The sequence below is a fragment of the Urocitellus parryii genome, chromosome 13, assembly GCF_045843805.1.
Source record: "Urocitellus parryii isolate mUroPar1 chromosome 13, mUroPar1.hap1, whole genome shotgun sequence".
NCBI classification, from domain to species: Eukaryota; Metazoa; Chordata; class Mammalia; order Rodentia; family Sciuridae; genus Urocitellus; species Urocitellus parryii.
The window spans coordinates 51,451,480-51,573,375 of NC_135543.1; the positions used below are offsets into that span (position 1 = coordinate 51,451,480).

The following is a 121,896-nucleotide window of genomic DNA, read 5'->3' on the forward strand; positions in this document are numbered from 1 at the left end:
TTGCTATAGCAGCCAGAATGGACTCAGACAACATGCACTCCAGGTTTCACATGGGAAATACAGAAGAGTCTAGGTCTGCTGATCAGAGTGGGAACTAGTCGACCAACATTCAAGGATACAAAACCAAAGATCCAATTCAATCACCTGTAATTCAAGAAACAATTTAAGCCACATGATGACACGATTATCATTTTTCTCTTTGGTCATCATGTAGAAGATTATGTCATCCACCATCCCCCACCCCCACCCCAAACATTTTTTTTTTTTTTTGAGAAGAGGTCCTCAGCAGGCAGGAATAGATTAGGAGTCGATGAGAGTAGGTATTAAATAGTAAATTGAAAAACACTTAACTTTTACATTAATTTTCTTTGAGTCCCATCAGACCTTAGTTATATAAATGCATACATACGTTTTTGTAATATTATTAATATACACAAATTCTTAAAGAAAATAGAAAGGAAAATTTTAATCACAGATACACAAAACACAAAAGAGCAGGACTCTTTTTTTATCTTTTATGCAATCAAAGCAAATGTGGACTGAAATTGGCTGTTTTGCCCATTAGAAAATTTCTCTCCTACCATGGCATGAAATCAAACCCTTCAGGATTTATCTAAGTTTATCTAATCACCCCAAGTCTTTCTTGCTTATTTTGATCTTAAAATAGAAAGCGGTGAGAATTAGAGGCAGATAAATATTAAACAAAGAAAGAAAAGAAAGCAATCAATACCATCTTTAAATGATAAGAACTACAGCTGTGTGCAGTAGCTGTAGTCCCAGCTACAGAAGTCCCAGCTATTCAGGAAGCTGAGTCAGGAGCGTCTCAAGTTTGGGGGATGAGGATGTAACACAGTGGTAATGCTCACCTGTATTCAATCACCAGTACCACAGAAATTTTTTTTTAATTATAAAAAAATAAGAATTATATGTAAAGGACTGCCATAAAGGCAACAGCTGATAGCTATATGTGCCATATCCCAAGGTCTTCATGACTATTAGAAAGCAACTTCACCACCAAACATACAGTTTAGGAGGGGAAGAATTAGCTGAGCCTTCTGGCCCAGAAGATCTAATTGTTTAACATCGGAAGCTCCATGGCAACTCCCGCAGGTTCATTGCTGATAAATTACCAGGAAGGACAGAGTCCATGAAGCTACCTTTTGTTATGCTCTTCCTATGGGGAAAAAAAAAAAAAAAAAGTTGTTTTTTTTTTTCCCCATTCCTTGTTAGGTGTTTGTCCATGAGAATAACAAAGGGGATCAAAGAGAAAATAAAAACTTCACTACAAGGAAAAAGAAGACTGGATACATTTTACACTGGGGTAATAACACCCAGGCTCATCTCTTCTCCCTTTCAAGGGGACGATTGCTTCGGATAAGCCTGCCACTCTTCCTTACCAGACATTTAAGTGGTAGTTCTCCAGAGACTTCAAACAGAATGTGTGCTGTTCAAAACAGGGTCCCATCAGCAAAGGAGTTTTGTACACCTGTCACTTGTACTTGTTATAGAACCACTCAAATTGCTGATCCAGTTAAAAATATCATGGTACCCCCAGGAAAGAAAGAAGATTAATCCAGAATCTGTCCTTAGAGAGCGCATACCTACCCTGTCCACCTTGAGAACCAAAAATGTGAGTTAGATGAGTTGATCTAATTCAGATATAACTCTTTTAAAATATCAGAAAGCTTTAGAGTATTTAACTGCTTGTCTGTGAATGGGTTGGTTCAGTACTTTAAAAATATAGGGCTGGGGTTGTAGCTCAGTGGTAGTGCGCTTGTCTAGCATATGTGAGGCACTGGGTTCAATTCTTTGCACCGTATATAGATAACTAAAATAAAGGTCTATTGACAACTAAAAAGTATTTTTTAAAAATATATATAAGAGTAATGTTGAGGGGGGACAGATCACACCTAGTAGAGTATATTACAAAGACTATAGGGCTATATATGTTATACACATGTATATATAACATATATATACATATACTTATATACTATGTATATAATTTTTTATTTCCTCTTTGGTCCCCTTTGTTATTCTCACAAACACCTAACAAGAAATGAAAAAAAAAATATATATATATATATATTCACATACAAACACACAAAACATGCACAGACCACACAACACAAATATAACTATGAAGACATCCTGGTTTTTTACCGCTGATACCTTCCTCCCACGAAGCTAATGAGGCCTTAGTCAGGAGCAGCTAAGGGAAGCATTCCTATTCTGATTCTGTTTTCCTCTTTCATCATCCCATGTATCATTTACTAACCCACTTTAATGACCTACTGGTCCCTTCCTCTCACGAAAGCTGATGAATTTTTTTCTATGTGAAATTGTCCACAGTTCATATTAATGAGCTTTCCCACTATTACAGCCTTTTCTCAACTGCCTCTAACAACCTGTCTTTCTCCCACTCTGTCCTCAGTGCAGCAGATCCTAAGGACCACCACTCCTACACCCAGCAGGGAAGAAACAATTCCTAGGCTAAGTGCTACCTTGAGAACTCTTTCTTCTTTAGTCAAAAGAAAAATCACTTTATGGTTTTGTTTTGTTTTTTTTTACTCTGTCAAACTTCTACTCTTCATGTTAGTTTTTGAACTAAGAAAATTTGGTTTGGACCCTTCTAAAATACAAAATACAAAATTTCACTTATTTACAAGCATGCTTTGTCAACATAGAATCATGTACAAATATGCCTTCCTATAGAGTTCTAATACCACAAAAGTTTGAACGCAGCCATGATGCTCAACACTATGATCTACTCCTTCCATGACAAGGTAAAGTTTAAAGTTTCCTCCTTTGAACCCCAGGCAGGACATATAAGTGACTTATGAAAAAAAAAACACAAATAATATCTCTAGGGAACATCCAAAAGCATTAGATGGAGACTCTATACCGAATAATGTGGCAGACTAGGCAACCTGAAAAGCTCTATCAAATGTTGACTTCAGTATAATCACATCCACTTAAATTCCTGAGAGAGTAAGAAGGCAAGGAAAACAATTTCTGCAAGGCTACAAAAATGAATAAAGTCAGTTTAAGGGCACTGAAGTTTTAGCTACCATGAAGTGGGGATGTATTCGTTTCAATAAACGAAGGTCATGAATTTTAATGACCATGTAGAGACAGAAAATAAGGCCTTGGGCTCAGACAAGCCAAGAGGTTGAAACTGAGAGTGGAAATCTCAAAAGAGCAGTACCCTCAATGAGAGGTGCCCTAGGAAGATGCCTACTGACAACAAAGAAAACAAGAACTCTTGTCCCTCTCACCCAGACTCTGCATATCAGTCATCTTCAGCTGCTTAACCACCATCCAAAACTACATGGCTTAAGGCAACAAAGATTTCTTGCTTCTCAGAATTTCTCACTGGGGTCTTGGGTGGTGTTTTGCTGTCTAACTCAGCTCACTCCAGCAGCTGAAGTCAGAGGCAACGGCCAGAGCAGAACATCCAAGAACACTACACCCACAGGTCTGGAGACTTCTTGCAGGCTCAGCTGGATCTCTTCCACATGACCTTTCTTATGTTCGGTCCAGCTCTTCTTACCACAAAGTTGCTCAGGTCAGATGTGCATTGTGGCCAGACAGCTCTTCCAACTGTCTGCTCCCCCTGTACTCTCTCTCAGGCACTCTCCTATGATATCCTTGCACAATTAATCTCATCTTAGTGACTGCTTCTTGGAGGGCCTGAACTAACATTCCTATTCAGTATAAATTAGAGAATAATTATTTGCTTAACAAAAATATTTTATTAGATAATGAATTCCCTTTGGAGCAATTTTCTCTCTTTTACTTTGAAATGGTTAAAACTTCAGAAAAGTACTGGGCATAATATTTTTAAAAAAATATGTACCGAATCCCTATAATCGACTGAATTTAATACATTTTGTCTGATTTGACTTAGACACCCTTTTTTGGGGAGATGCCTAGCAAGTAAGGTGGGGTGTGACTAAATTGGCATGCTGTCTCTGAGAAATACACAGCTCTGTTCGACCCTCAATTTCACAGCTCTAAGAAAACTCAGGAAAATTAGCTTTCTAATTCCTCTGTGTTTTAAATAATAAAAATACTAAAGGATTACAATAAACAAATTATAATCAGTACTATTCAGTCATTTATTTTACTTTGGGCCGTATGTTAAAAACTTCCCTTAATGAACCCAATATCTATCTCTATAGAGTTGACATAGTGGTTAAGCAGCATATTCACTCATCAAGCCCCCAAAGGGGAGAAGTAGGAGCCCAATCTTCCCATCCATCATGACTTGAATTGATTCACCTAGTGGGATACCACAGCTGCGCATTACACCCATTATTTCCAAGAACAGTTAAGCCAGAAAAGCTTTCAGGGCCTAGATTCAAAATAAAAGAGAACACCTTTAAAAGAAAACACATTTGGAAGCAATGCTCCAACTGTAAATCCCTTTTAGTATAGGAGGAAAATATAAAAACTTCTGGTTTCTTTTTCTAAATAAAAAATTACATTTCGAAAAAGTTGTCGGACTCTCCTTTTCAAAAAAGAAATACGCCTACTCTGTGCTAAGGGCAAAGTTTTCATCTTGAGCTTTACACAGTTCATGAAAAGATTTGTTTTCTTTCCTTTGAGTCTTTCTTCCTTTTTTTATTTTTACTAACTTCATCATCCATACTTGTTACTAAAAATACACCAGGACATCCAGATGTAGTCACTTATGTTAACCATATTACACTAAAAATCCAGAAATTGAGTTTAATTTAATTCACCTCTGATTAGAATGATAATATAGGAAATGTCACTTTTTAATTCCACTCAATTTTTTGTCTAAAATCTGTTAGAAGTGCAGTAACAGAGCACTCTCATTAAATATGATCTAGTACCTTCTTTCTCAATAGGACAATCTTGAAGTGCAAAAAAAAAAATGTTTATAATTGATGAACACAAATTTTTACTCATGAATAAAATTTTATTTATCATCAATTTTGCTTTCAATTCTTCTGTATGGTGTTTAAGGCTAACTTTCTGCTTCTTAAAGGGAAATCTGAGTCCATTATTCTACTGAACTTCCTTCAACTATGACATCAGGATTGGATCTCTGTGAGAAATACTAAGGAAAGGACCAAACCTCACAGACATGGGCAGGAATCTCTGATATCCTGGCCCCTCTTACCAGAATCTTTCCTCCAAAGAATGCTGAAGAATCTGTAGTCAGTCATTTCAAGAGCAATACCCTCAACAGTTACCAGATTTTCCCAGAGACCATCCTTTAGCTCTAGTGCTACTGCACTTAAGCCTAATATTTTGCAGTGTCTAACAAGAAGACAATTTGCATTCTACTGGAATCTCTTGTCTTTATCCTACTGCTTCTTGTTACTCAATTTAAAGGGGGACATGGCAATAAAAAGTACATTGGAATATGTAAATTTAAAATAGTAAAAGAATCATTTAGGGCCAAACCCTGCCCCTTATAAGAAGGTAAATTTGTAGGTAATAAGATGACTAAAACACAGCCGAGTGTGGTGGCACATGCCTGTAATCTCAGCAACTCAGAAGGCTGAGGCAGGAGGATTGTGAGTTCAAAGGCAGCCTCATCGGATTAACGAGGCACTTAGCAACTCGGCAAGACCCTGTCTCTAAATAAAATATAAAAAAGGGATGGGGATGTGGCTCAGTGGTTAAGCGCCCTGGGTTCAATCCCCAGTACCAAAAAATAATAACAATGATAATAATAATAATAACTAGAACATATTAGATTCAACAGAAATCAATAGGAATAACACTGAAGTGGATGCTGTGTTCTTGTTGCATCTTACCAGGTGGTGCAGAATTTTAATTTGTCCAATTACTGATGATATTCACTTTGATTTGATTAAGGTGGTGCCTGCCAGGATTCTTCCCTATAAAATCACTCCTTTCCCATTTCTATTAAATAAGTATTTTGTAGGAGAATGTTTTGAAACTATTTAATATCTCATTTCTTATCAAACTTTGAAACTTATTTGAAGATTTAAGTTTTCCTATTTTATTCCTTTTTTTTTTTTTTTGTAATGTTTAAATTGTCCCAGATTTGGTGGGTGGGAAGCTATCCAAGCTGGCTTCTGTGTTCTTTTGCTACTTCTCCCTCATTGTCTGAGTATTTGCTTTTTTTCTTTTATGATACATTCCAGGATCATCTGGCACCTTCCCTTTCAACAGCCTATGTACTGTCCAGTTTGCGCAAATACACATCACTCCCTCACAAATTAATTCTGAGGTCAAATGTCAAAAAAATAAAATAAAATAAAAGAGATGACTAGTGTTGAGAGCCACAGCCGATGGGACCCCAGCAAACTTCCAACTGATTGGCTCACCATGCCCCAGCAAACTTCCAGCTGCCAACTGATTGGCTCCTCTGTGGTGATGCTCATTGGGCTGTTTCCCCGCCCTTTCAGACCACGGAGCTGCTCATTGGGGAACTCTTTTGGCTCCGCCCACATGACCCAGCCAATAGACCTCAAGACAGGAGGAGTGGGGGTTGAGAGGCTCATAGGAAGCCGGTGGTGGCAGTTGGGCTCTGAGGGAATTCCTGAAGAGCTCCTCTGGTGCAGCCTGTGTGACAAGTGGCTCGTGAATTGTGCCCAGCCAGACTGTGGCAGACTAGAACATATCCCAAAGCACAGGAAGAAATGAAGCTGAATGTCTTCCTTTAAAAAGTATTTCAAGGGGAGTTGGAGTGTAACTTAGTGTAAGAATGCCAGGGCACTGGGTTAGATCCTCAGCATTGAAAAAAAAAAAAAAGTCTTTCCAAATCAGGAACATGGGCAGAGAGGCCTTTGGCTCACTATCTAGTTTTGCCTTACAAAAAGCCAGTCCTCCTTGGGTCCTCTGGCTAGTCATCAAAATAGGCTCCACAGGCCTGTGTGGCACTGCTACTGTGTTAGGAAATCTGCCCCCACTCACCCCAGCACGTGCATTGACTTAAGCTGGGCTGACCAGCCTAAGTGATTGGTATGAGGGAATGAGCATACAAGGTAAACCAGGACACCTTTATCACCTGGAATTTTCCAAATAAATCTGATTCTCTTTCCTCTTGAGTTGTGATGTTAAGGATCCAAGCCAGAATTGCCTATGTGCCTTGATAGATGAAAAAGTTCACATAAAGTAGGAGAAAATGAAGCAAAACTAGAAGGAATCAAAACTGAAAGATGGCAAGATACTTTGAAAACCTGATTATCATGATCCAGTCATCTGATATTCCTCCCCTCTACCCCTTTCATGCATTGGTTACATGAACCAATTAATTCTCGATTTTCATTAAAGTTTATGCAAGTTTGCCTTCTGAAACTTAGAACAAAGGAGTCCAGACTAATGTTTTCCACTTTTTTATGCAGAAAGCCAAATAATATGTGCTAAATGGAGATGAAATATAACTAGGAAAACCATATAATTTGGGAACCCAAACCTCCACTCTTGAAAGTTAAAAAAAAAAAGTTGCAATTAATAAAAACACAACATTTACACCAGAAAAGCCCAGGGAAAATCAAGCACATGGTCCCCTTAAACATCTTTATTGTCATTATTGTCATATTCAGTAAAGTTGGCCATACTCAGATGAGTTAGATGAGGTTTTCAGAGGGAAATATTTGCTATTTATTTTTTATTGGTGCATTGTCATTAAACATATTAGTGGAATTTATGATGTCAATGTCGTATTTGAACATGAACATAGCATAATTTGATCAATCTTGTTGCAAAGGGAAATATTTGAATGAATGAAAGAGAGAAAAAGAAAAGGTAAATAAAAAGAAAAGAGACTGGAAAGTTGCTCCAGGTTTTTGATGGTGAGTGCTAAATAGGAACAACTGTGCCATGATTGCTGCCCTCCATCCATTGCACCAACTCAGCAGGAAGAAAACCTAGAGCTGGCCATGATAACTAGGAGAGAAACTGGCCGGGGGAATGCAGCTCTCACTGAACTAGATTTGGGATCGGTAAACAGTGGCCATCAAATTGGTGACACCAAGTTTTACCTTTGTTGTACTTCATTTCTCTCCATTCATCAGATAGGAGCTGAATGTACTCTCACCCAGAAAACTAAAAGTTCTAATTTCAAAACACGTACCAGATTCTTCTTTTCCTGCGAAATCACTGGCTAACTTCTAGAGCTTCTCCTTTCACTCATCTATAAAGGAAGAAAAAAAACCTGGAGGTGATGCCAGACCCGGGTCTACCCATGTGTCCACAGAGTTTCCAGTGTGTTAGAACAGGGCAAGAACATATCTTGGGGCTCACCATCAACATGTCCGAGTTTCACCGTCAGTCCAGAAGGAAAAAAAAAAAAATCACTTCACTGATTATCATGATCTCTGCTTTCTTATTCTCCAACATATATTCTACCACATTTATGTGGTAGAAAGCATTAGGACTTTCGATTCAAACTGTGATTTGAACCCTAGTTCTATCACTCACCACCAGCCCTAACCAACACATTAATTACCTCACCTGAATATGTGTCTTCATCTTTAAAATGGAATAATAACATCTGACTCATAGGTAATATAAGCATTAAACTAGACATCAGACACCCTCTGTGCCTTATCTCACATTCTATTATCTGACAGCCAAGGAGGGCTATAAAATTTGGAGGGCCCAGTGCAAAATGAAAACACAAAGCTCCATTTTATAAAATTATTTAGAATTCAAGACATGGGGCCTTGGGTGGTGGCACAGATGGCATACCTTCTAAGCAGCTGTGCTAATCACCTCTCCCTTTCTGCCTCAGGGCTTCTCTGATGCTATGGCATTCATTCATGTACAATCTGGAAGCATGAGTGCATTATTACAATCCACAGGGCAACCCTGGAGCAGTAGAGGATGGAAGCCATGAATAAATGCTGCCCTCCTCTGTTGTTCAGGTGGGCAATTCAGAGGTGCATTCTCAACACTGCTCAGAGTCCTATGGGATCAATCTTTAGCTGTCCACAGTGGCAGATGGCCTGATGATGATCCTATGAAACAGTGTTCTCTTCCTCTTTTGCCCGTATACAAATTCTGGTCTCAGACTGTGCTCTTAGGCTTACAAAAAGACATACTTTTGACAAAGCACCTTGCATAGACCTGACTCATCCACAACTCCCTCTCCCCTTCTGCCTTGCAAGAGTCAATGACTGGAAAAGAGAACTGAGGATCAAATTCTAACCACAGTCCAGAAGGAAAATACAAAAAGAGAACTTTACATTAATTCCACCATCCATCTTCTCAGTTCTCCCTCTCAATTCACCGCTCTTTACTCATCCACCCTTCTTTGCCTCCACACCATGTACTCATATTTTCTTTTAAACCTATCTGGCTATTACCTGCTGAAACATTCTAAAATTTCCATTTATTGAAGTCTTGTTTTCCCTGACATTCATTTGTCCTTGATCCTGGAACAATCTCACTGGAAGAGAAAACATGATCATGACTCAGATCCTGAATGAGGTAGGAGAGCAAAATTCATGATTTTACCAATAATAACACAATAAACTAAGTTAAAGGAAGTAAAGTACTCTCAAGGCATCACTTTAAAAGGATAAAGGATAATTGGATTCTTGGCTAGCTAAGAACAACATTCTGATAACTATAAAAAATTTATATATCTTACTTGCTATAGTATTGTACTTTTCTCTGTCAAAATAATAATCTTTGTCTTGTTTATGTTATTCACCAACACAGTTCTATTCAATAACCACTCTAAAGAACAATATTGGAACAGAAAAACTTCATCAAACTGATTTGCCAATCTGGGTTTAACCACATGCTAGATGCAACAAATGTCATTAAAAGTCCAATAATCCAACAAATTCCAGTCTGATATTCTACCAAATTATTGATTTTTTTATATTATTGGGAATTATGCTATTAATACCACAGGTACCAAAATATAACTCAGTTTTCATCATCAAACCTTAAGGACTATATTTTATATTTTATTATATAAGATACCCAATTGATTATTATTTAAAGAAGTTCTTTTTCTCTTTTTGGATTTATTTAATTATCTTCATGAAGTATGTATGACAGCAGAATGCATTTTGATTCACTGTACACAATTGCAGCACAACTTTTCATGTCTCTGATTGTACAAGATCTAGTGTCACACCATACGTGCAGTCATACAGGTACCTAGGGTAATAATGTCCATCTCATTCCATCATCTTTCCTGCTCCCATTCCCTCCTCTCTCTCCCTTCCTATTGCCCAATAAAAGTTCCTCTCTTTTTCCCATGCTCTAACCCAACATTGTGGACAAGGATCCATTTATCAGAGAGAACATTCGGCCTTTGATTTGGGGGGATTTCCCTTAGCATGATATTCTCCAACTCCACAGTTTCTTTATCCATTCATCTATTGAAGGGCACCTAGGTTAGTTCCACAGTTTATCTATTGTGAAAAGAGCTGCTATAAACATTGGTGTGGCTGTTACCATAGTATGCTGATTTTAAGTCCTTTGAGAAGAAGTTCTTTTTCTTACATAAACTATTTAACTACAACTAATATTCCTTATTAATCATAGGCAGATTTATTACTTCAGTGAAATAATGCATCAAATTGTAGAATCATTTATTTAATGCCAAATTTATTTACTTCCACAATCACATTTTGTAGCATTTGTGGATAACAGTTTGAATAATACTTTCTAATCTTTTTTTAAGTATTTATTTTTTAGTTTTAAGTGGACACAATATCTTTATTTTACATTTATGTGGTGCTGAGGATTGAACTCAGTGCCTCAAGCATGCTAGACAAGCACTCTACCACTGAGCCATAACCCCAGCCCCAGTATTTTTTTATCTTAATCTATACCCCTTAGACGATGGCAATAATTGACCTCATTATATAATAGGTAATACTGTAATGCCAAATTTAACTTCCTTCTTGTATATACTTTCATTATTTTCAGTTTCTGAGGTATTATCAGAAAAATCTTCTTATTATTCTCATTTTGTCAATTTATCCCTGAAATCCATGACCACAGAAGGCTCAATGATGTAGTTGAAAAGATGCACATTCGGATTATTTTCAAATAAAGAACTATTTTTGCTAAAGTTAAACCACTCAGATCTCTACACAACACAATGCCATGTCTTCATTTTTATCTTATTCAACTTCTCCAAGCCTTGGTTGGCTTCCTCCCTTGTCGGTGGGGAAGAGTAATGCCTGCTTTACATTCCTAATAAATGAAAAGGGCTTAATGTTGATAAATGGGAACTCCCTATTTGCACAGCTAAGGATGTGACAGAGAACAAAGCCCAAGCCAAATCATAATTCACTAGACAATTTTAATTAAGCAATAAGAATTTCCAAAACTAAGTGGGTCTTTAAGAAATCAGCTGCTTCCTAGGAGAGAGGAATTTATTTTTTCAAGTAGTTAGTTTTAAATTCTTCAGCACCTCTTTGTTTCCATGCATTGTAATACAACCAAAGACGACTTCTGAATGTATCCATGGCAGAGCTGATCAGAACTACACACTGCAATTTGTTGTTATATAGACTTCCTTCTCATGAGTCCTCAAATATTTCAGATGTAGCCAAGCAAAGAAAGATTCCTCACCTCAATGCATATAAATATTCAAAACCAAGTTTTTAGGGCTGGGGATGTGGCTCAGGCGGTAGCGCGCTCACCTGGCATGCGTGCGGCCCGGGTTTGATCCTCAGCACCACATACCAACAAAGATGTTGTGTCTGCCGAGAACTAGAAAATAAATATTAAAAATTCTCTCTCTCTCTCTCTCTCTCTCTCTCTCTCTCTCTCTCTCTCTCTCTCTCTCTCTCCTCTCACTCTCTCTTAAAAAAAAAAAAAAACCAAGTTTTTAGCCATCATCCGCAAGAGTAGCATCTCCTAGTCCAGTGCTGAGAAAAAGAATCACAAATGATCTTAGTTCATTGTCTGTCGTTATAACAAAATACTTGAGACTGGGTAATTTATTTTTTCTCTTCTCCTTGACTTTAATGAGAATATATTTAGGCTCCGTGACATATTTTGTCACATTACAGAAGCTTCAATTTTGTTATAACAAGTTTTTAGGGGATTGCATGTTAAATTTTGCCAAAATGACTCGCACATATAACTCTGTTTTTTCTTGACCTATTAACATAATAAATATATTAATAGAGTCCCTAATACTAAAATACCATTGTATTCATATATTTTTATTAATGCACTTATATGTATAACATTAGTTTATTCGTGTCTTGCTGAATTATATTTACTGACTTTTATTATTAAATTATTTATTTATTCTAATTTGTTATACATGATGGCAGAATGTAATTCATTTCATATTACATATATAGAGCACAATTTTTCAAGTCACTGATTGTACACAAAGTATTTTCACAACATTCATGTCTTCATACATGTACTTAGGGTAATGATGTTTAACTCAATCCACCATCATTCCTACTCCCTTACCCCCTCCTTTCCCCTCCTCCCCTTTGCCCTACCTAAAGTTCCTTCATTCCTCCCATGCTCCACCCCCTATCGCCATTATGAGTCAACATCCTCATATCAAAGTAAACATTCAGACTTTGTTTACTTGAGATTGGCTTTCTTCACTTAGCATTATATTCTCCAACTTCATCCATTTAACCTGCAAACACCATTATTTTATTCTCTTTTAATGCTGACTAATATTCCACTGTGTATGTATACCAAAGTTTCTTTATCCATTCATCTACTGAAGGGCATCTAGGTTGGTTCCATAATTTAGCTATTGTGAATTGCGCTGCTATAAACCTTAATATGGCTGTGTCCCTGTAGTATGCTGTTTGTAAGTCCTCTGGGTATAAACCATGGGGTGAGACAGCTGGATCAAATGGTGGTTCTATTCCCAGTTTTCCAAGGAATCTCCATACTGCTTTCCAGATAGGCTGCACTAATTTGCAGTCCCACCAGCAATGTATGATGTGACTTTTTCTCCACATCCTCGCCAACATTTATTGTTCTTTTTATTCTTTATAGCTGCCATTCTGACTGGAGTGAGATGAAATCTTAAAGAGTAGTTTTGATTTGCATTTCTCTAATTGCTAGAGATGTTGAACGTTTTTTCATATTTGTTGATTGATTGTATATCTATCCTCTTCTGAGAAGTGTCTGTTCAACTCCTTGGCCCATTTATTGATTGGGTTATTTGGGTTTGTTTGTTTGCTTTTTTTGTTTTTGTTTTTGTTTTTGTTTTGGTGTTAAGGTTTTTGAGTTCTTTATATATCCTAGAGTTTAGTGCTCTATCTGGTACGCTTGTGGTAAAGATTTGATCCCATTTTGTAGACTCTCTATTCATCTCACTGATTGTTTCTTTTGCTGACAGGAAGCTTTTTAGTTTGAATCCATCCCATTTATTGATTCTTAGTTTTAATTCTTGCACTATAGGAGTCTTATTAAGAAAGTTGGGGCCTAAACCGATATGTTGGAGATTTGGGCCTACTTTGGGTTTCTGGTTTAATTCCTAGGTCCTTGATCCACTTTGAGTTCATTTTTGTGCATGGTGAGAGATTAAATTTCATTTTGTAACATGTGGATTTCCAGTTTTCCCAGCACATTCATTGAAGAGGCTATCTTTTCTCCAATGTACATTTTGGCATCTTTGTCTAATATAAGATAACTGTAGTTATGTGGGTTAGATTCTGTGTCCGCTATTTTGTACCATTGGTCTACAGGTCTATTTTGGTGCCAATACCATGCTCTGATTGTTATAATTGCTCTGTAGTATAGTTTAAGGTCAGTAATAGTAATGCCACCAGCTTCACTCTTCTTGCTAATAATTGCTTTAGCCATTCTGGGTCTCTTATTTTGCCAGATGGATTTCATGATTGCTTTTTCTATTTCTATAAGGAATGTCACTGGGATTTTGATTAGGATTGCATTGAATCTGTATAGTGCTTTTGGTAGTATGGTCATTTTGACAATATTAATACTGCCTATCGAAGAAAAGGGAGATCTTTCCATCTTCTAAGATCTTCTTTAATTTTTTTCATTAGCGTGATGTAGTTTTCATTATATCGGTCTTTCACCTCTTTCATTAAGTTTATTCCCAAGTTTTTGTTTGTTTGTTTTGAGGCTATTGTAAATGGGGTGATTTTCCTAGTTTCTCTTTCAGAGGATTTGTCACTGATGTACAGAAATGCCTTTGATTTATAGATGTTGATTTTTAAACCAGCTACTTTGCTAAGTCCATTTATTAGTTCTAGGAGATTTCTGGTGGAATGTTTTGGGTCTTCTAGGCATAGAATCATATCATCTGCAAATGGTGATAATTTGAGTTCTTCTTTTCCTAACTGTATCCCTTTAATTTCTTTTGTCTGTCTGATTGCTCTGGCTAGAGTTTCAAGAACCATGTTATATAGAAGTGGTGAAAGAGGGCATCCCTGTCTTGTTCCAGTTTTTAGAGGGAATGATTTCAATTTTTCTCCATTTAGAATGATGTTGGCCTGGGGTTTAGTGTAGATAGCCTTTATAATGATGAGGTATGTTCCCGTTATCCCTAGTTTTTCTAGCATTTTGAACATGAAGGATGCTGTATTTTATCAAATGCTTTCTCAGCTCCTATTGACATGTTCATATGATTTTTATCTTTGAGTCTCTTGATGTGATGAATTACATTTATTGATTTCTCTATGTTCAATCAAACTTGCTTTCCTAGGATGAATCCTACTTGATTATGAAGCACTATCTTTTTTTTTTCTTTTTTTTTTATTGGTTGTTCACAACATTACAAAGCTCATGACATATCATATTTCATACATTAGATTGAAGTGGGTTATGAACTCCCAATTTTACCCCAAATGCAGATTGCAGAATCACATCGGTTACACATCCACAATTTTACATAATGCCCAATTAGTAATTGTTGTATTCTGCTACTTTTCCTATACCCTACTATCCCCCCTCCCCTCCCCTCCCATCTTCTCTCTCTACCCCATCTATTGTAATTCATTTCTCTCCTTGTTAATTTTCCCATTCCCCTCACAACCTCTTATATGTAATATTGTATAGCAATGAGGGTCTCCCTTCATTTCCATGCAATTTCCCTTTTCTCTCCCTTTCCCTCCCATCTCATGTCTCTGTTTAATGTTAATCTTTTCTTCCTGCTCTTCCTCCCTGCTCTGTTCATAGTTGCTCTCATTATATCAAAGAAGACATTTGGTATTTGTTTTTTAGGGATTGACTAGCTTCACTAAGCATAATCTGCTCTAGTGCCATCCATTTCCCTGCAAATTCTATGATTTTGTCATTTTTTATTGCTGCATAGTACTCCATTGTGTATAGATGCCACATTTTTTTTATCCATTCATCTATTGAAGGGCATCTGGGTTGGTTCCACAGTCTAGCTATTGTGAATTCTGCTGCTATGAACATCGATGTGGCAGCATCCCTGTAGCATGCTCTTTTAAGGTCTTCAGGGAATAGTCCGAGAAGGGCAATAGCAGGGTCAAATGGTGGTTCCATTCCCAGCTTTCCCAGGAATCTCCAAACTGCTTTCCAAATTGGCCGCACCAATTTGCAGTCCCACCAGCAATGTACAAGAGTACCCTTTTCTCCACATCCTCGCCAGCACTTGTTGTTGTTTGACTTCATAGTGGCTGCCAATCTTACTGGAGTGAGATGGTATCTTAGGGTGGTTTTGATTTGCATTTCTCTGACTGCTAGAGATGGTGAGCATTTTTTCATGTACTTGTTGATTGATTGTATATCCTCCTCTGAGAAGTGTCTGTTCAGGTCCTTGGCCCATTTGTTGATTGGGTTATTTGCTATCTTATTGTCTAATTTTTTGAGTTCTTTGTATACTCTGGATATTAGGGCTCTATCTGAAGTGTGAGGAGTAAAAATTTGTTCCCAGGATGTAGGCTCCCTATTTACCTCTCTTATTGTTTCTCTTGCTGAGAAAAAACTTTTTAGTTTAAGTAAGTCCCATTTGTTGATTCTTGTTATTAAGTCTTGTGCTATGGGTGTCCTATTAAGGAATTTGGAGCCCGACCCCACAATATGTAAATCATAGCCAACTTTTTCTTCTATCAGGCAAAGAGTCTCTGATTTGATATCAAGCTCCTTGATCCATTTTGAGTTAACTTTTGTGCATGGCGAGAGAAAGGGATTCAGTTTCATTTTGTTGCATATGGATTTCCAGTTTTCCCAACACCATTTGTTGAAGATGCTATCCTTCCTCCATTGCATGCTTTTAGCCCCTTTATCAAATATAAGATAGTTGTAACTTTGTAGATTAGTCTCTGTGTCCTCTATTCTATACCATTGGTCCACCCGCCTGTTTTGGTACCAGTACCATGCTGTTTTGGTCACTATTGCTCTGTAGTATAGTTTGAAATCTGGTATCGCTATACCGCCTGATTCACACTTCCTGCTTAGAATTGCTTTTGCTATTCTGGGTCTTTTATTTTTCCATATGAATTTCATGATTGCTTTATCTATTTCTTCAAGAAATGCCTTTGGGATTTTGATTGGCATTGCATTAAACCTATAGAGAACTTTTGGTAATATCGCCATTTTGATAATGTTAGTTCTGCCTATCCATGAACAGGGTATATTTTTCCATCTTCTAAGGTCTTCTTCTACTTCTCTCTTTAGGGTTCTGTAGTTTTCATTGTATAAATCTTTCACCTCTTTTGTTAGGTTGATTCCCAAGTATTTTATTTTTTTTGAGGATATTGTGAATGGAGTGTTTTTCCTCATTTCCGTTTCAGAAGTTTTGTCGCTGATATACAGAAATGCCTTTGATTTGTGCGTGTTGATTTTATATCCTGCCACTTTGCTAAATTGATTTATTAGTTCTAGTAGTTTCTTTGTAGATCCTTTTGGGTCTTCTAGGTATAGAATCATGTCATCTGCAAATAGTGATAATTTAAGTTCTTCTTTTCCTATTGTTATGCCTTTAATTTCCTTTGTCTGTCTAATTGCTCTGGCCAGTGTTTCGAGAACTATATTGAATAGAAGTGGTGATAGAGGGCATCCCTGTCTTGTTCCAGATTTGAGAGGGAATGCCTTTAACTTTTGTCCATTCAGAATGATGCTAGCCTGAGGCTTAGCATAGATAGCTTTTACAATGTCAAGGTAAGTTCCTGTTATCCCTAGTTTTTCTAATGTTTTGAACATAAAGGGGTGCTGTACTTTGTCAAATGCTTTCTCTGCGTCTATCGAGACGATCATATGGTTCTTATCTTTAAGTCTATTGATGTGGTGAATAATATTTATTGATTTACGTATATTGAACCATCCTTGCATCCCAGGGATGAATCCTACTTGATCATGGTGCACAATTTTTTTGATGTGTTTTTGTATTAGATTTGCCAGAATTTTATTGAGGATTTTTGCATCTAGGTTCATTAGAGATATTGGTCTGTAGTTTTCTTTCTTTGAGGTGTCTTTGTCTGGTTTCGGAATCAGGGTGATGTTGGCCTCATAGAATGAATTTGGAAGAGCTCCCTCTTTTTCTATTTCCTGAAATAACTTGAAAAGTATTGGTATTAATTCTTCTTTAAAGGTTTTGTAAAACTCCGCTGTATACCCATCTGGTCCTGGGCTTTTCTTGGTTGGTAGTCTTTTGATGGCTTCTTCAATTTCATCCATTGATATTGGTTTGTTCAAATTGTGTGTATCCTCCTGACTCAGTCTGGGCAAATCATATGACTTAAGAAATTTATCGATGTCTTCACTATCTTCTATTTTATTGGAATATAGGTTTTCAAAATAATTTCTAATTGTCTTCTGTATTTCTGTAGCATCTGTTGTGATATTGCCTTTTTCATCCCTTATGTTAGTAATTTGAGTTTTCTCTCTTCTTCTCTTATGAAGCACTATCTTTTTGATATGTTTTTGTATTCGGTTTGCCAGAATTTTATTGAGAATTTTTGCATCTATACTCATTAGAGATATTGGTCTGAAGTTTTTTTTTCTTTGATGTGTCTTTGGTTCTGGAATCAGGGTGATATTGGCCTCATAGAATATGTTTGGAAGTGTTCCCTCTTTTTGTATTTCATTAAATAGTTTGAGAAGTATTGGTGTTAGTTATTCTTTAAAGGTCTTGTAGAACCCAGCTCTGCATCCCTCCGGTCCTGGGCTTTTCTTGGTTGTTAGGCCTCTGATGGTATATTCTATTTCATCACTTGAAATTGATCTGTTGAAATTGTGTATATCATCCTGATTCAATTTGGGCAAATCATATGACTCAGTGCCTTCGATATTTTCTATTTTATTGGAGTACACGTTTTCAAAATAATTTCTAATTATCTTCTGTATTTCCGTAGTGTCTGTTGTGATATTTCCTTTTTAATCACATATGTTAGTAATTTCAGTTTTCTCTGTCCTCTTTGTTAGCATGGCTAAGGGTTTGTCAGTTTTATTTTTTCAAAGAACCAACTTTTCACTTTGTCAGTTTTTTCAGTTATTTCTTTTGTTTCAATTTCATTGATTTCAGCTCTGATTTTAATTATTTCCTGTCTTCTACTGCTTTTGGTATTGATTTGTTCTTCTTTTTCTAGGGCTTTGAGATGTAATGTTAGGTCATTTATTTGTTGACTTTTTCTTCTTTGAAGGATTGAACTCCATGCAATGAACTTTGCTCTGGGTACTGCCTTCATAGTGTCCCAGAGATTTTGATATGTTGTATTGGTGTTCTTGTTTACCTCTAAGAATTTTTTAATCTCCTCCTTGGTGTCTTTTACAACCCATTGTTCACTCAGTAACATATTATTTAGTCTCTGGGTGTTGGAGTAGCTTTTATTTTTTATTTTATCATTGATTTCTAATTTTATTCCATTGTGGCCTGATAGAATGCAGGGTATTATCTATACTTTTTTGTACTTACTAAGATTTGCTTTGTGGTATCACATATGGTCTATTTTAGAGAAGGATCTATATGCTGCTTAGAAGAAAGTGTATTCTCTCATCAATGGATAATATATTCTATATATGTCAGTTAAGTCTAAGTTATTGGTTGTATTATTGAGTTCTATGATTTCTTTGTTTAGCTTTTGTTTGGAAGATCTATCTAGTGGTGAAAGAGGTGGATTAAAGTCACCCAGAATTATTGTGTTGTGATCTGTATGACTCTTGAACTTGAAAAGACTTTGGTTGATGAATGTAGATGCTCCATTGTTTGGGGCATATAGATTTATAACTGTTATGTCTTGTGATGTATGGTTCTCTTAAGCAGTATGAAATGCCCATCTTTATCCATTTTAATTAACATTGCTTGAAGTCTACTTTATTTGATATGAGGATGGAAACCTTGCTTGCTTATGTAGACCATGTGAATGGTATATTTTATCCCAACCTTTCACCTTCAGTATGTGGGCATCTTTTCCTATGAGATGAGTCTCTTGAAGGCAGTATATTGTTGGGTCTTTTGTAAATCCAATCTACCAGCCTATGTCTTTTGATTGATGAGTTTAGGTCATTAACACTTAGGGTTATTATTGAGATATGTATTACCGGTCATTTTTGTTTATTTTTATTTTTTTAACTTTTTAGTTGTCAATGGGCCTTTATTTTTTTTTAATTTATTTGTATGTGGTGCTGAGAATCAAACTCTGCGCCTCACACATGCTAGGCAAGTACTCTACCACTGAGCCATGACCCCAGCCCTTTGTTTATTTTTGATATTTAACTTGACTTGGTTTCTCCTTTGGTTGGCTTTTCTTTTATTGTAGTTCTTCACTTTGCAGATTTTCATTGTTGTTTTTCATTTCCTCCTCATGGAATATTTTGCCAACAATGTTCTGTAGTGCAGTCTTTCTTGCTGTAAATTCCTTTAGCTTTTGTTTATCATGGAAGGTTTTTATTTCATCATCAAATTTGAAGCTTAATTTTGCTGGATATAAGATTCTTGGGAGGCATCCATTATCTTTAAGAGGTTGGTATTTGTTGTTCCAGGATCTCCTGGCTTTGAGAGTCTGGGTTGAAAAATCTGCTGAGATCCCAATTGGTCTTCCCTTATAGGTAATCTGATTTTTCTCTCTTGAAGTAAAAACCTATCCTTATTCTGTATACTAGGCATTTTCATTATAATGTGCCTTGGTGTAGATCTGTTATAATTTTGTACATTTGGTGTCCTATAAGCCTCTTGTATTTGATTTTCTAATTCATTCTTCATGCTTGGGAAATTTTCTTATATTATTTCATTGAAGAGATTGTACACTCCTTGGTTTGAATCTCTGAACCTTCCTCTATCCCAATAAATCTTAAATTTGGTCTTTTGATGGTATCTCATAATTCTTGGATGTTTTGTTCATGGTTTCTTACTATCTTCACTGTGAGGTCAACATTTTTTTCAAGATTGTATATATTGTCTTCATTGTCTGAGGTTCTGTTTTCCAAGTGGTCTAGTCTGTTGGTGATGCTTTCTATTCAGTTTTTTAATTGGCTTATTGTTTCTTCCTAGGATTTCCATTTGTTTTTTGGGTTTTGGGGTTTATTTTTTCAGTATTTCTCTTTCTTGAAGTAATCTCTTGCAACCTATATTTGCTCTCTTATCTCTCTTTTTTGGTGTGATTGATGGTCGCCTGAATTTGTTCTCTTCTCTCTTTGTTGGAGTGATGGATTTTGCCTGTATCTGCTCACTTAGGTCATTCTTTAATTCCCAAATCATTCTAGTTAGGTATATTCTGAACTCCTTCCCTGACATTTCACCTACTTCACTACCTATGGATTCTATTGTTGTAGTGTCTTGGTTTGTTTGGGGCACTTTCCTCCCTTGGTTTTTCATGATGTCTATGTGTCTTCCTGTCTTGCAGGGTAGATCTGAGGTATTACAACTTCTTCCCTATTGTCTTATAGTGTGCCTACAAGTTACCAATACCTCACCTTTAAGGGAGAGATCAATATCACAGCACTCAGTGTACCCAACGTGTAGCCATATATCAGTTATCTTCTATTTTTACATTTACAATTTTGTCACTATAATCAGAAATGATGAGTTCAGTTATCTTCAACCATATAGTCAATAGGTTTGAGTAATGGTTTACAGTTTCAGATGGTGGCAGGGGGTCTGGAAGATTGGCTGAGGTGTTTATGAGGTAGGATGTGAGAATATGGAGGTATGAGATTATATGACTAGTGAGAGGGTAATCATAAAAAGTTAGCTATTAGTAAAAGAAACAAGAGATAGGCACCCCCATGCAAGACTCCCTGTTATCTCAGCAACAAGATAACTGTTAGCACTCCTAGTAGAGAAACCTCTGGTGCAGCCAGACCACAGGGATCTTGGTGACATCTTACCAGGTCCTTACTGTTGTTCCTTAATAGAAGTGGTGATATCCCAGTTTTGTAGTGGTGGCAACCTCAAACCTATTTGTATCCTGATGTTGGGCTGTGGAGCCACGCTTTGGTGAATAAGGAACTCCAGTGTAGGCAGGCGTGGGGTGTCTCTCCCCAAGAACTCCAGGCCACTGTGGCATGGGGCAGGCAGGCTCTGCCTGTAGAACGAACTGGGTAAGTTTTTAGAGGTTTATTGGCTCACGGTTCTGAATTCTGTAAAGTTTAAGAGGATGAAAGCAGCAAGAGTCTCATCCTGCTTCAACTTATTACAGAAAGTAGAAGAGTAAACAGGAGCATGCAAAAGGGAAAAGGGGGCCAAACTCCCCCATAGCTAACCCAGTGGTTAGTTGATAAGTCATTAATCCATTCACAAGAATCTTGCCTCCAGTCCAGTTGTTAATGAACTTTCCATCACAATAATAAAATACCTGAGATAATCAAGTTACAAAGAAAAAAGTTTCACTTTGGCTTGTAGTTTTCAAAAGCATATGAAATAAGGTACAAAAATACTCAAAGTAAGAGATGTACATGGGTTGGGATTGTGGCTCAGCAGTAGAGTGCTTGCCTAATATGTGTGAGGGACTGGGTCTGATTCTCAACACCACATAAAAATAAATAAAGAGATTGTGTCCATCTACAACTAAAAATATTTTTTTAAAAAGGAGATGTACAAATTAAAACAACACTCAGCCACCAGTTTTCAACTGTTAGATAGGCAATGATCAAAACGTTTACTAATACCTTGTGTTGGTTTTATGGAGAAATAGCAATATTATATATTTCCAACAGGAATATAAATGAATTCAACATCTCTACAGTGCAGATTTGCAGTATATATCAGATAATCTATTCCTTATCAGAAATTTTCTTTTCTATTAATTTATCCTATACATATATTCAAACAAGTACAAAATAACACATGTACAAGATATTAACTGCAGCATAGTTTGACACAGCAAAAAAAACTGGAAACAATCCACATGTCTAGTCATAGGTGAATGGTTAAGTACATTTTGATATATGGATTCATTGAATTATCCTGTAGCCATAAAAATTAATATGAATACTCTTTTTGTAACAATGTGAACTGAATTGAAATGTCAAATTTTAAAAAAATATATTTATTTTTTAGTTATAAGTGAACACAATACCTTTATTTTATTTTTATGTGATGCTGCGGGTTGAACCCAGTGCCTCATGCATGCTAGGCAAGTACTCTACCTCTGAGCCAAAACCCCAATCCAAAAATGTTAAATTTTTAAAAACACAAGCTGCAAAAAGATCATTTGAAGAACATGTAATTGTTAATATAAAAAGAGATAAAGGGAATACCTACGTACATATTTGTTTACATATGCATGGAACATTATGGAAGTATATTTACAAAACTGATAGCACTGTTTGCTTCCACAGAGAAGGGCTGGATGGTTGAGGAACATAATGAAAAGGAGATTTTTTTTTTATTAAAAGCCTTTTTGCATTTTTAAACCATGTAAATATGGTTTTAAAAAAATAAGTAAAACTTAAGATTAAAAAGAAAATACCCTTGGCTGAGCATCAAAAGCTCTGATCACTGGTTCCATCTCAGCCTCTGTGGTATTTATTAATTACTAAAGTTCTCTGATTCTCATTTTCCCCTCAAAAAAATAAGAAAATAAGACAAATCTCAAACATCTTCTCTAATTTAGGGATTTAATCTTGGTATAAGAAATCAAGTCCTTTTTTAAATTTTTTAATTTTTTTTAAAGAGAGAATTTTAATATTTTTTTATTGTTGGTCATTCAAAACATTACATAGTTCTTAATACATCATATTTCACAGTTTGATTCAAGTGGGTTATGAACTCCCAATTTTACCCCGTATACAGATTGCTGTATCACATCAGTTACCCTTCCATTGATTGACATATTGCCTTTCTAGTGTCTGATGTATTCTGCTGTCTGTCCTATTCTCTACTATCCCCCCTCCCCTCCCCTCCCCTCCCCTTTTCTCTCTTTGGCAGACACAACATCTTTGTTTGTATGTGGTGCTGAGGATCAAACCCGGGCCATACACATGCTAGGCGAGCGTGCTACCACTTGAGCCACATCCCCAGCCCCAAGAAATCAAGTCTTTAGGGAAAAAAATAGAATTTTATGCATTTCATACATGAAGCTCACGGGTGCCTCTGTCTCATATAATTGTGATTCCATATCCTCAGAGTCACTTAGCAAAAACTTTAGTTCTATGCAGTTTCGCTCCCTTCTTATAAACACGTGACATCAACGAGGTCTTTGTGAAAATTGGAGATGTGTGTGCAGAGCTCCCGTAACCACATACTAAGCAAATATATGCCTGTGATTCTCCAACTCAAGACACCTAAAGACAAATGGTTCTCCCTTCTTACCACAGTTCACTCAAGGAATGTCAAAGATCCCAAGGTCTACCTATTCCACCCATTCTCACTCTAAGGAAAATCTGCTTCATTCTGTATAGAAGTGTGATGGTTTATATCTGTGCATATACCATTTAGTGGTCCACATACAACTTGGTGGTTTAGAAGCTGACATACATACAGTCTGCTTATGATGAAAAGGACCAAGAATACAGTTGTTACAAGTATACAACACTCTACACTGTAAATTTACCCAAACAAAAGAGCAGCAACTAAAACTAAAATCATACTCAATAAAGCAGAGATAGCTGTTTCTCCTTGATTTTGTGGGAATTGGAACTATCCACATGTGAACAGTATAATAAGAGCTTTGCAAACCTGTCAAAAACTGCACATGGTAGACAGACTCATTAGCCACAAACATACTGATTAGAATCCCTTAGTTACCTGGAGTTTTTTGTTTTGTTTTGTTTGTTGTTGTTGCTGTTGTTGTTATTGTTGTCGTAGTACTGGAATTGAATCCAGGGTTGCTTAACCACTGAGCCACATCCCCAGCCCTTTTTATTTTGAGTCAGGGTGTCATTAAGTTGCTTAGGGCCTCAATAAATTGCAGAGGCTGGCTTAGAACTTACAATCCTCCTGCCTAAGCCTCCGGAGTCGCTGGAATTACAGGCATATGCTAATATTCTTTATGAAAACCAACTTTTCATCAACTTTAACAACTCATTTAAAAGATTACTGGTAACTAGTCTTCAGTTATAACCTGAAAGCGAAAGTCTACAGAATATGTTACGTGCTTCTGTTTTCTTCATTATAAGGTAATGACATTTATTCCAACCTCACAGGATCATTTTAAGAATCAAATGATAAAACTGGGTGTAATAAAATTTTATAAGTTGCAATAGAGCCTATATATTTTGCAAATATAAATTACTATCATTAAATCCTGATAGGGGCCTGGTTGCAATTGTCATGCAACCTTGAGCTACCATTCAATAACTACTGAATTTTGGAAGATCTCAAAGGAGCCTGGGGAAATTTGACAAATATGACTGAGTCAAGTAATCGAAATAAAAGTTATTTATAAAACATTGTTTAGAAATTAATGTATTGGGGATTTATTGATAGCTCAATATGATATGAATATATTTGATCAATGTAAACAAATTTCCTAATGAGTGTGGTCTTCTAGTGCACCCAATCTCTAGTTTGTGATAGACAACAGTGGAGGAAGTGAAATGAGCCAAATTTTCACATTCACCACTTGGGAAATATGCCCTGTAGATATTTAATAACACTCTGCTTTTTTGCAATCATTATATTAGTCTACACAAACTTACCTTCAGGAGCTGTTTTAATTATGAATGTGTCATGCATAAAACATGTGGAATCATTTCAATATGTTCATTATCCTTCGCTTCATCCTTCAATTCACAGGCGTGTTTAATTGTACAATATTCATCAACTCTTCCTTAGGCTTAAGATTTCCACAGATATTAGTCCAGTTGAAATTTATAGAAAGTAGTCCTCTGGCAGGTTGCCCCTGATTGAGTTCCACTTGAGAGAATAGTATTAATCAGTGCACTGGAAAACACGTGGGCACAAGGCTGCAGGAAATCTATGCTTCATCCCATAGGACTCTGATTATGAAAATAGATTCACATATTTTAGTGATAATATTAGCAGCCATGATTCTTTCTCAAATGAAACCCACGCAGTCATGCATATTAGCACTGGTCGAACACTTTAAAACTTTATTTTTAATAGGGCTTTGGAGGAAATGATTGCAACCTACCTACATACTTATTCTCCCAACTTTGCTAGGGTAACATGAAGTTTTATTAGACTTCTGTTGAAGCTATTTACTCCTCTGAAGTTTCAGTTTCTATAAATGTTGAATCATTCAGTAATTTACAGTGGAAACTTTTTTTTAAAAAAAGTCCTCTCCCCAAATCAAAAGCAATTTGAGAAATCCCAAAGTATCTGAGGCTGGAGGGATCGAAATGTAATTACTCAGTAGATAGACAATTATGTATTGGAGACAGTGGACCAGAAGTTGATTCTCAAATGAGGAGCCCAATAAAATTGCCAAAGAGGGTGAGAAGAAAGAGGCAAACTAGTAAAGAAAGCTGGAGAACTTTGTAGGACAAAAAAGAAGAAGAAGAAGAAATTATTAGAATTGAGTGGTGGTGTTAAGCATCAGGAGCAATTTTGGTGAGATATATATAGATAGATAGATAGATATATAGATAGATAGATAGATAGATAGATATAGATATAGATATATGGGTTAAGTGCCCTGAGGAGAAAAGGTCTAATTGAATTGGCCTTCAAGTGACTAAAAGGAAAGCTATTTTGACCTGACACCAAAAACGTAGATTTAAAACCTAGACAAAAAAAAAAAAAAAAAAGACTTGTCTTTCTCAAACTGGAAGATGAGACCAGACAGAAACAGTCCTTTCCTTCTACTTGAGCAATGTCTTGAACCATTTTTTTCCCACCAAGACATATATAGCAAACAATGTTTCCATTTGCAACATGTGTTGTACAAGCATATATAGACCCAGAATATTGGATATATGTAATTTTTACCACATTTCATCCCCTTCTTTTCCACTCTAGAATTATAAAGAACAACTGCACCATCTTTGTCAGACAAATACTATAATGTGGGAGAAGGTGAGGGCCGCTAATCATTCATTATATGGACTGTACCTCACAAATGATTTAGATAGCTCAGATTGTTATCATACCCTAGCAGAGGTAAGCCGAATTAAAAAAGGCAACTGGAAATGCCTAGAGAAGGTCAAAGTGTCTGACTACTTGTCAGTAAGCTTCTGAGAGCCCACAGGTTGAAAGAATTAAGTAATCCCCAAAGACTTTTGGGATCTGAGCCCCTGTCACTCACTATTATTCTTCCAGACCAAGAGCCAAGATCTCTCTACTGAAAGAGAAATTCTATTTTGAGGGAGGAAATCAGGATAAACAAAATCCAATCCCAATTAAGAAAAAAAAATACAACCTGTCCAGGGGAAGGCAAGGCTCAGGCCTGAGAAACAAGGTTCCAGAATCCAGCAGTTGAAAGAAGACACAAGCCACAGTAGAAACATTGGTCATCCTATATTTGGAGCAGGGAATAGCCCTTACCCAGCCCTTAGCATACCTAGGTTTTTTCATGGCCCCTGTAGACTCACACATCAGGGTTCTCTCTTGGCCCCTGCTGCCTCCTAATACACTTGGGCTCTCTTTCTCTTGGCCCCTGACAGCTTCTAGCACATCTGGGTTCTCTTGGGCCCTACCAACTCCTAGCACACTTGGGCTCTCTTGGTCACTGCTGGCTCCTGGCACACTTGGTCTCTCTGGGCTCCTGGCTCCTACTACACTTGAGGTCTGTTGGCCTCTGCCAGCTTCTAGCACATCTAAGTTACAGAGTTGTGCAGGATCAGCAACACACAGCATGCGGAGTGTCTACTGCCAACAGGTTTCATCAGCAGGCACTTGCTCACAAGCAAATGTTCATGACCTTGAGTACATACGATGAATCAGAGTATTTCTGACCTTGACTACACACTCACCATAACAGCCAATTTATGGCCTTGGCTACATACTAAAAACATAACATAGCCCACCAGAAGCCTTGGCTAGGGAGCCTAACTATAACCATTTGGGGCCTGCCCCCAACAAACCTATACATTTTAAATCTTGGAAATCTTTTGAAACAATATCAACTCACCCCTCAATAAATAATTTTCTGAACAATGTTCTATAAAGGATAAATTACAAAATCAAAAAGTTGACCACCTAGGGAACTTGCTTCCCATTTGAGTCTTCTCAAAAAATGTAAAACTAAAATCCAACCACAGGAAATTGAAGCATACAGAGAAAGACCAAAATGTTTTTCCCATCTCACATCTTTTAGGAAGCTTATTTTATATAGTTCTCTTTTCTGAGATACAGAACTTATAGTTATTAGCAAATAGACATTAAGTCACATACTTCCTGCAAGTTTATTTAGTAATTTTTGTATGTGTATGATATTGGCATAATTTTTCTAGGTCTTATCTCTCCAATTAAATTATAAGTTCCAGATGATCAGGATTGTACCCCTCTCAGCCTTAGGATGATGCTAGGCACAAAGAAATCATACTGTTAAATTCTTGTATGATTAATTAAGAAAATTTAATTAATTTCTACATTTCTCCAACTCATTGTTTTCTTTCTAGTTATTATTTTGTGGATTTATTTATATTTTATTATAATTAAATTTAAGCAAAACAAATGTGTCTCTCTCTCTGTGTGTGTGTGCATGCATGCTTGTGCATGTGTGTAAATATCTAAGGGCAACTTGCAGATATCATAAAATGAGAATTAAGAAAAATATGACTGCCTTTAATCAGTCATCAAAAACTAAATATACTTTTAACTTTGGAAAGAAACTGCTTTTAGTATAGTAATATTGGTGAGCCCTTGGGGAAAATAAACTAGAATTTATATCTACATCTAAGAATCTTTTATTAAATATTTTTTTTTAGTTGTAGTTGACACAATACCTTTATTTTATTTATTTATTTTTATGTGGGGCTGAAGGTTGAACCCAGGGCCTCGCATGTGCTAGGTGAATGCTCTACCACTGAGCCACAGCACCAGACCCAAGAAATCATGTTTTATAGATTAAACTCCAAATGACATAAGTTGCATTTGTTCTAATGCATTATTCTAGTGGTTTTCCTCTGCATCTATTTTACCATTGAAAGTTATCTTCTTACTTTTGATGTCACTGCCTTAAAGAAAGCTCTTATCAAGATAAGTCTGAGAAAATATTAATCTAGGCAAGACAATTTAGAGTAACTTAATTCCAGAGATTAACATTTATAGCCTTATGATTACTTTAAGAATTAAAGGTAGGCAGTGTTCAAGCATATGTTCTTGGCTAATTTTCAAAAATTAATCCCACAAAAGCCAGCAACTTTAATTAATTAATTAATTAATTGGTACTGATGATTTAACCCAGGGGTTCTCTACCACTGAGCTTCATCCCTGGCCCTTTTTATTTATTATTTTGAGACAGGGTCTTACTAAATTACAGAGGTCTGTCTCAAACTTACACTCTATCTACCTTGGCCTCCCAAGTCACTGGGATTTCAGTTGTGTGCCCCTATGCTCAGCTCAGCAACATGATTTCCACTGTTATGCTCACTGCAGGGGAAATTATATTAGGAAAAAGAGGTAAACACAATGCAATGTTCAGATAATCAGAATTCTTCAAGGAACAGAGAAAAAATATTAGGTTAGATCAGTACTTATCAATCCCCTACAAAAGCAAAAACCTGGAAGCCTTTTAAAAAGTACCAATACTTGACTTTAGCTCTAGAGATTTTTATTTGCTCTGTCTGGGAAGGTCCCTGTTATCTGCAGTTTTATAAGTTCCTCAGATGGTTGCTGTACAGCCAGAGTTGATAACCATTCAATTAAATGACGTAAGATTATTGATAAATTTTCAATAAACTTTTTAAAAAGACGCTTAAACACTTTCTGCTAAAATTCCATGCAAATTCAAGCAAAATATAAACTATCCTTAAGTTCGACCCACTTTTATGTAAACTTAAACAAATGTTAACACACATACCTATAGCCTGTAGATTTCCCATTAAAAACACCTGTCAAAATTATAAAGATGGGTTTGTGGCTCAGTGTTAGAGTGCTTGTCTAGCATATGTGAGGCACTGGGTTCGATCCTTAGCACCACATAAAAATGAAATAAAGATACTATGTCCACCTACAACTAAAAAATAAATTTTTTAAAAAAAATTATACTATGCATACAATTAGAATTGTAAAACCACATCTATGCTAAATTCTTAGTTCAAAAGAGTTCCAGACTCTTTTGATCTTAGATTGATTCAGCTTTTATCACTTAAGATCATCCTGACCTGAAAGGCAACAATTGGTCTTTTCTATTAACTCATTAGAAAAGTCCAAGATAACCACTCTAATTGGATCATGAGCTGCTTCCAAAAACAAAATCTCAAAATATCACCTATCTATAAATAAATCACTCAACAATCAAATTGAGTTTTAAAACATTAACAGGAATGAACACGGGGAAGAAGAGAGAATAGAAGAACAATTTGAAAAACTCTGTCTGGAGAAAAATTTTACCTGATAGCAGATACAGTGATTCAATGAACAGAATCCAATTAAATTATAAGTTCCAGATAATCAAAAGCCATACCAAGGACAAACTTTTGCTTAAAGGTAAGAGTTTGATTTGTAATCTGAGAACTGACAGGGACACAAAAGGATATCGGCACAGAAACAAGATGATTAAATTTGTTTAGAAAGATTACTTTAGGCCTGACACAGTGGTGCACACCTATAATTCTAGCAACCCAGAAGGCTGAATCAGGAGGATCACAAGTCTGAGGCCAGCCTTAGCAACTTAGCAAGGCCCTAAGCAACTTAGTGAGACTATGTAATAAAATTAAAAATAAAAAGGGCTGGGAGTGTAGTTCAGGGGTTAAGCACTCCTGAGTTCAAACTCCAGTACAAAAATAAAAAGAAAACAAAGAAGATTACTTTAGCATGTGGGGAGATTGAAGAGGATATACTTAAAAAGTAGAAACCAGTTAGAAGGAGATTTCAGTTATCCAGATAAAAAGAAATCTAAACTTATACTAAGGCAATGGTAAGACAAATAGAGACATGAACTGGATCCAAGGGAATTTAAGAAGCCTTTTATGTACTGTAACTGGACTAGGTATGGAATGCCCATAAAGGGAAACATTTCAGGACAGATGGCTAATTTCCAGGTGGGAAGCTTGGGGGATATGATGCTGTTAACTGGGAGAATTTGGAAATAGAGGCAGGTTTGGAAGGGACAGATTATAAATCCAGTTTAACGTATTAAATTAGAGTTATCTGTAGGATGAAAATGGAGACCAGTTCACACTGTAAAGCCAACTCTAAGATCAACTTAATAGTAAAATCACATTGTTAGATGACTCATAAACAGGCACACTACTTGGGACAAAGTAGAAGTGGAATGGTGAGCTGGATGGCATTTCCCACACATGTGAAGGATAGGCAGGTTTGTAAATAACCCCAAGGAAAACGGTGTCATGGGTATTCTCCCAGATGGCATGAGCCCCAGAGAGGCTTAACATAGAGGGGGGACAAAAGTTTTGAGGTGGTGGTGAAAACAAACTGAATGCTGACTTCACACCTTCACATATCTGATTTGCAGCAACTGAAGAAGGAGCATTAGTCACTTGACCAGGATGAGAAGCAGGTGGGGACTTTGACAGAAAGCCAGGTAACAGCTAGGGCACAGGTATCAGTAGAGCTAGAGCTCTACTGACATTTTCTTCCATTTTGATGCTCCAGCATCCTTTCTAGTGTTGGGGAAATCATAGTATAAATGGGGCCCAGCTGGGGTTAACCCTTGGGAGCCTATGGAAGCCAAAGAAGGAGCAGCCTCTCCTCCCCCATCCCTTGCAAAGAAAGCACTAACAGGTGGTCCACGTTCAGCCAACTCCCTGTCCCACTCTGGACCCAGAGGCAGTGATATAAGGATGCAGCAAAGTGGAAAGATTCTTCATGGCACAAGTAATATTAAGTATCCCCTCTGATATCATCTAACCATCAACAGGGTAGGAAGGAGTCCCAACACACAATCCCTAAAGGCACCATTTCCTGTCACTTTAATAGAGTCTTCCTGTCTGCTCTAATTTGACAATTTGGGGGGGGGGTAGAAAAGGAGGGTGTCAAAATGAAAACATCAGTTGGTATAATTTTATTTTTTATTTTTTTAAATTTCTTTATTTATTTTTGCATTACAATTCTTAATACACCACTATACCATAATTTATCATATCTCTGATTATATATATGGTATGTTGACACCAAATTCACATCTACATGCATGTATTTTGTATAATGATGAGGGTCTTCTTTCACCATCCATGCTATTCCCCTTCTCCCTCCCTTTCCCTCCCACCCCTATTAGTTGGTATAATTTTAAACAGTACAACATCATGATGTTTTTAACTCTAAAGTATAAATCTCCACATATATTTGATTACTAAATTAGAAAACAAAGGGCTGGGGCTGTAGCTCAGTGGTAGAGCACTTGGTAGAGCACTGGGTTCAATCCTCAGCACCACATATAAATAAATAAAATAAAGATCCATTGACAACTAAAAAATATTAAAAAAAAAAAAGTAGAAAACACAGATAGCTGAGAGTCCAATGATGGCAATGACAGAGATGGTGATCCAGTGGCAGACCCCAAAGCAAACTTGCCGCAGGCCAGCTGCAGCAAAATAGCCGGGGGGTGACGAATAACTTCTGTAGATTGATGCAGCAGGAATAGGAGCCATTTATTGTAGGGCAACAGAGCTATTTATACATTTTGCACAGCTTACTTAATTAGCATAAACTAGATACATCAGTCAACCAATAAGGAATCTCCACACTTAATGGCTCACTTTTGTTACTTCTCAAACCACTCCCTCTGACATTTTGCCAGGCACCATCCAGACTTGTTTACGAACTCTAACATTTCTCTGGCAAAATACCAGGTGTTATTTTTGACTTATTTACAGACCTTAACAAAACTGACCTTGTGCCAGATGTGGACTGAGACTCCAGCTACAAATGCCTGTCCTGCCTCAGTTCCTGCCCATTTCATGACCCTGGTTCTCAAGCCTTCCCATTATTGCATGTTTTATGATAAATATGTCTCCTGTAAGTTAATTAAAGTTGATTTCTGTTGTTTGCAACTACTAACTCTGTTAGTTGCAGGTGAAAGTACTTTCAGGGGAGAAAGGAAGGGTGCTGTATGTTAGGGTTCTTTTAAGTCTCCTAAACTGGAGTAATAGGAGTTCCACAGAGTTTCTAAACGTAAATTGAAAGTCCAAAGGAGAAAAGTGACCTGATGAAATAAAAAAAATTAAATATTTGTATACTAGAATACACAATAATTAAAATTGAAATGCATACTGAAAGAGTATCTAAGAAAATGTCAAGGTGTCCCAGAGCTTTTTAAAATTAGAATATCTTCTTTCTCTAGTCAAGACTATGTGTTTGTTGTTTTGATTTCAATGAGACAGAAAATATACAAGATAAAACCTGTCAATGCTGGGCGTCATGGTACATGCCTGTAATTCCCATGACTTGGGAGGCTAAGGCAGGAGGATCACAAGTTCAAGGCCAGTCTCAACAACTTAATGAGACCTTGTTTCAAAATTATAAATAAAATGGGCTGGGGACGAAGCTCAATAGTAAAGTGCCCCTGGGTTCAATCTTCGATAACAAAATAAACAACTTTTTGCCAAAAATTATTTTACTCTCCACTTCTTATCAAATTCAGGACCAGAAGCGCTGCCTGCACATTTTGTACCCTCTGCCTGAAGGTAAGATTCTAAAACTACCCAAACACTCCTGGGCTTGAGAGGTGGTGAACCCCCCTGAGCCATGGGTTTCTTGGAAGGGAAACAGAGGGATGGTGATTGACCTTAACAGAATTACTCCTCTATGCATATGACAGGGAGTGGAGGTAAGGGTAAATGCAGCATAATGTTCCCATCCCTTATTTTTTACAAGAAATGACAATTCTAATAGTTATAATTTTATCATAGCTTAATGACATGGGCTACTGAAAACAGCATATAGAGCAAGCAGCCATGATTACAAAATGCTATCATGTTTAGCAGGAGAGAAGTAGACTTTCCATGTCTTTTCATGTCAATTACATCGTCTACCTCTGAGAAGGGACCCAAAGGCCATGGTTACTCACTTCAGCCGAGCAAGTCATGGTTACAGTCTTGGTCAGAGTCATCCTATCTGCTTTCCCAGGCTCTCCCTATCTGTATAAAATCATTTTTGTTCCTGCATCTTGTTCCTCACATATTGAACTCAGCTTTACTTCCAGCAGCAACTTACATGTCTGATTGTGATCATTAATACATCAAACTCCAATGAGCTCGGTGTTTTGTTGTTCCTTGTTTGTTTACTACTGAGGATTGAACCCAGGGGCACTCTACCACTGAGCTGCATACTCAGCCCTTTTTTATTTTTATTTTTTTTTTATTTTGAGACAGGATCTTGCTAAGTTACCCAGGCATGCCTTAAACTTACAATCCTCCTGCCTCAGCCTCCCAAGTAACTCAGACTAAAGGTGTTTGCCATCAAGACCAGCAAGTTCCATTTTTAAACTGTGGAATCCTTCATGATGATGGGCATCCTTGATAATCTGGAGAATTCCTTCATGTAGGAAGTCCAGAAGGCACAGTGGCAAAAAGAAAAGTGAGAGGATGGTGTGAGAAGACAGGCTTGTAGGCACAGAGCTGTGCTGCAGCAGCCACACTGTAAAGCGCACAGGCCTGAGGGACCGACATTTCAAGGGTGTGGATGATGACAGAGCTGAGAGGCAGCTAGCTAGAGTTCTGACTAGAAAGCATCACAGTCACTGCACTGTAGTACAGACAGAATAGAGCATCGGGTGAAAATGTTTTCTGCTTCAGCAAAAAGATACCTTCCAGTAGACTGGGATTGCGAGGTGAGGGTGAGGTCCATATCAGAATAAATAATCAACATTCTGATGACCTTTTAATGAAGCAGAGCAAAATACCTAAGTGTCATATTGCTACCCATCCTTACACTCAAAGTCACATGACTCCTGCTCTACTTTTATCTTTACACCTAAGTTTTCGATTAGCTTGCTTCTATTCTAGTCTCTGCAATCTGGCAGTTATGAATGGTAAGCCCAGAAGGCCAAGGACTGTGTCTATCCTGTTCTACCCTATAACTCCAGCACATAGCACAGTGCCTGGAAGTAGACATACAAACAATATTTATTGAACTAAGGAATGAATTAGATTGTTGCCCCAAGGGCCAAGCACTTTATCATCATTTCTACCATTTTATCAAGATGTGCAGGAAAGTTAAGAGAAAACTTCCACATTCTCAGGTCATTTTTCTTGGGTATGGGCAAAACAATTACATCATACATTTAGGACCTAGAGGGAACTCAAACAGAATTACAGGTAGAATACTAATAACATGATAAAAATAAAGCACATCAGTACATGAAGTCCCTTAGATTTCAGTGAGGTGGGGACATGCTCCAGATACTCATTTCATCCCTGAGGGCTCTATATGTTTACCATGTAAATGCACTCTGTGCTATATTTGGGCAGGGGCAAGGGATTATAGATGACCATCAGAACATTAGAAGTTATACAGTCTTCAACAGAAAGGTCTTTATATTCACAGAACAAAGTTTTTTCTAAATTACTTATTTCCACAGATACCCCATCATTAAACTGCAGACTGAAAAAAAAATGACATGAAAACTTGAATTAAAGTACATTTTATAAAATAGTTCTTACTAATACATGCCTTTTAGCAAATATTTGTGAATAGCTTAAATAAATACTTATAAAGATTTGTAGCCCCTAAACATTTTTGGAAATAACCATTTTTACACATAAAAGAATTAACTAATTTTCACCTAGTTTTATTTTGTTTTGTTACAGAAAATTGCTTTATTGCTGAGCTATAGCCCAGCCCTTTATATTTTTTTATTTTGAGAGAGGTCTCACTAAGTCTCACTAAGCTGGCCTTGCACTTGCAATCCTCCTGACTCAGCCTCCTGAGTCACGGAGACTACAATTGTGAGCCACCAAACCTTGCAATCTTCTATTTATATTATAAATTCCTGCACTTTATCAACTTTATTTGGAGACTATATGTTTTACAAGTTATTATAGAATACCTATTATAGAATAGCTTGTAAGGTTATTAAAAATCACTCACTTACCATGTATGTATAGTATGCCAGAGAACACTCTACTTTCATGTATATCTAAAATGAACAAATTTTAAATTTTTTAAAAATCACTAACTTATATTTATCCAAAGGATCTAAAATCAGCATACTATAGCAATACAGCCCCATCAGTGTTGATAGCAGCACAGTTCACAATAGCCAAATTATGGAATCAACCCAGATGCCCATCATAGATAAATGGATCAAGAAAATGTACTACACACACACAATGGAGTTTTACTCAGCCATAAAAAAAGAATGAAATAATGGAATTTGCTGGTAAATCAATGGAAATGGAGAAAATCGTGCCACGTGAAATAAGCCAGACTCAGTAGAACAAGGGTCAAATGCTTTCTCTCACATGTGGAAGTTAGAGCAAAATAAGAGAAAGAAGGCAGTTGGGGAGGGCCTGGGATACCATACATATGTAGGGAAGTTCAGTGGAATAGAAGAAGGATGAGAGAGGAAGAGGAAGGGAAAGGGGAAGATAAAAGGAATGAATTTAGCAAAACCATGTTATATCCCATATACCCATATATAAAGGTACCAAAGGGAATTTCACCTTTATGTAAGAAGAGAATAAGTTTACTAGAGAAGGGAGAATGGGGGAGGGGGTGGGGAGGAAAGTGGGGGGAATGGAGATTGAAATCAAACTCCTTGCATGAATAATTCCGTCAAAATGAACCCAAATACGATGTGTAATTATAGTGCTCCAATAAGAAAAGCACTAACTTGCTTTGGTTTATAAGTGTGGAACAAAATCATATTATCTAAGAACAGATTTCCCCCCCTGAAGAAAGTATGAGTGTCCTAATACTTTCAGGAACCTTTCCACCTTTAACCATCTTCCAATCTTTCTACTCCACTGTTTGGGCCCTTAGGAAAGCTATGAATGTTATTGCAATCTTCTTCCTTAATATTTCAGCAGCTCTGAATCCTCTGTTAATCCCCGCTTCTGGGAAACTTTTCTCCCATTTGGGGAGAAAGGAGAACTGGATTTGAAACCTGTTATTATAGATAAGATAGTGGACAAAGATCACTTAACCTCTCTGGGCCTCATTATTAAAAAGAAGTAATAGTATCTGCCCCATAGAATTGTGAGGAAAAGATAATACATTGTATGTGACTGTCCTTTTTAAACTGTAAAGTTTTATAGATACTTTGAAATATTATATTTGACAGCTAAAATTTCTGCTCATTCTGTCAAAGATCTGCCCTCCCCACATTAACCTTCAACTTTAATGCAAACTTCTCCAATCCAGCACTAACCTGCACTTATTGAGTTCCTATTATGCTGCAAAACTGTGCTAGGAGATAAAGATCCAGGAGAGAATAGTCAGGAAGGAAGGCTTGTGCTCAGCTGTCCTATAGTATACATCAGAATAGAACAGCCTTGAGACATGCTGTATACAAGCACAATCAAAACACGTGACATTCTTTTCACCTAAGCTTTTTTCCCCCTCATTTTTCTCTCTTTGTGTTCTTTTACTTACTAAATTTCACAAGAATCCCAAGAGAGTAAACATGTATTTTCTTTAATTAAAAGGTTTTCAGAGCACTGAACTCTCTATAGATTAGTTCATCCTAAGATAATAAACCATCCTTCCCATCAATGTGTTTAAAGTCATGATGGGATATAATTACATACTTCTTAATTTTTACAAATGAAAAAGTAAACAGAATGAGGTCATGATTCCTCCATTAACTGCCTAACTCCATCACAGATCCATAAGAGCATGTTGCTGGTCCTAAGTCCCTAGGAACTCCCCTATTGTGGTGATATTGGGTATAAATGCAAAGACCTTTTTATTTTTCTTCTCAGTACTGGTAATTAAACCCAGGATCCAGGAACCCAGGGACACTTTGCCACTGGGATACATTTCCAGCAAAATATATATATATATATATATATATATATATATATATATATATATATATATATTTTTTTTTTTTTTTTTAAACAGGTTCCCACTAAGTTGCTTAGGTCGTAAACTTGCTGAGGCTGGCCCAAACTTGGGATCTTCCTGCCTCAGCTTCTCAAGTCACTGGGATTACAGGTGTGCACTACCACACCCAGCACTTTGCCTAGGCTGGAGTTAGACTGCAGGCATCCTAGGGATCCCACCCTAGTGCCTGCTAGGATGAATGGATCAAGAAAATGTACTATACATACACACACACACACACACACACACACTCACAAAATGAAGTTTCCAAGGTCATCCTCCAAGTGAAAGGAGAGGTAGCCCTAAGTCCTTCTTATACTGCAGACAAGCAAAGAGAGGGCAAGGAAAAGAAAAGGAAATTGAATGGAAGAGGGAGAGATCCAAAACAGATGACCAAACTGCATACTGTGGTACACACCTGTAATTCCAGCAGGTCAGGAAGTGGAGGCCTGAGGATCACAAGTCCAAAGCCAGCCTCAACAACTTAGAAAGGCCCTAAGCAACTTAGTATGACCCTATCTCAAAATAAAATATAAAAAGGGCTGGGGATGTGGCTCAGTGGTTAAGTGCCCCTGGGTTCAATCCCAGGTACCAAAATAAATAAATAAATTACCAACCCCCCCAAAAAAATACATGGTATAAAAGCACTTTTAACCTCCTTATATTTACTTTTGAAACCTTCCCTTTTATGCCAAGTACCTTCCTACAGTCCAGTTGTGTGTACCTCAGGACTCCATTGTAAATTGGGTTCCTTTTCTCCAGGAGGGAGGGGCATGCATGAGTTCCTTAAGCTATGCAGAGTCTAGGAAAAGCCACTACAATATCCATTTAACCAACTTAACCATGTTTTCTTTTATAAAATTCAATCCTGAATTTGTCAAAGTGAGGAAAACATTCAGAAGGTTAAAAATACTGTCTTTCTTAAATTTGCATGCAAAACTTATTTGGATCTATTCATATTTGCTATGTCCATTTATCTTTTGTTTTTAGTTTCATTTTAGGTAAACTAAGAGGAACACAAACAACTCCCTACTGAATGTCCTGAGTATCTCTCAAACCAAAATTCAATGAGTTGAAATGGGTTTAAAGATTGACCTTAGAAGAACGATTGTTATGAAGAATTTGAAGAATATTGATACCAATATGATATCAATAGAGAGAAAACTCCAGGGGGAGAGGAGTGTGAATCAGTGTTGGAGTACTTTCCTGGCACGTGGAAGGCCCTGGGTTTGCTCTCCAGCACAGCAAAAAGAAGGAAAATTCCTTTTGCAATCCTATTGAATAATCACAATAATCAAAAATAAGAAATACAACTAGCATCTATAAAGACTATTAAGTGTTATGGTTTAGATGTGATATCCCTCAAAACTCACATGTGAGACAATGCAAGAGGTTTGGAGGAGAAATGATTGTGTTATAGCTTTAACCTAATCAGTGGATTAATCCCTGATGGGGTTAACTGAGTGGTAACTAGAGGCAGGTGGTAACTGGAGGAAGTGGTTCATTGAGGGCATGGCTATGGGGTATATATTTTTTTTTATCTGGAGAGCAGAGTCTCTCAATCTCTCTCTCTCTCTGTTTTCTGATCATCATGTGAGCTGCTTCTCTCTGCCACACTCTTCTACCATGATGTTCTGCCTCACCCCCAGCCCCAAGGAATGGAGCCTACAGTCTATGGATGGAGACTTCTGAAACCATAAGCCCCTAAATAAACATTCTGTCCACTACAATTGTGTTGGTTGGGTCTTTTTGTAACAACAGCGGAAAAAGTTGACTAAAACATTAAGCATTTCCCTGTCTTTATCCTTCCAATCTCCCACCAAAACTAGAAAGTTGGTGTTATCTCCAAATGAGGTATTCTTATGTAAAGGTCGGGCTAGGTCGGAGGAAGAGACCACCAAGAGACTGTCTCATGCAACAGCAAAGGGTTTATTGGGGGTCCAGCATGCTGGGGCTCAGAGCTCACCTGAATAGAGCAAAGAGCCCTGAGAACAGCTTAAGCAGAGTTTATATACTTTCCTTGGAGAGGGCAGGGAGGGAAGTTACATTTTGCAGTTTGGCAGTTGGGGACAGCACATTCAGGGAACAAGATTAGCAAACAGTTTTTAAGATTTCAACAGTGTTTTGTTAAGCATATAGAAAAACGGAGTGACAAGTACCTATTTTATTAACCTTTCACTTATAGGTAAAAACAAGATTTGTAGGTCAACCTTCTAACTCCAAAAGCCCACACCATTTCCTTTATGCTACGCAACAGTCAATGTTCTAAAGAATTAAGAACCAAGTTGCAGCTATTTGCTACCCAGAATTCTATTAATTTCATTCTCCGGGTTATATGTGATGGAGGTAATTTTTTTTTAATTTAATAGAATTGTCCTATGCACAATTTCTGTGCCTTTTTTTAAAAAATTGTTCTTTTTAGATACACATGACAGTAAATATACATATTATACATACATGAAGTATAATTTATTCTAATTAGGATCCCATCCTTTTGGTTGTACATGATGTGGAATTACACTGGTAGTCATATATGAACATAGGAAAGTTATGAACAACTAATTCTACTGTCTTTCCTATTATCATCTCCCACCCCTTCCCTTCATTTCCCTTTGTCTATTCCAATGAACTTCTATTCTTCCCTCCCTCACTTATTGTGTGTTAGCATCCACACACAGAAAGAACATTCAGCCTTTGGATTTGGGGGGATTGGTTTATTTCACTTAGCTTGATATTTTCCAGTTCCATTTATTGGCAAATGCCATAATTTCATTCATTCTTCTTTATTTATGGATGAGTAATATTCCACTGTATATACATACCACATTTTCTTTATCCATTCATCTGTTGAAGGGTACTTAGGATGGTTTCATAACTTAGCTATTGTGAAATGAGCTACCATAAACATTGATGTGGCTGTGTTGCTGTAGTATGCTGATTATAAGCCCTTTGGGTATATGCTGAGGAGTGGGATAACTTAAATGGTGGTTCCAATCAAGTTTTCTGAGGAATATGCATACTGCTTTCCAGAGTGGTTGCACCAATTTGCAGTCCCACCAGTGTAATAACCAAAGCAATCCTCAGCGAGAAAAGTGAAGCAAGAGGCATCAAAATACCAGATCTTAAATTCTACTACAGAGCTACAGTAACAAAATGGCATGGTATTGGCACCAAAAGAGACATGGAGACAAATGGAACAGAATAGAAGACACAGAGACAAACCCACATAAATACAGTTATCTCATACTAGACAAAGGTGCCATAAACATACATTGTAGAAAAGATAGCCTTTTCAACAAATGGTGCTGGGAAAATTGGAAATCCATATGTAGCAAGATGAAATTAAACCTCTATCTATCACTCTACACAAAACTCAACTCAAAGTGGATCAAGGACCCAGGCAATAGCCCAGAGACCTTTGGCCTACTAGAAGAAAAAGTAGGCCCAGCTCTCTATCATGTTAGCTTAGGAACTGAATTCCTCAATAAGACTCCTAAAGAGCAAGAAGTAAAATCAAGAATCAATAAATGGAATGGTATCAAACTAAAAAGCTTCTTTACAGCAAAAGAAACAATCAATAATGTGAAGAGAGAGTCTACAGAATGGGGGAAAATCTTTGTCACCTCAGAGGGAGCATTAATCTCCAGGATATACAAAGAGCTCAAAAAACTTAACATAAAAAAAAATAACCCAATCAATAAATGGAAAAAGGAACTTAACAGGCCCTGTACAGAAGAAATACAAATAGTCAAAAAAAAATCTAGGTAAAAATGTTCAATATCCCTAGCAATTAAAGAAATTCAAATCAAAACTACACTGAGATTCCATCTCACTTAGAATGGTGATTACCAAGAATACAAGTAACAATAAATGTTGGCAAGGATGTGAAGGAAAAGGTACAAACCTTGCCTTAGACTTTGAAAGATCCTAAGCAATAAACCCAGCCCACACTGCCTGAAACTTCTGACCTAAAGCACTGAGCTAATAATGGTTGCTATTTTAAATCACCATGATTATGGTAACTTGTTATGTTAATACATTATAGCCATACAATTGAATACTACCCTGCTGTAAAAAGGAATGTATTAGTGATACAACAAATTGGAAAAAATCTAAAAATAATTGTGCTAGATGAAAAAAGTTATGTTACCAACAACTTTGTGCCCATTAGGATCCTTTTCCATTAGGTGTCAAAAACAAAACTGAAGTTGAATGTCAACAGTGCAAGTTTATTCAGTGGCCAAAGAATGGAGAAGAGAGAGTGTAGCTTGCAAAACAACTTCTCAATTCACCAGGTGTGGGGAAGTAGTGTGAAAAGAAATGATGGAAGTAGTGTGAAAGAAATGATGGGGAGGGATAGGTTAATAAAGGGGAGGAATATTCGTGTCTTTTCTTGGTTCAGGCAGAGATTTCCTGGAACTCTTCTCTTCATTCCTTTTATGAGCTGATGCTTCCTATCATGATGGTTGGTAGGTATGTCCATCAGTATGAAAACTTGATTAAAAGAAGTTTGAGGTTTTTCTTGAGGTCATTTGGGTATCCACTTGGAGTCTGGCCGGTTTTATCTGATTACTATGCAGAAAAATTTAAACTCCAGGCCTCCTATTTGAGGATAAATAAGATTAATGTGGGGTAGAACTAGGTCAAATAGGTGGTACCCTAGGTAAGAGTTACCCTCCCAATCCCCCAAAAAATGTGTTGTATGATTTTATCTATGTAAAATTCTAGAAAATGCAAACAACTCTCTAGTACAGAAAGCAGAAGAGTGACTAGGGTAAGGATGGGGGTGGTAATTAGGGAAGAGATAGAGCATAAAGGGTCACGAGAGCCCGGTGTAGTGGCGCATGCCTGTAATCCCAGCGGCTCAGGAGGCTGAGGCGGGAGGATTTTGAGTTCAAAGCTAGCCTCAGCAGGGTGAGGCCCTAAGCAACTCAGTGAGACCCTGTCTCTAAATAAAATACAAAATAGGGCTGGGGATGTGGCTCAGTGGTTGAGTGCCCCTGAGTTCAATTGCCGGTACCTTCCCCCACCCCACCCCCCCAAAAAAAACTTGTAAAAAGGATTGGGGATGTAACTCAATGGTACCATGCTCCTGGTTTCAATCCCCAGTGCCAAAAATAAATAAGTGTGACTTAAAATATGTAGAATGTGAAGAAATATTTTTAAAAATTAATCAGTAAATTTAACTTCTAGTGCTGTAAAATTGAAAAAAATGAGTGCATTAATATCTTCTAAATTTCTAGGAAAATAATTTCGTGAAGTTTGAAATTTAGAAAACAAAACTATTCCTTTGTAACTTTTCTAAACCAGCACATTTCAGCTGCCTACTACTGTCTGGTAAACTACATTACAGCAGTAGAGTTAGAAATAAACCAAAATTTAATCAGGACACAGTTCCTCCTCTCCATTTCTCCTCCTCTTTAGTGATCTCTAAACTTCTGCATTGTTTTCCATCTGTTCCACAGCTCTCAGTTTTTGAACATACTCTGTTTTGTCATGTTCTAATAATTTCTTGCAGGAATCATGTCTATTCAATTAAATCCAAATAATTGGAAGCCAAAAATCAGTTCATTCATTCATTAAATATCAGCAGTTCCAAGTATGTTAATGTGAGGGAGTAAAAGATAATTTTCCATTTATCTTTCTTTTTTCTTTTTTTCCCCTCTTTTTAAAAATGGATTTTATTAGTGTATTGTAATTATACATACCAATGGGGTTCATTTTTACATATTCATAAATGCACATTACATCATTTGCTCTACTACATTCCCTAATACTCCTCCCCAACTCCATTATCCTTCCTTTACTCTTCACCAGGTATGAAAAATCATGCTCTATATGTGTAATATGAATTGTAATGCATTGTTGTCATGTATAACAAATTAAAATTTTTAAAAATGATATAATGCATATCCATTCAATTCATGTTTTAGTAATAAAAATACTTTATTGTATTAATAGAAATTTTACTACAATTTAATATCTAAATTTTTCTATCACTTATTCTAATAATAGCAACAAAGAAACTGACAAAGACATTCCATTTATCTTTCTAAAATCTTGACAGGGGTCTCTGTGACAAAAGAGATTAACAATAGAAAAGCAAATGGAAGTTTATTAACATGTATGTCTCATATATACATGGGTTTTAGTTAGTAGGCTGTGAAAAATGGCAAATGCTATTGTGTCTATCATAATCTGGTCTGCTTATCTGTTTCAATGACATATTCCCTGGGGCTCTTAGTTCAGAAGTTCTAATTGGCATGAATTTAGAAGCTCTTAGAAGTTTCACAAGTTGCGTCACAACTCCTTCTTCTTAACCATTTCAATGTGTTCATTTGGACCATCCATAAGGTAGGAAATAGCCCAGCAGCTAGCTATCTGCTAATACTTCTGGATCATGACAAATATGATATCATGTGGTTATATAAGAATTCACATGCACTGTTGTTTCTGACTTGCATAAGACAACTTGATCAATGTTTCCTGAACAATCCAGTAAGGGAACCTGACCAATTCCACTTTCCTTACAGAAGCTACGTGGACAATGTCAAACATCACAGCTGGCCATCAGGACCAGATACAGCAAATTGTGAATCATGGATTAGTACTATACCTGAGAAATTTAGTATAGTGATTGAAGAATGTGGAGATTTGGACCAAATGTACATGGCTTCATTAAAGCTTGGTGGAAAAGTATCATAGTTCAGATCTGGAATGGCCCCAAAGTTTTATAATGTGTTGAAGTCTTGGTCCCCAACACCTTCATAGATGAAGCACATGGGAAGTGATTGGACCAATGAGGTCTCTGATCTCATCAGTGGATTAATCTATTGATGGGTTCATAATTGAATAGACTACTGGGAGGTGGTGAAACCTGTAAGAGTGGTGCCTAGTTGGAGAAGAATGAAGGAATGCCCTTGAAAATGAAGAGTATGTCTTGTCCCCAGTCCCCTTTCCCTTCCCTTCCCTTTCTTCCTCTTCCTCTTCTTCTCCCTCCTCTTCCCATTTCCTTCTCTCTCTCTCTTTCTCTCTCTCTCTCTCTCCCCCCCCCTCTTGTTCTCTTTCTCCAAAACATCTTCTGTCATGATGTTCTGCCTTGCCACAGACCTAAAAAAGCAAGGGAGCCAGTTGACCAGAAGCTGAAACCTCTGAAACCATGAGTCAAAATAAACTTTTCTTCCCTTAAGTTGATTTTCTCAGGCATTTCATCATAGTGATAGAAAGTTGAGTATCACAAGACTAATTTATCAGCAGAGGAAGATCAAAATGTTGTACCAGAGACCATCTCTGAAGGCTCTGCCTTCCAAGTTCAAGATGGAACTCCTGGACTTTTAACTTTTAGATTACATAACTGAGGCACAGTTAGTGTGTACTATGCTCCATATAAGTTCTTCTTAAGGTTTCTCTACTAAGAACTTATGTTATTTGTTTTTGTAGTACCAGGGATCAAACCCAGGGCCTATGCATTCTAAGCAAGCACTCTACCACTGAATTATATCCCTAACCCTTTAAGAAATCTTTTAAAATGTTTTTTGTTATTATTGCATTTTTTACAATGCAACTAAAACAGTTTCAAACTGTTGTTTTATTTAATGTATGAAGTTTGTCCACTGAAGTATTTCTTGTTTCTCGTGAAATGTCTTGTGCAATTTCATAGACATGAGTATCCTATAAATAAAGATTAAATCCCGCCCCTTTCTTTAAAAAAAGTAAATCAAAAATATAAACTTAATAAGTGTTCTACAAGAAGCATGCAGAATGCTCACTCTGGAAATGATTCTCTAACCATAAAGTAGTAGGATTTATAGAGGTCATAAAACTTTCCATACTGTTTCTGCAACTTTTCTCTAAGTTTAAAATTAGTCCAAAATAAGTTTGGCTGTTTTTCTTAAAGAGTGTCAAGGGCTGGGGTTGTAGCTCAGTGGTAGAGTGCTTGCCTAGCATATGTGAGGCACTGGGTTCAATTCTCAACATCACATATAAATAAATGAAGTCCATTGACAACTAAAAAATATTAAAAAATAAAGAGTGTCAAGATTTCAGTATTTATCCTAAAAAATTAAATGATACATGCATTACCCATGTTTATTGCTATAAACACAATTCATAACAGTCCAACTATAGAATCAGCCTAGTTGTACATCAATGGTATAAAGAAATGGATAAAAAAATATATGGTACATATACACAATGGAGTTTTATTCCACCATAAAGCAAAATGAAATTATATCATTTGCAGGAAAACAGATGGAACTTGAGAACATTGTGTTAAGCAAAATAAGTCAAACTCAAAAGTCAAGAGTCATATGTTTTTTTTCACATGTGGAAGCTAGAGAGAAAAAAGGAAAAGGTGGGAGGTGGGATCTTAGTAAAATCAATATAGAAAAGGGATCACGGTGAGGGAGGAAGGAAGGGAAAGGGAAAATACTGGGGAATGACATTGGCCAAGTTATATTATTAGATTATATGCATGTACAAATATGCAACAATGAATCCCACCATTATGAACAACTATAATGCACCAATAAAAAAATACAGAAAAATGCAAAAAAAAAAATTAAAAGAGGGTCAAGAAGTAAAAAGTGTTGCCAGGAAACAAAAAGCCTATACTGAATAACTTCTAGGTATCAGGCCCTATGCTAGACCCTTTCATTTATGTCATTTCACGTCATCATCATAATAATCCTACAAGGTTTCTTATTCCTCAGAAAAGAAATTTAAAATAACATGGTTGAATTGTTCAAAGCCACTCAGAAGCTAAATACCAAGTCTCAACACGTAGACCCAGCGGATGCCAAAGTCTATCTAGTTTTTCCCTAGCAGAGGCAGTACCATGAGCAAAAGAGGGGCCTCAATCAGGTTAACAACAAACTGTCCAGATTGATTAACATCCAAGGTACATGTAGCAATGTTGGAGGAAGCAGTTAAAAAGCAGTCTAGGCACCATGATTTTCTTTACAGATATTGATTAAAAACAGTTTTTGGCTGAGCATGGTAGTGCATGCCTGTAATCCCAGAGATTCAGGAGGCTGAGGCAGGAGGATCACAAGTTCAAAGCCAGCCTCAGCAACTTTGCTAGGTGCTAAACAATTCAGTGAGACCCTGTCTCTAAATAAACTACAAAATAGGGTTGGGGATGTAGCCCAATGGCCAAGAGCCCCTGGGTTCAATTCCTAGTACCAAAGGTGGAAAAAAAAAAAGACAATTTTGGGAGACAGGACGCTGGGGATTGAACTCAAGGCCTTGTATATGCTAAGTAGATACTGAGCTAAACCCCAAACCTAAAAGTAATTTTAATACTATACATGACCATTCATTTGCTTTAGCTATGTCCATAGCTATTCAATATCCAATAGCATCTCATTGACACACTAGTAATTAAGCCTGTAAAGTTTCCTCGTATTCTCCATTCCTAGAAATCAAATTGTTCTTATATAGTTCCAGGGATCTGGAAAAGTCCAAGAGGTTTACTCAAGTTCATAGACTCCCCAGGAGCCATGTACATTTGGTCCAAATCTCCACATTAATGGTTAGCCATTAATAGTGGAGATAGTTTTCATGGTCATTCTGACTTGTTTTCAAGCTGGAGCAGAAAACAAGTATTGGCGAGGATGTAGGGGGGAAGGTACACTCATACATTGCTGGTGGGACTGCAGAAAACAAGTCAACACAACCATGAATTTCATTAAGTCCCTCTATGAAGTTTTAGGTTGGTTCACATGGGCCCACCACTAGTAATGGAAACCCTAAGTCCTTTGCACCTGCACTTAACTTTACGGAATTCCCCCTTTAATCACCTAAACAATAACATGTTCAAGTGAATATTTTTTAGAAGAGCTTCTTTAAAATGTGAACTTAAAATGGGTCTTCTGGTTGACTAATTAAAATGTAATTACATAGGGAAAAAAAACTAATGGTTTATATCAAATGGGTTTAACTGCTCATTAGATTCTGAGTAATGTCGAGTTGCACATTCTTAGTCCAACTATTGTCATTAAAATCTCAAAAAATATTGTATTAAAAAATCAAGACTAGGGCTAGGGTTGTGGCTCAGTGCCTAGCATGTGGAAGGCACTGGGTTCGATCCTCAGCACCACATTAAAAAAATGTTAAAAAAAAAAAAAAGAACTCAAAACTGGCGGAGGTGGGGGGGCTGGGGGGCGCATGCCTGTTATCCCAGCAGCTCTAGAGGCTAAAGAAGATGATTGTGATTTAAAGCCAGACTCAGCAAAAGTGAAGCACTAAACAACTCAGTGAGGCCCTGTCTCTAAATAACACGAAATAGGGCTGGGGATGTGGCTCAGTGGTTGAGTTCCCCTGAGTTCAATCGCTTGTATCAAAAAAAAGAACTCAAGACTAAGCCAGGTGTGGTGATGCATACCCTGCAATCTCAGCTACTTGGGAGGCTGAAGCAGGTTGATCACAAATTCTAGGTCAACCTGAACAACGTAGTAAGACCTTCTAAAAATGATTTTTTTTTTTTTTTTTTTTTTAGAAAGGGCTGGCGGGTATAGCTCAATGGTAGAGTACTTGCCTAACATGTTCAAGGCCTAGGATTCAATTCCCAGCACAGAAAGAAGAGGAGAAAAAAAAGAAAAAGAAAAAAACCCTCAAGATTGATATTGTGATGACATTGGATACTGAATGGGTGATTGTATAAGCACCATTCTAAATCTGCAATTTGCCCCAGACCACAAAATTCACCCTCTGATTAGTAGCTGACAGACCTATTATTAAGATCACAGGTTCATTAGCAAATAGTACAACATATGAGAATACGTCCTGGTTATGAGCAGTATCCTCTAGTCTGTAAATCTCACTAAATCTTCATAAGAGTGCTCTGAGGATAAAGTGAGAAAACTTAAGTAAAAGAACTCTGGTACCCAGAGAACTATGCAAACAGTGCCGTCGTGCTTCCCAAGGTGTGCAGGCCAAGGATACATGATATGACAAATGAGGTGAATCAGGCAGCATCAAAGGAAGGAAGGTCCCTTGAAGTGGTTGCAATCCTCCTTTGAATCACATCAGTAGAAAACCCAATGTCTGCCTGAAGCTGATTATATAAAAATTCTCTCAAGATATATGCCTCTAGGATAGTAAGCCTGAAAAGGTAAGAGATGGGGGCCTAAGATTTTTTGTAAGAATGAGTTTTGAATCAAATTATTTAGAAGACTAGAACAGGACGTAGTAGATAAAGCCTACAGCAAAGACAGAACAAAGAGAGTAAATAAGGCAGTCCCAAAGCCACACATGGCCTTTGGTTTGTTTTTAATTTTTATGCAGGACCATAATAGAAACAAAGGAATATTCAATACATAACTGTATAAAATCAGATGCAGGTTAGAAAATCTTATCCCAAGGGATTTTTTGAAAAGGCTATTTAGACAGGAAAAGTGTATGGGCAATTTAGTAAAGGGATGGAACTAACATTTAACTTCCAATGAGTTCCCTGACTTAGGGTCCAGAGTGTTAAAAACAAACTTCTCGACCTGAAATTGAAAAATATGTAAGGGATCCTTACATTTACTGAGTGCTTAAAACATTCTAAGTACTACTCTAAGAGCTTTTCATTGTGGTCTGGTCTAGTCTGGTCTGGTCTGAGACAGGATCACTACTTCCCAGGCTGGCTCAAGTAATCCTCCTGCCTCAACTTAGAGTAGCCTGAGCAGTGCAGCATGCCACTGAACCTGGTTTGCCTTACTTGTGTTAATTCATTTAATATTCAAACAAATCTATTAGGTATTATTATTATTATTGCTTGTATTTATGGATGGAGAAACCAAGGCCTAGAGACATGCCCAAGACTTGCTAAGTGGGGTTAAAACCTACAGTTTTAGCTGACTTGCTACAGTCAGCTCAGCTTTACACTGAGCTGACTGTAGCACACTACAGTCTACACTACTAACTACCCTAGGTACAAAAAAAAAAAAAAAAAGACTGCCTATGGTAGTCAAAAGAACTAAAATAAACTAGGTCAGACTTTGACTAGAGGGTACAAAGGAAGAACAAGAAATGAAGATATGACAGGTGAGTGACAATCAGGATTAAGATCCTCTAATGCTACCCAGTAGTTAACTGTTCTGTGATTTTACTCCAATGGACTCCGTGTGAGAGGGTGAAAGAATCAAAAGAAAGGCCAAGAATTCCTAGGATATGATGTTAAGAGGCAAGATTTCCCCAAAGTTTCTTGAGGGATGTTAGTTAATCATGTGGAAACAAAATGGGTAAGAGACTTTTCCGTATGGGTTGCCCCGGATGTCCACTGTAAATCCATGGCCTCTAAGTACAAATCAACCCAAACTAGAGCTAGAATGGACAGGCTAGAGTACAGTGGTATCATTTTAGAAATTATATCACTTAGTCATCTGCTTAGTTTTCCATGTTCTTATATAGAATACAGCTAGGGCTTTAGAGTCAGGGAACTGTGCATGCTAATCATAGTTTCAATACTTAACTATGTGTTCACCACAACTTCTGGGCTTTAGTTTTTTCAACTTAAATGAAGATAGTATCTATCAGGTTATACAAATATCACGTGCAACAAAATTTGTAAAAAGCGTAGCACAGAGTAACACACACTTCTCAACAAATGTTAGTTCCATTCCTTTGTCCAAGCTGTATTACAAAGTCTTAAAAGACTGAAACCAATAAAAGGAAGATGATAGTGGGGGAAAAAACACAAAAATTTTATGGTTTAAAGATAATGTAAAAAGCTCTGAATAAAAACACCTTATTAATTTGTAAATTTAGCAGATCAATTGGCTAAAACTGAATGGTAACAATGTCAAAGCTCATAGACCTTGACTTTTGTTCTCAGAGGTAAATGTTAAACTTTGTAGAATCATCCTTTGTTCAATAAGAGACTAATAATAATTAAAAAGGTGTTACAAAGATTGTACAACCTAGGAACAGAGCTAAGTTTGGAACACTTGCCACTTGAATACTAGAATCATTGAATAAAAATTCTTTTTTTCTGGGCTGGGAATGTGGCTCAGGCGGTAGCGCGCTCGCCTGGCATGCGTGCGGCCCGGGTTCGATCCCCAGCACCACATACCAACAAAGATGTTGTGTCCGCCGAGAACTAAGAAATAAATATTAAAATTTCTCTCTCTCTCTCTCTCTCTCCCCCCCTCTCTCTTTAAAAAGAAAAAAATTCTTTTTTTCTTTCAGTATTAGTACTCACGATGCAAAAATTAAAGTCTAGGGGCTGCGGTTATAGCTCAGTGATAGAGCACTTGCCTAGCATGTGTGAGGTACTGGGTTCGATCCTCAGCACCACATAAAAATAAATAAATAAATGTATAAAAAGTAATAACATTTAAAAAAATAATTAAAGTCCAAAAACTTGATAAGGATAAAGTGTTTCCACCAACTTTATGAAATCTATAAATAACATAAGCTGAAAATAATTTTGTATGAGGTTATGAGAAGTTTGGTTTATATTTAACTTTTTTTCTTTTAAATAACATGTTAGAACACTTCCATAAACAAAAGGTTATGCCCCTGGTCCCATCCTTATACTCAAAAAATGAGCAAACTTTAAAAACAGCAAATTTTTATTTGAAAAAATTGATAAACTGACAAGCTTGTCAAAAAGTCATTTCAGTGTAACATTTTACTTAGTAAATAAATATGTGCAATTTGTAGAGAGTAGATTCTTCTCTAAAAATGCTATGACAGACATAATACACTGTATGATTCCATTTAAATGAAACTTTTAAAAAAGTAAAACTAAATGACAGCAAATCACTGTTTTCTAGGAGGAAGAGATTGACTGTAAAGAGACACAGGAGTTTGGGGTGAAGGGAATGTACCAATGTACCATAAGAACATCATGGTGGTAGGCAGACAACAGCATGTTTTCAAAACTCACTTAAAGTTATATTGGAAACTGGGGGATTTTATTACATAAAAACTATATCTCAATTTTTAAAGGGTAATACATAATCAATCAGCATGCTTTTCAATGAACCATTTTGGTCAAAATATTTCATTCAGTAGGGGCCAGGAAAGTACTCTACCGCTGAGCTATGAGGTACAGCACTTGCCTCACACAAATAGGACCCTGGGTTTGATCTCCAGCACCGTGAAAATAAACAACAACAACAAAAAAAAAAAACTGTTTTTTACTCAGTAGAGAAATATTTATTTGTAGAAAATCTGTAAATAATATAAGTACATTTTTCACAATCATAGTGTTTATTTTTTGACATTTTTATGAGAAATATCTTTTAATATTCTTCTTAAAAAACAAGCAAAGCTAAACAGTGCTTGAGAAGCAACCCTGAGTTAAATTTTAAACCTTCCAAAACCACTGCATAAACTCAATCCACTGATGCACTAGTTGGCAGTGACTGGATGCTTTCCCCAGATGTAAGACTATACCCGAGGCTACACATTCAAGTCAGAAAGGGGCCAGGTAAATAGGTGAGCAGCACAGGCCCTGCAGGTTGATGTCAGGAAAGAGCACAGGCCTTAGCATACCCAGAGCTTCTGATGATTAAAGAGAAGCAGAAATGTCGACTTCAATGTAAAATTTCTAATTTTTTAGAATGAGGGATCCATTTTTTTTTATAACATCATATAGGGCAAATCAATCACATTCAAATAAGCATATGTGGCCCATAGTATAAGCTTTCTTAAGTTATTCAATAACACACCTCTTGTCTTCAGTCTAACATCTTACTTCTTTATTTGCAGAGTGTGTAAAATAATATGGAATGTAATAATAAGGAAAATAAAATCCATCTTAAAATTACATGGACAGTCATTTTGGTCACTTACTAGAAGCCCAAATCTTACTTACATGTCTAAGCATACTTGTTGGTGGTAAAATAAATGAATGAGTTTGAATGAAGAGAGGAAACACTGAGGAAAAGCTCTATTTTAATTAAGGTCAGAGTCAGCACCCAGACTTAAGAGCAACAAAATAATCCACATGTTGAAATTTGAGAACTTCATTTCCCCAACTAGTCCAACCTGGCTGCAAATTTCGAGCAAACATTTCCAAACACTTCCCACCTGGCTTGATGTAGTCTTTTAGAACCTCTGTCCAAAAATAAAAGAGAGAGAGAGAAAGAGAGAGAGACAAAACACAAAAATTACTATTGAGGAAAAAATCAATTTCCTTTTAGCCAGTAAGAGAGGAAGGGATATTTCATTTAAAAAAAATAAAAGCAAATTAATGTCAAGATTTCATCACAGGCCTTACTATTTATAGTCAAAAAATCATTTGAAATAAGCGTCCTTGAGACTGGGAACAATACCAACAGAACTTTCAGTAGTCCTGATTTACTGGTTTTCATTTAGAGATCAGAAATGAGGATTTTAACACCCACGTAGGTGACTTTTCAGTTTTCCAACACTGCTGACATATCCTTTGAGAACTTACTTTATTTTTCAATAAATGTAATCCATGCATGAAAAAGAGCTCTACAGAAACAATAAGAGACAACCAACTTTAAAAATAAAGATAAAATAAAAGTCTATAGCATATACTTCAGTGAAATAGTAAATGAAGAGTTGGATACAAAATGACACATTCACAACAAATAGATAACTATAGCCCCCTATAGCTATAACTTGGTAGTACTAAAAGCATTCCCTCGTGTTCAAATTATAGATCATTCTTCTTTTTTTTTTTTTCCTGTCCCAGGGATTGAACTCGGGGGTACTCCACTACTGAGCCACATCTCCAGCCCTATTTTGTATTTTATTTAAAGACAGGGTCTCCTTAAGTTGCTTAGCACCTCGAAGTTGCTGAGTCTGGCTTTGAACTTTCGATTCTCCTGTCTCAAGCCTCCCAAATTGCTAGGATTACAGGTGTGCGCCACCATGCCCAGCTACAGATCATTCTTTACCAAAATTTCACCATATGATTTCCACAGTTAAGTATTCCCTATTTAGTTCATAACCCACTTGAATCAAATGTATGAAAGATGATATGTCATGAGCTTTGTAATGTTTTGAACAACCAATAAAAAAAAGTATTCCCTATTTAATACATATTAATATACTACATTAAAAGTTCTATACTACATTAATTACTACATTAAAAATCCTATTTTGTTGGGGAAAGGTACCTCATATATACGTTCGTTAAACAGCTGTGATCTACACTAAATGAAAGAAAAGAATACCACAGAAGGTTTTTTTATTAACACATGCTCAGTTGGAAGACAGTTATTTATTTATTTATTTATTTATTTTTTTTTTTTTTTAAAGAGAGAGTGAGAGAGGAGAGAGAGAGAGAGAGAATTTTTATTATTTATTTTTTAGTTCTCGGCGGACACAACATCTTTGTTTGTATGTGGTGCTGAGGATCGAACCGGGCCGCACGCATGCCAGGCGAGCGCGCTACCGCTCCAGCCACATCCCCAGCCCAAGACAGTTATTTAAACCGATTTAATTTTAATCATGTTGCCAGTTAGCTAGTTTAACTACCTAACCGGAATTGGGTATAAAAATAATAATTCAGAAAAGGAACATATTTAAACAAGTAAAAAACATATTTCATAACTGCTTTGTAAAGTTGTGCTTAGAAGAAACCTATCAAATTCCCTCTAGGAAAGATAAGGCTCAGGAATAATTGATATAGGTAAGATTTAAAAGACAATGTATCAACACTTTAAGTTTCATAAAGTTCTTCAATTGCTCTCAGAGCAATTGCCTAAGAGTACTGGTTCTGTTTATCAAAAATCAAGAAGGAATTAAAAATTTTCATTGTCTATAATTCAATTGAACTCAAATTTGGGCCGTGATAGCTTCTAGAAGATGCTGACACAAAGACTTCTAGTACTTTCACATTCATATAATTAAATGCTTTGAAACTTGAAAGAGAATGATTTCCCAAGTCTTAAAGGACAATAATCCTAAATCATTTTTTCATTTCCTCACCCATAAATTTAATGTCTTACCAGCTTCAATTTATATTTAATGTGGCCTAAGGTACAATGAAACAAGATTCTGTTTTTGCATACATTGTTCAGTTTTTTGGTACAAAGATGTTAGTACCTCTATTTTGGAACTTTAAACTGAAGTCAGTCAGTCAAAAGTGTTCACTATTCTGAGCACCCATTATAATGAGTGCAAAGGAAGAAGAATACCCATGTTTTATAAGTCAATAATCTAACAGAAAAAGATGGCTACGTACTTCGAGTGGAAAAATACAACCTAAACCATTTATTACCATCCTTTCTCAATATAATACATTTTTACATGTATTGTTCTTTCTAGTTGGGGAAAAAAATAAAAAAAATAGAAAATCAGAGGTTTTACTGTTAATCACATTTGTTTTATTTCAAAACAAGGCAAAAGAAAGGCTAATTAATGGAAATATATTATTCCTACTAACTTTAAGTATCAATTTAAAAATAAATGCAAATAAATTTGCATTTAAAATAAATGTAAAAATCAATTTTGGGGGGGCTGGGGTTGTGGCTCAGAGGTGGAGCACTGCCCTCGTACATGTGAGGCACTGTGTTTAATCCTCAGCACCACATATAAATAAAATAAAGGTATTGTGTCCATCTACAACTAAAAAAAAAAAATGTTTAAAAAAATCAATTTCACCAGGAGTATGACATACATAGACAATTACATAACATTTATAAATGTTAAAACATACTTCCAACCAATGGAAAGGAAGCAAACAATGCAAAGCCAAGCATCACTCTTTTGCTCTAGAAGGATGAGGTAGAAGAGGAGAAATGGCCCAAACATCATTGCGTACAATCTCATCAGCTATGTTTCACTCTTCAGATAGACACTATTAGCACATGACACAGAAAAAGAAGTGGAAATTTCTCTGATATGAAATATGAAAATCAAAATTGTAACTCAAATACATTTATTTCATAATTTTCCTACCTTAAATCCTTCAATTTAAGAATATACATTTGTAATGTAGGTTATAAACCACATCTATTATTGGTTGATCTTTCAACAGGAGATTTCATAAATATATTATTTGAAATGGAATATGCTGCCAATGTGGGACTTCCTCTTTTTTGGTATATTTTACAACAGAAATAACAAATTAAAAAATTTTTCACCAAAACTTGGTGTTTCTAAGAAGCAAAAGAGGAAACATTTCATTTTATGAATGTGCACAGAAAGGTTTAAGAATGCTTAGGTAAAAGTTCTAAGCATTATATATAAAACATGTATTATGCAAATCCCCAGAATTATTACTTCAGAATTAAATAGTAACAATATGCCCAGAAATCTGAAAGTTGCTTTCTGATGGCTTAATTTACAAATTTCTGTAACTAAAATGTATATAATAGCATGAACTAAAAAATAAAGTATTACAAATATTCCTTGTCTGTCACTACTTAACCAATATACGAGTGAGTCACTTAGATTTTTTTCCCAAAAAATATTTTTGTTTTTAAATGTTTTCAATCCAAAAAATATGTTTCTGCTGCTCTCTACTGGGAGTATGGAAGAATTGTATTTCATAGATAAAAGGCTACAATAAAATGCTTCAGTACTAATTTTTCACTATTTTTAAATCTTTTCTCTTAAGAATAATATTTAAATATAACTTTATTCTATTTTTTAAAACTTATAAAAGTTTAACTATAATTTGATAATGAAAGATCTGGGTTCTTAGTTTGGGGATTTTTTTTAAGTAAGATATAAGCCCTAAAATAAACACCAAATAAAGTTTGGTATTTACCAAATGATAAAGAAATTCAAATAAGAATGATACATATTAGATTTCCTCCATCTTGTATAACTAATGTCAAAGGTATTTTTTTTCTCAAAGAACAGTACAATCCGATTTTTCACTTGAATCATAAATTTAATGCAGAATTCATACAGTCCAAAGTTTGAAGGTGATGATTCACTGAGAAATCCTCCAAGTCAAAGAACAGATCATGACATAAACATCTGAATATTTCTCCAGTTAAGGAATGCAATAAAGATTCTTTATGGAAGTAATTTAAGTTAACAGAAACCCTGAGTACTTTCAAAATAATTCTCCTGAGAATTTGTGTTCACTTTCTTACGTTTCCTAACTTAGGAACTACTCCATAATTCTGCAAAAAATAAGTTGCCTATAGTTTTCCTGAGTGGCAGTTTGTATACAGTTTTAGGTATTTTTTGTTTTGGCTTGGGTTTGGTTTTGGTTTTGGTTTTAAGTAGAAATCATCAAATAAATGTGTTCCCAAGTTTGATTATCAAATTCAGAATCTCTCAAGGATTTACATGTCTAAATTTTTAAATTCTCACCCAACAAATTTAGCATTTACTGAACTATGTGCTACAGAATTTTAAATATATTATAACCAATCCTTACAGCTCTGAAATAATAAATATCATTTCTTTGTTTCTTTGTATCTGTCTGTCTCTCCTTGCTTCTCCGTCTGTCTCCCCCACTCCTTTTTTTGGAAAGGATTGAACCCAGGGGCACTTAACCACTGAGCCACATCCCCAGTCCTTTTTATATTTTATTTTGAGATAGGGTCTCGATAACTTGCTTAGGGACTCACTAAACTGATGAGGCTGGCTTTGAACTCACTATCCTCCTGCCTCAGCCTCCCAAACCACTGGGATTACAGGTGTGCCCCACAGCACCTGGCTCATCACTCTCTCTTTAAATGAGGACCATAAGGTAGAGGATTCAAGTAACTTTCCCAAGTATCACAGCCAGGATTAAGCATGTCCAAGCAACATGTCCTCTTTAAAAACATAAAACTGAGAGTCTCTACCAAATACCAAGGGAATTCTAACCACTATTCTTTTTTTTTTAATATTTTCTTAGTTATATATGGGCACAATATCTTTATTTTGTTTATTTATTTTTATGTGGTGCTGAGGATCAAACCCAGTGCCTCACATATGAGAGGCAAGCACTTTGTCACTGAGCCACAACACCAGCCCCTAACCATCATTCTTACTACCACTATTCCAAGTTCCTGGTTTTAGAACAAGCAAGAGATTTGAGTATTCTGAAACCAGCATCCTATACTAAAACCTGGTGGTAAAATAAAAGTCCCCAGATGAACTACATCCTCAGATGCCTTCTCAAGCCTTCATTCTGTCAAGGCCAATGATGGGGGAGCAACCAATAGTAAGGGGAATATGAAAAATGGTAAAACTGGGTGTTTTGGAGGTCATGGCTCAGAGGTGAGCGCTCGCCTACCATGTGTGAGGCACTGGGTTCGATCCTCAGCACCACATAAAAATAAAATAAAGATTAAAAAAATGGTACAACAGGAAAAGCCAAGGTAGTAAGTAAGTCTAATCTAGTCTCTACTGCATAAATTCTGCTACAAATTTTTAAAATATTACAACAATACTTACCTGATTTAATTTCTAAACCAAATCATTCAACTACTCAGGTCAATCTCTTTTTCAGTTTTTTTTTTTCAAAAATCATCACAATTCAATTTTATAAAAACATACCAGCAAGAGGTGGCTTATGAGAATGAAGAATACAGGGCACGCTGACAATTAATTTGTGATCTGGAATGGGGAGAACTTTTGTATCTGTATTCCTAATTAAAATAGAACAAGATAGTTAACTATATTTTAAGGAACATTTTTAAAATTCTATATCACAGTTGCATTTATTCTTTTTTCCCCTTTAAAATAGTATCCGATTTTAGAAAAAATTTTAGAATAGAATCAATGAAGGAAATCAACAATTTAAGAATTGAGATATTTCCTAAAATTTCATTTTCTATTTTTTATAATCAATTACACACTAGATAAAACAAAAGGTAATATAAAATTTCATGTGCCATACAATTCATACTTTTCTGCTCTAGGTGATTTCTAGATTTTCAAAAATGTAAAAATAAAGAAAAATCAATGATCATTGTGTTAATAATTCTTACAACCCTAAAAATACATGTATACAATTTTTTTTTTTTTTTTTTGGTGGTGCTGGGGATTGAACCCATGGCCTTGTATATGCAAGGCAAGCACTCTACCAATTGAGCTATATCCCCAACCCCACATGTATACAATTTTGATACATCACCTTTCTTACCTTAATGGTAAAGTAGTTTGTTCTCCAATTCTTCCCAGTATAAGACCTTCATAAGGCTTTTTGTGTGGAGAATCTAAAGGGAACACAAACTCTCCTGAACTGGTGATCTGGGAGAAAGGAGTCAACAAAAAAGGAGTTATTTTTTACCATCACTATAGGCTGAGATATGCTACATTCTTCCTTTCATATTAGGTCTTTAAAGTCTGATGCATATTTTACATTTCACAGAAGTAGCCACATTTCAAGTGCTAAAGAGCCACGTGTGGTAATGGCTACCATACTGAAGACTACAAGGGATTTTTAAAAATTCATTTATATAACATTGTTTTGGTTTTGTTCTGAGGATTAAATGCAGCAGGACACTCTATTGCTGAACTACATTCCCAGTCCTTTTTATTTTATTTTGAGAAAGGATCTTGCTAAGTGGCCCAGGCTGACCCTGAACTTCCAATCTTCCTGTCTCAGATTCCTGAATAGCTGGATTTACAGGTATATACCACTATACCAGCACAGTGTCATTAAATACTGTGTAAACTAAAATTGATAAGGAAAGAAGCTGGGTAGTTGATGAGACAAACAATACCCAGTACAGAGACTGGCCTCTAGCATTACAAGTTCAGAAATTCAATTATCATTTCATCCTGGGGTGACCAGACTCTCAAAATTCATTTAAACCAATCAAGCTAAAAATATAATTTATAATAACAAATCCATCTCTTAATTTATAATGAAGATACGTATTTTCACTGTCAGAGTATTTATATATATTACCTATGAAACTCTTTATACTGAGCAACCACTTTACCTGAACAACCACAGCAGTAATCAGAAAGTCCTTTTATCTTTTCTCTAGGACCAATCAGACACTTCACCTCTCATGCATTGTATTGTATAAATACTGAAAAATTCTTATTCTTCAGATAGCCTTTATACTTTATGATACAACAAATGTGTAATTATTTAATAAATGTTTCCTACAATATATTGTTTTTGTTTTCAACTCTAGTCACACTATTTCTTAGTATTCAGTTGAATGTTATTAGCAATGAATAGTCTTGGGTTTTATATATTAACATTTTACTGAGTTCAAGTTCAGAAAATGTCCTCTTTCTGACTTTGACCCCAGTGTCTAACCATAACAAAACTATTAGTGGGGGGTCCAAGATGGCAGGCCAGAGGGAGGCAGCATTCTATGTTGCTCCGTGACCTGGGACTCAAGTAGTGAGAATATTGCTTCTCTGCAAGCAATATCCCTGCCCCCATGCAGGAATCACCATGCCTGTGCAGGGCTCCAGGCCTCAGCGACAGAGTAAGTCTCCCAACTACTTGACCATGCCATACCTGAGCAAGACCATCAGTGGCGCAGCACCCGCAAAGAACTTTCGGCCACCCACCAGATCAGAAATCACGGACACTGATCCCACGTAGGACACCTGGCAGGTGTGGACCCCCATCTACCAACATGGGGCTCCCCCTGTCACCGCCATCTTGGGACTCTGCAGTACCAGACATAGTCCCCTACAGCGCAGTACCTGCCTGCACCTGGAATGTCACACAGTCTCTGAAATCAGCTGACAGCCACACACTGCACACCACAGAGCTTGTCTCTAAACTCATCATCCAACGCCATCGCCCAGCCCTAACCCTAAAGCAGGTGCCTCCATCGTGGGTCACCTTCATCACCATCTTCAGTGGAGGCAACTCCCAGTTCGGAACTCCAGCTGGCCAGGTACCCAGTTTCTAACTCTCCCCTCTCCCAGCAGCCACTACCCCACCCAGCAGTGACACCCTGATTACCTTCACCATCCTGAGGATGAAGATACCAGCTAACAACAGACAACCTCACCTATCAGATGAGAAGGGAGGCAGGAAACATACTGATCTCCAACCAAAACAATCTCTGTTTCTTCCTTCAAGATTTTTTTTTCTTTCTTCTCCCTCTCTATTCTCCTACCCTCACATATCCAACATATGTTAAAACAAGTACTTCACATGAATTAGGATTTTGAGGACTGGGACATCTGAAGAGTATATTACAGTCGTATTGCATTTTTTTTTCTTTTTTCCCACCAATTTCTACTATTTTAACATTTTTTATTTTTCTTAATATATATGTATATTTGTTTTATATACTCAACTGTCTTCCCACTTATCTACCCAAAATTACCTTCTCTCCCTTCTCCTACTACTAATCTTCCTCTTTAGATTTCTCTTTCACACTTCCTAAGATATAATAACTGTATATCCTCACCTCCTACCTCCCCAGCACATCATCCTATTCCTCTTCTTTGTCCACCATCAGAATCTGTAAACCCACTTACAAATCTACTGAGTATATTGTAGATAATATTTGAATTCACTATTTTTGTACATTGTGACCAAACTGTAAACATCTTAATAGCAAACATTTGTTTTTAGGGTGTATATTATTTATATTGGGACCTGTTAACATTATCCTTCACCTCAAAGGAGAGGTATTGGATCCCTACAGGGGCACTATAAGCCTCTAGACTAAAAACATTAATGCCTCGCATCCACAGTGCTAGAAGGGAAGACACACAAGCAATATGAAAAGACAAGGGAAGAAAGTGCCCCAAACAAACCAAGATACCACATTATCAGAATCCATGACAAACAGAGCAGAAGAAATGACAGAGAAGAAGTTCAGGATGTACATTACTAAAGTGTCCTGCAAATTAAAGGATGATATAAGAGAGCAAATACGGGCAGCAAAAGATCATTTTGACAAAGAGCTACATAAACAAATACAGAAATGCATTTGATTTACGGATATTGATTTTATATACTGCTACTTCACTGAATTTATTTATTAATTCTAGAAGTTTTCTGGTGAAGTTTTTTGGATCCTCTAAGTATAGAATCATGTCATCAGAAAATAATGATAGTTTGAGTTCTTCTTTTCCTAATCGTATCACTTTGATTTCTTCTGTCTAATTGCTCTGGCTAGAGTTTCAAATGCATTTCTATTCATCAGTGATGAATCCTCTGAAAGAGAAATTAGGAAAACTACCCCATTCAAAATAATAAAATACTTAGGAATCAATATAACAAAAGAGGTGAAAGACCTCTAGAATAAAAACTATAGAACACTAGAGAAAGAAAGAGCATGCTCTTAGATAGACAAAATTAATATTGTCAGAATGGCCATACTACCCAAAGCACTACACAGATTCAATGCAATTTCAATTAAAACCCCAATGTCATTCCTTATAGAAATAGAAAAAGCAATCAGGAAATTCGTTGGGAAAAATAAGAGACCTACAGTAGCCAAAGCAATTCTTAGTAAGAAGAGTAAAGCAGGTGGCATCATAATATCAGACCTTAAACTAAACTACAAAGCTAGAGTAACAAAAATGGCATAGTATTGGCACCAAAATAGACACACAGACCAATAGAACAGAATAGAAGACACAGAGACAAACCCTTATAAATATAGTTATCTCATACTAGACAAAGGAGCTGAAAACATACATTGGCAAAAAGACAGCCTCTTCAACAAATGGTGCTGGGAGAACTGGAAATCCATATGCAGTAAAATGAAAATAAACTCCTCTCTCTCACCATGCACAAAACTCAAAGTGAATCAAGGACCTAGGAATTAGACCAGAGACGCTGTGCCTAGTAGAGGAAAAAGTAGGCCCAAATATTCATCATGTCAGAGTAGGCCCCATCTTCCATAACAAGACTCCTAAAGCACAAGAAATAAAATCAAGAATTAATAAATGGGGTGGATTCAAACTAAAAATCATCTTCTCAGCAAAAGAAACAATCAATGAGGTGACAAGACAGCCTACAATTTGGGAGTACATTTTTGCCACACACACACATACACATCAGATAGAGCTCTAATTTCCAGAATATATAAAGATCTAAAAAATCTAAACACACACACACACACACACACACACACACAAATAAATAAATAAATAAATAATAAAAATAACCCAATCAATAAATGGTTCAAGGAACTGAACAGACACTTCTCAGAAGAACAACTGATCAACAAATGTATTAGAAAACGTTCAACATCTCTAGTAATTAGAGAAATTCAAATCAAAACTACTCTAAGATTGAATCTCACACCAGTCAGAAAAGCAGTTATATAAAATACAAATAACAATAATTGTTGGCGAAGCTATGGAGGAAGAGTCACACTCATACATTGCTGGTGGGAGTGCAAATTGGTTCAACTAACATGGAAAGCAGTATGGAGAATCCTTGGAATACTGGGAATGGAACAACCATCCCACTCCTCAGTCTATACCCAAAGTACTTAAAATTTGCATATTATAGTAATGCAGCCACATCAATATTTATAGCAGCTCAATTTGCAATAGCCAAATTGTGGAAACAAAAATTGCCCTTCAATATATGGGTAAAGAAACTATATTATATATACACAATGGAATATTACTCAGCATTAAAAGAGAATGCAATATGGCATTTGCAGGTAAATGGATGGAGTTGGAGAATATCATACTAAGCGAAGCAAGCCAATTCCAAAAACCAAAGGCCAAATGTTCTCTCTGATAAGTGGGTGATGGTTCATACTGGGGGAGGGAATGGAGAGAATGGAGGAACTTTGATGGGTAAATGGTGGGGGGGTAATGAAGGCAGGAAAGATGGTAGAATGTGATGAACATCATTACCCTAGGTACATGTATGTCTGCACGTATAGTGCAATGCTACAGAGAAATGAAAAGTTGTGCTGCAATTGTGTACAATGAATCAAAATACATTCTGCTGTCATCAATATACCTAATTAAAATTAATTAATCAATTAAAAAATTAAAAAAAAACAAATACAGCAAGCAAAGATTACTTCAATAGGGAGATAGAGGTCCTAAAAAAAAAAAACAGAAATCCTTGAAATGAAAGAAACAATAAACCAAATTTAAAGTTCAATTGAAAGCATCACCAACAGATTAGACCACTTGGAAGACAGGACCTCAGACAATGAAGACAAAATATATCATCTTGGAAAGAATGTAGACCACACAGTAAAAATGATAAGAAACCATGAGTAGAACATTCAAAAAATATGGAATGGCATGAAAAGACCAAATTTAAGAGTTACTGGGATAAAGGAAGCAAAGAGTTCCAAACCAAATAAATGAACAATTTATTCAATGAAATAATATAAGAAAAAATTCCAAACACGAAGAATGAATTGGACAACCAAATTCAGGAGGATGCCAAATGTACAAAATCACAACAGATCCACACCAAGGGACATTATAATGGAAATACCTAACATGCAGAATAAGGAGAGAATATTAAAAGCCAAAAGAGAAAGGAATCAGATTACATATAGGGGGAAACTAATTAGATTACGTGCAAATTTTTCAACCCAGATCCTGAAACATATTAACAAATAGAAAGCTCTGAAAGAAAATGGATGCCAACCAAAAATCTTGTATCTGGCAAAATTAAGCTTTAGATTTGATGATGAAATAAAAATCTTCCATGATAAACAAAAGTTATAAGAATGTACAACTTGAAAGTCTGCCATGAAAAGGAAATGAAAATCAGGAAAGGGAGGAATTACACTAGAGGAAAAACTAATCAAAAGAGAAACCAAGTTAAGTTAAATACCAAAAATAAACAAAAATGGCTGGGAATACAAATCATGTCTCAATAATAACCCTGAATGTTAATCACCTAAATTCACCAATCAAAAGACATGGTCTGTCAGATTGGATTTTTTAAAAAAGACCTAACAATATGCTGCCTCCAAGAGACTCATAAGAAAAGACACCCACAAACTGAAGGTGAAGGGCTGGGAAAAATCAGACCACTCACATGGACAGCGTAAGCAAGCAGGGATTTCCATTCTCATATCAAATAAAGTAGACTTCAAGTCAAAGTTAATCAAAAGGGATAAAGAAGGACATTTCACACTGCTTAAAGGAACCAGTCAGGAACAATTATAAATTTATATGCCCCAAACAATGGACATCTATGTTCATCAAACAAACTCTTGTCAAGTTTAAGAGTCAAATAGACCACAACACAATAATTCCGGGTGACTTTAACCCACCTCTTTCACCACTGGATAAATTGTCCAAACAAAAGCTAAACAAAGAAACTGCAGAACTCAATAATACAGTCAATAACTTAGACTTAATTGACATATACAGAATATTTCATCCTTCAATGAGAGAATACACTTTCTTCTCAGCAGCCCATGGATCCTTCTCTAAAATAGACCATATATTATGCCACAGAGCAATTCTTAGCAAATATAAAAAAGTAGAGATACTACCCTGTATTCTATCAGATCATAATGGAATGAAATTAGAAATCAATGTTGGAGTAGCTTTAAAAAAAAAGCTACTCCAACACTTGGAGACTAAATAATATGCTACTAAATGAACAATGGGTTGCAAAAGACATCAAGGAGAAGATTAAAAAATTCTTAGAGGTGAATGAGAACACAGATTCAATGTATCGAAATCTCTGGGACACTATGAAGGCAGTACCCAGAGCAAAGTTCATTGCATGGAGTTCAATCCTTCAAAGAAGAAAAAGTCAACAAATAAATGACCTAACATTACATCTCAAAGCCCTAGAAAAAGAAGAACAAATCAACACCAAAAGCAGCAGAAGACAGGAAATAATTAAATCAGAGCTTAATTCAATGAAATTGAAACAAAAGAAACAATTGAAAAAATTGACAAAACAAAAAGTTGGTTCTTTGAAAAAATAAAATTGACAAACCCTTAGCCATGCTAACAAAGAGAAGAGAGAAAACTGAAATTACTAACATACGTGATGAAAAAGGAAATATCACAAGACACTACAGAAATACAGAAGATAATCAGAAATTATTTTGAAAGCTTGTACTCCAATAAAAATAGAAAATATCGATGGCATTTACAAATTTCTAGTCATATGTTTTGCCCAAATTGAATCAGGATGATATACACAATTTAAACAGATCAATTTCAAGCAAGTAAATAGAGGACGTCATCAGAAGCCTACCAACCAAGAAAAGCCCAAGACCAAAGGGATACAGAGCAGGATTCTACAAGACCTTTAAAGAAGAACTAATACTAATACTCTTCAATTTATTTCAGGATATAGAAAAGGAGGGAACACTTCCTAACTCATTCTATGAGGCCAATATCACCCTGATTCCAAAACCAGACAAAGACACATCAAAGAAAAAAAACTTCAGACCAATATCTCCAATGACCATAGATGCAAAATTTCTCAATAAAATTCTGGCAAATCGAATACAAAAACATATCAAAATGAGTGCACCATGATCAAGTGGGGTTCATCCCAGGGATGCAAGGTTAGATCAACATACGGAAATCAATAAATGTCATTCATCACATCAATAGACTTAAAGATAAGAACCACATGATTATCACAATAGATGCAGAAAAAGCATTTGATAAAATACAGCATCCCTTTATGTTCAAAACGCTAGAAAAATTAGGGATACACAGAGCAATTAGATGAAAGAACTTAAAGGGATACAGATAGGAAAAGAAGAACTCAAATTAGCACTATTTGTAGACAATATGATTCTATACCTAGAAACCCCAAAACATTCCACCAGAAAACTAGAACTAGTAAATGAATTCAGCAAAGTAGCAGGACACAAAATCAACACCCATAAATCAAAGGCATTTCTGTATATCAGTGACAAATACTCTGAAAGGGAAATAATGAAAACTACCCCATTTACAACAGCTTCAAAAAAATAAAATAAAATACTTTGGAATCAACCTAACAAAAGAAGTGAAAGACAACTTTACAACGAAAACTACAGAACACTAAAGAAATAAATTTAAAAAGATCTTAGAAGATGGGAAGACCTCCCTTGCTCTTGGATAAGCAGAATTAATATTGTCAAAATAACCATACTTCCAAAAGCACTATACAGATTTAATGCAATTCCAATCAAAATCCCAATGACATTCCTCATAGAAATAGAAAAAGCTATCATGAAATTAATCTGGAAAAATAAGAGACCCATAATAGCTAAAGGAATCCTTAGCAAGAAGAATGAAGCAGGTGGCATCACTATACCAGAACTTAAACTATTCTACAGAGCAATAGTAACAAAAACAGCATGGTATTGGCACCAAAATAGACTGGTAGACCAATAGTACAGAATAGAAGACAGAGACTAACCCATATAATTACAGTTATCTTATGTTAGACAAAGGTGCCAAAAACCTACATTGGAGAAAAGATAGCCTCTTCACCAAATGGTGCTGGGAAAACTGGAAATCCATATGCAACAAAATGAAATTAAACCGCTATCTCTCACCATGCACAAAACTCATTAAACCTGAGACCCTATGTCTAACAGAAGAAAAAGTAGGCCCAAATCTCCATCATATTGGTTTAGGCCCCTACTTCCTTAATAAGACTCCTAGAGTGCAAGAATTAAAATCAAGAATTAATACATAAGATGGATTCAAACTAAAAAGCTGCTTTTCAGCAAAAGAAAGATAGAGCACTAATCTCTAGGGTACATAAAGAATTCAAAAAGCCAAACACCAAAAAAACCCCAAATAACCCAATCAATAAATAGACCAAGGAACTAAACAGACACTTCTCAGAAGGTGATATAAAATCAATCAACAAATATATGAAAACATGTTCAACATCTCTAGCAATTAGAGAAATGCAAATCAAAACTACTCTAAGATTTCACCTCACTCCAGTCAGAATGGAAACTATTAAGAACACAAACCGTAAGTGTTGGCGGGGATGTGTGGAAAAAGGCACATTCACACACTGCTGGTGAGACTGCAAATTGGTGCAGCCAATCTGGAGATTCCTTGGAAAACTGGGAATGGAACCACCATTTGACCCAGCTGTCCCACTCCTGGGTCTATACCCAAAGAACTTAAAAACGGCATACTACAGGGACACAGCCACATCAGTGTTTATAGCAGCACAATTCACAATAGCTGAACTGTGAAATCAACCTAGATGCCCTTCAGTAGATGAATGGATAAAGAAAATGTGGTATATATACACAATGGAGTATTACTCAGCAATAAAAGAATAAACTCATGGCATTTTCAGGAAAATAGATGGAGTTGGAGAAGATAATGCTAAGTGAAGTTAGCCAATCCCAAGAAAACAAATGCCTAATGTTTTCTCTGATATAAGGAAGCTGAGTCATAGTGGGGTTGGAAGGGAGAGCATGGGAAGATTAGCAAACTCTAGATAGGGCAAAGGGGAAGGAGGAAAAAGAAGGAGGCAAGGGGTGTAAAAACGATGGTGGAATGAGATGGACATCATTACCCTAAGTACATGTCTGAAGACACGAATGGTGTAAATATACTTTGTATACAACCAGAGATATGAAAAATTGTGCTCTGTATGTGTAATATGAATTGTAATTCATTCTTCTGTCATATATAACAAATTAGAATAAAAAACTTTTTAAAAAAGTATTAGGGCCAGGGATATAGCTCAGTGGTAGAGCATTTGTTTAGCATGAGCAAGGCAATGAGGAGGAGAAAGATGCGGCAGGGATAGAAGGAGGAGGAGGAAGAGGTAGAAGAAGGATGAGAAGGAGGAGGGAGAGGAGGAGGAGGGGAGAAGAAGGGGAGGAAGAGGAGGAGGAGGAGGAGGAGGAGGAGAAAAACTATCAAAATGTGCTGGGTGGAAAGGGATGTTACATTCCCATCATGGTTCTTTATCAGTTCAGCCAAAACCACAAATAGAGTATGTCATGAGAGCAAAAATACTACTAAATATTTGTTTTACCAATTCTTATAAACTAGGTAGGTACAAATAGTCAATGTACACAGCTTTTAGAAGATATTCCAATGGACCAAGAAAGCCCATAAAAATGCAACTCTATGACTGGTGTTATGGCTCTTGCCTAGCATGTGTAGGCACTGGGTTCGATTCTCAGCACCCACTGACAACTAAGAAAATATTTTTTAAAAATGCAACTCTACTGTGTCTAAAATAATATAATAGCTATATTAATAATAAACATTGAATTGGTTATAACTTAGCTTATCTTTTTTATGTCAGGAGGGCTTTTATGGAATTCATAGTCAATATATTTTTAAAAGTATATCCAATGAACTCTGAACTAAAACATTGCTTTTTCTACCATTTTTATTTGTATTTGTGTAGCAGGCAGCAAAATATTAAGGATCATTCAACCAATAAGATGGAACCATTTCTTTTAAAAATAGGCTCAGGCCAGGCACAGTGGTACACGCCAATAAACCCTATAACTCAGGAGGCTGAGGCAGGAAGAATGCAAGTTTAGAGCCAGCCTCAGCAGATTAGCAAGGCACTTAGCAACTGAGCAAGACTCTGTCTCTAAAATATAAAAAAGGCACCCCTGGGTTCAAGCCTCAGTATCAAATATATACATATATATATACACATACACATATATATACATACATATTTATATATACATACATATACGTACATATATATGTACGTGTATACACACACACGCACACACACACTCATATATGGGCTGAGGATGTGGCTCAGGGATTAAGCACTCCTGGATTCAATCCCTGTACCAAAAAAAATAAAATAGGCTCAGTAGTATGTAAGACACTAAGAACCTAAGTTAAAATTTAGTTTTCACTTTTAAGTTTCTTCATTATGGATCCTCTCGTTCTCATTATAATGGTTATCTTTGCTATTTTCTGCCCTCATACCCAGAAACAATAGAGAATAGGGGATAGAGGGACATGACACAAAGCATAACTAAAATTGTGGGTAAGTAAGTGGAAGAAGAAAAAGGGTAACATTCTTTATGTTTGGTGATAGACTTCCAAATTTCTTGTTTGTTGTCCTTTAAACAAGAGATATCAGAGCTTTTAAATTTTTTGTTCTGCAAATTGACCAAATTATATTGTTATATTGTGCACATGTAAAAATATGTAACAATGAATCCCACTATTGTGTATAATTATAATTTACCAATATAGTTTTTTTTTTTTAAACTTCATTCTGCCATCTCCCTGACTGACTTCTCAAGGCCAACAGTTTGGGACTCTACTATAAAAAGACAGACTCTAAAAGAACAAATAAAAATTAATTAATTAAGTTTTTTAAAAAGACACACCAAAAAAAGACATGGTAAAAGCATTGAGAATAGGCAGATGTGTTGAGAGCCACAGCCAAAGGGGGCCCCAGCAAACTTCCAGCTGCCAGCAAACTTCCAGCTGCCGGCTGATGATTGGCTCACAGTGGCCCCAGCAACATCTAGCTGATTGGCTCCTCTGCTGTGATGTTCATTGGGCTGTTTCCCTGCCCTTCAAGCTGCCAGCTGATGATTGGCTCACAGTGGCCCCAGCAACATCTAGCTGATTGGCTCCTCTGCAGTCATGTTCATTGGGCTGTTTCCCTGCCCTTCAAGCTGCCAGCTGATGATTGGCTCACAGTGGCCCCAGCAACATCTAGCTGATTGGCTCCTCTGCGGTCATGTTCATTGGGCTGTTTCCCTGCCCTTCAGACTACGGAACTGCTCATTGGGGGACTTCTTTGGCTCCGCCCACGCGACCTAGCCAATCGGCCTCAAGAGCAGGAGGATTGGGGGAGGTGGTGGTTGGTGTGTGGAGAGGCTTGTGGAAGCCGGTGGTGGCAGTTGGGCTCTGAGGGTTTTTCCTGAGGAGCTGTTTTGTTTGGCGTTTGTAGTTTTAAAAATAAAGTTTGTTTCTTTTGACAAGTAGCTCCTGAATTGTGCCCAGCCAGACTGCGGCATTTGGTGGCCCGTACGGGGAACGAACCCGCGACCTTGGCGTTATCAGCACCAGCTAGATGTTGCTGGGGCCACTGTGAGCCAATCATCAGCTGGCAGCTTGAAGGGCAGGGAAACAGCCCAATGAACATGACTGCAGAGGAGCCAATCAGCTAGATGTTGCTGGGGCCACTGTGAGCCAATCATCAGCTGGCAGCTTGAAGGGCAGGGAAACAGCCCAATGAACATCACCGCAGAGGAGCCAATCAGCTAGATGTTGCTGGGGCCACTGTGAGCCAATCATCAGCCGGCAGCTGGAAGTTTGCTGGGGCCCCTTTGGCTGTGGCTCTCAACACAGATGTAGGTGTTTTCAAGTTGCAAAGCATAAGTTCTCATTAGATCCTGTTGAAGGAGCACAACAGTGAGATGTTAAGCATTAAAAAGTACGTATTATTTTTATGTGACCTATACATCACACTATATTAATAAATAAATTAACTTCTGAACTTACTTTTACCCAATGCCATTCAGCAATTATCTCCACAGACCAAGAAGGATAAAGTTCTTCCTTAATAAAACGTAGATGCTTCTGTCTGTTGGTCACCCAAGTAACAACAAGACAATTTGGAGCAGCCAGTTTCGGAATAGGTATTTGCTTTATTTGCAGTGGCGATAAATAACTGTACCTAAAAATACACAGAAAAAATATGACCAAAATTCACAGCAAAAAAGAAGAGCAGGGAAAGACTTAGATAACATTGGCCCCATTACAAGCCTATTCTAGCTATTTATTTGTGTAGCTAAATATGAAGCCAGAGTGCCACCTGGTGGGCATATTATTACCCAAAAGTAAAAACTGACTTCATTTTTCTTTGACAAAATTGCCAGACTGTATTGTTTTTTAATCATTTCCAGTCACATAATATAACCCAAAAGCCCTGCACAAAATGCTGACCCCTCAAGTCACCTATCTTCTCACACAACCTCAGCTCCTTTCCACTACATTTTCAACCCCCAATCGATCATCCTGTTTCTTTCTTCCTTTCCAATCAATTCCACTGAGCTCTGTGAAGCCCTCAGACTTTCATTTTAAAAGTAATCCATTGTCTTGGAACCTACTGCCATTAAAAGTAGAAAGTCTAGTTTGTATTGACAGAACACTACTAGCTGTATGATACCCAATCAAGTGAATATGCCCCCTTCTGCAACATCCAACACATGCAACAGGAGGGGAAAAATCAGTATCCTAATTCATGGCTACCTCTAGCCCCTATCACACCCATCTTAGCATAAAATGTCCTTCTCTTTGAGACACATGCTATCCAGCTCTGCTACACTAATGCTCCTTACTGAATCCATTTCATCCTCACTCTCCATATTCAGTGATGATTTAAGCTCTGAGATCCTTCTGCCTCACCAAGACATTATCCTAGACAATTTCAGAGCATAGCCCATATCATGTACATGCCTCAACTATACTTTATCTAAACAAACAGAATTGTATTCACCCTACTTCAGTAGTCTACTGTGATGCAATAACCTGGACTTTACCATGACACTTGCTTCATCTCTGAAACCAATCACATTAATCTCTTGCCTCCTATCATTTATCTATTCTTGGACCTTAATCAAAGAATCCAGTGCCCTATTCCTCCCCGTTCAGTTTCTTCCTGGCCATACTTCATCTTCCATAGACTACCAATCACTTCATTACCTTTTCTCTAGTAACCTCAACTCCCATCCCCACCCACTCTACCCTTCAACCTCACAGTTCCTGCAAACCTTCTATCTTAACTCTATACTATCTTGTAATTCAATTTTCTCATACAGGGAAAATCATATAAAGACAAATATAGAAACTGGGTCACTAAAATTCTCAGTTTCTCAAAACTATTCGTAATTTTACTAATTATCCTTCATCAAGTACTCCAGACCCCCAACACTTTTCAGATTTGTCAAAACTTACTCTTGGCAGATGAAGCTAATTCATATAACAATAAAAATAAAAATCTTTAGGTTCCTTCAACTGCCCAATCCTCTCTCCCTTCCTTTTTATGCCTTTATTTATCTATTTCTATAGAATGACTTGACTTATGAAAGTTTATCCCTCCAGATGGGTTCACTTATTCCCATATTTTAGTATCTTGTCAGGCCAGATATCCCTTCCTTCTGTATTTCAATCTCTCTACTAGTTCTTTACTACTAATCTATAAATATGCTTATATTATTCAATTTAAAAAGAAGAAAGCAGAGAGAAGAGGGAAGCCAAAGAGAGGAAGAAAAGCAAAGGAAAAAGAAGGGGGGAAGTGGGAAAGGAAGGATGGAGTAAAGAAAAAAGAAATTCCCTTAATTTAATCTCCTTCTGTTTAAGCTAAAAACTGATTTTCACTTAGTCTTTCCACTCTTCCTCCTTTTACTCCTCAGTCAGCTCCAATAAGGTTTCTACTGCTTTTTCTGCTCTGAAAAAAAGCTAACTGGCCTCCCAACTGCAAATGCAATGAACATTGGAATCTAGCTCTAATGCAAGGCAACTATACAATGTCAGGAATAATCGATCAATAGTTCTAAAATAAAAAGTCACAAAAATTCTTTGTCTTGCATCTTTTTTTTTTTTTTTTTTTAGTTGTAGATGGACACAATACCTTTATTTTATTTATTTATTTTTATGTGGTGCTGAGGATCGAACCCAGGGCTAAGGCAAGCGCTCTAGCGCTGAGCCACAACTCCAGCCCTTTGTCTAGCACCTTTAAAAGAAAAATATCCTGTTCACACAGTTCATAAACAAAAAGCATAAGGAAGGGCAGATAACTATGGAGAATAAGAAATTTCAGATAAAATTTAAGTCAAACTAGGAATTGTTTAATCAAGAAAACTGAAGAGTAGGAGGAAACACAAGTGAATACATTCACTAGAACTAAAGGGAAAAATTCTTAAAGGTTTTTAAAACACTACTAAAAGGAAAGCTTGTCTTAGTAACTAACTGAACTTACCATCACAAGAGAAACAAAAACTAAAAATGCATCATAAATTAAATTAAAAATATAAACAAATATAAGAATCAATAAGAAAAATTCATTCATAGCAGGTTATTGAAGAAAATTGGAAATAGTATGCACATCTTTCTAAATTTTAGAATCAGATGCAAAAGAAGGCAAAGTTTTTGTCCTCTGACAATACTGCCCAGGGTTATAGAAATAATCCTGAAATGGTTTAGGCAGTAGTCTTATAACAAGTAAAAATTATATATATTTTTTGTTTGTTTGTTTTGTCTCTTGGTACCAGGGATTGAATCCAGGGGCATTTTGCCACTGAGCCACATCCCCAACCCTTTTTATTTTTTATTTTGAAATAGGGTCTCACTAAGTTGTTTAGGATCTTGCTAAATTGCTGAGGCTGGTCTTGACCTTACTATCCTCCTCCCTCAGTCTCTGAGTGACTGGGATTTCAGGTATGCACCACCATACCCAGCAAAATACATTACTCTTAACATTCCAGTGCAGTTCAAGAGAATCATCTAATTAAGGAATTAAAACTTAAAAATTACTTAAAGCATTTTAGTTGTTACAGGTAACCTGAATCATAATGTTTATAGTATATTAAATTAGAATGTAAAAAGGACTATAGTTTTTTAATATTTTTTTTAGTTATACATGGACACAATATCTTTATTTTGTTCATTTATTTTTATGTGGTGCTGAGGATAGAACCCAGGGTCTCACACATTCGAGGGGCGAGCGATCTACCGCTAAGCCTCAATCCAGCCCATATAGTTTTTTTTTTAATATTTATTTTTTAGTTATAGTTGGTCACAATACCTTTATTTGTTTATTTATTTTATGTGATGCTGAGGATCAAACCCAGGGCCTCACTTATGCTAGGTGAGTGCTCTACCACTGAGCCACAACTCCACCCCAGGACTATAGTTTTTAGGAAGCATATCTAGTAGATAATTCATTTCCACTTACCTATTACTTCTTTTAACTGATTTATTCTGCCATGGTGGATCTATCACAATTACATCGAATGTTTTCCTACCTGAAATCAAAGACAATTTCAGAACCCTCTGTATATGACTACTTTAAAGATGCAGCTCAGTGAAAGAAGACATAATTAAGCATATTCAAAAAAATAAAAACTAACAATGTACTTTCATTAATAACACAAATATGACGGAATGCAAAAAAAGGTTTATAGCATTTATTCAAATATACTAATTTATCTTTAAAAATTAGTATTCCCCTTATAATTTAGGATCTCAGATTTTAATATAATTTCTCCCACTACTATTTTGTTTTTGCAGTACTGGGGATTAAACCCATGGGTGCTATACCACTGAGCTATACCTCCCTTTTTTACTTATTTTTTTTTAATATTTATTTTTTAGTTCTCGGCGGACACAATATCTTTATTTGTATGTGGTGCTGAGGATCAAACCCAGGCTACAGGCACGCCAGGCGAGCGCGCTACCACTTGAGCCACATCCCCAGCCCTTTACTTATTTTTTTAAACATTTCTTTTTTAATTGTAGTTGGACACAATACCTTTATTTTATTTATTTTTATTTATTTATTTATTTTTTAATATTTATTTTTTAGTTTTCGGCAGACACAACACCTTTGTTTGTACGTGGTGCTGAGGATCGAACCCGGGCCGCACACATGCCAGGCGAGCGCGCTACCGCTTGAGCCACATCCCCAGCCCCTATTTTATTTATTTTTATGTGGTGCTGAGCATCAAACCCAGGGCCTTGCACATACTAGGCAAGGGCTCTAAAGCTGAGCCACAACTTCAGCCCATACTTACTTATTTTTGAAACAAGGTTCTCACTAAGTTGCTCAGACTGACCTTGAACTTAGGATCCTCTTACTTCAGCCTCCAAAGTTGCTGGTATTATAGGCACCCAACACCACACCTAGCTCACTTCCGCTTTTTACAGACACTACCTACAGATGACTACAGCTCACTAAGCTGGATGCTAATAATTTGTAAATTCCCCATAAATCTTAGCAACCACATGAATATGTTCCTTTCAAATTAAGGTGACTTTTTTTTTACTTTACATTTTTTAATTTTTTATTTTGAAATTTCAGTCTTATATTTGATATACTGACCATAATAAAATTTTCCCATTTATCTACTAATTTCTTTATTCCTTGTCCAAAATCAAAATTTAATTACCATGTCTCCTAAATATCCTCCAATCCAGCAAAACTCTTTCTTAAGTCTTTTATGACTTTGAAATTTTTAAAGGATAGAGGCCAGTTATTTTATAGAATTTTATAGAATGTCCCTCAATTTGGGTTTGGTATTTCCTCATAATTAAATTTAGGTTATTTATATTCGGCAAGAGTACCATCAAAGTAATGCCTCAGCACCTTATCAGAAAAATATGTGTTATAGGATGCGAAAATGGCTTACCAACATTACTTTACATAACTGGATTAAAGTATTATTGCCAGACTTCTCCAGTTTTTCCCTTGTAATAGACAAGTATCTTGTGGGGACATACTTTAAGATCATGAAAACATCCTGTGCTTCATCTTTTCACCCATTCTCTTGACATCCAATTATTATTATGGTATTTGTCAAATAGAAATTTCTAGTTCCAACATTCAATCCACATTAATTAATTGTAATTTTACCGTAAAGAGGAACGCTCTCTTTTCCCCCTTTTATATTTTTGTAAACCTAAAATCTCATAAGTAATAAAAGGGTACATTTACAATAAATATTAGAGTAACAAAGACTAAAAAAGAATGGGAAAAAATGTTCAAAGTAGCATGATTTTCTCATTAATTTGTTAACTTGTCATTTACTCTTAAAGAATTTATGACACTGCTAATAGATAACCACTTTCAAGTAAGATGGCCAGAGAGCAATTAAAAGAAACTTTCCATTAATAAACTATGTTGAAGTTGCTTGATAACTTAAAATCTTGCTATAAAACATCAACATAACAATAAACACATGTTTAAATTCAATTTAATCAATATACCTCTTATGTACCACCTTTATCCAATTAAAAGTTACAACTTACTAAAAACACTGAACTAAGAATATGATACAGATTATTTCATTTAATACTCAAAATGACCCTCACAAGTAAGTACTATACCCAATTTATAGATTAGGAAATTAAGGCTCAGCTTTATGAGGTGAATAGCCCAATGACTCAGCTAAAATTCAGAATCTATTCAAATACATGTCTCTGTGACTATGGAATTCCATATTTAAATTTTTTAGCTTTGTACAGGAAAATGTCTCAATAAATTTTAGATATACACTTGAACATTAGCTTAGCCTAAAAGACTAGGAATGATCTGGGAATATTCATAACTGAAGCATTTCTATTTAGCTGTGAAGAAATGTTAAAGAAAGTAATATAATTAAATACAACTGTATTCTGGATTCCTAAGTACTGAAAACTAATTATATTTGCTCTCTTAGGGATAGTTTCTGACCCTTTGGTCATAATAAGAATATAAATTTAAAAGAAAAAGCAAAAATCAGCACATTAAAATTGACTTTGTGATACTAGGAATAGAACTCAGGGGCAATCTACCACTGAGCCTCACCCCCAGAATTTTTTGTTTTTTATTTTGGAATAGAATCTCGCTAAATTGCTGAGCCTAGCCTTGAACTTGGAATCATCCTGCCTCAGTCTTCCAAGTAGATGGGATTACAGGCATGCCACCACATCTGGTGTAAATTCAATTTCAAAGAAAAATTATACTGGGAAAGGTGTTTACCCTGTCATCATAATGTAGGCCCTTGTTCAAAATTCAGATAGCTTTTAACTTCTGAGGTCACAGAAAAATTATCTTTTTCTAATAATAAACACAATAATTACTTACAGTTCAGAAGTGGCTGTATACAAGAAATGTCAGATAAAAGAAAACTGCACTTCGGTGGCAAGAGGTATTTCTGTCCCATTAAAGTAATCATTTTTGTAAAATTAGAGTTATTTTCAACAACCCGTGAAAATAAATCCTGCTCTGTAACAGTCATATCATCTTCTCTCAATTGTAATGTCTGAAGTTCCATTTCATTCATAGAAGGTAAATGCTTTGCCATTTCACATAATCCTGACAAATTGCAGGTATCAAGTGGTAAAGTAATGGGTTCATTACACTTGTCCTGATTTTCAAATAGTGGATACAGAAAACCACTTTTGAGACCTTCTTGGATTAATTTTAAAGATCCATCCAAAATCAGCTCTCTGATCTGTAAGAGAATTTGTTTAAATTACATTAAAAGGACACTGACATTATTATTATTTTTTAAGAGAGAGAGAGAGAATTTTAGTATTTTTTTTTTTTTTTAGTTATCGGCGGACACAACATCTTTGTTTGTATGTGGTGCTGAGGATTGAAACCGGGCAGCACGCATGCCGGGCGAGTGTGCTACCACTTGAGCCACATCCCCAGCCCAATGTTATTATTTTTTGTTTGTGTGGTGCTAGAGATCAAACACAAGCATGCCAAAAATGTTCTACCACCCACCAGCTCAACCCAGCCCTAAAATAATTTTCTAAACAATGAAATGCCCACTGTGCTTTGGAGATCTGAACTTGTAAATTTTATTTTTGATATATTCTTTCACAATCAAAAAGAGAAAAATACAGTGTCCTACCATCAACATTAATTCAACATGTACAAAACTGGAATTATGATCCCTCCCAAGCTGAATTTCAGCCCGTTTTTCAATTTCAGTTAAAGGCACTCCACAGTCAAGTATAAAATATTTATGCACTTTTTAAAATATTTTTTTAGTTGCAATGAACACAATATCTTTATTTTATTTATTTATTTTTATGTGGTAAAGAGGATCGAATCTAGTTCCTCACACATGCTAGGCAAGTGCTCTACCACTGAGCCACAACCCCAGCCCAGCATTGTTTAAATTCGAGAAATATACCCTTCACATTACTCATGCTTTCTTCTGCTACTACATCAGTATATTTTTTTCCTATGCCTTTATAATTTCTAAAATAGCACAAGTCTACATAAGTTTACATGGTTAAAGTAATAGAAGCATATGAAGTATCAATAAAAACTGATTTAAACCATTTTACACTAAAAAAGTAATAATAAGACACTATTTACTTCAAACTCTGATCAAAAAAAATTTTAAGAACATCCTTCTTTATGTAACCCATTTATTTTATATTACTTCATATTAATCTTCCCATGTAATCAATGAACATTTTATACCTACCTTTGTATGGTATTCCATAGCATCCAATTCACCTTGATTGAAAACAACACATCTTTTACGCTTCTGAAAAGCAGATAAATTACAAAGTTATTTGCTATCTATTACAATATTGATATTTTAAAATATTTTTTATTTAAAGAGAAATATCTTTTCTCTATCACGCTCTATATTGTATATTTTTATATCTTAGTCTTTAAGAGGAAATAATTTCTATTGAGGTCAAAATCAATGCAAAGGGGTACAAACTAAGGAGGTAAGCTTCCCCAAAGTTTAAAAAAAAAAAAAAACAACGGGGTGGGGGGTGGGGTGTGTGTATGTGTGTGTAAAATGTCACAGCAGTCTTATCTGCCATTAATAAGACCTAGTTCCACATGATAAGAGCATAATTCCAGCAACCATGAAACAGAAGTATGATTCAGCATGAATAATTATCAGTATAATCTATCAGTTAATACATATGATACATAATACATAATAATTATTCTCAACTGTCTTCATTTCTGAGAGGCACTATCCGTGTACTGTCATCAAAAGAAATTATACTGTTTCACTGTACTTTTTTCTTTTTGAGATAAGGTCTCACAATGTTGATCAAGCTGGTCTCAAACTCCTAGGGTCAAGTGATTCTCCCATCTTAGCATCCCAAGTAGCTGGTTACTGTAGGAAGCCCTACTCTCCACTGAACTTTTAATAGTTCTTTATGATTAATCAGAGAGTTAGGTACAAATCAGATATATTTACACCATTGTATATCTAACACTCCGTAGAAAAGAACACGTAAGATCATGCAACACAGAGCAAGTCTACTTTTACTGCTAAAACCCTAGTGCTTACATGGTGCCAAACTCCTGAAGGCAAACAAATGTTTGTTACCTGAATAAATAAATGGACTTTAAAAAGTTTATATATTAAACGTTTTATAAAATTTGCTTTTATATTATTATATATTTTAATATATAAAACATATTTTCACATAATTATATAATATGTACATATTATATAATTTGCTTCAGCATACATTATTTCTGGTCTTGATAACGTTCATTACATATGTTCATCTATATCTTCCATAGTAAATGAGGAACATGCCCCACATAAAAGACTAAAAATTACAAAGTAATGTCTTTACTCTAAACTGCAAAGTACTTCATAAATGTTCATTTGTCTGAATTAGTAAAAGTAGATATATTGCATTCCTATTGTACTGAGATCTGACAATACTATATATTTCCTTTTCTGTGTCTGACACAGACGATCAATATAAATTTGTTGAAAGGAAAGAGAATGTTTTTAAAAAATCATAATAACAAAAATTCTACTTCAGGTACCTATAATAATGTAATAAATTATATTTATTACTTCCCTTATTCTAATTTTCATCATGCTTTCCTATTTCATTCTTTTCCAGGAAATTATAAGGTACAAGAAGGCATGGACTGTTTTTCTTGTTTTACCACACTATATACAATAGCACATAGAAAAAGCTCAAACATTTGTTGGGTGAGTAATGAATGTATTCCCATAGCTTACCGTTTATAGAGCATTCATGTATAGAACACTCACTTTCAAGCCAATTTTGCTTACTTTTGAAATGTGCAATTTGGTCTTCTAGAATGGTAGAATGTTAGGAAAGTTAAAAATTAGGATATGCTAAATCCTTGTTTATGCTTTATTGATTCTTCCTTATATCTAATAAATCACAGGTATTTGAGATACTAAAATAAAAAATTGGGGTTTTCTGTAGAAAAATAAATATTTCTCAAAACTCTACCTTTCCAATAATAGAACTGGAGATTTCCTTTTTAACACCATTCAATAGATCTTCTTTTTCATTACTTTGTTGACATTTATTGTGAACAGCTGGAGTTATATAAGGTTTGGTGACATTAAATAGTTCAGATCTAAAAACATATTTTTTGGGGGGAAGTTCACAATTTCTTGAATCCTCATTTTCTGGCTTAGTGATAGAGTCAGGAGCAATAAGTGTAGCCGAGGCTCCAAAAGAAGATGCAGAATCCTTTTGAAGACAATCCAAGTGAACTGAAGAAGCAGACTCATTTTTATTGCAACAAGGCTTAGGATGCTGGTAAAGTTGATAATTTATCTTGTTAATGAAAGAAAGATGATCCAATAACCACCCAGGTAACAACTGGTGTACCACAGACATTCTTTTCTTTTAAAAAGTTTGGAAATTAGTAATTAAAAGTAAAACAAAACTTTGAAGATCAACTTCTTAAATATCCTATACTTCAATAAATATAAACTTCATATACACAGACCTGATATGCAAGTATACAAACTGAACACGTACGTAAAAAACGATTTAAGCATTCATGATATGTTAAAACATATAGCAGCTCTTAAGAAAAAAATGCAATGGTTTAATAAAATCTTTTAATTTCAGAGCTGATCATTCAAATTTTTCAGCCAGCTTGGCCAAAGAGGTTTTAACTTGATGTTATCTGGAATTCCAATTTGATCTTCCTTCTTCCTGTGCCTTACACAATTTTCTTGCTTGGTCCTTGAATCTAGCCAAAATGTCCACATGTAAGGAAGTCACTGAATTCCTTAAAAGATGAAAGTACACTGTTAAATGAAAGAATACTAGTTACCTAAGTAAATACATTCTTTTTTAATGAGATAACTACTTGAGGAGGGTCACAGAATTTCAAAGAGTTGTTAGTAGGTCAGCCCATTTTGTTCAAACTACATTTGCCACAGTAAATCAGCCCATTCTCCCAGTATCATTGCCCTATTTAACTACTGTATCAATGGAGTAATAGGGTTAAAAGATTGATCTAGTCAAAACAAATGCAATTTTAACAGCACATAAAAAGCACTAAATCCTAGCAAAACTGCAAGGCTGAAGGTCAGATTTGTTATCAGCCTGAGCCCCTCCCCTCCAGTAACTAGGTTTTACAGAACTTCCTTTTTTTTTTTTTTTTTTTTAAGAGAGAGTTTATAGTTCTGGGTATAACTTTATAAATCAAATGTAATAGAGAACTTAAAAGGGCACGGAATAAGAAATAAGCAGTTAACAGTACAGCCAACAATAGCATTTAGATTCAAATTTCTAACAAAGGGAATTACTTGATCTCACAGAGCCTCAATGTTAGCATTTTTATAATGTCTCAGCTTATATAATTAAATGAGATAATCTATATGAAATGCTGTGCACAAAGCCTGACATACAGCTTACATAAATACTAACTGATAGTATTGGCGATAGGGATCCTTTCGATCCTTGGTTCCCCCTTGATAGACACCATGTGTGAGGAAGGAGATCGTTGGTAGTAAGATCTAGAAATTTAGATGAGAAAACTGAAACTCGGACAAAACAGGCTATATGCCCCAAAATTACCTGTTAGTTAACGATACAGTTACTACAAGACCCGGCTATCCAAACTTTCGCTCGGAGATTTCCCACCACTTTCCAGTTATTGGGCAATACCAATCTTTGGGTTTAAACTCAGGGAAACGAGGATGTCTTATTTTAGCAAGGTAATCCACGGTATTTTTTGTCGCCCTTCTGCTACATCTCTGATTCACATCCACCCGCCTCAACCGGTCACCCCCCGCCCCCAGGATTCTTCCTTCTTCTAACAGGCCACCCACCACTAGAGGACCGCGAGACGGTGGCGAGCAGTCAAATCTCCAGCCAGAATCCTGGAGGCAGCCACACCAGTACGATCCCTGGAGCCGAGTGCACCCACATTCGGCAGCCACTACGTCCTGCTTCACCATTCATTTTTCAGAAAAGTGCCCGCCGCCTTCCCAGACTGTCATGGAGACACCGCGCATCTAAATAGCGGTCATGAAAGCCACATCCTTCAGGGGAAAAGAGAAAAAAAAAAATTTCTAAGACTTAATGGAAGCCGCCATGTTGCTGTACGGAAAACATTTCCACGGCGCCCCAGAGCACTCAGCCTATTCCTTGGTGGCACTGGACCTTGGGTCTTTAGAGCTAACTTTGAAGGTCAATCCAGACCTGGTAGAGGAAGCTTCAGAGTGCCCGCGAGGCGAAGAGGCGCCATCAGCACGTAGAGTTCCCGCGACCAAGAGCGGCGCCTACGAATTGCGTTACGCGTTACGTAAGCGTGATGACGTCAACCCCGGCGGAGATTTTTAAAATTCAAACCGTCTGGGCGGTCGGAGGCAGAAGCTCTTGTTTTGGCGGCTTCTTAGTATGTAGCGAAGAGTAATTACACAAAATACAGAGATTCGTCCATTCGTCCGCTGAGCCTTGTCAGGAAACTGGAAGAAAGGTAACTAATAACATTCAGTTCTTTGTTAGTGCAAAACTATTCTGGAGGGAGAAAGTGATAGAAAGGTGCAATCTGTTTAAGTGCTGCCGCGAGAGGCCTAGGGCCGAATCTCAGTCCAATAAATTTAAACTAGCAACGATTTTTCCGGGAAGGAGGGAAGAAACTAGGGGACTCTGTAGAGAATAGAGACTGGAGCGAGAGAAGAGGGTGGGAAGAGAAGGACAAGAGAGAGTTGTTGTTGTGGGTATTGTAGCATCTTAGTGGCTGTGTAAGGAGGAAGTCTCCAAGTCTTAATCTTAAATCTTGAGAGTACATTTTAAGTGGAGATTTGGAGTAGACATAGAGAAGAGCCGGAAAATGGAATAGATAGAACAAGTGTACGTGGAAGGAGAAGAAGTAAGTAGCCAAAATCAAGAAAGAAAGAGTGTAATCAGTATAAAAGAGGAATATGGGCCCAGAAAAGTAATAGGATGACCACGAATGTACAATTTCCTGGATGCCAGGGCAGGATCTGAGAAGGCTAAGTAGGTAGTATCTAATGCTGCAAAATTCTGATAGGATACAATATTGTCAATCCTGAATATCTAAGGGGAAAATCTTTTAAGTAGATGTAAAAACAATGAGATGCTAATGTGTTTTGAAAATGGAAGCAGCTTATAGACCATGTTGTGGATAGATGACTTATCCTTTTTGAAGGGAACATAGGAATCAGAAGGACAGTGATTGATTATAAACTGTGAAACGATATAAGCATAAAGCAGGAAATATTGACTTTGGGAAAAGAAAACACAATAACTCCATTCTTTGAAACAAAAGTAAGGAAACGTTTTGAGGGGAAGAAGGGAAATTGAGGTGGTTCTTAGTAGACAGCCTCTGACTTGCCAACAACAATGAGTGGTCAAGGTTAATTTTCAGGAATTTTGCTACCATGGATATTCTTGTGAGGGCAGGGATCAGATATTATTCTTTGTATTTCCTATGTTACCTGACACACTCCCTTGTGCATGGTAGGGCAGTTAGTAAATTGTGTGTAGAATATTTTAAAATGAATTTAAATAGGTATTCTTTGCAGACCTCGGTGTACAGGAACAAGAAGGGGAAAGATTATCTTGAAGATGAACCTAGTTGCTTTTATATTTGAGGATAAAGATATTAGTTATTGCCTAGTCTACTTTTGTTCTAAATCTGGAACATTTTTCTAATACTGAATTCATGAATGTAGTTCATAAGCATGAAGCGCAGTTCATTTTCCACCGGTGGTGCCGGCCGCCTCTCTATGCAAGAGTTAAGATCTCAGGACATGAATAAACAAGGCCTTCACACTCCTCAAACGTAAGTGCTGCCATCTGTGGTCCTAATCTGTGTTTTTTGTGTTTTTGTTTTGTTTTTTTTTTGTCTTAGGCAAAGAAATTATAAAATGGTTAATATAAAGATGTAGTCTGTGTAATGTGTTAGTGAATCCTATCTGTTCCCAGTGATACAATATTGGGATATTGTATCAATATTTGGGATCAACAATACTAGGCACTAGGCCTGATACCGGTGTTTCTTAAATTCCCAAATCCAATGTTATTTGCTCTGATGATAAGCTAAAACGTAATAGCAACCTACAGAACAACACTTTTTTAAAGACTCACAGGGAAAACAGTGCCCAAATGAACTTGCTATATAAACTGTATTTTTTTCCTCTATAATTGATGTTCTTGCAGTTGACAGAAGAACACTATAAGCCACTGTAGAGCTGTATCAATTCTTCTCTAATACTTAGGTACAAGTTACTTGCGGGCTGTTCTTAAATTATTTAGGTTTAACGTACTGTGAGTTTCTGTACTTTTAGAAATGTGAAATATTTATTTTCCTTCTGAATACTTTAACAGAATATTTTGTTGTACATTACACCAAAAGATTTTAGGTATTGAATTGTATTAGGTGTGAAAAGGTTACCATTGGGCTGGGGAGTAGCACGCTCGCCTGGCATGCGTGTGGCCCGGGTTCGATCCTCAGCACCGCATACAAAGATGTTGTACCCTCTGAAAACTAAAAAAAATAAATAAATATTTTTTAAAAAAGGTTACCATCATCAATGTTTTTTGTCTGTAATTCAAATATTGTATACGAAGCGCAACTACATTCTAACAGTGAGCTTTAAAAGAAAAAAGTCTCAAAAGTAACTATCATCCTGTGATTGAATATATCTATTTGTACATTTTGCCTTTTTCTGTAAGGTTGTTATCTGTAAATGTACATATTTTAAGATAAAATCATAATGTAGATAAGATTTTTGTTCTGCTTCTTAATATTTTAGTACTATAATTTATACTTTTAGCCCATCCCTATCATAACAGCTGTGGTTACTGCTAAAATTTTTCATGATTTTGAATAATTTTATAGGTAATAGGGAGGAGGTATTTATTCCAACATATTTCCAAAAGTTTCTTGAGCTGATTATTTCTTGTATTTATTTTAAAGTGTTGTTTTCTGTTTTTCTTAAAGCAAAGAAAAACCAGCCTTTGGAAAGTTGAGTATAAATAAACCTGCATCTGAAAGAAAAGTCTCTATATTTGGTAAAAGGTAATGTTTTAAATGATTAAATTTTTAGGTTATATCTGCTTTAGATGGTAATAAGAGATAAATTAACCCATTCAGACCACTATTTTATTGTTACATGTGAATAATTGGAAGTTCTATACCTAGCACTCAAATACTATAGAATCATAGATTATAAAATGAGGAACTAATCCCACATTTGAGTCTCATCTTTTTCATACTCTTAATGAGAACTCCAAGGAGCATTTGTTGTATGGGCTTTATCTATCTATATTAGCCATTTAAAAATTAACACTGCGAAGATTTTAAAATATATATATTAATTCAATTTAAAATAGCAATAAGACTATTACATAGTAAAATAAATAATGTGTTTTTAATGTTAAAAAACGTGTTTCAAAAAACAAAACTATTTCAGAGAGAAGAGTGACATTGTTTTCCAGTTTTGCAAATCCCTTTTAATATGTGGCTTTACAGAAGATAGGTAGATTCTCATATCTGCTTCTGCAGTCTATTAGAATATTATGCATCTTATAGCCAGCCTCTGGAAAACTTCACTATACACTCATGGATAAAATGAGCCAGGCACAGTGGTACATGCCTGTAATCCCAGCACCCAGCTGAGGTAGATCATAGATCACAAGTTCTAGGCCAACCTCAATAACTTAGCAAGACCCTCTCTCAAAATAAAAAGGTCTGGCCAGACATGATGGCTGGAGACAAAAACAGTGTATCCTCACAAGGCAGTTTTGAGGATTGATTGAAGGAGATGGTAATATTTATAAGATCTAACATTTGTTGAGCATTTCTAAAGCCCAGATATTAAGTGCTTTTCTGTGTTAACTCTTAATCTCCAAAGGCAGATTTCCCACAAGAAATAGTGAGAAATGATGAGTTGCAGGGAGCAATTATGGAGGGGTAAATAAAAGCACAAGGACTTGGGTTATTGAATAAACGTGTAGAATAGTTGGTGCAGAAGATCTAGTGGACTCAGTACACATTAGAGGAGAGTGTATGTGTTGTTAATGAAAAGTATTAGTATATTTTTATCCCTGCCTTATTTTATATCTAAATTTTCTTTTAACTGTTATAACTTCATATTTTACATTCTCTTTATTTATTTGCTTACTTATTTATTTATTTAGTACTGGGAATTGAACCCGGGGCATTCAACCACTGAGCCACATCCCCAGCCCTATTGTATTTTATTTAGAGACAGAGTCTTACCAAATTTCTTAGTACCTCACTTTTACTAAGGCTAGCTTTGAACTCATGATCCTCTTGCCACAGCCTCCTGAGCCGCTGAGATTACAGGCATGCACCATCACGCCCAGCTCTCTCTACTTTAAATAATAGAATTCTGTTTAAGTAAATAAGGATTAAAAAAATTAAACTTTAATGCTTGGTGCCAATGTTAAAAATAATAATAATAATAACAACAGCAACAACTTAGACTTGACCACAGAAAGAAATATCTTTGACTTTTAAAACTGTGTTTCCAGAACTAGTGGACATGGATCCCGGAATAGTCAAATTGGCATATTTTCCAGTTCTGAAAAAGTCAAGGATCCAAGACCACTTAATGACAAAGCATTCATTCAGCAGTGTATTCGACAACTCTGTGAGGTATTTTATAATTCAAATAATAATTGTGAATGTCCTCTTAGGTATTTTCCAATAATTTTATTATGACAAAATGTTTGATGTTTCATAAAAGTTATTGTAGTTTCTTACAGAAAATGGTTATGCATATAGTGTATCCATGAAATCTCTACAAGCTCCATCTGTTAAAGACTTCCTGAAGATCTTCACTTTTCTTTATGGCTTCCTGTGCCCTTCATATGAACTTCCTGACACAAAATTTGAAGAAGAGGTTCCAAGAATCTTTAAAGACCTTGGGTATGAACATTATTAATATTTCTTAGTCTGGGGAAATTATTGGAACCTGAAAAACAAATTCAATAAATTTAATGTTTGAGTTAGAAAAATAACATGTTTTAAGATGATTACTGTGAACAATACATATAGAATGAATAGAAGAGGAATTATACTGTGGATATATTAGTCTGTTTCGTGTTTGACTTATAAAGAATAGGCATTTATTTAGCTCATGGTCTAGGGGGTTAGAACACCCAAAAGCATGGTGTCAGCATCTGCTCTGTACCTTGTGAGGGCTGGATCATGACATGGAAGAGGGTATCACATGGCAAAACAATACAAATGTGTCAGAGAGATCTGACTTTTATAATAAAACCACTCCCTCAATAACATTCCTCTAGATGGATTAATCCATTCATGAGGGCTCTGCCAGTCACCTCCCAAAAGTCCCCATCTCTGAATATCATTAACATCTGACTTTATGGATTAAGTTTCCAATCCATGAATTCTGGGAGATGAACATTCACACCATAGCAGTAAGTTAGTACAGAACTACATGTGATAGAGCATGAGGCCCTAAACTTGCGAAGTGATGGGGTAGAAAGTACATGCTGGTTACCACAGGTTTTTTTTTTTCTTTTAAATATTTTATTTAGTTGTAGTTGAACACAATACATTTATTTTAATTTATTTTTATGTAGTGCTGAGGATCGAACCCAGCACCTTGCACATGCTAGGCGAGTGCTCTACTGCTGAGCCATAACCCCAGCCCTGGTTACCACAGATTTTATGGAAACAAAAACAACAGCATTGAGGTCTGATGGAGTGAATATGAATTTGGAAAGGGCTAAATAGAGTAAGCACAGTGTTGGATTTAGGGATGAGTAGTTCTTACAGGTGGTTTATTGAATTTAGGGAAACAAAAGATCTTTTGATAGGACTCCAACATGCTGATTATAAATCAAATTTCACATATTAAGGGTGTATAAATACAAATTAATCTGCAGAGAAGAAACCAAAAATACACAAAATCATTTTGGATAGTTAGATGACTAGCACAGAATCGCAATAAAATATTTTCTAAACAAGTTTAAATAATGGAGTGTGGAGAATTTTAAAAATGTAACTTCTTGCTTAATTTGCCCATTATTTTTACCATATTAATATAAGCTTCCCCCCCCCCCCCGCAGGTATCCTTTTGCACTGTCCAAAAGTTCCATGTACACAGTGGGAGCCCCACATACCTGGCCTCACATTGTAGCAGCCTTGGTTTGGCTAATAGACTGCATCAAGGTATTTGGTTTCACCTTTTAAATGTACACATAGGAAAGTTTGGGTTTTTTCTCTAAAACGTAGTCTTGCTTTTGCCACTTATCTCAAGTCTGCTTCAAAGTTTTCATTTTTCAAAGTGCATTTAAGTTCCTGAGACTATCAACATGTCATGAGAGGTGAGGGAGATAAAGTTCATGTTGGCAAAGAGGTTATTCATTTTCATGAGGTTTTACAGTTTAAATTAAAATGAATCAATAGGAAATTGATTTTTTTAAATTTTTCCTCATGAAATTCAGTTTCTCCTGTTTTAAAACTAAAATCAGTATTTATTTTAAAAAGTTTTAGAAAATACTAAATGATGTACCCATAATCTCTCAGTTTAGAGACAGCTTAAAGCATTTCTTTTGGTTTTAATTTTTTATTTGTTTTTGTGGGGCTGGGGATTGAAGCCTGGGCCTCAAGCATACTAAATAACTAAGTCATACCCCCATCCTGGGTATATTTTTTAAAATGCTTTATTACTTTGCAAAGTATGTACAGTCATGTGCCACATAATGACATGTCAGTGATAGCATTTATAACAATAGCCCCATAAATCTATCATAGACCTGAAAAATTTCTATCACTTTGAGATATTATTTTTACCATATTAATATAAGCTTTTTTATATTAAGCATTACTTATTATATGTTGTTAAGCATTACTCACATTTCTATGGTGTTGCTGGTATAAACAAGGCTACTATGCTTTGTGACTGAATTAAGTACTTACTATACCATACTTTTTATTGTTACTTTAAAGTTACCTACTCATTTTTTAAAATGTTTACTATAAAACAGTGTGCCATGTTATGCAGGCAGCAGCCTCATGCATCTTGTGTTTACCACATTTCTTGACTGGATCAAGAGGCCATGTCAAGTGATTGACCAATACCATCTAGGTGTATGTAAGTACACTATGGTGTTTGCACAAAGACAGAATTGACCAATGCATTTCTCAGAATGTGTCCCCATCATTAGGTGATGCATGACTGTATTTTCTTTTATATATTTACAAATTCCCTCCAGGAAACTTATTTCATTAAATACTCAACAATGTGTGAACATACTCCTTTTCCTATATCATAGGCATTACTATCAAAATCCACCAATTTGGGAGCTGAAAAATACCTTGTTTTAGTATGTGTATTTTTTGTTGTTTTTGTTAATTTTTTAAGTTGTTAATGGATCTTTATTTTTTATTTATTTATATGGGGTGCTAAGAATCAAACCTAGTGCCTCACATGCTAGGCAAGCACTCTGACACCGAGCCACAACTCCCCCCCAAGTATATGTATTTTGAAACAAAACATTTATACTTTTGTTTGTTCTATTATTTATATTCCTTTTGATTTGCCTATATGCACTTTTATGGCCTATTTTATATTTCATTATTTTGCTATTAATTTGAACGTTTCTGTTGAACTCCTTACATAGCAAACTTGTTGATGGTTGATTTTATTTTGTTTGACATGGGAACTTGTGTGTTTCCCAGGCTGATCTTGAACTGTTAGGCTCAATTGATCCTTCCACCTCTGCCTCCCAAGAAGCTGGGACTACAAGTTCTCCCCACTATACCCAGCTATTCCTTTGATTTCCCTTTTTAGGGTTCCTCCATAAGACAATTGACAAGATTAAACAAATCAAAACCTCACACACTCTAGGCAAGCACTCTGCAACTAATCTATACTCCCAGCCGCATTGTTTTTAACAGTTGGCAACATAACAAGCAAAAAAAGATCACTAATGTTTTCATATTTGCATTTTGTGCTATTTTATTTGTTTTTTGTTGTTGTCGTTTGTTTTAACTGTGTTAGGGATCAATTCCAGGTGATTGTTAGGTAAACAGTCTATCATTGAGCTATATCCAACCCAAGATTGCCATTGTATAGTTCAAAAATGATTCATTTAGGGCTGAAGGTATAGCCCAGTGGTAGACCACTTGCCTAGTATATATGAGACCCTGGCTTCCATCCCTAGCACTACAAAAAAATAATAACATAAGTTAAAGAAATTAGCCCCTGTCTATTTTATTTTATATTATTATTATATTATTTTATTTTCCTTTTGATTTTATGTACTCTGTTTTGACTATTCTGAATTATGAATTTTTATCTAGTCTCTTCCTTTTGTAGCTTCTGAGTTTCCTGTTCTACTTAGCAATAGAATTCTTAAAACCAGTATGGTCCCCTGACATTCTCTTGGTCACCAAAAGCCCTTAAGTAAATGTAAGTAGGCAGTGGGTAGATGGATTTTGACCCAAGAACCATGCTAGTACATGGAGCATCAGCAGTTGTCAAAAAAAAAATAGAAATCCAATACCAGCACCCATTAATAAAGCACAAATTATTGGACTTTATATATAACATATACATTTAACTTGTCTCACATACCCCATGGACATGGTAACCACCTCTGCATTCTCGCTATCAGATATCCCTATTAGCACTGGAATACTTCAACCTTATTTGCCTAAGCGTCTTAGGATTTTGTTATATGGTTGTGAGATAACATCTCCAGATGTACAGGAACTGCTGTGACTGGTCAGAGAGAGACCTCTTTTTTGGACAGTACTGGGATGTCCATCTAGGGCCTCACACATTCCAGGAAAGCATTGGAGCACTGAGCTTCATTCTCAACCCTTTTTATAACTTATTTTGAAACAGTCTTGTTAAATTGCCCAGGCTGGACTCCAATTTGTGATCCTCCCACCTCAGCCTCCTGAGTTGCTGGGATTACAGACACTGCATCCAGCTAGAAAAAGAGATCTCTTGAGATGCCTCCAAGCCCATTATTTAGGTTGGAATCCCCTCTTTCCTATCTTGCTTTTCTCAATGTGATAAAATTGAACACTGCAGCAACACAGAATCCATGAGACACTATAGGTTTCTTGTTCTAATTGTCTTTCCCATTTAATCTTAGAAATTTTAGTCACACCTGGGAAGGCCTCCTTTATTCCCTGGTGTTTTTTTGTTTGTTTGTTTGTTCTTTTTTTTTATGCCTCCAGTTATTTTCCCTAGTACTTTTATGGCTTCTTTGTGTTGTTGTTCATTTTTTTGTTTTCTGTTTTTTGGTTTTTTTTCTTTTTTTGAGACAAGGTCTCACTGTGTTGCCCAGTCTTGTCTCAAAATCCAAGGCTCATGTGATCAGCCTCCCAGATAGCTGGATAGGTGTATGCCAACGCACCCAGCTTTGTGTTGTTTGAAATCTTTATCCCTCTGCAATTTATTTTAGCTTAAGAAAGAGAAAGCATTATTTTTTAAATAACTCACTCACATATCTTAGTAACATTTACTGAATAACCTATCGTTTCCCAACAATTTGGAGCTGTTCTCAATGTATTCTTAGATCTGTTTTTCTTTTCTCCTATCCCTGCATCATGAGCATTCCAATTGCTTTGCTTTCTAACATATTTTATGTAGTAGAGGCAGATTTTTATTGCTTTTCACAAGTTATCTAGCTATTCTCACATCCTCACTTTTAAAGCCATTTTGCTTTTGCTCCCCATTGACATCACATTGAATTCATAGATATATTTGGGGGAGGGGATTTCTATCTTGACAGTATTCAGTCTCATCATTTGGAAAAGTAGTCAATCTCTTTTTTCCTATCTCTTTTGCTCCTTCAGTTTTATTATTTAGTTTTAATGTATTAAGATAGAGATAATGTTTTTCATTTGAAGTTCATCTGCTTTAACCAGGAATGGATAAAGGTTGTTGTATGCTTTTGCAGGATCTATTGAGAGTATTCTTTTTCTCTTGACCTGGTTTCCTAATAGCCTCTGTTTGTTCATTGTTTATTATTCTTTTGCTACACTCCCAAATTGCTTGTTAATATTTCATAAAGTTTGGTTTCTTCTTTCATTCTCTCTATGCCTCCTTTCAGAGCTTGGCACATAATCGGTCTGAGTGGCAGTAGTTTAGAAAGTCCCCTGTCTCCTCTACTGATGACCATGAATAGGAGGGTTGTATGTGCCCCTAGAGTTCCCTGGTAGCCTTTGTTTAATGATCAAGGGGGCAGAGCCTGGCTTATCTCATATCGCTCTGCAGGCTTTCTGCCTGAAGTTTCACAATCTTTCGAAGTGGTAGTATTTTGAAAAAAATGTAATCTTTAGCTGAAAAAAATGCCTCAAGCGTATTTGCTGTACTGGAGACTGAACTTGAACTTAAGGAAATTTCTATTAAACCATAAAATGTTATGAGTTAGCACTGGGTCACATCCCAGCTGTTTTATTTTTTATTTTGAGATAGGGTCTCACTAAGTTGCCTATCCTGGCCTTGGATTCATAATTCTTCTCCTTTATCCTCCCAAATTGCTGGGATTATAGGTGTGTACCATCATGCCTAGCTATATTTCTTTTTATCTCTGTACAATTTCAAGTTGCAACTATTTCAACCAAATCTTCTCATTTTAAAACTGTCAGTCCTTGCAGTTGAGGCTTCTATAGTTCCTGGAGAGTCTGTCTGTCTGTGTATGCTCTCCTTGAACCTTGCAGAGTAGTAACAGTTTTCACAAGGACATTTGACAAGGCAGCAAAAACTTCTTTATCCTACTGACAAGGTAGAAACTTCTGTTGTTTTCTTGGGCTCTGTCATACATGTCTCTCAGACTTCATTAAACCAGACTGTCACCTGAGGCCCTGTCAATGAAAGACAAGGCAAAGAATGAATTGATAGAGCTCCCTGTGTCCACCCTAGACTTACAGAAAGTCTTCAGTGCCTTGAGATTAGGGAAAGGGTAGAAGGACAGGCAACTCTGCGCTAAGAACAGTGTCTTCCCTGTCTTCCCAAAATCCTGTATATAAGTCCCAGGAAAAGAAAATTTCCCACCAAAAACCACCTTCATTTATTACTTTCAAATTTCAATAATTGTAGTATTTCTGAAAGTTTATATTGTAAAATTCAATCTAAGGTTCATATTTATACATGAGATTTACCAAAATTGAACTCAAAAGAAATAATTATTAGTTCACCTTTTCTGTGGCAGTTCTGATTTAGATTCTTAGAGTTGCATTAAAATGTGTATATTCTCAATAGATTAATAGCTGTATAAGGATCACATGTTTTTCTCTATGGAGAAGAACTAAATGTGGAGCACTTCTTTCCAAAATTTTAAGGGATTTTTTACTAAAATTTCAAGGATCATGTTTTAAGATTCAATATAATATCCCAGAAAAACAAACTTTCAGTCATGCAATTAAAAGCTTCTAAAAATGACACTAAAAAACAAATTTGAGGGGCCAGGGTGGTGAATTAATGGTAGAACACTTGGCATAGTATATGTGAGGCACTGGGTTTTATATCTGGTACCACATAAAAATAAAATGAAAGGTATTGTGTCCACCTATAACTAAAAAAAAACTATTAAAAAAAAAATGTGAGCCAGGAACATTGGAGCACGCCTGTAATTCCAGCAGCTCAGGGGCTCAGGCAGGAGGATCACAAGTTTAAGGCCTGCCTTAGGAACTCCATGAGGCCCTAAGTAACTTCATGGGATCCTATCTTAAAAAATAAAAAGGACTAGGAATATAGTTTCATGGTAAAGAGCTTCTGGGTTCAATCCCCAGAACCACCCTACCCTAAAAATTGACAAACATGAAAGCCATGTTTTTCACATCTAGACAATCAACTTACTACGTTGTTTATTTGCTAACTAGATATATACTGCCATGAAAGAAAGCTCACCTTTATTTGATGATGGACAGCCATGGGGAGAAGAAACTGAAGATGGAATTATACATAATAAGGTAAAATGTTTTATGTTATATATCTTTTCCTCCTCTTATAGAATGAAAATATTAATATTTTAGTGTATTTGTTAATACAAAGGATAACAAATTGAATCTTAGAATATTACACATAGGTTCTTTATTTTGTTCTGACTTTTTAGTTTAGACATATTGTCACTTACCATGCACTTTTTATAGAACTATATATTTTTTTTTTGTAGAACTATATACTTTACTGGAACCTAAGCTGTGTGATAAGCCTCCCCTCCCCCATTTCCTAAAATATGCCAATCTATATATCTAAATGGAATAAATACTAGATCCAAGGAATAACTTTTAAATGTTGAGATTATGCACTTGTATTCCCAGCATACATAAAAGATCAATTACCACACGGTCCCCTAGAAGAAAAGCTTTCTGTCTCTAATTTTAACCTTCACTCTTTGGAGCCTTTATCACCAGAAGAGAGTGGAAATAATTCCATTCTCATCTAATATTACTGCCTGGTCAGTAGTTCAGAGATATATTAACTGATGTGTTATTACTGCCCTTTTTTGAGCAAGAATATGCATGTCCTTAACTACATCAGCAGTGATCCCAGCTGGAACTGCATCTGGAAAGCCTTTGATCTTACCCTAGAGAGAGTTCTCCCACATTGCAACATGTGTGCTCAACTACATTTAGTTGTACCTCAGTTTCACCCAAATATAATTACCACCTATTAACTGTTAAATTTCTTGACATTCATCCAAAAGTTTTAAACCATTAAAAGTTATTCTTCCCATCAGAGCTATTATTTCAAATGATTAAATATAGAGAAACACTTTGGAATCTATAAAGTGCTATTTTTAATTATAAAGAGTTTTCACTGTATTAAATTCACCAGATTCTGATCCTCAGCTTTGTGGGTCTGTAAACTCATTTTTTTTTTTTAATCTGTAAGATAAAAATTGGAACAAGCTTAGGGAAACCTATTCACTATTACGAAAAATCACGAGACTGATTTGAAGTAGAATGAAAATATATTGTTTTATCATCAGTGATAAGTCTGTCCAGTTATAGGAATACTTGTACTGCCTATTTAAGGTACTCCTTCCATATCAACCAAGTAATGAGAAAGTTGCTTGTAAGCAAAGAATTAGCACAAAGGGAATTGCTTTGCCTTCTAATAAAAATACTCATTCTCAGGAACCAAAATACCCAATGACTGCAAAATAGAGTGTTACTTTCTCTTGGATAAATATTCAGAATTTTGATCCTCTACTATTTAGAACTCTATTTACCAGGCTGTTTTTGAGCTGGAAGTTGCATTGTAATTATAGCAAGTTTCCTTGTTTTTTTGAACTTGAAATTCTGAAGATATTTTTAAAATAGAAAATACATATCTATACCTCTTATTTATACCTGGCCACTCATGACATGAAATATTAAAAAAAAAAAAAAAATTCCCTTATGTTCTGCTACGGATGTACATTCCTGAAGAGTAACCAGGTCAATTTCAGCTTTACCACATGAGAAAGGAAGCAAGATAAATGACACATTTTTTTTTTTTTAAGAGAGGAAAGTTCCTAGTAATCTAATACTACATTTAGAAGTAGCATTCTGAGTATGTACAGCGTATAGGTTTCTGTCTCTTAATCATACAAATTTATATAACTACTTAGTGTTTCTGACTTCTTTTTTATTCGAAATAAATTTTCACTTAGAAATATGGAACAAACTAATAGAATCATGACTTTGTTTTTAAAATCTGCTTTACCCAACCAGTTATTTTTGGACTACACCATAAAATGCTATGAGAGTTTCATGACTGGTGCTGACAGCTTTGAAGAGATGAATGCAGAGTTGCAGTCAAAGCTGAGTAAGTGTTCTCATACCCAGTATGCTTGCCTTCAGTCATTTACCTCTGCTCTTGGTATGGTAATTTATTTTGCCATATCTAATGTTTGTAAGAGCTCTGTACTTTAAATGCATACAGATGCCTGCAGATTTTTTTCTTTGGTGGAGAAAAGTAGTAGTGGAGTACAGAATACTGGTGTTGATGTCAGTCCTAAAGTCACTTAGCGACTGTGAACTCAACAAAAAACTTCATCACTCTGACAAAGCTTTGCAGGATTAGATGGCAGTATAATACCAAACACGACCAGCAGCACTGAAAGTAATTAGTAAATGTTATTTTCTCTAAGGAGATAGTATCCCTCTTATGTCCTTGCTTTATTATTTGAAAACTTAAAGCACCAATTAGTCAAAAGACCTAAAGTCTCTTTTTAAATTCGCAGAAAGTTAACAGATCATTGTATTTCTAAATAAAGAAATATTTTTGTATTCAGTATAATCTGGTGACATCCCAATATTTAGTGGCTAACTCTAAAATGATCCAGGAACATTATTTTATATTTTTCCTTAAGTTAGAATTACCTTGTATATAAAATGTCAGAGAAAGGTAAAATAGATATGTGAAGCTGTTTCTTCAAAAATGAGTCAATCAAAACAGGAGAATATTACCTCGCCACTCATGGCATGAAATGTAAAAAAAATATTCCCTTATGTTCTGCTGGGAATGGACATTCCTAAAGAGTAACCAGATCAATTTCAGCTTTACCACATGAGAAAGAAAGCAAGGTAAATGACACTTTTTTTTTTTTAAGAGAGGAAAGTTCCTAGTAATCTAATACAGAAAGCATCTAGTGAGTTACTTTATATTTCTGTATGTAATTAAGCATACAAATTAATTCATTTACCCATTCAAATTTTTGTTGTATATTATGTTGTGTTAGGCATCATTTAGACACTGGGGATACAGTAATAAATATGAGATTAAAAGAATCCTTGCCCCTGTAAACTTACATTCTAATAGAAAGGGACAGTAATAAATGAACAACAATAAATCAAGCAGTGATTAGTGCTGTGGAGAAAAATCAAGTAGGGTAAGGGGAATAGAAAGTTACAGTGCAGGGCTGGGATTGTGGTAGAGCACTTGCATAGCATGTGTGAGGTACTGGGTTTGATCCTCAGTACCCGCATTAAAATAAATAAAATAAAGATATTGTGTTCATCTATAACTTGTCCAGTGGAGCTACCCAGAGGCTGAAGCAGGAGGAGTATAAGTTTAAGGCCAGCCTGGGCAAAACTTTGTGATTTGACCAGAGAGATAGAAGGCAAAAAATATTGTGGACTGAGTCTTATGAAGTTTTTTTGGGTTTTGTCTCCAGAGGATTTATATAATGTAGATGCTTCCAAGCTGGAATCATTAGCAGCGAAAAACAAAGCATTGAATGAACAGATTGCAAGATTGGAACAAGAGAGAGAAAAAGAGCCGGTTAGTAAATGTGTTTATGTACTACCTTGAGAGCTCTTATAGATTCTTGGTCTCCTTAGAGAATACTGGCTGTTTTTATCAAAAATTTTTTGAATGAGCTAACAAAGTAAGCTTCTTAAAAGTTAAATATTACATAGAATAAATTCCTATTGAAAACATGTTTGGTATCTATGGAGTTTTGTTTTCCCTTGGGATCTATCAGTCTTTGACTAATGGTGTTCAGAATATGATGAAAGATTTCTACCTTTTTACATAAGACCAGAAATAGCTTTTGAACAAAGTCCCCGTGGTATATATCTCCAAAGAGCACTATTAACAAGAAGCCCTGAGTTTTATAGTTAGTAAAAAAAAGAATAGTGATATATCTGACTTACATATTATCCTAAGTGTTTTCTAAAGACTAAATTAAAATACTGATATCTTAATTTTATTTTGTGTATTACTAATGAAGCACCCAGGCTGTTCTGTAAAATAAACAATTTTAAATGATTGTGTTTTTTTCCTCTTTGGCCCTTGTGGGGATTTTTTGTTTTGATTTTTCCTATTCTAAACTGACTTATTGAAAAGTCCATGTCTTTATATAGGCAATAATAATATAGTGCTCTTTCATTTGATTCCACTTAAAATGAAAGGGAATTCTAATTAAACTTTCTCTAAAATGAATTTAATAACATTGTTTTCTTTTAAAATGAAGTATGGAATGATTATTGATGAGAATAACTAATTTAATATTCTTTTCTCTTAAAGAACCGTCTAGAGTCATTAAGGAAGTTGAAAACTTCCTTACAAGCAGATGTTCAGAAATATCAGGCATACATGAGCAATTTGGAGTCTCATTCAGCCATTCTGGACCAGAAATTAAGTGGTCTCGATGAAGAAATTGCTAGAGTAGGTAAGCACAGCTAATGCTGAAAGACCTATGTTATCTATATCTATTTTGCTTCTATGGTAAATTTTTATAGCTGGTTACCAAGTTTCCAATGCCTTTTCTGTTTTCTGAAGCTGCTTTAACAAATTACTACAAACTTGGTAGTTTAAAACAAAAAAAAACTTACTCAGTCTATCGTAGTTACAGGTGTTGTATGTCCAAAAACCAATAGCACTACACTCCCCCCAAGGACTTAGGGTAAATCTGTTCTTTGCCTCCTCCAGCTTTTGGTGTTGGACAGCGTTCCCGAGCTTGTATCTACATCACTACATTCTCTGATTCTCTGCCTTCATCTTTATATTGTCTTCCCTGTCCTTCATCTTTATATTGTCTTCCCTATGTGTCTTTTTTTTTTTTTTTTTTTTTTTTTTTTTAAGATGATGAGATGGAGTCTTGCCAGGTTACCTAGGCTGGCCTTAAACTTGCTATCCTCCTACCTCAGCCTCTCAAGGAACTGTGCCACTTGTGCTTGTGCCACTATGTTCAGTTTTCTTCTATGTGAAGTCTCCCTCTGCTTTGACCTTAGAAGGATGCTTGTGATATTTAAAGCTCACCTGCATAATCCAGGGCTATCTGCTTGTCCCAGTATTCTTAATCACATCTGCAAAACTCCTTTTCCAAATAAAGTAATGTGTACAAGTTCCAGAGATTAGGACTTCATATATTTGTGTCGCCATCATTCAACCTCCTCCACTTTTTCAAGCACAAGCTCTCTGAAGTCAACAGGGACCTACCCTAAGAACACATGCTGCCTGATATGAGAGTGTGTGTGTGTGTGTGTGTGTGTGTGTGTGTTATTCCATATTTATTCTATTCTGCTTTGTAATTAATAAGCCAGACTTTTGATCTTTGCCTGTTACAGTGTGCTCTGTCTTACTCTCCATTGCTACAAATAAAAGCAGCTCAGCAGCTAAATCTGAAAATAAGATGAAAAGATGCAAGTACTACAATTCTCAAGAAGAAAAAGCACAACTAAAGAAACCTTGTTTGTATCCTGAGTCTTCCTATCCTTGTTTTCATAAACACATATCCATCTTAATTGTAAAATTGGCAAATACTGTGGCACACGTATTTGATAGCATCTAGAAGGAGAGCAAAGGAAGATATCTACAAATCATAAAACTGTTGGGCTACAGTTCAAAAGTAAATACATGAACAAATTATCCTGTTTACTTTCTCAGGAATTGGCCTTCTTATATTTTATTTTAGAACTTTATAAGTTGAGGCTGTACCATGCAGGAATTATATAGATAATCCTCAGGAATTTTGATTTAACTCAGTCTATGAAGTATTGATCATCTGTCAAGTCAAGTCTTGTAATTATCCCAAGTATTTGCTAAATCAGTTTTGTTTTTTTCCAAATGACTGTGATTTTGTATGTTTAATTTGCTCTAAACAAACTAACCATTTTACACTTGGCTCCTAGTCACTATCCTTTGTTTGTTCTCCATCATGACAAGGAACCATAGACTAATTTATTATTCTAACAATGTTTGTAATGTAATTTAAGTCAATGCTTTCTAACATTAATACAGTATGTTCCTTATTAGTATATAATTAAGAGAATTGTCATATTTCCTACTTCTGAAAATTTTTTCCCAATAGTTGCAAACTGAATAGATAAGAGAGTAATACTTCAGCTATCATTTGTCATTTCAAAGTGGTTTAGTTTGAGAGATTAATTTTGTAATGATTAACCTAAGATGTCTTAATTTTGGGGAGTATTTTAACTTTCTTGATTATTTAAAGCCATTAGCAGCCAAGACTGTAAAAGATATATTTAAACTCTAAACATTTTTGAACAGGTATTTGTGATAAATGCATAAAGTTTTACCTAAACCAACATTAATTTATTTTAAGTTCAGATGAGGAGCTTCCCAAATATTGGGCTTGGACTATGTAATCCCAACAGCTCAGGAGGCTGAGGCAGGAAGATCACAAGTTCAAAGCTAGCTTTTGCAACTTAGCAAGAACTTAGCAAGACCCTGTCTTAAAAAAGAAAAAGAACTGGGGATATGAGTAAGTGGTTAAACACCTCTGGGTTTAATTCCTGGTACAAAAAAAAAAAAAATTGACATATTGGTCCTCTCATCACTCAAGATGATGTTCTTTACCCAGTTAGTCAACCCCTTCCCTTTATCACAACCTGTTATAAAAATATTATCATATCTGTGTAAGGCATGAGTCAGGATGTTGGAAAATACTGATTTATTTAAATAAAAACTTTATCTTTTTAAATATATTTTAGATATTCATGGACCATTTATTTATTTATTTATTTATTTATATGCAGTGCTGAGAATCAAACCCAGTGCCTCATACATGGTAGGCTAAGCAAGCGCACTACCACTAAGCCACAACCCTAGCCCTAAAAACTTTATTTTAATGAAATTAAGTTTTTATTTTAATGAAATAAACTTTTTATATTTGTGGATGTGGTTTTTCTGGCTATTCGAAGAGTCATCTATTGTGCCTGGAGTTGTGGCTCTGTGATAGAGCGCTTGCCTAGCATGTGTGAGGTACTGGGTCTGATTCTCAACACTGCATACAAATAAATAAAAAATAAAGGTTCACTAACAACTAAATATTTTTAAAAATAAAAATATAAAGTTTATTTTTTTTAAAAGTCATCTATTAAAAGCATTTAAATGAACATTAACAGAAACAGACTAGCCCTCTTACCCCTCTTAAGTACAAATATTCTTAATTGTAATTATTATGTATTAGGTTACAGTTTTTTCATATACTACTTTCTGAAAACCATAGTAAGACAATAGAGAAATAAGATGCTAACATAGAACGTTAACTGTATTATTTCCAAGAATGTTATTAGCAAGAGACCTAAATTAGCCAAAAGAAGAAGAAATATGTATGTATACAACTTGGATAGTTAGACATCGGTCCTGTTAAATAATGGCATCAGTTTTTTTGTAGGAATTGAAGAAGTTAAAAGTTTGTTTTTTTCCAATTCAGAACTAGAATGTGAAACAATAAAACAGGAGAATGCACGTCTACTGAATATTGTTGATAACCAGAAGTACTCAGTTGCAGACATAGAGAGAATAAATCATGAAAAAAACGAATTGCAGCAGACCATTAATAAATTAACCAAGGAACTGGAAGCTGAACAACAGCAGTTATGGAATGAAGAGTTAAAGTATGCCAGAGGCAAAGAGGCGGTAAGTCGTACCATTTTCAGTGGCAACTCATCAGAGTTGACCTTTTTAAAGGTCTATTCCAATTAAGAAGAACTTGGTGGGTAGACTAAATTGGCTAAAGAGGTAAAATTGTCTAACATTGACATTTAGCATGACTAAAATACTCATTACTTTTATGTCAATTCAGTAACACTTTTTCACAGTCATATTTAAGGTATACTGTATTTTATAACAGTGAACGAAGAAATAAACAAAAAAATCTCTCTTAAGACCATGAAATAATTTTCATAAATCCCATCTGTAGAGGAGGGAATGAATCCCTCTCCATTTACCTATTCACTCTTCATACATTTCTGTAACAGCCACTGTGTGCCGCTTACTCTGCTGAGCATAGGGGAAATAAGGATAAAAATGCAAAGACTCTTCCATCAAGAAACATCTGACCTAGCCCAGCATAGTGGCAAATGCCCATAACCCCAGCCTCTCAGAAGGCTGAGGCAGAGATAACACAAGTTTGAGTCCAGCCTCAACAACTTGGCAAGACAGTGTTCCAAAACAGAAAATAAAGATGACTGGTAGGGTTTCCCTGGGCTCAATCTCCAGTGCAGTACTGCCAAAAAGGAAGAAAGGAACCTGCTTATATTTTCTATTGTGAGATCAAATTCTAATAGATATTTGCACAAGGTGCTAAGGAAGCATATAGTATACCTAACCCAGATTTAGTGTGCATGATGTGGGGAAATGGATGAGAAGGTTTTTAGAAAAGGCTTCCTTTAAGAGATAACACTTCAAATTGAATTAGGAAATATAAGAAAGAGTTAACATGGTAACTCTTTTTTGCATGAATTAGCAAAAAAGGAATATATGGGAAAGCTCAGACTAAGCAGCCTAATGTACAAGCTTTTCTTGTAGTTTATAAGTTCGGTCATTATCCTGAAAACTCTCAGAACTTAAAAATTATAAACAGGTGTAATCACCTCTTCAGAAAGATGTTATTTTTGGCAATGTGAAAAATGTGTTGGAAGGGAGCAAAACAGTTAAATAAGGATCTGAAGCAGTAATCTAGAGAGAAATTACAAGCTAAATTTAGGTAATGCTAATAGGGATTCTAAGAAGTAGGTGGATTCTAGCTACTTAGGAGGTACAGTAAATGAGATAGATGAAAGAGAGGGGGAGCAGCCATGTGTCTAGCTTGCACAGTTGGGTGATTAGTAGTACCACTTACTTGGGAATAGAAGAGAAATAAGAAATAAGTCAGGAATGAGGATGGACGTATTGTTTATATGCAGCATCCAGGACATAATAAACTATTTGAATATATGGGTTTAGACTTCAGCATAAAAGAACCAAATTACTTAGCCTAAGCTTAATTTTATAGATAATACTTTATTAATTTAGCCAACATTGTCGATAAAGTAGACTTTCTGACCATATGAATTTCTAGATAATGAAAGGTTACTCTTATTTTTGTAGGCAATCTTCATTATCCTGCCATACTTAATTTCTGTGCATTCTTTACTCTTACTTGTAGCCTATTAATTAGTTTCAGTTATTTTTTTTTTTAAAAAAAGGGTTTAAAGGGTTTTTCTTATTTAATGGAGAAAAATAGAGAGTAGAGAGTTTCAGACCTACATTTTTGCTTTAAAGTTCTTCATTTCATTTTCATTTATGATGTTTGCTTATTGGTAGATGTAGTTTGAAAATCTGATTAGCATCTGATTTTTGTTCCAAAATAATGATTTTTTTATCTTATTACCTCCAGTACTTTCCTTATTACAGTTTTTTTATTATTTTTTTAGTTATAGTTGAAAATATTGTATATTTTTATTTTGTTTATTTATTTATATGTGGTGCTGAGGATCGAATCCAGTGCCTCATATGTGCAAAGCAAGCACTCCACCACTGGGCTACAACTCCAGCCCATTTAGTACAGTATTTATTACACATTTATCACATGAAAAAAAATTGTTAAAGCAGAGCAGCTTAGTTTTCACTAAGTGGGCAACACTAGTTTCTGTTCCTGGTCACATTTATAAACTGCATTATAGACGTAATCAAAGAGATTTGGTTTTTGTTTTTGTTTTGTTTTATTGTTTGCAGTGGTAAGGTTCAAACCCAGTGCCTTGAGCTACATCCCCAGCCTGCAGATAATTTCTTGACCATTCAGATTTTAACTGATTTGTTGAAAGTGTGAATTTTACACACCAACATATATGAATCTCAATATGAAATGGACAGTTCAATATTAACAAAGCTTTACCTCCTTTCTTTACCCTGTTTTACATAATTCTGCTCTTTCCTTAGCCATCTGTTTTTCTTCATCTTCCTGACATTGCTAGGTAAACTCTCCGCTTGTGTATCAAGGAGAAAAAGGGAAATTTATAGGAAATAGGGGTTGGAGTTGTAGCTCAGTGGTAGAATGCTTTTCATATGTGAGGCCGTGGGTTCAATCCCAACCAAGGGAAGGAAAAGGAGATGGCCTCTGGTGGTCAGACAAAAGCTTCAAACCTAGCCTAGAATTTCATAAACTTCGGGTTCAGCCCTGGATTTGCCACTACCCACCTATGTGACCCCATCATGTCATCTAACCTCCCATAGTCTCCATTTGCTTCTTCAGGAAATTAAACATGGTTAGACTTAATCAGTGTATCTGAAATTAATTACTTCGCTATACCTTATCTCACCAGCACTGTACAATAAAGGGAAGTTATGAATTTCTGAACTAGGTAAAATCTAAGTTTAATAAACTATAATTAGTAGTTGGATGACCAAGGTGAATGGAGAAAAAAAATTGAGGAAGTGGGAAAGCAGTGGACTGGGGATGAGCCAGAGCAAGGCCATGGACAGTGCAAACAAAACTTAGAGCAGTGGGTCCCTCAGAATTAGTTAAGAGGGATATTAAAGGATGGTGGCAGTACACACAAAAGATCAGTATAAACATTTCATTCATTTATCATCCTATCCCGAGACTAATTTTTGTCCCACATCTCAGCTCTGGTATTAGCCTTCTGGAGTTCTTTGTTGAGATGGACATTGAACTAAATCTATATTCATCAGGAAAGAGTGTGATAAATTTTTGCTGTGTGAATTGATATGGGAAAGAGAAACTAGAGACACATGTGCCACATATTTGCTCTCCTTGCAGTTAGGTACAATAAAGCATATAAGCTTTTGGAAGCTAATTTCATTAGATTTAAAAGAAAAGAACAGAAGAAACTATTCCCAGCATTATTTAGCATAAGGACAAATAGAACTACATACTTTAATGATTCCAAGAGAGCTACTATATTTTAGTAAAGTAATAGAAATGATTTCCTAATTGATTATTAGAAAAATCTTAATATACAAGTAGTATTGCTTTGAGATCTAATGCTTTTTTTGAAATTAAAAATGCTTTGCCATTGCATTTCTTTACTCAAACTTTATGAATATATAATAGTTATTAGAAACTAAGTACATATTAAATGGAGAAAGCACTATAAAAATAAGTTGCCTGGAATCTGCAAATTTATTTATTCAATCAAATAGTAAGCATCTACTGTATGCCAGGCATTGTTGTAGATACAGCTGTTTTCATGGTGATTACATTCCAGCAGTGAAAGTGAGCGATTTATTTTGTCAGTTAGTGATGATTGCTATAGAAAAAAAGAAAAGTGAGGTTTGAGAAAAACCACGGGGGCTACATTAGAAGGGAAACCTTTCTGATAACATAATTTAAACAGCCCCAATGGAAAGAGGGAGGACAGGAAATGTGACATACTTTACTAAAATATTTTTATCAATACAGTGAAGATAGCATTTTGAACCTTAAATAATTAAACTTCACTTATTTTGAATAAATGAAATGTTTTAATTTGTACATTGACAAAACTAAGGTTTTTATTTATGTTTCATAATTTCTCTGTCTAGCATTTGAAAAAGTAAATGTTAGTTAAAACCTGAACATGGACACTTATTCTAAACTGTTATCAGGTAAATGGAAGAATAGTAATACACTACTTACCAATCAATTATAGGCTTAAAATTATTTTATAGATTTAGTATGAATAAAACCTTTCATCCTTTACGTATTTTTAAGTTGCCGCCCTTATTACTAAAAGTTACTAAATCACTAAACTACTAAAAATAGTCATAACATTTTGTATAAAATTGCAGAAATGCCAGTTGAAAACCATATGAAATAGGGCTACTTTATTTTTAACATTTCTTTTTGTGTTCTTTCCTTAGATTGAAACACAATTAGCAGAATATCACAAACTGGCTAGAAAATTAAAACTTATTCCTAAAAGTGCTGAGAATTCCCAAGGTTATGACTTTGAAATTAAGTTTAATCCTGAAGCTGGTGCCAACTGCCTCATCAAATACAGGGCTCAAGTTTATGTAAGTAAATTATGAGATTGTTATCTGTAAGAATTTGAACTTAAATATGTCCATATCCCAGGACTAAAGAGACAGAACTTCTTGGTCTTCTTTCTTCTTGGTGGTAGAAATCTTGTCTTTGTTACAGCTAACTCTTCAAAGTATAAAACCTTTTCTTCTTCTCTAGCTACTTTATTCAACTATCCAGTAAGTAATTCATTTATATACAAGACAAACACCAAGACTATACAGACAAGCATGACAACCTTTGCTCCTAGTCCCCTCATGGGAGAAAGATATAAATGAATGAATGACAAATATGTGCTCTATTAGAAGTCTTTACAAGATATAACAAGATTGGTTCTTCCCAGGTAGCAATAAAACTCCACAGAGATGGTGACCATGGAATGAAATCTTGAAAACTGAAATATTCATGGGATGGTGTGTGAAAGGCACCAGGACACACGTGAAAGCATAAGATGTAATAATGCATTAAGGAATACCAGCAGTCAACAATGAGAAATCTATGCCTAATTTTGCAATATGACCAAGAAAATAATTTTGGGAAGAAAATTTTTAGTTTGCTCTATCACAACGTCTTACATAAATTTTAATATTTTATTGGCCCCTTAAAATGCCCTCTTTCATGATACTTTTTTTATTTTGGGGGGTTTTTTGTTTTGTTTGTTTTTTGTGGGTGTGGGAGTTATTGGGGATTGAACTCAGGAGCACTCAACCACTAAGCCATATCCCCAGCCCTGTGTTATATTTTATTTAGAGACAGGGTCTCACTGAGTTGCTTAGCGCCTCACTTTTGCTGAGGCTGGCTTTGAACTTGTGATCCTCCTGCCCCAGCCTCCTAAGATGCTGGGATTATATGGGTGTGCCATTGTACCCTGCTGATACTTAGTTTTTTGAATAGATTGTCAAATACAAAAGCTATGCACTTTTTCCCTTGAGAATTATTCAACAAATATTAATTGAATATGTATTATGTTGCAGACCAGCCACACGCTAGAGGTAAAATACGTAGATAAAATCTTTACTTTCCTGGAAATTAGTTTATTAGTGGACTGAAATGGGTTAAGTTAGACTTAGCCAGATATAGTAGTACATGCCTATTATTCCTTTTACTCAAGAGACTGAGGCTGGAAGATGGCAATTTCAAGATCAGCCTCAGCAATTTAGTGAGCCCCTTCCTCAAAATAAAAAATTGACATGCCTGGGAATATAGCTCAGTGGTAGAGCACCGCTATTTAAAAATTTACCCCAAATTTTTTAAAACCACCATAATGGCCTATGAGTTTTTCTTTTGGAATGATGAAATGTTTAGAACTAGGGATATATTTACATAGCATTGAGAATTTCTAAATGCCACTGAATTGCACACTTAAATTTAACCTATTTCAGTTTAACCATCTTAAAATGTGAATTTCACCTCAATAAAAGAAAAACATAATGAGAAGCAACAAAGTAGTGTTGAGATTAAATCTGTAGGACAGAAGATAAACATAGAAAAAACAAGTTGAGAATGATAAAACTAAAGAGGAATAAGAGAAATTGATCTATCTGGAGAACATAGAATAAAAATACAACCTACATATAATTTGTTTCCAAAAAAATTATTGCAGTAAGGTGGGCATGGTGTAGCACACCTGTAATCCCACCTGTTCAGGAGGCTGAGACAGGAGAATCACAAGTATGAGGCCAACCTCAGCAATTTACAGAGGCCCTAGGCAACTTAGCAAGACACTGTCCCAAAAAATAAAAAGGGCTAAGGATGGAGCTAAATGGTAAAGCATTCCTGGTTTCAATCTCCAGTACCAAAAAAAATAAGAAGAAGAAGAAAGATTACTGCAGTAAACCTAGTGTACCTACAAAATGTATAGAAGTGAATTTCCAGAATAGATGAACAATTCTTGAATTTTGCAAGTATTAAAAACCAAAAGTGGGTTATATTCTACAGGTATAGAAATTACATTAAAAATTAGTCTTATTTTCTTAGTAATGTTGTATTAAATTTAAAATATTACAGCTTGCCAAGCACACACCTTTATAATCTAGCTAGTCAGAGGCCAAGGCAGGAGGATGGCAAGTTCTAAACCATCCTAGACAACTTACCAAGCCACTGTCTCCAAAATTATTTTTTAAAGGATGTAGTTCAGTGGCAGTGTTTGCCCAGCATGCACAAGGCCCTGGGTTCAATCCCCATGATAGAAATCAATCCCTGTATCACAATTTACATATTCCACATAAAATAAATTTTGTAATTACCTTTCACTCACATTCTCATGTTTTGTATAGGTACCCCTCAAGGAACTCCTGAATGAAAATGAAGAAGAAATTAATAAAGCTCTGAATAAAAAAATGGGTTTGGAGGATACTTTAGAACAAGTAAGTAATGAAACTTAGATTAAAGCAAAAATAAGGGTTTTTTTTTAAAGCCTAAAATTAAATGTGATTTGTGGTTTCTGGTTGCCAAGGAATTAATTTTTATTTAAAAATTCTGTAAAATGAAAGTTGGTACAAACTTAACTGAAATATTTGAAGTAACTTATTAAGTAATTTAAATATCCTAGGCTTCTTATATCACTATGATATAGTGATATGAAACTAGATTTCATTCCCTTTCGGAATGTAGAGAACTACAGAATTCCCTCTTTACTTAAAATAATATTCTTTTTTAAAACTAAAATGGATTTGAGGTGTCTATGTTTAAAGTATGTATGTGTCATTCATGATGAGGCTAACCAACTGGATCATGGAAGTTCAGGAGAACTTAAATGCTAATAGAAGTCCATTTAGTTTTCAGAAAGTTCCTGCTTCTGAGATCCTTGAAACAATTATGAAACAATTCCAAGCCAACCACCTATATCCCTGAAAAAGACCTGCTATTATATTCAGTAACCTTTAAAGTAAACATTGCTGTAGTAGTTGATTGAGAAAAGTTTAGAAGTTACTTCCCAAACACACTAGAGTGTGTTTTTATGACACCAAACAATTAAAGGAAGCCCCTAGTTGTTAATTCAACTCTTCAAGAACTATTGTGTGGGCTGGGGATATAGCTCAGTTGATAGAGTGCTTGCTTTCCTTGCATTCACAATGCCCTGGGTTCAATCCCCAGCACCACAAAAAAGAAAAGAACTATTGTGTCCTGACTAGGATTCCTGGATAAGAATGAAGTCTTTTCTCTAAATAGAAATATGTTTATTTTTTTCTCACTAAGAAACAAAACTTATTATAGTTCACAAATAATTATTCTAATAACCCACAGAAAGTCATTTTTTAATGTTAAAAAATTCTGTAACAACTCACTTTGGCTGAGCGCAAGTGGCACACGCCTATAATCCCAGCGACTCAGGAGACTGAGACAGGAGGAATTCAAAGCCAGACTCAGCAAAAAAAATGAGGCGTCAAACAACTCAGTGAGACCCTGTCTCTAAATAAAATACAAAAAATAGGACTGTGGGGGCTGGGGTTGTGTTTCAACCATAGAGCGTTTGCCTAGCACAGGCAGAGCTCTTGGTTCGATCCTCAGCACCACATAAAAATAAATAAATAAAATCAAGGTATTGTGTCCAACTACAACTAAAAAAATAAATATTAAATTTAAAAAAAAAAATAGGACTGGGAATGTGGCTCAGTGGTTGGGTGCCCTGAGTTCAATGCCTGGTACCCAAAAAATAAAAAGAATTACTTTGTATTAGAAAGTTAAAGCAAGATTGAAACTCCTCAAAAAAACAAGTTTGAAACATTATTGAGTAATTTGGGATTTATGAAATATTAGACTATGGGAAGAAGGTTTAGACTATATACAAGGTGTGCTGATTATTTGAGACAAGGTCTTTCTTTGACCTGCTTCAGTTTGATTTTCTTTTTTTTGTTGGAATGGACATTAAATCTGAAGAACCTCCAAAAGATGAATTCCAAGCAATAGGGGCCTCATGACTAAAACAGCTTTCAGAATGACTTGAAACTTGAAAGACTTTGAGCAGGAAATCTTGGGGGAAAAAAAGTATAAAATGCCTACTATAGGCTAGGCCTCATGTTAGTGTTCTAAAAATAAACCTACCCTTCAAGGGCTCCCACTTGGAGAAAAAAGCTGACATTTCTGCAGTTATGCTAATCAGATTTGCATTTTTTGCAAAACCCTTTAAGTTATGGGAAAATGTGGCTTAGAAAGGATGCAACTGAAAATGTTAAGAGATTAAACCAAACTATTCATAGTAGAAACAGAGGGAAGGGGACATGTTTAGGAAGTGTTAAGAAGGTAAATAAATTCCAAGGATTTCATGACCAAGCTTGGAGAAAAAGAAATTCTATAATGACTTCCAGATTTCTGGTATGGGCAACTGAATGGACTATAGTGTATTACCTAGAGGAAGAAAAGTGAGAGCAAAGTTGAAGCAGTAGATTCAGAGCATGAGAGAGACCAGGGCTGAAAATAGTTTTGATAGTCTTTAGCACACATATGATAGCTGAATCCATGGATGTGGGTGATATTTCTTGGAATGTATAAATAAAATAGCAGAACATTGAATCCTGAGAAACAATGACATTTAAGGGATCGAGAAAGAAAACAAAAGATTCTGGAAAAAAATACTTAGAAAAAGTGGACAAAATGGCTAGAGAGTTATTTTGAAGAAGAGAATATGTAGTAGAAGCCAAAATATGGGAGACTTTAAGAAGGAAGTAATCAGTAATACCTGGTGCTAATGAGACTAAAGACTTAAACCTTTTTTCAGTTTGACAATAGTCTAATCAAGATAAGATGGCATAGGATAAAATAGCAATTGGAAATAGTAAAGATCATACAGAAATTAATAAATTGGAATAATGAAGCTAATCAATCTGAAAAGTATTTATATATAATTGCCAAAACTATTCAGGTAAAAGAAGGAAAATGTGAAGTAAGAAGTAGACAGTTTATAGAGAGATGGTGGGAATTCATTTGAATTACAGAGTAATTCATGTAAACAAAAATCTTACTGGAAGGGCTAAGGATGTGGCTTAGTGGTAGAGCACTTGCCTAGCATGCACAAGGCCCTAGGTTGTATCCCCAGCATTGCAAAATAAAATAAAATAAAAAGGATTCTATAAAACTCTTATCTTTAAAATTGTTTTTTATCAAATTGAGTTACAGCATGAATAATACAAATCTCAAAATTGACTCAAAATAAAACGTCAAAATAGTTATGTAACCAGAAACAAAAGTACAGAAAGAATTAGCTCTCCAAAAAATTTCAATAACAGGTGATTTTTACAAAAGTTCATTGTTCAGATGATTTCCTGACATGTAAATTGTTAAAAAGCACAAAGAGACCTAATTCATTCTTAAAGGCTAGTGTATACCACAACAAATACATCACAAAAGAAAGTCAAACCAATCACACTTACAAGCCATGGATGTAGGTGATATTTCTTAGAATGTATAAATTAAATAGCAGAAGATTGAATACTAAGCAACAATGATATTTAAGGGATCAGAAAAGGAAAAAAAAAGATTCTGTTTATGTTTTATATTCTTACAAATATAAATGTACAGGTAAACTTAAATATTTGCCACTAAAATTTAATTAGCAAATGTTTTCTTGAGTGTCTCTGTGGCTGGTACTATAATTAGTGTTGGTAGTAAGTACTATTATAATACAGCTCTTGCCTTTTTGATTGAAAAGGCAGGCATGAAAACAATTTCTTCTATCATAACATTTTTGAAATGTAAATAAGCTGTGTATTCTTATATTACCCTAAGATAAGCACAGGAGTCTTTCTGAAAGATGCAGTAACTGAATTAAGCTAGGACTTCACCAGTGGATACACAGAAATTACATGTGTGCCCTAACTAAAGGCCCAGAAACCAAAGTACACAGCTTGTTAACAAATTACAAGAGTGCTAAGTGTGATAAAAGAAAAGCCTGGGGAAACAATAACCTAATTATTATTAACTTGTTCTTACTTACTGGTAGGATTTTTATTCTATAGGCAATGGGGGCCATTGAAGATTTTTAAGTAAGAGTACTAATCACCTATGCATTTGGCATTTTGAAAAATAGATGAGGTGCATGAGCCAGAAACATAGACTTAGGAGACTAAACTATATCCTGTGCAATAAATGGTAAGGACCCATACCAAGGTTACTACAGTGAGGATGGAGAAAAGAAATTGGAAGGCGGAGACAACAGAATTCAGGACTGAAGTGAACAGTTGGATGTGAAGGCTAGAAAAGTGAAATAAAAAGAATGTCTAGGTACATTGTATCTGGCAAATGGGCATGTGATGTTGTTCTTTACCTTGATATTTAATGAGAGAGAGGTACAGAACAGAGTTGCAGTCTGGGATATGCTGAGTTTCAGGTCTCTGGGACATCAAAGTATAAAATCAGTATGTGTATATATGTATATTTTAACAGGCAGGTTGTTAAAAGTCAAAAGATCTCCCAGATGTGATGTGAGAGAGCACTCTCCCAAGTGAGCAAGTGAGACTACAGCCAGGATCAGAATCCTGGAAGAATATCTATATCCAAATTATGAATAGAAAAAGAAACGTAAAGGAATGTGAAGAGGGACCTTCCAAGACAGAGATGAAATCAGGAGATTCCATGGTCTTAGAAACCAAGGAAGGGCTTTTTAAAAAGAAGCTATTAGTAACCACAATTAGTACTAAAATGACAAATAGAATTAAATATCTGAAAGGTATCCATTGGCTTTAGAATTTAAGATGTTACTGAAGAGCCAGGGGTGTGCTTAGTGATAGAGGACATGCTTAGCATTCCAGGACCTGGGTTTGATCCCCAGCCAACCCACCAGCCTGGATTGAAGAGGTTGAGGGGAGGAAAGAAGTTACTAGTGACATTTGCAGAAATGGCTTCATGCAGCCAACAAGCCAAAAACCATATTACTGTGAGTTGAGGTGTGGATAGTAGAAAAGGAGATATAGTATTATGAATAGATTTGCCTTTGTGGATTATTCTACATTACAATACTACCAATATTTGAATCTGAACAAAGGATTTGGAACAGTAGTAAGAAAAGAGATGTGTAGAAAAGGTTTTTGGGTTTTGTGGTTTTGTTTGGTTTTGCCAGATAAGGGAATTGTTTGGTTTTAATGATGTGAGAGGGAGTTGAAGGGAATGAGGATAAAGTTTAAATATTAGGAATAAAAGAATGCACATTTAAAGTATTCAAAGAAAGAAAGAAAAGCTGGGTGTAACAGTGTACACCTGTTATCTCAATGACTTGGCAGGCTGAAGCAGGAAGATTGTAAGTTTGAGGCCAGCCTCAGCAATTTAGCAAGGCCCTAAGCAATTTTTAGCAAAACTCAGTCTCAAAATAAAACATAAAAAGGTCTGTGGATGTAGCTCAGTGGTAAAGCACTCCTGGGTTCAATCACCAGTACCAAAATATTAAAAAAATTTTAAAAGAAGGAAAACTCTCACACGATTATGTTGATTAGAGGCAGGAAGTAATGGAATTCCACATTGGTGGTTTCTGTTAGTGATTAAAAAGAGAAGCTCATCTAATTGAAGTAATTATGGTATCTTGGATTATCAACAACTTGAGCTCTTTATTAAATAAATGAGGAAAATACTAAAAAAGTATGCCAAATATTTTTTTCTTTAATTTTTTCTCTTTTTGCCTCAATGAATATATTTATTTTTATAATCAGGGGAAAAAATGCTTAATTGACATTTATTTGGTAGAGTTGATATGGAAAGTAGAAACTGGTAAACATGGTTTTGACCAGCCATGAGAAACTATTAGGATGTCCTTTCGTCTTATTGCAGGTAAATTTAACGAAACCACTTATTAACTTGTTAGTCCCTTCAAAAATAACGTGTACATTTAGAAAACATCTTTTGAGTTTGAATGTCTGGTTTTGATTTCTGACCCTATGCTAACTGTGTGAACCCAAGCAAAAAGCATTCTTTCCAATCCACTCCTCTCATGTGTAAAATGAGAACATTCTGTAGATGGGATTGTCTTTAATAAGTATATTTATTTCATTACCTTATCTTTTGCCAAATAAACTAAGCTTTTCCAAAAAACATATTTTTTTAAATTTCATTCTTGTATGTGTAGAGTCATCATCTCAAAAAAAAAAAAAAACCTGTCAGCTCTTTATACATTTTTCTTTTTTCTGTTTCCTGTGGGAAATATTTTCTTGATCTACCTGAAGAAAACTTTTAATCACAGCCATCAACTGGTATCAGCAGTTATCAACAGGAAATGAACTTTAGACACAGTTCTTCAGTTTGGGTTTCAACTTATTTCCAAGGTCAAGCTTCAAAAAGATTAAATATGATTACCTTATTACTCTTTCAAAAGAATGTATAACTATAACCAAGTAGCAAGTATTATGCAATAAAATTAATATTAAAAAATTCTCTTTTAACATCTCAGAAAGTGAACACACAAATGGGAAGCTACATATATATGAAGTATATAAAATATAAAGTATATAAAATATAAAAAATGTAGACAGCAAAAATAATTTATACTTATTAATATGTTGGTATAACAATATTAATAATATGTAATAATGTGATGTGTATAATATTTATATAATATATGTGAGTATTTATAAAGCACTCCCACAGCTACCAATAGAAATACATATTAGTACTTTGGGTTTTTGTTTTTGTTTTTATTTGGTTTTGGTTTGGTTTTTTTGGTTGTTGTTTTTATGTTTTGCTTTTTGTTTTTGTGTTTTGTTTTGTTTGAGTTGCTAGGTATCAAACCCAGGGCCTCATACGTGCTAGGTAAGCACTCTACTACTGAGCTACATTACCAGCCCTAGTAATCTTATTTTAAAGTTTCTTTGGAATCAGTTCCTCTTTGAAGAATAATAAAATGTTTGGACAAACAATAGATTGGAGGTCAAAAAGACTAGAAGAAATAACATTGGAATAGTTAGTTGATTGAGAATATAAAAGTTAGCCAGGCGAAGTGGCTCATGCTTGTAATATCAGCTCCTCAGGAGCCTGAGGTAGGAAGATCACAAGTTCAAGGCCAGCCTAGGCAACTTGTCTCAAAAAATGAAAAAAAGGCAGTGGGTGTTGCTTAGTAGTAGAATTCTTGCCTGTAGGGCCCTGGATTCAATCCCCAGTATTGCCTAAACAAATGATAACAGAAAAAGAATATAAAATTATATGATCTGTTAAGTTTCTTTGATGTATAGTTATGATTCTCAACCAAAGTTTTATTCCCCAAGTTGAATACAATGATAACAGAAAGCAAGAGAAGTGTGAGAACTCTGAAAGAGGAAGTTCAAAAGCTGGATGATCTTTACCAACAAAAAGTTAAGGTAAGAACTTGGCTGATTTGTTCAAGTTAGCCAAAACTGTGTCATGATTGACTTACCATATAGTCTAACATTAAAACTGAAATCTTTATGTTTGATTGTCTTCTTAAAATTTGTTGTAAATCATTTATTCTGTCCTTTAAAGGACTTTTTTCTGGATTCAGGTTATTTCAGCATAGAACATATCTGGTATTTTATACTTGCGTATGTGATTCAGTATTCTTACAAGACAAAAACATATTTTAAACATATGTCTTCTACCTCTTTATAGAGATTCAGTGTTATATACTCGTAAAGTTGAGCACCAGTAAAGTCTTATTGTATGCATAATTGCCTATCAAGAGTCCTTGTGTTGCTGGGTGGGATTAGAAAACAAAAAATAGTCATTGCATGCCCATAATCCCAACTGCTTCAGAAGCTAAGGTTGAAGAATGGCAAGTTTAAAGCCAACCTCGGCAACTTAACCCGACCCTGTTTCAAAATAAAAAGGATTGAGGATGAAAACTATTTTCATGAAATCTAGAAGGCAGATAAAATATTAAGATTGATTCTTAATTACTTTATATGTCACCCCCTGACCAGCATTTTACTTAGAGAAGTATTCAAATGACTCTGTTCATTACCACTTAGACAATTTACGTGAAATTTTGAGCTATACCATTACTAATGCTAGCAAAGTATCAGGAATTGAAAACTTTTTTCTTATTCTGTATATTTGGAACCCATGCGTTTTATTATTATTATTATTATTGTTGTTGTTGTTGTTGTTTGGGGTTTTTTTTTAAGTAGCATCAAATTTTTAGAAAATTTACCACAAAATATGATCTATATGTGAGATATTTAATAATAATTTTTGTTTTATCATGTATTCTCCATGACAGTGCTTAAGTTTATTCTCTGAAGCACTTAAATGAAAGACTTTAGGATACATACTTTATCTTCAAAAACCTAGAAATTGTATTTGGGCTTCTTTGTGCACAGTTAATGCCATTGTGAAATAATGACCTAAAAAATTCAGGTTTGTAGAAAAAAAGTGTCAAAATAAAATAGTCAGACTTGAAAATTCTGAATTAAAGCTATACAGACCTCTTGAAAAAGTCACATCTGTGTTATATTTATAATACAGAATTCCCAATGGGAATGAAAGTGGTAAGCATCCTGAGAATATAAATGATGCAGTCTAGATTGTTTTAAAATGCTTTGCATACTTTTTTAAATCTACCTTGAATATATGGAATATGAATATCAAAAACATGTAACCATGACTTTATCCTAATAGGAAGCTGAGGAAGAGGATGAAAAATTGGCCAATGAGCTTGAGTCCTTGGAGAAACACAAGCACCAGCTGGAAAGTGCTGTTAATGAGGGCCTCAGTGAAGCTATGAATGAGTTAGATGCTGTTCAGCGGGAGTAAGTTCATCTCGCCAAGATTTATTTGTTTATTAGTTGCTTATAATTTCTATAAATCTATATCTAATTTTTTCCTTTAATTCCTATTATAAAGTTATTTGTGGTGGAGAGAGTGGTGAATAGAACTTAAGCAAAACAACTTAAAACGTTAGATACATTCTTCTACTGTTATAGTTATTGCCTGCAAGAAATGATTCATTTTAAATTTAATTGATTAGTGAATTTTAATCACTGAAAACAAAATAACATTTTTTTTAAATATTTATTTTTTTTAGTTGTAGTTGGACACAATACTTTTATTGCATTCATTTATTTTTATGTGGTGCTGAGGATCGAACCTAGGTCCCCCGCACATGCTAGGCAAGTGCTCTACCACTGAGCCACAATCCCAGCTCCACAAAATAACATTTTAAATCAGTTCAAATAAATTTGACTACTTGATAGTGAATTTTAATAAGCCCCACTAAATTTCTTTTTTAAATTTCCTAGAAATTATGTGTATTATATAGTAAAATGTGATTATATTATAAATTACAGAGTCATTGTGCTGTAATACAACTTATACTTCGCTAATAATTGCCATGCTGTGCAAAATAATGCAGTAAAACTTATAGGACCTTTAGGAAAATTGGTATTAGGCACAACACTCAAAAACTACATCAGATGAGCAAATAATGACGACCTAATAAAAACTTTTAGCATAACTGTACACATGTTGAATACTTAGGAAATATGCAAATGCACAATAAACATGGGATCTTTCACCTTAAAAAGACATGCTATTTGCTTTGAGAAATGGGCATTCAGAGGGTTGTAGCCTCTGAGTTGTTATGAGGAGGTAGAAGGAGATTTATCTGATATGGAATGGAAAATTTTATAACACTGGTTATGGACACATGTCATGATCACATTTGAACTGAGAGAGTACACATCTGAGGTATGTGCTTGTGTATATTTTGTGTGTACCTTCATGTCTGGATACAGCTGTGTGCAGTTTTCTACATTCATCAAATATTTCTCAAGGAGAAAATTGGCATAAGCCAGCACAAATTTGCATTATTCTCATATCACTACCAGATTTTTGAAATTAATTGAAAGTTACATAGGAAGAATTTATGATTATATTGTGCAACCTATATAAAAATCAACATACTAAATAATTAATCCATAATATTCTGTGTACATTGGTATGAATATATACATTTTTCAAGTCTTATATGGCCCTCAAATAACTAAAAGACATCTCACACTGAGGTTGCAAGGACAATACTTGAGAAAGTGACACATCTTCATTTCTTTATTTGTAGTCTAGGGATAAAATACACAGCAGAGGTTTATTTGATCTCTATTTTGTTTTGAATTTGAATTCCTAAAGGTAAGATTTCTACTCCCCTCTTTGCAATTTTCTGTCTTAAAAGCATTGTGTTGGGGCTGGGGATGTGGCTCAAGTGGTAGCGCGCTCGCCTGGCATGCGTGCAGCCCGGGTTCAATCCTCAGTACCACATACCAACAAAGATGTTGTGTCCGCCGAAAACTAAAAAATAATAAATATTAAAAAATTCTCTCTCTCTCTCTCTCTCTCCTCTCTCTCTCTCTCTTAAAAAAAAAAAAAAGTTTAAAAAAAAAAGCATTATAATCCCTTTGGAGACTTAGGTAAGCTCATTTAGGGCTGGGGATGATGAAGCTCAGTGGTAGATCACTTGCCTAACATGCACAATTCCCTGCATTCCATCCCCAAAGCCACAAGTTAATAATAATAACCTCTTACTCCACAGCTTTCTTTGATAAAGCATGCGGTTTTGGTGCTTTTTGGTTTTGTTGGCTTACAAAGCATCTTTGAAAAATATTACTTCTGTTTTAATGATTGATAGCTAGAACTAAATGAATTACATGTATAGTAAGCATTACAGACTAATCACAGCTTGGTTTTATTGAATATGAAAATAGGAGGTGAGCCAACTAGACCTGATATATTAGTTTATTTTCTAGACAACTTTAAAAAATGTTTTTATTCTTCAGGTACCAACTAGTTGTGCAGACTACAACTGAAGAAAGACGAAAAGTCAGAAATAACTTGCAGCGTCTTTTAGAAATGATTGCTACACATGTAGGGTCTATTGAGGTAAGTGTGAAATTCTTTAAAACTTTAATATATTTCTGCTCTGTCTTTATAGGAATTAATATAGTTAATTTCATTTATATGGAAAATATCTTAGTAAAAATTTGCCAGAAAAAATCTGTCTAGTGTGTGACCAGGGGATATAAGAGAATGTTTGTGCACTTTATAAAGTAATCTGTTTTGTTCACTTAAATGACATACAATAATATTTTTATATCAACAATCTATAATGGTATTGCATGTTCAACTTAACAAAAACATATTAAAACGTTTGGGATTTAATTAAGATTGAGAAGAAAGAGCATATCTTTATAATAAGTGTTTTGCCTTATCCCTAGCTTTCCAATAGCTTAATAGTATACCAATAAAACTATTCATCCAGTGCTGAGGCTGTAGCTCAGTGGTAAAGTTCTTGCTTCGCATGTGTGAGGCACTGGGTTCAATCCTCAGCACCACATAAAAATAAATATAAGATACTGTGTGTTCATTCACAACTAAATTAAAAATATATATATATATTCACCAAACTTATAATGCCAAGCCCTAAACGCTAAGATAAATTCCTGAACCATAGAATTCCTGGGTACTTTTTTTGGATGATAATGTATTTCCAGTTGAAAATGGTTTAAAAAAATACTCATCACATCACCTTAATAGGCTTTCATTTGTTCAAAATATGAGCATATGCTGCCCTACTTCCCATCATCTCTCCTGAAAGACCTTGAAACTGCTCTTTTAAAAACACAACTGATAAAGAATTAATATCCAGAAATATGATGGCCTTTAAAAATAAATAAAAATAGTGAAAGACCCAAATGAAAATTTCAGAAAAGCACAAATGGAGCAATAAACATATGAAAATATATAACATATTCCACATTCAAAAAGTTAGCCAAAGCCTGGAGTGGTGGCACACACCTGTAATCCCAGCAGTTTGGGAGGCTAAGGCAGGAGGATCACGAGTTCAAAGCCAGTCTCAGCAAAAAGCAAGGCACTAAGCAACTCAGCGAGACTCTGTCTCTAAATAAAATACAAAATAAGACTGGGCATGTAGCTCAGTGGTCATGTGCACCTGAGATTAGTCCCCAGTACCCAAAAAAAAAGAAAAGAAAAGTTGTCCAAAGATTAATGTTTAATAATTCCCAAAGTAGAGAGATAGAAGTTCTCATTTACTGCAGTGATTGTACAAATTATAATAGTTTTAGAAAACAACATGGCAATCCTTAATATAACTATGCACCCTGGTTTTTTTTTTTTTAATAACTTTATTTTATTTATTTATTTTTGTACGTGTGCTGATGGTTGAACCCAGTGCCTCCTATGTGATGGGTGAGCACTCTACCTCTAGGGCACTATATTGAGTTGAATAGTGCCACCCAGAATTCTTGTCTTACCAGGATTTCAGAATATAACATTATTAGGAAGTACTAATTGGTTGAAATCATATTGGATTAGCACAGGCCCTCAATCTACTATCTGATATCGTTATATGAAATCCATGTGAAACAGAGGTAGAGATTAGAGTGAGTGATGCAGCTGTAAGCTAAAGAGCACCAAGAATTTCCTGGAACTGCCAGAAACAGAAGCAGCAACAAAGGATTCTCCCCTGTATCCTTCAGAGAGCACCATCCTGCTTACATCTTGATCTCAGACTTATGAGAGAATAAATGTCTGTTATTTTAAGCCACCTAGTTTGTGGTGATTTTTTTTTATGGTATCATTCATAATAGCAAAAAAAAAATAATAATAACATGGTATGCTACTCTCTTATGTTTGTTGTAACTAATTATCACCAACTTAATTAATAGCTTAAAATAACACATGTTCATTACCTTACAGTTAGGGAGGTTAGAAGTCTAATGTGGGTTCACAGGGCTGCAGCCCTTCAAGGGCTTTAGGGTAGAATCCATTTCTTTCCCTTTTCCAGCTTCTAGAGTCCCCTACAGTCCTTGGCTTGTAGTTCCTTCTTCTATCTTCAAAGCCAGCAGCAGGGTAGATTTCTCCTCTCTGCCCTCTTCTGTTTTCTTCTCTCTCTGACTCTGATACAACTAATTCCCTCTTATAAAGACCTTGTGGTTACATTGGGCCTACCCAGATAATGCAGAATAATCACCTTTTCTTGAGATTCTTAGCTTTAAAAAAGAAAATTAAAAAAATTTTAATCGCATCTGTAAAGTTCCTTTACCATACACAATAGCATAGCCACAGATTCCTGGAATTAAGGCATGATCAGCTCTGGGGAGATCATTGTTTTCAGCCTGCTGTATCTGGAAATGAACAAAAATTCACTAATAGTAAATTCACTAATAGAAACAAAAATTCACTAATAGAAAGAAAGATAAGAAAATATTGATACAGTCATATTTAAATGCTATGCAGCACTATATCATATAAATCCCTGCACAAACTAAGATGTGATTAGGTAATTTATAATCTTATGGAACCACCATTATGTGTATACTACATCATTGTCCAAAACATCATTATGTGGTACATAACAACCTATTAGAGATACATATATATCTCTCTATGTGGTAAAAGTATAAAGAAAATCAAAACATTCAGGCAAGTAGTATCTCTGGGGAAGAAAAGAGGGGAATCTCATTAAGAAAGAACACAGGGCCAACATGGTAGATACAAGAATATTCCTTTTATTTCTATTGTTAACAAATATTTCACTCTTGTTTGTAAATTTCACACTTTGAACAAATTAATGTTTCTACATTAACAATTTCTAATTGTTTCTACTAGAAACATCTTGAGGAGCAGATTACTAAAGTCGATAGAGAATATGAAGAATGCATGTCTGAAGATCTCTTGAAAAATATTAGAGAGATTACAGAAAAATATAAGAAGAATGCTGCTCTACTTAAGGCTTCTGGTGAATGAAGATCAAGTGCTGATTATCTTTTATAAAAATAGTTTGTTAACTGAAAATATGTAAAACCTGAAATTATGATAATTTGTTGATCATTTTTAGATGAAATAGCTGAGTTTTATATGTATCTATAGTTAATAAAACTACATTTGTACAGTGTTTTTTCTCACATTTCTTTACCTAACTTCAATTGGTGAGAAGATAGGTAGTGTGGTCGAAATCAGAAATTAGCCAAGTACCGTGTGAACCAAATCAGACACAGCCATTCATTTACATGTTGTCTGACTGTTTTCCCACTATAATGGCAGAGTTGAGTATATACAACAGAGACCTTGTG

General features: G+C 35.5%; 2 protein-coding genes across 2 annotated transcripts; one reads left to right on the plus strand and one right to left on the minus strand.

Annotated features, from left to right (window-relative positions):
• Positions 1 to 52,238: 52,238 nt before the first annotated feature.
• Mettl4 (methyltransferase 4, N6-adenosine) lies at positions 52,239 to 82,292 on the minus strand. The gene is made up of 10 exons (XM_026394536.2): positions 81,976 to 82,292; positions 81,572 to 81,660; positions 80,132 to 80,927; positions 78,361 to 78,423; positions 76,998 to 77,367; positions 74,109 to 74,178; positions 70,655 to 70,829; positions 58,425 to 58,531; positions 57,836 to 57,927; positions 52,239 to 52,468 (listed from the first exon to the last, which is right to left on the minus strand). Exons 3-10 carry the CDS (start codon positions 80,525 to 80,527, stop codon positions 52,323 to 52,325), a joined length of 1,419 nt encoding a protein of 472 aa, XP_026250321.1. The 5' UTR covers positions 80,528 to 80,927; positions 81,572 to 81,660; positions 81,976 to 82,292; the 3' UTR covers positions 52,239 to 52,322.
• Positions 82,293 to 82,567: 275 nt separating this feature from the next.
• Ndc80 (NDC80 kinetochore complex component) lies at positions 82,568 to 121,570 on the plus strand. The gene is made up of 17 exons (XM_026394540.2): positions 82,568 to 82,625; positions 83,848 to 83,957; positions 85,119 to 85,196; positions 86,675 to 86,798; positions 86,899 to 87,071; positions 88,241 to 88,343; positions 94,017 to 94,106; positions 95,856 to 95,949; positions 97,301 to 97,407; positions 98,155 to 98,299; positions 101,309 to 101,514; positions 105,721 to 105,873; positions 108,157 to 108,246; positions 115,063 to 115,155; positions 116,432 to 116,562; positions 118,582 to 118,684; positions 121,433 to 121,570. The coding sequence occupies exons 2-17, from the start codon at positions 83,857 to 83,859 to the stop codon at positions 121,568 to 121,570; spliced, it is 1,929 nt and encodes a 642-aa protein (XP_026250325.2). The 5' UTR covers positions 82,568 to 82,625; positions 83,848 to 83,856.
• The last annotated feature ends 326 nt before the right edge of the window (positions 121,571 to 121,896 follow it).

Coding starts and splice junctions, on each gene's coding strand:
- Mettl4 (XM_026394536.2), bottom strand. CDS start 80,527: ATGTCTGTGGTACACCAGTTGTTACCTGGGTGGTTATTGGATCATCTT. Junction 77,368..78,360: donor CTATGGAATACCATACAAAG/GTAGGTATAAAA, acceptor ATTCTCTTACAG/ATCAGAGAGCTGATTTTGGA. Junction 70,830..74,108: donor TCAGTTAAAAGAAGTAATAG/GTAAGTGGAAAT, acceptor GTGTATTTTTAG/GTACAGTTATTTATCGCCAC.
- Ndc80 (XM_026394540.2), top strand. CDS start 83,857: ATGAAGCGCAGTTCATTTTCCACCGGTGGTGCCGGCCGCCTCTCTATG. Junction 105,874..108,156: donor AATACAGGGCTCAAGTTTAT/GTAAGTAAATTA, acceptor TGTTTTGTATAG/GTACCCCTCAAGGAACTCCT. Junction 115,156..116,431: donor TTTACCAACAAAAAGTTAAG/GTAAGAACTTGG, acceptor TTATCCTAATAG/GAAGCTGAGGAAGAGGATGA.